The 144,179-nt window shown below is 24.7% G+C and overlaps 2 protein-coding genes across 4 annotated transcripts; one reads left to right on the plus strand and one right to left on the minus strand.

Annotated features, from left to right (window-relative positions):
• Positions 1-1,656: 1,656 nt before the first annotated feature.
• Positions 1,657-79,448, plus strand: LOC122511099 (phospholipid-transporting ATPase ID). Of its 3 annotated transcripts, none has more exons than XM_043626159.1 (14): positions 1,657-1,823; positions 34,659-34,717; positions 37,088-37,300; positions 43,051-43,256; positions 43,356-43,511; positions 49,369-50,011; positions 56,314-56,493; positions 60,384-61,128; positions 64,566-64,758; positions 69,054-69,202; positions 71,925-72,277; positions 72,764-72,989; positions 75,619-75,854; positions 78,751-79,448. In XM_043626159.1, exons 1-14 carry the CDS (start codon positions 1,790-1,792, stop codon positions 79,165-79,167), a joined length of 3,810 nt encoding a protein of 1,269 aa, XP_043482094.1. In that variant the 5' UTR covers positions 1,657-1,789; the 3' UTR covers positions 79,168-79,448. The 3 variants fall into 3 exon arrangements, with proteins under 3 accessions (XP_043482094.1, XP_043482103.1, XP_043482108.1); XM_043626168.1 differs by having other exon boundaries at positions 64,566-64,743; XM_043626173.1 differs by lacking the exon at positions 56,314-56,493.
• Positions 79,449-118,434: 38,986 nt separating this feature from the next.
• On the minus strand, positions 118,435-127,808 carry LOC122511676. The gene is made up of 2 exons (XM_043627084.1): positions 127,671-127,808; positions 118,435-119,530 (listed from the first exon to the last, which is right to left on the minus strand). Exon 2 carries the CDS (start codon positions 119,486-119,488, stop codon positions 118,448-118,450), a length of 1,041 nt encoding a protein of 346 aa, XP_043483019.1. The 5' UTR covers positions 119,489-119,530; positions 127,671-127,808; the 3' UTR covers positions 118,435-118,447.
• Between the last annotated feature and the right edge of the window lie 16,371 nt (positions 127,809-144,179).

Genomic DNA, 144,179 nt, shown 5'->3' on the forward strand with positions numbered 1-144,179 from the left:
AAGTTTAAACTTTATGAAACAAAATCATCTTTAGGACTGATGCGCATAAACTATAAAAAAAAATGTCGACTTTATATATTTTTCTTTGTTTATATACTGTCAGTCTGAAGTACCAATTTTCCCGTTGGCGCGAATATTGAACTATATATACAGGAAATGATGTAAGCGATTAAAAAAAACGCGTGTCCGCTACCCACTAACTACAAATAGAAAAAAGAATATGAAAAATCGAAGAAAAGGTCACAAGTTTATTTTGTTTCTAATTATATTTATACTTCTTGAGACGTTTGTCTAGATGTGCCGAGGAAAAATTACAAGTATGAATGAAACTATAATTTTGTTTACAGAGTTATTTACACATATCGATATAAATGTTTATGAATTAATTTGTAATGAATGGGGAAGATAATTGTTTTTTGTTTATTTGACAGAAAGTCTATTTATTCCATTTCTTAGTTAAATTATATTTAATTAGAAAGTTTCTAAAAAAGGTGATATTACTGCAGGGGAATTTTGTTGTATTCACGTTTAGCACACGTCAACTTTATGAAAAGTTTGATACGTGTAAATCAAGGATTTTTAAATGTTAAATGAGAGTTAAAGTAGCTTTGTACTTTCGATTGACCATCGAACCTAAACGATTCTTTACTTACATACGTCATGTGTCTATTATACATATAGTATCTTAGTCCTTGATTCATAACTCTACCAAATAGAATCTAAATGTGAAAGAAAAATTAAGATTTGTCCATAAATTTGAAAATAGAATATTAAATTTTAATCTAAAATACTGCGAAAAGAAATGTCTTCTTAAATAATGATTTAACGGTCTTATTTTGATGCCAAACATAATCAGAGTTTTTACTTTTGAGAATAGAATTTGGTCATCTGAAGCATATTAGTTACGTCTTAGTTTGAGCATAACATAAATAATGTTTAATAAAATATTTAAATTTAATTTAATGAATAATTTTCATCCAATAGGGGTTACTTTCTTTTGGTTCAATTGTATAAATTTTGTAATTGAATTTAAATGGATTGAGATTGTTTTCGAACTGCAAAAACAGTTCAATACTAAATCAGAATCAAAGGTTTAACAATATGGAATAAAAATAAATAAAGTAAATTTATTGTTTGTTACAGCGAGAGCTCACACGATCACGATTGGATGATCTGTGAAGTTGAACGATTTGGCAGAAGAAGCAGGAACAGTGGCATTGCCAAGAGAAAATCGTGGAGACGAGCAGGAGGAACGGAAGGGAGGTGACCATTCACCCCACATGGACGCCACCCTTAAAATTCTCCCCAAACCCCCCACACCGGATATCCTCAATTTATTATCTATCCGCGGAATATCCCACCTGACAGGAGTGAAAACTCTTGTTAATCCTCGCGGTCGACAATCAAGGACAAGATCGACCGCGAATAATTCACATCATAAACTTTTTCTCGTTCCACTAGAATATCGTTATTATTTTCAAAATCAAAATTCAAAAACATCCAATTGTCGCTGTCTTAGAAATAAATTGATCTTCATTGCTGGCAGTGAAGTGTTGTCCAATAATAACGGGAAAAATAATTTCATTGATTTTAAATATTTGCAATTTTCCACATCACTTTATAATCATTTGAAAATTATTGATGCATTTTATAAATGCTCTTCATTATTTCGTGACGGAATTAATATTATAGAAGAGCATTGTCATTTTTCTAATTCACAACATATCGTCGTCAGAAGAATCCGTCCAAAATCGACCAAGAGAAATACGTTTTTTAGGCGATTTGAACAATGTCGCGGACTGCTGCCACACGCCCGATGCAAGGTGAGTTTTTCTTATTTTTCAACATTTATTAGAATCATAAAAAATAAGTAGAAAAGTTTCTGTATTTTTATTTACATACACATCTCAAAGCGATGACTTTTGGATAATACGAAATAATGACTTAAAATAATTATAAATGGTTATGATAATTTGTTGCGATCTGTTATTTTTCTGATTGATATCATCAAGTTAATGTTTGTCATCAGTACTTAAATTCGTTCTTAGCAACATCTGGTGTTTTACAAGGATCAAATCAAGGTCCATTTTTATTTATTATTTACATGAATGATGTTAAATGTGTTGTTAGATTGATAAATTTAGTAAACGATAACAGAAAGTATAAATTGACTTTAAATCGACCTTAAAATTTATCTGCGCTATTCCTCGCCATATAAAAGGAATGTATTTGTTATCTTCGGTTTCGAGTCTGAGACAAATGGAATATTTAACAAAATTTCATAAATTCAAAAGGTTTCAAAATTGAACGCAAAATCCAGAAGAGTTGAGCGCCAGACTTACCGATAGGATAAAAAAGCAGCAAAAGGAACAAAATCAAATCGAACATAATTAAACTCATCAATATTTAAGATTTGAAAATAATTTCTTGGATTTGATGCTCCTCATTGTCGACAAAGTTCTAATAATAAAATGTACTGTTACACCTTATTGTCAACAGAACACCTGCAAAAACCGGATAGTTGACAAATTAGTCACTCCTCATTGTGGACGAACCATCAGCAAAAGACATAAAAATTATTTATCATTAACCATATAGGTTTATACAAAGAGATTGTGTTATTTAAAGTAAAAGATGACATTTATATTTAATCACTATCTCAGATCTGGAGATTTGATAGTAGAACATACAAATTTTTTTTTTTTTTTTTATTGTTTATACTCCTGCCCTATTGGCCTTACGCACTTCGACAAGAGTTCCCGAGAAATACTTTTTTGGATTAAGCATAACCATTCTACTTTAGAAATTTTCTATATATTAACCTAATTTTTGCATCTACAGCCGACTTTATTAGGAGTACTCGCATTACGCCTGGACCACCCGTCAATGGGTTTTCTCGCCAGAGAAGAGGGAAACTGTAGAAAACCTCTCCTGAGTACAACCGGTTTATCGACAGTCGAGTTCTAATGGTGTGTACCGGACAATAATCGACGGTGCACATCATTATACCTCGACGTCAAACCTCCCGCTCAGATTGTCTCACGTGCCGGAAAAATACCAAGCCAAGTGGGCGCGAACCAAGGGTACTTATACCCTTGGTCCTTAAACGACCACCAACGCCAGGCATCTATCCGACTGAGCCAATCTGTCGGTAGAACATACAAATTTAAACATTTTATTTTATTTATTTACAACATAAGATCCCGCGATCCAAAATGGATCATAAATGGGTAACAAGACGTCGTACAATCTACTCGTGGAATGTGTGTAAAACAATATTCGATTTTGCGTAATTCTATGATAAATTTAAGATGGAATACAAAGATATATTTGGCCGTCGTATAACAATTAATAATTAGAGAGAGACCTATAATGGGGGCACATGATTATTCCCCAAAATTCAATTTCATAATATTCAAAACATCGAAATTTTTATTATCGAAACGTCAATTCACATAATTTTCAATTTCATTTTCAATTTGCATTTTGTCGAATAATCATTGATTCTAATTTTTAAATAATCGAATTGTTTTTTAACATAATTTCTATTCTGACTAATGTCTATTGGTTAGAAGTATTAAATGTTTGAATTATCAATTCGTCGAATGCTCAAAATATAGAATTGTTAATTCGTCGAATGCTCAAATCATCGAATTTTCAATTCGTCGAATGTTCAAAACGTCGAATGCTAAAAACATCGAATTGTCAAATCGTCGAATGCTCAGAACATCGAATTGTCAATTCGTCGAATGCTCAAATAGTCGAAACGCCATCTGTTCGAATTGTCAAGTAGTAGAATGGTAAAGTAGTCGAATGTTCAAAACGTCGAATCGTCAATTCGTCGAATGCTTAAAACATCGAATTGTCAGTTCGTCGAATGAATGTCGAAATGTCAATTCGTCGAATCGCCAAAACGTCGAATTGCCAAAATTTCGAAAAATTTGTTTGATTTAATTAAACATTTGTTTGTTTTAAGTTAATGTTTAATTAAATCAAACAAATTTTTCGAAATTTTGGCAATTCGACGTTTTGACGATTCGACGAATTGACATTTCGACATTTTGAGCATTCGACAAACTAACAATTCGATGTTTTGAGCATTCGACGAATTGACGATTCGACGTTTTGAACATTCGACTATTTTACCATTCTACTATTTGACAATTCGAACAGATGGCGTTTCGACTATTTGTCCATTCGACTACTTTACCATTCTACTACTTGGCAATTCGAACAGATGGCGTTTCGACTATTTGTCCATTCGACTACTTTACCATTCTACTACTTGGCAATTCGAACAGATGGCGCTTCGACTATTTGAACATTCGACTACTTTACCATTCTACTACTTGACAATTCGAACAGATGGCGTTTCGACTATTTGAGCATTCGACGAATTAACAATTCTATGTTTTGAGCATTCGATGAATTGATAATTCGAACATTTAATACTTCTAACCAATAGACATTAGTCAGAATAAAAATTATGTTAAAAAACAATTCGATTATTTAAAAATTAGAATCAATGATTATTCGACAAAATAAAAATTATGTTGAATGGTATTTCGAAATATGAAAATTATGCTAATTGACGTTTCTCAAACATACAAATTATATTAAATGGCGATTAGTGTGAATGAATTTTAGGTTATGTAGTCATTCGGAGAATTAATAGTTATGACAAATAGTCATTAACAATAATAAAATATATGTCAAAAAATTTTTCGACAAAATAAGAATTATGTTAAAAAAAAAATTCGATTATTTAAAAATTAGAATCAATGATTATTCGACAAAATGAAAATTATGATGAATGGTATTTCGAAATATGAAAATTATGTGAATTGACGTTTCGATAATAAGAATTTCGATGTTTTGAATATTATGAAATTGAATTTTGGGGAATAATCATGCGCCCCCCTATAATGTATAATAATCCGTAGCACTGGTGAATTATTTAATAGATAAAAAGATCAGGTCTAAGTCGGGTGTCATAGACAAAAATAGTTGATTTATATGGTTAGGGGCCGTCCATAAACTACGTCACGCCTTAGAGGGGGGGGGAATCATTTTTTGTGACGTTCTGTAGAAAAAATGGCGCTAAAGCATGTAAAATTTGTGACGTGGGTAGGGGGGGGGGGTGGAAAAATTATGCAAAATAGTGTGACGTAGTTTATGAACGGCCCCTTACAACTAAAAAAATTATTTATTATTTTATCGTTTTGTGGATAGTTCCTGTAGTCTACTCGCAATTGAACGTTCTTTTATTAATTTTGAAGCTAGTACACAAAGACGAATATGATTATCTTCGAATTCCGCACGTTCTGTCTCGCGATTCGGATTTGGTGCTAGTACACTGAAAAAAATACATGAGACATTTTCAACTACATCCCCTTAGTAGAGTAAAAAGTAATAAAACGAACTACTTTTTTAGTTAGTCTGGCTACTTTTGATACTTATTTTAACTGTTTTATGTTGTTAAAAATTATTAATTAAATTAATGTAATTTTATAGTTAACTTTGTAACTGCAGGTATGTTACAGAAATGACTACAGAAAGTAGTAGATTCTACTACTTAAAGTAGTTCGATAGACTAATTTTGTAGTAGTTTTTACTTCTTCTAGGAGTTGAATTATTTTCCATGTAATTTATGTTATAGGTTTTTATAGAAGATTATCAACTGTGAAAAGTTGTAAATGCAACTACTTTAAGTAGTAAAATTAACTACAGTTATCAGTTGAACTGTGTCAGGAATGCCTTTAAGTATTAAGCAACTCATCGTAGCGGGCGAGCGTGGTTAGGTGGTTAGGTTATCGGTTTACGAATGTTAGGGTCGAGCGTTCAACTCCCGACGTTTAGAGATTTTTCTCCGTTAGGTATATAGACATTAAATAAATAAGGTATAGGTAAACAAAAGTGGGTAGGGGGAAATATAAAAAAATACAACTCGATAATATTTATAATAAATTATAAATAATTTTATTTTACCATTTTCAGTAGTTGTCTTTATTACTGAGTTATCTTAGTAACTTTAACTACATATCAGCAGTTAATTCTACTGCAAAACTGTCATTGGTTCCTATTTAACTAAGAAAAGTAGTTAATGCAACTGTATTATCACTTCATTCAACTACATATCTGATAATTAATGTAAGTTCAAAATTATCTTTGGGGACTTATTGAACTAAGGAAAGTAGTTAAAAAGTAGTCAAATCTACTAAGAATTTTTTTCAGTGTATATTTCTAATCTACTTTGTCTTCTATCATAAATATTCCGTGTCTCTTCTATTTTTGCTAATCGAAGTTTAAGTTCCTCTATATCTACAATATCGTTCAAATTTTCATTTATGAATTTACAATTTTTCAATAAATTAGATACAATGTTGTATTTTATATATTTCTTACTCAGATGTTGTTGTTTTTCTGACCTTCAACCGCTTCTTTGTACACCGAAAAAAATTTGGTCGAAATCTTCAACTACTATAATTACCTAGTTGAGTGGAAAGTTGTTAAATTAATTACTTTTTTAGTTTTGCTAACAATTTTTGTGTAGTTGATTTTACTACTTTTGATGTAGTTAAAGAATAATAGTTCAGGTGACTAAAAAAAGTAGTTAAATTACAAGAACAACAGACTGTGTAGGAAAGCTAATATAATATTCGGTAAAATTGATTTCTTCGATACAAATCTAACAAGATTTACTAGTCTCTTTCGTCGATTGTTGTTAGGCACTATAAAATTTAATTTTCAAAATTAAGTGGGTGCCAATTTCGGCTGAACAACATATGGTAGCCAACATGAAGCCGAAATTGGCACCCACTTAATTTTGAAAATTAAATTTTATAGTTGAATATTTTTAATGAAGCTGAAACTTGCATCCCAGTTATCAGCATGCACTTAATTTTCCAAAACTTCTATGTTGGTTTTAAGGAAGAAAAATATTCAAGTTTCAATTTGTCTGCTCAAGGGTCATTCAACTAAACAGGTAGTTCATTTGAACTACCCTTAGCACGAAATAGCTAGACAATCGTCAACTGTGTGATTAATTGAACCATGTTGTTAATAGCTTTGAATTAGTTTTAATATATACTGTAATTACTATTGATGGTTGTTTTATTCTCTATAAATGGTTATTAGTATATAATTTTTTAACATACAATAGATGATAGTTATTCATTTGCGTAATTACGATACATTAGTACATTTTCAGAAGACAATAGTTACAGTTGACAGACACACCCTGGGGAAAATTTTATTCAAACCAAATATAATTTATTCGACTATAAAATTGTATTTGACTCATAGTCTTTTAAATTATTTGTTTTAAATACAAATTTTAACATTTTTATTTCAACCTAACAACATTTATTTGAAAGAAATAAAAAGTTTACAGTAGCAGGGTTGCCACGGACCTGGAAAACCTGGGAAACTTGGAATTGTCATGGAATTTTTTTCCAGTCATGGAAAACCTGGAATTGTCAGGGAATTTTTTAAAGCCTGATACTAAAAACACAATTTTTTTGTATTTGAGTCGTAAAAATTTCAAGTTTTCAAGTTGAAATTATACAACTTTTTGATTTGAAATTTAGTGCTTACAATTGAAATGAATATGGCATTTCTAAATTTTAGTTTCTTTTAGTCAATATCTTCCTTTAAAAAATTTTAAAATTAATACATTTTAGAAACCCAAAAATTTTATGAAACTGAAGTTACCAACTTTTATGCAATGAAAATTTTTTCTTTTGCTAATTGTTTTTTAATGTAAGAAGCCCTTTAAAAAATTGCAAGTGCATCCATATTAAGAAATAAACAATTAGCAATAGAAAAAAATTGCTTCTGAAGCGAGGAAATAATAATTTAGTTGAAATTTCGGGATATTTGGAAAATCCACGACAAAAATAATTAAAAATCACTGATTTCCGTGCCTTAAATAGATCCTCTTACAATTTTTTTAAATGACTTCTCACATTAAAATAAATAATTAGTAAAAGAAAAAATTGCTTATGAGCTGAGGAAATAATAATTTTGTTGAAATATATGGTTTTTGAAAATCCGTGTAAAAAATCAAAATTAGTGATTTCCCCGACTTCGATCTTTTGAAATTTTTTAAAGGGGTTCTAACATTAAAATAAATAAATATCAAAAGAAAAAATTGTCATTAAATAAACCGTAGGTATCTTCAGTTTCATAAAATGTTATTAAAATGTTTAAAATACTTGTTTAATTGAGGCCTTGGATCGAATAACTCGCCCGACGCTCGAAGACACGCGCTAATACCAGTCGGGTAGCAGTGAGTGGCCCAGAGGCGCTCACTGCTCACTGACTGGCAGTTGCGCGTTCCTCCGAGCGTCGGGCGAGTTATTGGATCCAAGGCCTCAATTGTAAAAAATTCTGAACTAAAATAAATTTTTAAATTTAAAGAGATTTGCTCCTCACCTTTCTTCGGAGCGTATCTCAAATAATCTCACAAATTTTAACTTAAATTTTTGTTATTAATAAAATTAAAAATTAATAACTTATTTTATTAACAATTTACTTGAAGGATTTTATATTTTTTGTCGTAATTAGCTAAAAACATACCAAAACAATTTTATTTTTGGGTCTGGAAATCCTGGAAAAGTCATGGAATTTTAAAATCGATGTTTTGTGGCAACCCTGAGTAGGTTCTGAGTCAAGTATATATATATATATCTCTTTTCTTGGTTTACTCAAATTTAGCACCTTTAGATACTTAACATTTTTTAAGTGTCTGAAAATAAAAGTCAATTCTTTTTTATGCTCTTTAAATATTAAGTTTATTTCATAGAAACTAGCAGACTATATACGGTTAGTTAATCTATCAGCCTCTGTGTATTAAACAATAAATTTATTATAAATTTTTTGAATTATTATCAAATATCAGAAGCAGTTCCTTCAGAACGATTTTAAATTCTAAATCTTGTTAAAAAATATTTTGTATACAATTATTTTGAATAAAAATTTAAAGAATTCTTTGCAGGAAATCAATTATTTTCATAAATACACTCGATTCTCGTTATAACGACGATCTCGGGACTTCAAAATCTCGATATTACGACGAAAGGAGAGGATCCTACTTCACGTTCTATTCAAACGTCAAATACGTGCTAAATTTTTCGTAAAGTATGTTTATTTATATTAAAAGTTTTTGAATTATGAAAGCAGTTTAAAGAAAAAGTAAGTATTTTTAATAATAATCGGATCACTAGATTCTTTAGGTTAAATAAATTTAAGAGTCGATTAAATTTGTCGTTTTTTTTGAGTTAACCAAAATTTTGGTTAAATTAAATTCTTAAATTCGTTCGTGTTTTTTTTGTCGTTGTATCGAGAGTTTTAATGTTCGTTATAACGAGAGAACGTTGTAACGAGATTCGTTATAACAAGAATCGAGTGTAATAAAATTCTTCAGAGTAATTTTCAATTATTTTCAAAAACTTTGATAAAATTCTTCATCAGAATTCAATTATTTTCAAAAAAATTTTACTTAAATAAACTCCTTAAAAGAATTAAATTGTATCTAAAAGTTTATAATAAAATTCTTCCCAAGAATTCAATCATTTTCATAAATAATTAAATTTTTTATATGAATTCAATTATTTTGAATAACATTTTGATAAAATTCTTTAGTGGAATTTTCAATTATTTTTTTAAAAATTTTGATAAAATTCTTTAGAGGAATTTTCAATTATTTTTTTAAAAATTTTGATAAAATTCTTTACAGGAATTTTTAATTATTTACACAACAATTTTATTTCAATAAACTCCATACAAGAATTTAATGGGTTTCAAAAAAATTTAATTGATTCTTTCCAAGTGTTTAATTAATTTCTGAAATATTAAAATTCTTCGCAGAAATTCAATTTTTTTAAATACAAATTAAAACCATCGAAAGAATTTAATTATATATTTAAAAATTTCAAGAAAATTATTCAAAACAATTTTTCCAAAAATTTAATAAAATTCTTTATAAAAATTAAATTATTTTCACAAATAATTTAATTCTTTAGATGAATTCAATTATTTTAAATAACATTTTAATAAAATTCTTCGCAGGAATTCAATTATTTTCAAAAATTTTTATAAAGTTCTTTATAAAAATTCAATTATTGTCAATACAATATTGAATACTGAATTTCGAAAAGAGCTCAACTCCTGTGAGGAATTTTATTATTTTTGAAAATAATTGAATTCTTGCAACGAATTTTTGTTACATTTTTTTTTTAAATAATTGAAATCTTGTCAAGAATTTTATTATTTATGGAAATAATTGAATTCTTGCAACGCATTTAATTACATTTTTTTTAAATAATTGAATTCATTTAAGGAATTTAATTAAAATAGTAGATTTTAAAAATATTTGAATTTCAGCGAAGAATTTCATTATTTGTGAAGTGTAATTAAATTCTTGAAAAAAAATTTTGAAAATAATTACATTTTTCCAGGAATTTATTTAAAATTGTATTAAAAATAATTGAAATCCTATGAAAAATTTTATTATTTATGAAAATAATGGAATTCTTACAACGAATTTAATTAAATTTTTTTAAATAATTGAAATTTTGTAAAGAATTGTATTATTTATGAAAATAATTGAATTCTTGCAACGAATTTTATTGAATTTTTTTAAAATAATTAAGACTCTGTAAAGAATTGTATTATTTATAAAAATAATTGAATTCTTGCAAAATTTTTTTTAAAATTTCATTTTTCGAGGAATTCTTTTAAAATTGTATTAAAAATAATTGAAATCCTATGGAAAATTGTATTACTTGTAAAAATAATTGAATTCCTATGAAAGATTTTGTTAAAATTTTTGAAAATAATTTAAATCTTTTTTGAAAAATGTTATGGAAATTTAAATTATTATAAGTTGTTGAATTTCATAAATGTTTGAATTTGAAATTTTTTCAAAATCTTAATTCCTATGGAATAATAATATGATTAAATATTTATTTAAAATTGAAATTATTGGTGTTTTTGAATAATTTTACGCAATTAAGGAAATTCGTAACTAAATGTAATACAGAATATTTTTTGAGTATCTAATTATTTTTAGAGTGAATCCGAAATTTTTTAGGGTCAGGAAAAAATTCAACATTTTGTCTGGAAATCAGGGTAAAAACAAAATAAATTTTTTCTGGCTACCCTGTTGATGGACATGAAAATAAAAATATAAATATGATTTGATTTTTATTTTATATTAAATTCATTTACATATATCAATTCAGATTCAAAGAAGGACAACAAAATAAATGTTAGTTCTGTATGAACAATCCGATTGATGTCAAAATAAAAATCTTTTCTCTCCGTATAATAAAACAAAATAAATCTAAAAATTTCGAAAAATTGCGGGCATTGGACTTTGTTATTTTTGTAGATATACATTTAGCGCCAAGTGACGACGCTCCGAACTGACGACGTGAAAGTTCGTCAGCGACTAGACGACGTCAGCCTTGATAACTTGATGACACAGAGTCGCGACACTTTGTTTCTTGCGAATCTCATCTTTCGCCATTGTGTGTCTCTCTCTCTCTTTCTCTCTCTCTCTCTCTCTCTCTCTTTCTTTCCGTTAAATAAAAAAAGAACCATATTTTATCACAACGAAGGATCACTTTGATAGATGATTAAATACAGGGAAATCTGACATACCGACGACGTCGCCGACGAACAACAACGACGTCGACGACGCCGACGCTAAAGCCGTGACTCAAGGGAGATGAGAAACGGGCAATCAGAAAAAGATAGCTTCACGTCCATACAGTGTGTATAAAAAATATAGGGCTAATCACTCCCTTCTTTTTTGTCGAAGGCAAAAATTCTATCCAAAGAAAAAAAAATAAATAAATGAAACGTGAATTGAAAATATGTCGTTCTTTAGAGACAATAAATTCACATCGAATATTCAAAGAACATGAAAGAATTTGTCGATTTAGCACGAGTGCAGGTGGCGAGAGAAGTTCACTTGTGGTGAGTGCGGCAAGTGCGGTGTGTGTGCGTCTCTATATAATAATTGTCGTTAACGGAGGCAAAATGACAATGATCTGTTAATTGCAAAAAAGAAAAATAGTTACTTTCGAAAGCATTCCCTCGCTATAGCTACTTTCATTTTTTTCTTCTACTTTCTACAATTCTTTGTTTATAAACTCCTATTCTTGATTTCGATGAATATTTTTCACTAGTTTCGAGAAAATTTAAGTAAACTTTTGTGAAAGATACTTCCGAAAGTAACTAACATCGGAAAGTAAATCAGAAATAAGAATCTAAAAGGAGAAAATTAACATTAATTTCTCTTTCATTAATAATTGTGCAATAATCACTGTCGCCGCTCTGTCTACAATCGTTTGGTAAACGAAGAAGCGTTTTATCGATTGCCAGGTCCTACACCTTAAACTCTTCCTGACACTCTCGCTTTTATTTTAATTTTCCTTATAAATAGTTTAGTAATTTGGAATTATTTTTATTTTACCATTTCCTGTTTTTTCTTTTTTTTAAATTTATATGAAATTTTTTTTTGTGGTTTTGTTTTATTTGGTACTTTTTCTATAGTTTTTTTTTAGTGCAAGTTTACGGTATGCATATGGGTATAGTTATATGTGATAGGGTAACATTTATATATTACGTGATCGTTGTATGAGACGACCTTAAAAGTATGTTTCACCTGAGCATTTGTATTGCACACCTTTAATGCAGATAACTGCATATTCACGAAGTTGAAGTCCACAACGTTGATCAACGAAAAAAATTTATTTAATGCATTCAAGTATTATTTTTAATTTATTATTTAATTGTAAAAAATAATTATTATCAAAATATAAACATTAGTCTTTCTTTTCTAAATATTTTTGTGTTAATATTGCTGGGTCATTTTTAATTAATTTATTAAGTGAACAATTTTTTTTTCGTTGATCAACGTTGTGGACTTCAACTTGGTCATATTCTATACTTTTGCGCGGTGTTTGACATCGCAAACTTGCAATGAATCATGCTTCTTTTATGTATTTTTTTACACCTAGCTTATGGAGTTTATCAATTATAGTAAAGATGAGAAACTATGCAGTTTACGTATTTTGAATATTACGGATTTAACCTTTTTTTTCTAAATATTTAAAAGTTTTATGTTCTACCATGTTAATTTGAATCAGTTAAAAATCATGGGTTTGACTGAAAATTAGTGACTGACTTTTTGCTACTGAATTAGTTCAAAATAACTGATTTTCAGTAAAAACTAACTGAAAAATTAGTTCAACTTGACTCATTGAATCTGTAAAAAAAATGTACTGAAACATCAGTTATTTATTAACTGACAATCAGTTATTTTTAACTACTTATCAATAGAAATATTACTATTTGAATTAGTAACTAACTTTTTGCTTCTAAATCAGTTATTTTTAACTGATTCAAATTTAGAGAGTAATTTAATGAAACTGAAACATGGCACCTGTTTTGGAAATTAAATATTTTTTATGAAGCTCAGGGTTGACGCAGGTCAGGGAATTCCAAGAAAAGTCAGGAAAAATAGAATTGATCAGGAAAATCGGGGAAAAGTAAGGGATTTTTATTAAAGTACTGGAAAAAATTAAATTTCCAGGATTAATAATTAGTTTTATTTAAGAAGAAAGAAAAACGAAGGCATTTAGACAAAGATTCATTTAATGTTACTCCAACGTTTCGAAATCCACAGATTTCCACAGATTTTTCTCTACTATTTATTATATATGTCTTATTATTTATTATATTTTGCTTCCTCATAGAGGAAGGATTGTATTAGCAAAATTTTCGATTGTGATTTTTTGACATATTTATAAACTTTTTTTCATTATACCTAATCTTTTAGTATTTTATGCACGAATGGGCATTGCCCGTATAAATGTTATAAATAAATAAAAAAAATTTTTGATGTAATTTTATCTCAGAAGTCCAAAAAGCGGATTTTAAATTAATGTCCCGATGTGTGTGTGTACTAACATTACATTTGCCTTAATATCTCAGAATGAGAAAGAGCTAAAGGCCTCAATTTTTTTTTAAATTGTAGGTCTCCCCGGGGGACATAAAATGAGAGTATTTTCAGCCCGATTCATGAAGTTCAACTATTTTTTTTTGCATTTTTCATTTTGTAAAAAATCTTTTTTTGACCATAACTTAAAAAAAAATGTTAGGACAGCTATAAATGTTTTTCTTTAGTTTTCTAGAGTTTTTTCAAACGCATCTTTTGAGCCTTCATTGAACATTTTTCGTCTATATTAGCCAGAGATATTAAAGTTTTAAAAATCTAAATTTTTCGAAAATAACACTTTTTTGAAAATTTTGTTGAAAAATATAAAAGTAACTTTAAAAGTATCATTACCAACTTGTAGAGCATTAAAAAATGCTTCGATTGTCCTATTTTTTTTAACCTGATTCGGTCAGAAATTATCAAATTATTGATATTTGAAAAATCAAAAATTGTGGAAAATATCATTTTTTCAACATTCTTGTTTATTAACTTATGTGTAATTATTCAACTATTATAACCATCTTATAGAATATATAAAAACATATTTTTTGGACCAAGATTTAATGATTTTTAACTCTTTTATAAAAATTAATTCTTATATTTCAATTATTATTATTTCTATGAGGAAGCAAAGTGTTCATGAAATAAACACCAAAATTATAAAAATGTACAACTTGTTTACTAAATGGATTATTAACTAATTTTTAATTCTGTATGGCTCCAATGTATGAGTGTAATATTTTTATTTTCTGACGAATTTTAATTATTTATTTATAACAAATTTAATTTCTGACTGTTGATAAATTGACTCCCTGAAGAAAAAATCTGTGGATTTCGAAACGTTAAAGAACTCGGACGTTAAAGACTTTAATATAGTTTTATTCAATTTTTTAAATATATTTAATTAATTTTTAAAAATCATGAATTTATAGAAGAATTTCAGTTGAAACCACTAAAAAAAATTGAATTTTGGAAAGGTTACTATAATTATTGCATAAATTCAATTATGAAGGAAAAATTCTAAGAATTCTAGTCAAAATTTCAATTATCTTTAAAAATAATAAATTAAATAAAATAACAAATTCAATTATTTTTATGAATAATAAAAATTTCACACGCATTCAACTATTTACAAATTTTTCATAAATTTTTTCGCAATAATTCAATTATTTTCATAAAAAATAAAATTTTTTACAGAGATTCAATTATTTTCATAAATAATAAAATTTTTCATAAGATTTCAATTATTTTTAATACAATTTTAACCGAATTCCTCGAAAAATGTAATTATTCTTGCAATTTTTATTAAAATTTGTCAACAAATTTCAATTATTTAAAAATTTGTTGATAAAATTCTTTATGAGTTTTGAATTTTAAGAAACATTCAGTTATTCAATAATTTTTCATTTTTGTATTTAAATAATTGAATTCTTGAAGAATTTTCTGATAAAAATTGATTTTAAAATGAATTTCAGTTAAAATTTTAGATAATAATTGAATTTTAAAAGCATTGTTGCGTGAATTTTTAGAAATAATTGTGTTTTGAAAAAGTTTAATTGAATTTTTTTAAAAATTATTTCAAGATTTTATTTTATAAATATTTAATTGAAGAAATACCGAATAATCAAAATTTTGCAAAATTGAATTGTAAACAAATGGACTTGAAAAATCTGTAGAAAATTTTGCAAAAATTATTAAAAATAATTGATAAATTTTTTCATTTATTTCTTTCGAAAAATTTTTTTAAAATTTTTGAAATTAATTACATTTTTCTAAGAATTTACTTGAAATGGTATTAAAAATAATTGAAATCTTGCAAAGAATTTTATTACATTACTATTAAATAATTGATTTCTTCTGAAGAATTTTATTTTTTATGATATAATAATTGAATTTCTTTTGACGAAGTTTATTACATTTTCTTAAATAATTAAATTCTTTTGAGAAATTTTATTAAAATAGTAGATTTTGAAAATATTTGAATTTCAGCAAAGAATTTCATTATTTGTGAAATGTAATTGAATTCTTGCAAAAACATTTAATTATTCAATAAAATATTTATTTTTGTATTTAAGTAATTATTGAATTTTCATAGAATCTTGTAATAAAATTTGTTTTAAAGAAATCAATTTTACAAAATTTCAATTATTTTCATAAATAATAATAAAACTCATCGCAGAATTTTAATTATTCATATACAATTTTAATTTTTAATTGAATTCCTTGAAAAATGTAATTATTCTTAAAAATTTTATTCAAATTTGGCGAAAGAATTCAATTTTATTGAATTCAATCAATAAATTTTCAATTCAATTTTGAAATGGTTTCAAATTAAAATCTATGAAAATTTGAATTTTTTTATACTTTTGACTGACAATTCTATAGAATTAGTTTTCTTGAAAAAGTTTAATATATATTTTTTTTAATTATTTAAAGAATTTATTTTCTAATATATATTTAATTATTTAATTGATGAATTGACGAATAATTGAAATTTTGTAAAATTGAATTGTAAACAAATGAATTTGAATATTCTCAAAGAACTTTTTCAAAAATTATTAAAAATAATTGATTTAAAGAAGAATTTTAGTTCAAAATTGTAGAAGTTAACAAATAAAATTTGTGTTTTAAGAAGAAATATCTTTGCAAGAAAATTGTCAATCACTTACAATCAGTATACATATAATGATGCGTTGGTGCTATTTTCTTCAATACATACAATGGTCTAAATGATCGCAGTAAATGTTTTCGAGATTTTCCAGAAATTCACACAAGATGCAGAAACAATGCGCTTTAACGGATATTATATAATACTTGTACAGTGATTCAATAGACATTCTCGACTTGAAACAATATTGAAAATGTAATAATTATATAAATTTCAAAAATAATGCAAATTAAAAAACAATAGTACACGAAAAATAATCTAAAACTGCTTTAAAAATTTCCATGATTATCACAATTAAAGGTAAATCCTATAATTTTTAAATAATAGATTTTCTTTTTTTTCCATTAATAATTTATCCGTTCACATAAAACGCATCTTTATTTCAAAATTCAATTATAATATATTGACTCGTATTTTACCGTTGTGCATTTAATTTTAATTTCAAGGTTCTTTGCAAATAATATATAAGTGGAAATTTCATTTAATTTTACAATATTCTTTACACGCTCATTAAATATTAATGAAAGTGAGAATACGTTTTTTCTTAAATAACTATTTTCTGTTTCCTTTTAAAAAAATAGAATATAAAATAGTTTAAATGCCTTTTTTTCAAATCGGGAACAATTTTTTTTTCTTATTTTATTCCGTACGTTTGTCGTAAATACAGGCCTCGCACTCATCTATATATATATATACTAAAAACTACTATTTACTACTTTTCTACGATTTGCTACTATTTGGATACTTTTTTTTTATTTTTCACACTACAAGTTACTTTTTTCCATATTTGAGAATTTACACTGTACTTTAAATTTGTTTACAGTCGAAATAAAAAAATTATTTTAAGAATTTTTAATAAAGTTATTGGAAAAAATTTAAAAAAGTTTAATAAAATTCTTTAAAATGATTCAAATATTTTCACAAATTTTTCGCAATTCAATGATTTTTAATATCCACTATGATAATGAAAAATTTCAAAAACAATTGAATAATTTAAAAAATATGTTTATAAAATTCTTCGCCAACATTTTCATAAATAAAGAAATGTTCACAGGAATTCAATTACTTAAAACAGAATTTTCCTAATATTTTTCGAAAAAATCAATTATTTAAAAAATAAAAAATAAAATAAAAATAAAAATTTTTTAAATCTATTGATTTTTATAAAATTCTTTGCAAGAATTCAATAATTTTTTAAAATTTTAATTATAAAATCGTTGCAAGAATTCAATTATTAATTATTATTATTATATATTATTATTATTATTATTATTATTATTATTATTATTATTATTATTATTATTATTATTATTATTATTTATTTATTATTATTATTTTTTGTTTTTTTATTATTATTATTATTATTATTATTTATTATTATTAATTATTATTATTAATACAATTCTTTATAAAATTTAAATTATTTTAAAAAAATTCAATAAAATTCGTTGCAAGAATTCAATTATTTTTATAAATAATACAATTCTTTACAGAATTTCAATTATTTAAAAAAAAAATTTAATACAATTCGTTGCAGGAATTCAATTATTTTCAAAAATAATACAATTCTTCTACAGAAATTCAATTATTCAATTCAATATTGTATTGACAATAATTGCGAATTCTTATAAAGAACTATAAAAATTTTTGAAAATAATTGAATTCCTGCGAAGAATTTTATTAAAATTTTATTCAAATATTTAAAACACAATTTTCATAAAATTTTTTGAAAAAATTATTCCTTTCAAAAAATTTTTTTTCAATTCTTCTCAAATATACAATTATTTTAAAAACTTTATTAAAGTTCGGTGACCAAAAATCAATTATTTTCATAAATAATAAAACTCATCGCAGAATATCAATTATTTTTAATATAATTTTTAATTAATTCCGCTAAAAACGCAATTATTCTTAAAAAGTTAAATAAAATTCTTCGAAAAAATTCAATTATTTAACAAAATTTGATATAATTTGTTTCTTAGACTGTAATAATTATTTTCAAATTATTTTTAATTCCATTTCTTGAATGAATTTAATTATTATTAAAAATTTTAATGTAATTTTTATAAAATTCTTCGCAATAATAATTTAATTATTTTTATAAATAATAACATTCTTCTCAGGAATTCAATTATTTTTAAAAACTTTAATAATAATCGTTGCAAGAATTCAATTAATTTTATAAATAATTTCTCGGGAATTAAATTATTTTTTAAAATTTTAATAATAACCGTTGCAAGAATTCAATTATTTTTATAAATATTAAAACTCATCGCAGGATTTTAATTATTTTTAATACAATTTTGAATGAATTCCGCAAAAATGCAACTATTTTTAAAAATTTTAATAAAATTCTTTGAAAGATTTCAATTATTTTAAAAAGTGTAAATGAAATTCTTTATAATAATTGAATTGTTTTCAATATAATTTTAATAAAATTTTTTGAAAGAATTCAATTTTTTTCATAAATAATAGGTTTCAGAGAAATTCAATTATTTTCGTAAATAATAAAACTCATCGCTAAATTTCAATTAGTTTAAAAATATTTTTAAATTAATTCCGCTAAAAACGCAATTATTCTTAAAAATTTGAATATAATTATTCTTCGAAAGAATTCAATTATTTAAAAAAATTTGATCTAATTTGTTTCTTGGAGTGTAATAATTATTTTCAATTTATATTTAATTACCTTTTTTGAATGAATTTAATTATTATCAAAAATTTTAATGGAATTCTTCTGAAAAATTCAATTATTTCCAAAAATGTTGATAAAGTTTTTTATTAGAATTCAAATTTAAGAAATTGTCAATTATTGAATAAATTATTTATTTTTGTATTTAAATAATTGAATTCTCGTAGAACTTTGTAATAAGAATTGATTTAGAATTTAATAAAATAAAGTGATTAAAGTTGTGAATAGATAATTTTATTTATAAATTTCAAGAAAAAAATGATTGAATTTTGACAGAATTACTTTTGTAATTTTTATAAATATAGAGTTAAATTTCAAAAATACGTTACATTGAAATCATTTGAAATATTTTAATTCCTGTGTAGACAAAATAAATAGGTATTTAAATATTTATTTTTAAAAATTATTCTATTTTTGAATGTAATTAAGAAATTATGAAAAAAATTGAGTCGTCAAGTTAATTTTTTCGATAGTTACATTTTTACTACTTTTTTCTGTCTTTAAGCTACTGTTTGCTACTTTTTAAAAATTTATTATCGCGAGTACGAAGCCTGTAAATATGAAAAATATACAAATCGAACAATGAAAGTGATTCATTTGATGGAGTGAAAAAAAAATATAGTGGAATTTTTTTAAGATTTCTAGATCATATGGAGTTTAATGTTAGTTAACCTTGACATTCGACTTGAGAGGTCAAGAGACGAACTTACTTTCCGTGTGTCTGTTTTTCTTCTTTATACGAATGATCGCATCATCGAGTTATGATGCTGTCTATAAAGGAATAAAAAAATGTACCAATCAATTTTCTATTGATGGGTATAAATAAATCGAAATCATTTTTTTTTAATCAACGAAGAATTAAATTAAATTTTATATTATCTTCTTTGGAAAAGAAAAAGATAAATGAATTCTTTTTTTTTTATTTTATCATATTATTATCGCGATTTCATTCGTTTCTTCTATTTGTAAATGTAGGCAAGTATTTTATATGAAAAACATGTTTTCTATGTGTTTCAAGTATGGATCAATTTATTACACTTAAGCGAAAAAAAAATGAAATGAAACGTTACGCAGTTTTTTACGAGTCGACTTTTATCTACAACTAATTACCAATTACTGATAAAAAAAAATTTTTCAAGACTTATACAAAGGTGTAAAAGTTGATTTTTAAATGCTGAGAAATTTTAATTTTTCTTCTATTCTGTTCTTTTAATCGGCTCGTCCTAATGTATTGTAAAAACTTTTTTTTTTAATGCAACTTAATTTTTCAAAATTTTATTAGAATTTGTAGAGTAAATTTTTTTATATTTACAAAGTAAAACCTAAAATGTTTATAATTTTTTAAGACTATTTTTATACTATATTTCGGGAGTAAATTTTGCTACATTTAGAAAAAAAATTATGTTTGAATCAAACTCTTCTTTTTGTATAAAGTTTATTTTTAGGTTCTTCTACATAAAGGCAAATCTTTCAAACATTATTTTTGAATCATTTTTCTAATTAAATTTTCGAAATATGCAATTAAAAACATTTTTGAATAATTGGAATTTTGTAACATTTAATAGAAAATAATTGATGTTTTTCAAGTATTTTATAAAAATTTTTTAAAATCAAAATTTGAACAATTTTAATTGCAAATTTTGAAAATAATTGAATTCTCCAACATTTTGATAAACAGTCGTCTTCAAGTGTAAATTTAAAAATGAAAATTAATGAAAATTATCTTCTAAAAATTATGTTTACAAATTTTTGAAAAAAGTAATTCTTAGAATTTTTTCATTCTAATTTTTAAGAATTCAATTATTTTCAATATTTTCAATGACATATTTCCAAAAATTTAAATATAAAGTTTAATACAAAAAATAATAACATTACATTTTTTAGAATTGTTTTTAACATTTTGGAAAAAACAATCATCATCAAAATTTTTTATTTAAAATTTTATTTCCAAAAGATTTTACCAAATTTCAATTATTTTTAAAAGATTTTATCAAACTTTAATTATTTTGGAAATTTTTCAATTGTATACAATTGAATGACTCTTTCAAAAATTATTTTTAAAAATTAACTTTAAAAATTTCTTTATTATAATTTTTTTGAAAATATTATATTTAAATAACTTTTAGTTACAGTTGTAATTATAAAAAATTATGGATTTTTGTATTTAAATAATGGAATTCTCGAAAAACTTTCGGAAAATTTTAAGAAATAATAATTCTTTTAGTGATGAAGTTTAGAGCTAAAAATTGTAGAAAATAATTAAATAATAATATAATAATAATTTCACAAAAATGTTAAGGAAAAATCTTCAAGTGTAAATTTAACAATGAAAAATACCAATTCTTAGAATTGTTTTATATCATAATTTTTTAAGATTAAATTTTTAAAAATAATAATTGATTTAGAGATGAAATTTCGCTTAAAATTGTACAAAATAATTGAATTCCCAGAACTTTTAATGAAAAATCTACAAGTGTAAATTTAACAATAAAAATTAATAAAAATGACCAATTCTTAGAATTGTTTTATCATAATTTTTTAAGATTCAATTATCTGCGAATAACGTAAATAAATATTCTTGAAAATTTACTTTTTTTAAACTTTTTAAAATTTCGGAGAAATTTATGTTCATATTTATAATTAAAATTCTTCAAAAATTTAATTATTTTTACAAGATTTTATCGAATTTCAGATATTTAGAAATTTTTCAATTGAATATAATTGAAAAATTATTATCTTTCAACAATTATTGAAAAATATTTTCAAAAAATTAATTTCAAGAATTTCTTTATTATTATAATTTTTTTTATTATAGAATATTTTATCTTAATAATTTTTACAGTTACAGTTGCAATTCTCAAAAAAAATTGAATTTTTGTATTTAAATAATTGAATTCTCGAAAAACAATCGGAAATTTGTTAAAAATAATTGAATTGGAGATGAAATTTAGTTAAAAATTGTAGAAAATAATTGAATTTTGGATATAATTGTAATTTTTAGAAACTATTAAATTTCAGAATGTTTTGAATTGAAATTTTATTTTCCGCGTGGAGAAACAAATAAGAAGTATTTAAATATTTATTTAACAAAACTATTGAAGTTTTAAATAATTGAATTTAGAAATCAGTGAAAGGAGAAAATCAGGGAAATACAAAATAAAATTTTTGTGACAACACTGAATTAAATAAACGGCTTTTTAGACTTTTTTTTCTATTTTTAGTCGACTAAAGCGTCTTCTTTTGTGACTTAAACTCAATCCGAGACCTGGGAAAGGATTTGAATTTTTTTTTTAAATTTAAAAAAATTATTTTTATCTTTTTTACGATCAAAAAACGATTTTCATATTCCTCAAAAACAACTCTTTTTAACTCAACTAACAAAAATTATTCATTTCAAAATAAAACAAATAAAACGAAAACATTCGGGGACAATGAATAAAGGATCTCGGACCTTAGAGATTATTTAACTAATTATTAATTTCAATATTAATTTTGAAAAAAATTAGATAATTTTTTTATTTAAAAATTATTTCATTTAAATTTCACTGAAAATTTTTTAAATCCTTGTATTAGAAACCAGTGCGGTGTGATTGAAAAACAATATACACATAGTAGACTTTATAAAGGAGAATTTAATTAAATTTGTCAAAGTTAAAGGCTCAGGGAAAAAAACAAATATGTAATAAACTTGTAGTGTATTACACTCGTTCCACATATAAGGCAATAAAAAGTGAAATGCGCTCACCCATGTACGTGTATATATACATATAATTTTCTTTATCACTTTTGTAAGTTGTTGCGAGATACGTGAATTTTATCTTGAAAAAAATGTCTTTACCTCAATTATTCTCGCTACATTTCTAAGATACTAGAATTGTTTTTCTTTCTGTGAAAACCCAGAATTTACACAATCAGTTTCGAATTTAAATTTATAATATTCTTCTTTTGTATTACTCGGAAAAATATTTTTTTTTCAAACAACTAAATAATTGTATTGCTATACGGTTAATTTAAAGGTATGGAGTCAAAAGTTCCCAAACAAAAGTTCCAACTCCGAAGGACACAAATTATTATTTTCCCAAATGACATTTTTTCCATAGCATTATTTTTTCGAAGGCCATTTTTACCAAAGTATTATTTTTCCAATATAGTCGTTTTTTCCAAACATTGTTTTTTTTTTTTTTATTTTTCAAATTTCAAAGTGGGTCAGAATTCGTGAAATTTTCACAGAAAATAAAAAGTATTTTTTATAAATCGAATTTCTATTTGGCCTTAGGAATGTGTCCACCCTACCCTACTTAGAATTTATTTAATGAATGATTTTACTTAAATATTTCAAAATTAATTCAATATTAAAAGAGTTGCGTTTAAAATTTAAATAAATGAATTTCGAAAGATTTCAATTTGAAATTTTATAAAATTTAAATTTTTAATGAATTTAATTAGAAATTTTAAACATGAAAAAAAATATTCACCTGGAACAGCAACAAATTTAATTATTAAAAATAATGAATTTATAGAAGAATTTTAGTTAAAATCACTAAAAAAAAATTGAATTTTGGAGAAGTTTCAAATAATTGCAAAAATTTAATTATTTTCAAAAATAACAAAATTCTACGCAGAAATTTAATTAATTAAAAAATTTAAAGAAATTTTCGTCAAAATTTCACTTTTCTTTATAAATAGTAAAATTCTTCAAAATTAAATTATTTTCAAAAATTTTAATAAAATTCTCGGAAAATTTTCAATTATTTGCAAAAATTTTCCTAAATTCAATTATATTCAATATCTACTATTTTAATAAATTTTTCAAAAAGAATTTAATTATTTAAACAAATTTTTATTAAAATTCTATGCTAATGTTTAATTATTTTCATAAATAATAAAATAATTTCACAAGAATTCTATTATTTAGAAAATTTTAATAAATTTCTTCGCAATAATTCAATTATTTTCATAAATAATAAAATTCTTTCGGAAAATTCAATTATTCACATAAATAAAAAGATTTTCACATGAATTCAATTATTTAAAAAAGAATTTTCCTAATATTTTTCGAAAAAAATCAATTATTTAAATAGATTTTCATAAAATTCTCCACAAGAATTCAATTATTTTTATAATTAATAAAATTCTTCTCAGAAATTTAATTATTTTTTAAAATTTTAATAATAATCGTTTAAGAAAAATTCAATTATTCAATAAATTATTTATTTTTGTATTTAAATAATTTAATTTTCTAATAAAAATTGATTTAAAAATGAATTTTAGTTCAAATTGTAGATAATAATAATTGAATATTAAAAGCATTATAGTGCTAACTTTTAGAAATAATTAAATTTTGAAAATGTTTAAATTTAAAATCTATGAAAATTTGAAATTTTCATATTTTTCAACTAAAAATTCTGTAAAATTAATTTGTTTGAAAAAGTTTTATTCAATTTTTGTTTAAATTATTTAAAGTTTCTATTTTCTAATTAGAAATTAGAATTAGAATATTAGAAAATAAAAACTTTAAATAATTTAAACAAAAATTGAATAAAACTTTTTCAAGCAAATTATATTATAATAATTGAAGAATTTTTAAATAATCAAAATTTCGTAAAATTGATTTGTAAACAAATGGATTTGAAAATTTTCAAAGAACTTTTTGAAAAATAATTAAAAATAATTGGTTTACAAAAGAATTTTAGTTAAAAATTGTAGAAATTAATAATTGAATTGAAATGATGAAAATAATTTTGAAGAAGTTATAGTAACAATATATTCTTACAATATTAAATGATTTTATCTCTCGGTTATCTTTAATTATTATAATATTCTTGAAAGTTGTTGATTTTCAAAAAGGTTTGATTTTAAAAATTTTTGAAAATCATAATTCCTATGAAAAAGTAATAATGATTAAATATTTATTTAAAAAAGAAGTTAGTGATGTTTTTTGAATGATTTTGTAATTGAAGAATTTCGTAAATAAATGTAATGGAGCGTATTTTTGAGTTTCCAATCATTTTTAGAGTGAATCAGAATATTCTTAAGGCTTAGGGAAAAAATCAATATTTTGTCTAGAAATCAGGGAAAAGCAAAATTAATTTTTTTCTGGCAACCCTGATTTTGTTATTAAAAAAATTTTTTGGGGACAAATGGTGGTTTAATTACTTCACTTGAGAACGCCAAGGTCATCACTAGGTGGCGTGGAATCTGGTTTTTTAAAACTGAACTGCCATCTTGCGGTGACTTTTTCGTTCTCAGGTGGAGAGTATCGTTTCCATATTGAATCTTAAAGTTGTTAGTGATTTTATAATTATTTTTAATCAGACATTGAATCAACAGAGTTTGACAATTTATAAATGTATTTAAATTTTGATTTCGCTTTAATTTTCTAGTTTTTTGTCTATTTCTTTAAGGTTTGTCTTTAGCCTTAGAATTAATTTGTTTACTAAATAAATTGAAGTTTAAAACCTTTGGGTTCAAAACGAGTTTAAATAAATAATAATAAATAGGATTCCCGGTAATTTCCCTGAATCAATTTTACCGAATGTCAAATTTCCCAAAAAATTTTTTACCGAAGGAACTTTTCTCGAAAAATTTGTTAGGTACCGAAAATATTTTTACCGAAATAAATATTGTTACTGAATTCAAAATTTTTTAATTGCTAGGTATATGCATGATAATCTATATGACCATACAATACCTATATTGGCAGTTGCCCTCTTTTAAATAGATAAAATGTTTCATTAGACATACGAAAAAAGACAGAGCGGCGACAGTCGAAAATATTTTAATAAACAAACATTCTACAATAAAAGCTTTTGTTAAATGAACAATATTACAGATAATCAGAGAAGTATACCATCAGTGGATAGTATAATAATAATAATAATAATAAATATGAGAAAAAAGTGAATTGTGAAAAAATGGCTATTGTAAAAGGACGACGACGACGAGCACGAGAAGTATGCCAAAGCGTCGCCGACGCAATTTCCGGAAGTCAACAGAAAATGAAGATAAATTTAATGGTCTACTAATGTTTCAATAAAGTGTGACATGCAAAGAAAGGAAAACTATGTAACGAACGAGGACACGGTCTCGTTGGCACATCTAGGGTGCCACGAGGAAGAGGTTGGCCCTAGAAAAGAGGATAGTTTGTTAGGATATAGACAATGAACTTCGAGGAGGTGGACACATTGGAACTCGAAGTCTTCGAGGTGAGTCCTTTTGCGAGACTCTAAAATAGAGAAAAATATTTCTCACTCATTTGGATGCTCTCCTTTTTTTTTAAGTTTTTCTATTTTCCAATTTCAATCTCATATTTATTTTACGCTCCTCGGTGAAAATACCAAAGCAGAATGTCGCGTGTTGTAATTATTACATGAGAGAGAAAAGGATAGCAGCACCTTCTGCCCTTTTCTAGAAAAAGGCGAACGATATTTCTTTCCTTTTCTCTCTCATGTAATTAATTAAGGCTATGTCAGGGCTCGAACTAGCTTCGTAAATACAGTAAAGGTCCGATTGAGAAAAGGACAAAAAGTTTTTAGAGAAATTATAAATGATTGCAGAAATTAAATTATTTTCAAAAGTAATAAAATTCTTCTCCAAAATTCAATTATTTTCATAAATAATAAAAATTTCACACGAATTCAAATATTTACAAATTTTTTTTATAAATTTCTTCGCAATAATTCAATTATTTTCATGAATAATAATTATTATAATAATAATTATAATAACATTTTTACAGGGATTTAATTATTTTTAATACAATTTCAATCGACTTTCTCGAAAAATTATTCTTAAAAATTTGATTGAAATTCGTCTAAAGAAGTTAATTATTTAAAAATTTGTTGATAAAATTCTTTATGAGAATTCAATTTTAAGAAACATTCAATGATTCAATAAATTATTTATTTTTGTATTTAAATAATTGAATTCTCCTATAGAAATTTCTAATAAAAATTGATTTAAAAATGAATTTTGGTTAAAATTTTATATAATAATTGAATTTTAAAAGCATTGTAGCGTAAATTTTTAGAAATAATTGTGTTTTGAAAAAGTTTAATAGAATTTCTTTTTTTTAAATTATTATTTCAAGATTTTATTTTCTAAATATTTAATTAAAGCATTTCCAAATAATCCAAATTTCGTAAAATTTAATTGTAAACAAATGGATTTGAAAAATCTCTAGAAACTTTTGCAAAAATTATTTAAAATAATTGATACAATATTGTTCATTTATTTCTATCGAAGAATATTAATAAATTTTTTGAAATTAATTACATTTTTCAGAGAATTTACTTTAAATTGTATTAAAAGAAATTGAAATCCTGCAACGAATTTTATTACATTTTTATTAAATGTAATTATTTTTAGAAATTTTGTTAAAATTCGTCGAGAGAATTCAGTTAATAAATTATTTTTTTTTTGTATTTAAATAATTAAATTCTAATAGAATTTTCTAATAAAAATTGATTTTAAAATGAATTTTAGTTAAAGTTTTATTTAATTGAATATTAAAAGCATTTTAGGATAAATTTTTAGAAATAATTAAATTTAGAAAAGGTTTAATTTTAAAAATTTGTCAAAATTGTAACTACTTTCAAAAATTTTCTACAATTCAATGATTTTTAATATCTAGGCTTTTATAAAATTTTCTCTAAAAGAATTCAGTTATTTAAAATAAATTTAATTATTTTAATAAATAATAAAAATTTCACAGGAATTCAATTATTTACAAATTTTTTTTATAAATTTCTTCGCAATAATTCAATTATTTTCATGAATAATAACATTTTTACAGGGATTTAATTATTTTTAATACAATTTCAATCGACTTTCTCGAAAAATTATTCTTAAAAATTTGATTGAAATTCGTCTAAAGAAGTTAATTATTTAAAAATTTGTTGATAAAATTCTTTATGAGAATTCAATTTTAAGAAACATTCAATGATTCAATAAATTATTTATTTTTGTATTTAAATAATTGAATTCTCCTATAGAAATTTCTAATAAAAATTGATTTAAAAATGAATTTTAGTTAAAATTTTATATAATAATTGAATATTATAAGTATATTATAGCATGAATTTTTAGAAATAATTGTATTTTGAAAAAGTTTAATTTAATTTTTTTTAAAAATTATTTCAAGTTTTTAGTTTTTAAATATTTAATTGATGAATTCCTGAATAATCAAAATTCGTAAAACTGAATTGTAAATTTATTTGAAAATTCTTTAGAAGAAACATTTGCAAAAATAATTAATAATTGTTCAATTATTTCCTTTGAAGAATTTTAATAAATTTTTTGAAATTAATAATGTTTTTTAAAGATAATTTACTTTAAATTGTATTAAAAATAATTGAAATCCTGTGAAGAATATTATTATTTATGAAAATAATTGAATTCTTGCAACGAATTTTATTACATTTTTTTTAAAATAATTTTTAAAATAAAAATTTTTTATTTTATTTTTATTTTTATTTTATTTTTTATTTTATTTTTTAAATAATTTTTAAAATATTTGAATTTCAGCGAAGAATTTCATTATTTGTGAAATGTAATTGAATTCTCGCAAAAAATGTTTGAAAATAATTACATTTTTCGATGAATTCATTTAAAATTGTATTAAAAACAATTTAAATCCTAGGAAAAAATTTATTATTTATGATAATAATTGAATTCTTACAACGAATTTTATTACATTTTTTAAAATAATTCATCATTCATAATTGAATTGATGTGAAAAATTGTACCAACTTATAAAAATAATTGAATTCTTGCGAAGGATTTTATTAAAATTTTTGTAAATAATTTAATTTTTTTTTGAAAAATTTTATGAAAGTTTAAATTATTATAAAACATGAAGACAGCGATAACTCCGAGTCGCTTGATTTTCTACATTTTTTATAATAAATATTCTTATAAGTTGTTAAATTTCAAAAAGGTTTGAATTTGAAATTTTTGAAAATCTTGATTCCTGTGGAAAAATAATAATGACTAAATATTTATTTAAAAAAGAAGTTAGTAACGTTTTTGAATGATTTTGTAATTGAAGAATTTCGTATGTTTTTAACATAAAAATACAATAGATTTCTATGTGTTCAACATAAGAACATAACATGAGTCTGAAGGTACCTTTATTTTCAAATTAAAATTTACGAATACAGTCTATAATTTTTTTCCACTTGAGGTACCCTTTACCGTGAAGCGTCACAGACGTTAAATTTTTTTTCATTTATTAATTTTTATTTAGTATTTTGCTTTTATTTTACTTTCTTCCTACTATGGCCTCATGAGGAAGCTTTATATTTCTAATTGAAAAAATTCTGAAAAATATTAAAAGCAAAAAAAGGTGAATATTGACAATATTTTTCAACCTCTCGAATTTCACGTGGAATTGAAAAAATCTTTCTATTAGAAACATTTTTTTTTTATGAAATACAGAGTTTCATAGTTCATAAAAAAAAAACTACCTGTGTGTATGTATTTATTTGACCCAATTTATTTCAATCTTTGTTGCAGTCAATATTGATTCATTTCTACTATTTTTAAATGAAAAAAAAAAAAAACAGAATCTCGTTCTTTAGTTTTTATTAATTAATTTGTCAATTTGGTTTATAATTTCTTTTTACGAATAGCTGGATAAGTATATTTTATTAGTTCAGATTTATTTTGTGGATTGCAGATTTTTATTTTTAGAGGAGATAAATATTAGGGCAAACGAAAAGTGCCTTTATGCTACAAGTTGTTTAGAATATTTAACAGAAAGTTTTGCTTAATTCACGACTTTTTCATTGTTTGAAATTTCCATAAAAATAAGTAGAAAAATTCATTTTAAATAAAGCAATTAAAAGGAAGCACAGAATCGTTGACCCTCATAGGTTTTTTTTTATTCCATACGGATTCACACTTCGATTTCTGATTAAGAAACCTCGATTATTCCCATTTTATTGGCTTCTTTAACTTCCAAATCTTTCAGTTAATTTATCTTAATTATATAAATAAATTGGCGTATAATTAAATCAAGGTTAACACAGATTCTTACGATTAAGGAAACAGATTATAAAAAGTTAACATATGGTTAAAAAAATACCATTAAATGTAGTTTCTTTATTATTTTTAATGACAACAATTATTTTTTAATGTACCATTTAAAAATACTCCGGCTCTTAGTAAAATAATTTGTGTAAAATTTATGAATGAGCAAAATGACGTGATTATTTTTGCATTTTACTCATCTCTATAAATATAAAAGTGAGTGATTTTAAGATATAATTGTTTTTTTTTCTTGGGTCAGTGCACGAAAAGTATAAATAAATATAGAACGTTCGAAAAAAACAAAGAAAAAGATTTAAAACACGTCTGTATTATTACTTTCATGTAATATTTTTATAATACTTCAAGTTTGTTTATTTAAGTTTTGAAAAGAGTGAAAAATATTTATCTTTAATGATTATTTTGAAAAACTCAGTAATTTTGTAATGACAGGGCTTGAACTGGGTCCATAAATTTGCTTGAAGTCTGTAAAAGTCAGTTTTTTTTTGTAAAAAAAAAAGGTCCGTATCTACTATTTTAGTCAAATTTTCCAAAAGAATTCAAATATTTAAAAAAAAATTTAATAAAATTCTACGCAAACCTTTAATTATTTTTATAAAATAATATAAATTTAACAGAAATTCAGTTATTTTCAAATTTTTTTATTTTCAAAAATAAAATTTTTACTGGGATTTACTTATTTTCGTAAATAATAAAATTCTTCTTAGGGTTTCAATTATTTTCATAAATAATAGAACTCATTGCGGAATTTCAATTATTTTCAATACAATTTTAATCGAATTTCTCAAAAAATGTAATTATTCAATAAATTGTTTTTTTTTTGTATTTAAATAATTGAATTCTAGTAGAATTTTCTAATAAAAATTGATTTTCATTTTATAAAAATGAATTTCAGTTAAAATTTTAGATTATAATTAAATATTAAAAGCATTAGAGTGTGGATTTTTAGAAATAATTGAATTTTGCAGAGGTTTCAAATTAAAATCTTTGAAAATCTGAATTTTTTTAATTTTTATTTTTTAACTATAATAATTCTGTAGAATTAATTTTTTTGAGAAATTTTTCACAAATAATAAAACTCATCGCAGAATTTCAATTATTTTTTTACACAATTTTAATCGAATTTCTAAGAAAATGTAATTATTCTTAAATATTTTATTTAATTTATTTTATTTCAATTATTTTTTATACAATTTTAATCGAATTCCTAGAAAAATTTAATTATTCTTAAATATTTTATTGAAATTCGTGAAAAGAATTAAATTATTTAAAAATTTGTTGATAAAATTCTTCATGAGAATTTAATTTAAAGAAACTTTCAATTATTCAATAAGTTATTAATTTTTGTATTTAAACAATTTCATTCTCGTTGAATTAATAATTGAATATTAAAAGCATCATAGCGTGAATTTTTAGAAAAAATTTAATTGAATTTATTTTTTAAATTCAGATATTATATTTTTTAATAATAAAGAATAATTAATAAGAGGCTTCGTACTCGATAATTAATTTTAAAAAAGTAGCAAAAAGTTGGACAGAAAAAAGTAGTAAAAAAGTAACTATCGATAAATTAAATTTAACCGTCTATTTATTTTGTCTACAGAAATTAAAATATTTCAAATGATTTCAAGTTAACGCATTTTTGAAATTTAACTATTTCTAAAAATTACAAAAGTAATTCTTTCAAAATTCATTCATTTTTTTGTTGTAATTTATAAATAAACTTATTCAAAACTTTAATCACTTTATTTTATTCAATTCTAAATCAATTCTTATTAGAAATTTCTACGAGAATTCATTTATTTAAATGCAAAAATAAATAATTTATTCAATATAATTGAATATTAATTAAATTTGAATTCTTATAAAGAATTTTATCAATATTTTTAAAAATAATTGAATTTTTACGAAGAATTGCACTAAAATTTTTAATAATATTAAATTCATTCAAGAAATGTAATTAAAAATGAATTTAAAATAATTATTACACTCTAAGAAGCAAATTAATTATATTAAATTTTTTTAAATAATTGAATTTTTTCGAAGAATTTTATTCAAATTTTTAAGAATAATTGTGTTTTTAGCGGAATTAATTTAAAATTATATTAAAAATAATTGAAATCCTGCGATGAGTTTTATTATTTATGAAAATAATTGAATTCTTTCAAAAAATTTTATTAAAATTATATTGAAAAGAATTTAATTATTATAAAGAATTTCATTAACATTTTTTAAATTAATTGAATTCTTTCAAAGAATTTTATTAACATTTTTTAAATTAATTAAATTCTTTCAAAGAATTTTATTAAAATTTTTAAGAATATTTGCGTTTTTAGCGGAATTAATTTAAAATTATATTAAAAATAATTGAAATCCTGCGATGAGTTTTATTATTTATGAAAATAATTGAATTCTTTCAAAAAATTTTATTAAAATTATATTGAAAAGAATTTAATTATTATAAAGAATTTCATTAACATTTTTTAAATTAATTGAATTCTTTCAAAGAATTTTATTAACATTTTTTAAATTAATTAAATTCTTTCAAAGAATTTTATTAAAATTTTTAAGAATATTTGCGTTTTTAGCGGAATTAATTTAAAATTATATTAAAAATAATTGAAATCCTGCGATGAGTTTTAATATTTATAAAAATAATTGAATTCTTTCAAAAAATTTTATTAAAATTATATTGAAAAGAATTTAATTATTATAAAGAATTTCATTAACATTTTTTAAATTAATTGAATTCTTTCAAAGAATTTTATTAACATTTTTTAAATTAATTAAATTCTTTCAAAGAATTTTATTAAAATTTTTAAGAATATTTGCGTTTTTAGCGGAATTAATTTAAAATTATATTAAAAATAATTGAAATCCTGCGATGAGTTTTAATATTTATAAAAATAATTGAATTCTTGCAACGATTTATTATTAAAATTTTAAAAAATAATTGTATTCCTAAGAAGAATTTTATTATTTTTAAAAATAATTTATTCATTTATTTAGAATTAAATTTTTTCGAAAAATATTAGGAAAATTATGTTTCAAATAATTGAATGTTTGCGAAAAATTTTATAAACTTTTTTTTTAAATTATTCAATTCTTTTTGAAAATTTTTTATTAAAATAGTAGATATTGAAAATCATTGAATTACCAAAAATTTGTAGAAATAATTGAATCGTGTTAAAGAATGGTATTAATTAAATAATTTTTTTATTTCAACTGTTAACAAATTTTTAAGTAAGGTAAATTCTCAATCATGGAAAAAAGTAGTTTTTAGTGTAACAAATAAAAAAAAGTATCTAAATAGTATAGCAAATCGTAAAAAAAGTAGTAAATAGTAGGTTTTGTAGATGAGTGCGAGGCCTGCGGGTCAATTAAAATTTACGCTAATTTATAAAATTCCCCGAAGAGCCAAAATAAATATTCGTTTTAAATACAAGTTTAGAATTTTTTTTTCAAATTCCAAAATGAAATTTCATTGAAATATTTATAAGAAAAAAAAAATCCGTGTTCTCGAGATGGTTACAAATTAATATCATCACACTTTATTATATGCAAAAAGGTAAAAGGCGATATCGATGGAGGTGAAAAATCAAATGGCACATCGAAATCAGAAAGCAATCTTGAAATATTGGAGAACGATAGTGGAACACGTAAGAAAAAGCGAAAACGACGGAAATTTAAAAAGAAACATTTATCACAACCGGCGAGTAGTCATATGGTCTTAAATTTACCCTCATCATCAACGGAAATTGAAACTGCTGACGAGTGCTCCAAGAGAGGTTCATTGAGTAGTCTCGGTGGTGCGAGTAGTAGGCACACAACTCTACGTGAATCATTACTCACAGTTTTGGGAAAATTGGTTGTTTGGAAAGGAACGCGATATAGACCGACACCAACGCCTTCATCATCGGCACCACCAAATTCACCTCCGGCCACCGAATGTATCGGTCGAACAACCTTTTTTTCCAGTGGTGAGTCCATTGCAAAGGGGAAAAAAACTTCTTTTGTTTATTTCAGTTATTATAAAAATTAAATATAATAATAATAATAAACAATCTATATTTTTTGTTATAATAGTATATTGTGGATGATTCGATCAGATTGAGTTGATAATAATTTACTAGGATTTTTAATTACCAAAAGTCATCGCTTAACATAATGTGTCAAGAGATTATTTTTAATAAACACAAAAAAGCGTATTTTTTAACATGTTTTTTTTTTATTTACAGAGACAGAAAGGCGAATTCGAGCAAATAATCGCGAGTACAATTCACAATTCAACTATGCGGTATGTACTCAAAATACTTTGAATCCCTAAAGTTGGCGTCGAGACTAAACGTAAAAAAATATTGTTTTTGGTTAAGATAATAAGGCAATGGCCCTGGTGGCATGTGGACTAACTAACAAATTAAAAACAAAAAGTCCAAACCAAAAAATCCAAAGTAAATGAAATCCAAAAATGTAAAAAAAAAAAAAATAGTTTCACTTTGAACTTTGAATGAAATTGTCCTTTTTTTGAGTTGTTCATTTCGATGAATGTGAATCAAAAGTAGGTAAACTTAACATTTTATATTTTTAAAATTAATTAAATTAATCAGGTATTGTATTTAATTGGAATTACATATTTTATATTGAAAAAACAATTGAATTTTTTATAAATAATTTTATAAATTATTATAATTATTATAAATAATTTTATGAAAATTTGTTGAAAATAAATTGTATTTCTTGGAATAATTGTTTTAAAATTTTTTTGTACTTTGGATTTTTTTCTTGGATTTTTCGATCTGGATTTTTTGGATTGGATTTTTTGTCCTGAAATCTCCACCAGGATCCTTGAATTGTAAATAAAATTTAGTCCTTGTGGATATTTTTCGTATTTTCGCTGTCATGTCAGGGTGTCTACTACATAACCAGGAAAAACCGGGAATAAGCCAGGAATTTTATGTAAAACCGAGAATTTTTTCACCAAATTAAAAAAACTTTTATTATTTTAATTTGATATTTCTACTGTTCTCTAAATTTGAATTATTTAAATATAATTAATTTGATAGTAAAAAAATCAGTCACGGATTCAAATATAGTTAGTAAATAAATTTTTAAAAAATGATCGAATTACTAGAAATTTTGTGAAATTCAACTGAAAATAATTAAATTTGTTAAAGAATTTCATTAAAAACTTTTTAACAAATCGAATTTTCAAAGTATTTTTATTTAATAACTGATAAATAATTGAATTTTATAAAGAGTCACATTCTAATATATTCATGTTTCTTAGTGCGAAAAATAATAATTAAAATTTTTATTAGTTAATTTAAAAAAAGATACACACTTAACATTTTTTAATAAAATTGAATTTTCGCAAAGTTTTATTGAAAATTGTAAAAAATAAGATTCTTGAAATTTTCCAATTCTATTGATTCAAGATAATTGAATTTTTATAAACAAATAATTGAAAATTTTTGAAATAATTGAAATTTCTTTACATTCTATTAAAAATAATTAAATTTTGTTAAAGAATTTTATTTAAATTTTTCGAAAATAAACAAGGGAAGTTAGTCATTGTAATAAATAGTAAAACTCATTGCAGAATATCAATTATTCTTTAATACAATTTTAATTAAATTCTTCGAAAATGTAATTATTCTTAAAAATTTTATTAAACTTCGTCGAAATAATTGAATTATTTCTAGAAACTGTAAAAAAATTCTTCTCAAGAATCCAATTATTTCCAAAAATAGCAAAATTCATCACAAAAATTCAATTATTTTCATAAATTTCCATAAAATTCTAAAAAACAATTCAATTATTTTAAAAAGTAAAATTCATTGCAAAATTCAATTATTTTGATAAATAAGAATATTCATCGCAAGAATTCAATTACTTTCAAAATTATTAAAGTTGTTCGTAGAAATTCAATTATTTTCAAAATTTTTTTTTTAAAAATTGTCAATATTTCAATTATTTTTATAAATAAATAGCAAAATTCTTTGACAAAATTCAATTATTGTAAGGAATTTTAATAAAATTCATTGCAAAATTTAGAATTTCAATTATTTTTAATACAATTTTAATTAAATTCTTCGAAAAATGTAATTATTCTTAAAAATTTTATGAAAATTCGTCGAAAGAATTCAATTATTTCTAGAAACTGTTAAAAAAATTCTTTTTAAGAATTCCATTACTTCCAGATTTAAATATAGCAAAATTCTTCAGATTTACTAAATTCTTTTGAATATTATTTTTAAAAAAATTTTTCACATGAATTCAATTATTTTCATAAATTTCCATAAAATTCTAAAAAAATAATTCAATTATTTGCAAAAGTAATAAATTTCTTCGCAGAAATTCAATTATGTTTAAAAACTTTTTTTTAATTCTCAAAATTTCAATTATCTTTATAAATAATTAAATAAAATAAAAATTTTTTGAAGCCATTTGTAGATTTATTTATGTTCGAAATGAAATAAATTTAAATTTGATGAGAAAAAAAAACGGGAAAAATTAGGACAAAGCCGGGAATTTTGTTGAACGAAAATAGTTGACACCCTGCATGTATACGATTGACCTATAAAATTTAATAATACATAATACATTCATGCTTGAGCTAAACTAATAAATTTTCTATTATTTAACTAAATTTGTGTTATATTTTCAGAACAATTACATCAAAACGTCCAAGTATTCGGTTCTGACGTTCCTGCCATTGAATTTGTTTGAGCAATTTCAAAGGCTCGCCAATTTTTACTTCCTATGTCTGCTGGTGCTTCAGATGATCCCCGCTATATCTTCTCTAACCCCAATCACCACAGCCATACCTCTTATTGGGGTACTCACGCTCACTGCCGTCAAAGATGCCTACGATGATTTTGTAAGTATTTTTTTTCGATTAATTTGTTTTCTCTAATTTTTTATAAATTTCTTTCTTCTTCTATATTTCTTCAGGGTTGCCACATGTCAGAGAATTCAGGGAAAAGTCAGAGAAAGTAGAATTGGTCAAGGAAAAGTCAGGGATTTTTATTAAAAGTACTGGAAAAAATTAAATGTTTAGAATTTATAAGAAAATTCTCAATTTTTGTGTCTTTTTTGTTTGCCTCATAAACTATGAAATTTACCAAAAATTCTAAAAAAAACTTTCAATTTTTTCTATTTCTGACAATAATTTCTTATTAAAATTAAAATAAATCTTAATTGTATTGAAGAACTGTCATAAAGTTATTACTTATAAATCATTTAAGGAATAATTTTATTATTTTTGAAACTAATTGAATGTTTGTGATGAATATTGTTATTTATAAATGACAATATTCATCACAAGAATTCAATTATTTTCAAAGTTAATAAAATTCTTCGCAAAAATTAAATTATTTTCAAAAATTTTTTTAAAAATTCTCTTTAATATTTTAATTATCTTTATAAATAGCAAAATTTTTCGCCGAAATTCAATTATATTCAGAAATTGAAATAAAATTCATTACAAAACTCAATTATTTTCAAAATAACAATATTCATCACAAGAAATAAATTATTTTCAAAATTAATCAAATTCTTGGCAGAAATTCAATTACTTTCAAAATTTTTGGAAAATTCTCTTTAATATTTCAATTATCTTTATAAATAACAAAATTCTTCGCCGAAATTTAATTATATTCAGGAATTTAAATAAAATTCATTGAAAAATCCAATTATTTTTATAAATGACAATATTCATCACAAGAAATAAATTATTTTCAAAGTTAATAAAATTCTTGGCAGAAATTCAATTACTTTCAAAAATTTTTTTAAATAATTCTCGTCTATATTTCAATTATTTTTATAAATAGCAAAATTCTTCGCCTAAATTCAATTATATTCAGAAGTTTAAATAAAATTCATTGCAAAATCCAATTATTTTCATAAATAACAATATTCATCACAAGAAATAAATTATTTTCAAAATTAATAAAATTCTTCGCAGAAATTCAATTATTTTCGAAAAATCTAAAAAAAATTGTTATCAACATTTCAATTATCTTTATAAATAGCAAAAGTCTTCGCCTAAATTCAATTATATTCAGAAGCTTAAATAAAATTCATTGCAAAATTCAATTATTTTCATAAATAACAATATTCATCACAAGAAATAAATTATTTTCAAAATTAATCAAATTCTTTGCAGAAATTCAATTATTTTCGAAAATAATAGTATAGTCATGTGAAGTTAGCACCACTTTTTCAAAAAATTAAAAAAATTACATGAGTTCTGGGTTCCTTAGCAATAGTTCTGTAGTTCTATAATAATTTTTTCAATAGTTCTGGCAATTAACACTAAAAAAAAATAATATGAAAAAATTAGATGCTAATTTCACGTAGCACTACAATTTTTGCAAAAAAGAGTTCTGACATGGTATTTTGATAGCAAATCAAGAGTTCTAGAGTTCTCTCATAAAAAAATTAATAGTTCCGTAAAATACTAAAAACTACAGAACTTTGAAAAATTACAAAAAATACTTTTTTGCAAAAAATGAATTATTTTTGAGTTCTGAGCAGAGTTCTGGTATCTGTAATGAGAGTTCTGCACATAATCCCAATAAAATTTTTTTCTAACCTTAAAATACTAAAAACTACAGAACTTTGAAAAAATTGAAAAAAAACAATTCTTTTTGAGTTCTGAGCAGAGTTCTGGTATCTGTAATGAGAGTTCTGCACATAATCCCAATAAAATTTTTTTCTAAAATTAAAATACTAAAAACTACAGAACTTTGAAAAATTACAAAAAAACTTTTCTGCAAAAAATTAATTCTTCTTGAGTTCTGAGCAGAGTTCTGGTATCTGTTATGAGAGTTCTGCACATAATCCCAATAAAATTTTTTTCTAAACTTAAAACACTAAAAACTACAGAACTTTAAAAAATTGAAAAAAAACAATTCTTTTTGAGTTCTGAGCAGAGTTCTGGTATCTGTAATGAGAGTTCTGCACATAATCCCAATAAATTTTTTTTCTAAACTTAAAATACTAAAAACTACAGAACTTTGAAAAATTACAAAAAAAAACTTTTTTGCAAAAAATTGAATCTTTTTGAGTTCTGAGCAGAGTTCTGTTAGCCCCCGATAGTGTTCGACAAAAAACCTTTAGTCATGTAAAGTTCTCACTACTTTTTTGAAAAATCAAAAATTTTACTAGAGTTCTGGTCACTTTAGCAATAGTTCTAGAGTTCTCTAACGATTATTTAAATAGTTCTGATGATTAACAATAAAAAAAGCGACAATGATTTTTGCAAAAAAGAATTTTGACCTAATATTCTGAAAGAGAATAAGGAGTTTTAGAGTTCTCTACCAAAAAAACAACAGTTCTGCAAAATTTCAAAAGTTATTAACAAATTAAAAAAAGTTATTAAAATAATATTTTGCGAGTTCTGAATATAGTTCTGGCATCGTTGCGAAGAGTTCTATAAGTATATCTAATGACATTTTGTTCTAAATACAAAATCAAAAAAGTTCCAGGACTTTGAAACTTTCAAAAAATTTCAAAATTTAGAGTTCTGAGAGTTTTTAATAGAGTTCTAACATCATTGCGAAGAGTTCTAGAAGCAATTCTAATGACTTTTTTCTCTAAGCCTAAAATCCAAAAAATTACAGGACTATAAAAATTTCAAAAATTAAAAATTTAGAGTTCTGAGAGTTCTTATTAGAGTTCTGTCATCGCTGCGAAGAGTTCTATAAGTATATCTAATGACATTTTGTTCTAAATCCAAAATCAAAAAAATTACGGGACTTTAAAATTTTCTAAAATTTAAAAAATTTTCAAATTTAGAGTTCTAAGAGTTCTGGCATCGTCATAAAGAGTTCTATAAGTATTTCTAATGACATTTTGTTTTAAATCTAAAATCAAAAATGTTAAAGAACTTAAATATTCTCAAAAAATTTCAAAATTCTAAAATTCCGAGTTCTGGCATCATTGCGAAGAGTTAAATGGGATTTATACCAAATGAAATTTATGTCAAGTAAATTTTATGGCAAATGATATTTATGTCAAATGGATTTTGTGTCAAATGAGAATTACGTTAAATGACATTTATGCCAAATGAAATAATGTCAAATGAATTTTATAACAAATTAAATTTACGTTAAATGAATTTTATGCCAAAGAAATTTATGTTAAAAGAAATTTATATTACCTACATAACTTTTATGTCAAATGGGAATTAAGTTATCTGAGATTTGTAACATAATATTTCTGTTAAATGAAGAGTATGACAAATGATATTTATGTTACATAGTTTTTGTGTGCAATGAAATTTATGACAAATAATGTTCATATTATGTGAATTTTAGGTTAATTAGTTTTATATCAAATAACTATTTGGTCAAAAAAGATTTCGGGAATAATCATGCGCCTCATATTAAAAGAGGAAATTTTTTAAAGTTCTGTAGTTTTTAGTATTTTAAGTTAAAAAAATTTTTTATTGGGATAAATGCAGAACTCTCATTACAGAAACCAGAACTCTGCTCAGAACTCAAAAAGATTCAATTATTTTTGTAATTTTTCAAAGTTCTGTAGTTTTTAGTATTTTAAGTTTAGAAAAAAAATTTATTGGGATTATGTGCAGAACTCTCATTACAGATACCAGAACTCTGCTTAGAACTCAAGAAGAATTAATTTTTTGCCGAAAAGTTTTTTTGTAATTTTTCAAAGTTCTGTAGTTTTTAGTATTTTAAGGTTAGAAAAAAATTTTATTGGGATTATGTGCAGAACTCTCATTACAGATACCAGAACTCTGCTCAGAACTCAAAAAGAATTCCTTCTTTGCAAAAAAGTATTTTTTGTAATTTTTCAAAGTTCTGTAGTTTTTAGTATTTTACGGAACTATTAATTTTTTTATGAGAGAACTCTAGAACTCTTGATTTGCTATCAAAATACCATTCAGAACTCTTTTTTGTGAAAATTGTAGTGCTACGCGAAATTAGCACCTAATTTTTTTAATTAATATTATTATTATTTTATTTATTTTTTTTTTTTTTTAATTTTTTTAATTTTTATTTTTTTTTTTTTTTTTTTTTTTTTTTTTAGTGTCAATTGACAGAACTATTGAAAAAATTATTATAGAACTACAGAACTATTGCTAAAGAACCCAGAACTCATGTGATTTTTTTAATTTTTTGAAAAAGTGGCGCTAACTTCACATGACTTAATAGTATTCATCACAAAACTTTAATTATTTTCAAAAATTTGTCTAAATTCAATGATTTTTAATATTCTATTGTTTTAATAAAATTTCCCAAAAGAATTCAATTATTTTATAAATGTTGACAAAATTCTACATGAATATTCAATTATTTTCTAAAATAATGATAATTTCACAGGAATTCCATTATTAAAAATAGAATTTGCATAAATTTTTTCAAAAAAAGTCAGTTGTTTGAGATTCTTTTTTTATAAAATTCTTTATGAGAATTTAATTTTAAGAAAAATCCAATTATTCAATAAATTATTTATTTTTTTATTTAAATAATTGAATTCTCGTAGAATTTTCTAATAAAGATTGATTTAAAAATTAATTTCAGTTAAAGTTTTAGATAATAATTGAATTTTGGAGAAGTTACTAATAATTGCAATTTTTAGAAATAATTGTATTTTGTAAAAGTATCATATTAAAATCTTTGAAAATCTTAATTTTTCATACTTTTAACAAATAATTCTGTAGAATTAATTTTTTTGAAAAATTTTAATTAATTTTTTTGTAATATTATTTGAAGTTTTCATTTTCTACATATTTTAATGAAGAATTTTCGAATAATCGAAATTTTTTAAAATTGAATTTATTGTAATCAAAATGGATTAAAAAATTCTCAAAAAACTTTTTCGAAAATTATTGAAAATAATTGATTTGAAGAAGAATTTTAGTTAAAAATTCTAGAAAATAATAATTGAATTGAAATGATGAACAGATGGAAATATTTTTGAATCTCTCGGTTATCTTTAATTATTATGAAACATAAATTATTAAAATTATTATTATAATAATATTCTTATAAGTTATTGAATTTCATAAGGTTTGGATTTTTTCTGGAAATCAGGAAAAAGCAAAATTAAATATTTGTCGCAATGGTCGCAACTCATCTGTTCTTTCTTCTTTCTCTTTGTAGCTTAAAAGCAAAAAATTTGTAATTTTTCGAATGAATCACAGTAAATTCAAATTACCACTAAAATAATTAATAAAAATTGATTTTAGTTTTACACAATTAAACAAAAACTTTCAAGGACAACTTCCACTAACCCTGATTAAAAGTTCATGAATGATTAAAGACAGTTTTTAGCCCACGTTTCGTCGGTTAAGGATTTAATAATTGATTAACTTTTAATCGGCGTGGAACGTGTGGTCACTTGTCTTTAATGTCCGACGTTGTAAAATTACTTTGTCAGCTTTACCATTTTTGACAGTGTGTAAAAATAAGACAAATATAACCTTAAAATGATTTTCCTCTACGGTACCTTTCTTTAGTGTATGTTACATTTAGTAAAAAAAAATTACTTTCTAAATTCAGTTACTGATAATTAGTAGAAATATACTGAATCAAATTAGTAAATAGACAGATATTTTTCTCCTTTATTGGCACTTTTACAATTTGTTTCAATTTTCAGCAACGACATAGCAGCGATTCACAAGTTAACAATCGAAAATCACGAACTTTACGAGGCACAAACTTACGTGAGGAAAAATGGTCTCAAGTCCAAGTTGGAGATGTGATTAGAATGGAGAACGATCAATTTGTTGCAGCCGATGTCCTCCTTCTATCAACCAGCGAGCCTAATGGTCTCTGTTACATTGAGACTGCTGAATTGGATGGGTAATGATAATAATTAAATGAATATTTTATTAACAAATGATAATTTATTGAAATAATTTTTTCTCCAAATAAGAGGCAATAATAGAAATAAATTTTTAGGGAGACAAATCTCAAGTGTCGACAGTGTTTAGCCGAAACGTCAGAAATGATGGATAATCATGAATTAATTGGCCAATTTGATGGTGAAATCATTTGTGAAACGCCCAATAATTTGTTGAACAAATTTGATGGCACGCTTTTATGGAGAGGAAAAAAGTAAGTTTTTCTTTTTGGAAAATAATATCAGGATTGCCAAATTTTAGGGAATTATAATAATTATTATTATAAAATTATTAGAGGTGTGCAAAATTCGAATCGAGAGAAAATTCGACTCGAACTGCCAATTCGAAATTCGAAGATTCGAATTTCGAATTGCTCAACTCGACTCGGTTAACTTTCGATTCGAATTGGCAGTTCGAATCGAATTTTCTCTCGATTCGAATCGGCCAATTGATCGAATTGCTCGACTCGACTCGAGTTTCGAATTAATTCGGCCAATTCGAAAATCGAAGTTAGACTTTCGAATTGCTATGTAGTGTATGCAGTATGTTGTGTTTCGAATGGGCCGAATTATTCGAAAATCGAGTCGAGTCGAGCAATTCGAAATTCGAAACTTCGAATTGGCCGATTCGAATCGAGAGAAAATTCGATTCGAACTGCCAATTCGAATCGAAAGTTAACCGAGTCGAGTTGAGCAATTCGAAATTCGAACCTTCGAATTTCGAATTGACTAGTTCGAATCGAATTATCTCCGATTCGCATTTTCTGTTGTCGAGTCGATTAATGTTCGGTTCGACTCGATTAAATGCACACCTCTAATAATTATAAAATTCCATAATTTTGATAAAAGTTGGAAAATTGTTAAAAAATTAAGATTAAGAAATAGAAACTATTTTGCATCTTTTCTGTTTCTCAATTATAATATTGTTCACAAACTCATTGATTTATTTTGGGAAAAAAACATTACATATTCCCGTTTCTTAATATTTTTGTAAGAAAATTTTCAATTTTCATAAGGGAATAATTTACATAATTTCTATTTCTTAATTACAACTGTTTTAATAACATTCAAAGTTTTTTAAAAATAAAGGAAAAAAATGTTTATAATTTCTATTTGTCAATTACTTAATTAATTATTTACGAATTTCTTTAATTGCAAAATTATTCAAAAACATCAGTTACTTATTTTTTAAATAAATCTTTAAATATTATTATTTTTTCATAGGAATTAAGATTTTCAAAAATTTCAAATTCAAACCTTTTTGAAATTAAACAATTTATAATAAATATAAATTTTATAATAATAAAAAATTTATAAAAATAATTGAATAGTTGCGAAGAAATTTATTTAAAAAAATTGTAAATAATTGAATTCTTAATGAAATTTTTATTGAAAATAATAAAAATGTTTGTGTACAATTTTATTAAATGTTTTTTTAGATATAATTGAATTATTTTCGGAAAATTGTATTAAAATAGTAGATTTTGAAAAAGTAGAAAAATTTTCATAAAATTACTATTTCTTATCACAATTTGTTAACAAAATTCTGTTCATTTTTGAAAAAAAAAATAATTTGCATCATTTTTAATGTCCTGGAGTTGCATAAAAAAATTAAATTTTTAGAATTCAGAGAAAAATTCTTAATTTTTAGCTCCAGCAAACTTCAAAAATAGTAAAAAGATTTCATTCTTCTTGATTTTCTTTCTCTTTGCCTTATTAACTTTGAAATCATCACGAATTTTAACACAAAACCTTAAATTTTTTTTAATTCTGACAATAATTTTATCGTACTTTACAGAATAATTGAACTTTATGCGAAATACGTTTACAGTTTTTATAAATAATTGCTTTTCAAAAAGTTTCAAATTGGCATTTTAAGTAATTTTTTTTTTGAAAAATTTTGTTAAAATTAATATAAAATAGAACTTATTTCGATTTTTATAGTGTGAAAAATAATATAGAAAAAAATATAAAATAATAAAAATAATATAGACAAATCTTTCAAAAATTATTTTTGATTAATTTTTCGAATTAAATTTTCGAAAAATACAATTAAAAAAAAGTTCGAATAATTAAAATTTTGTAAAATTTAATTGGAAATAATTGATTTTTTTCAAGTATTTTATTATAATTTTTGAAAATCAACTTTTGAAGAATTTAAATAATTGCAAATTTGAAAAAAAATTAAATTCTCATATGTAAATTTTAATGATAAATCTTCAAGTGTAAATTTAAAAAATGAAAATTAATGAAAATTACTAATTCAGAGAATTATTTTATCATAATTTTTTAAGATTCAATTACTTTCGAACAAAATAAATTATAATTTTAAAAATTTACTAATTTAGACTTACATATTATAATTTCGGAAAAATCATGTTCATATTTATAATCCAAATTTTTCAAAAATTTGACTATTTTTTTAAATTTTAAAATTAATTATTAAAAGATTTTATCAAATTTCAATTCTTTGGAAATTTTTTTTATTTAAATAATTGAATTCTCGGAGAACTTTCGAAAAATTATTAAAAATTAATATAAATAATTGATTTAGAGATGAAGTTTAGTTAAGAATTGTAGAAAATAATAATTGAATTTTGGAATAATTGTAATTTTTAAAAACTATTAAATTTCAGAATGTTTTGGATTTAAAATTTTCGAATTTTATTTAAACAAATAAGAAGTATTTAAATATTTATTTAACAAAACTATTCAATTTTTGAATTGAATTTAGAAATCAGTGAAAGGGAAAATCAGGGAAATGTAAATAAAATTTGAGTGACAACACTGAATTAAATAAACGAGTTTTTCAACTTTTTTTCAATTTTTAATTGACTAAAGCAACTTTTTTGCTCTTTAAGGGGAGACTTCGACTACATTTTTTACAATATCAAGGAAATGATTTAAATCATCCATAAAATTATTTTTACAGTAATTTTTTCAGAGCAAATCAATGGTTGGAAAATAAAATTGTTCAGAAAATATTCTGACCCTTTTTGGGTTATTATTTTTCTTAAAAATTGATCAATTTTAAAATCCATCCTTAATTTTGTAAAAAATATTTTTTTATATCTACAAAAAATATTACCAAATAAAAAAATCGATTTTTTTTACAATTTTTAAAGCATTTTTTGACAAAAAACAATGTTTTTAGGTTGAAAACGCTAAAAGTACGATTGTTATTCAATTTTTTTTATATGGAAATTAACTTGTTAATTTTATTAACTAATTTCAAATCATAATTTTTTAAAATCTTGTATATAAATAACACAGTGCAACAGCATTTTTATTTTTGGAATCGCATAGGGTGATTTTTATAGGTTTTTTGATGCTGAATGCGAATCCGTAATCAGAATTGTTCCATCACCCTAGATTTTTGAGAAATTTGACCTTGAAAATTAAAAAAAGGCCGTTTTTGGGGTACTTTTTGGTTTTTTATCAGGATATAAAAATTTTTCCTAGGGTTTTCACTATGTGCGTACGAAAGCCCATATCTTCCTTAACAATTTTCAATTTGGACCTTTTAAAAATATCTATTTTTCGATGAGTTATCTTTGTTTGAAGTTCGCGTCGCATCATAAAATCAGCAAAAATGCCGTTTTTGAGGTATTTTTTTGTTTTTTATCAGGGTACCAAAATTTTTCTAGTGTTTTCATGATATACGTACGAAAGCTCATATCCTTCTCAACAATCTCCAATTTTGACATTTTAAAAATATCTATTTTTCGATGAGCTATCCTTGTTTGAAGTTCGCATCGTAACGTCAAATGGGATAACAGTGAGAAAAATATTAACATAATATTAATATTATTAATATTAACCCATTAAATCTCAAGCAGATACCAATGATTCATTAAAGAAATTATTATATTTTTAGGAAAATCAAAAATAAATTGACCATTTTTTTTGTTTATCATTTCAAATTCTTTAACAATAATTTAACAAAAACAAAGATAACTCATCGAAAAATAGATATTTTTAAAATGTTTAAATTGGAGATTGTTGAGGAGGATGTGAGCTTTCGTACGCATATCATGAAAACCCTAGAAAAAATTTTTGTACCCTGATTAGAAACCAAAAAGTATCCTAAAAACGTCCTTTTTCAATTTTCAAGGTCAAATTTCTCGAAAACCTTGGGTGATGGAACAATTCTGATTACGGATTCGCATTCAGCATCAAAAAACCTATAAAAATCACCCTATGCGATCCCAGAAATAATAAAAAAGTGAAATTCTGTTGCACTGTGTAATCGTTGTATTCCAGTAATCTGTTCACAGTTTGAAGTTAGTTGTTGTTTGCTTCTTTGTTTCCTAAGTTTTGGAAAAAATTTTCTTTTGAAATATTTTCAACTTTAAAATTAATGTATCGAAAATTATTGAATTCTTGCAAAATACTTATAAAAAATTTTTAAAATAATTGAATTCATTTCAAGAATTTTATTAACATTTTTTCAAATAATTGAATTCTTTCGAGAAAATATAATTAAAATTATATTGAAAATAATTTAATTCTTGGCAAGATTTTTTTTAAAATTCTTTAAAATAATTGAATTATTTTGAAAAATTTATTGCAATTTTCTTGAAAATAATGGAGTTTTTTTTAATAATAATATTCACTGAAAATTTTGAAAGTAATTGAATTTTATGAAGATTTTCTTTTTAGTTTTTAAAATAATCGTGTTTATTATTAATTGTAATTAATAATTTTTCTATTAAATTATATTAAAATTATTCATACAAAATTGAATTCTTTTAAACAATTTTATTAGAGTTTTTGTAAATAATAACATTTTTTTTAAGAATTTCATTAAGTTTCCTAAAAATAATGTAATTTTTTAAAATAATTTTAATTGAACATTTCTAAAATAATTGAAATTTACTAAGAATTTTATTAAAAGCTTTTGAGAACAATTGAATTGTTTAGAAAACTTTAATAATTGAATTTTTTCTTAGAAATTTTATTAAAATTGTATTGAAAATAATTGAATTTCTCAGAAGAATTTTATTATTTACAAAAATAATTGAATTCTTGACAAGAATTTTACCTACAATTTATAAAAATAATTGAATTGTTTCGCAGTATTTTATCAGAATTGTTGAAAATAATTTAATTTTTATTACAACTCTGGAAAATAACTGAATTTTAATAATATTTTTAAAAATAATTGTTTTCTTTCGAGGAATTTTTCAAAATTGTATTGAAAATAATTGAATTCCTCCGAAACGTTTTATTATTTATGAAAATAACTGAATTGCTTTAAAGAATTTTATTATATTAAAATGTTTTAATCTTGCGAAGAATTTTCTTGTTTATGAAAATAATTGAATTCTTGCGGAGGATTTTACAAATCATAAAAATAATTTAATTGTTTCGAAGAATTTTATCTTAATTTTTGAAAATAATTGAATTGCTCTAAAAAATATTATTATTTATGAGAATAATGAAATTTTTGCGAAAAATTTTATTAAAATTGTTTAATAATAATAAACAGGGAATATTCCATATTATGTACTTAATAAGTGAATTCTTTAAATTTTGAATCTTGAATCATTCAAAAATTGATGTTTATTTTTGAAAATATAAAATTTTTTAATTTTAAAAATAATAATAAATGGAATACTGCGTTCCACGCGCATCATTTCCTGGTAAAAAATAAAATGTATAAAAATTATGATTTGAAATTAGTTTGAAAAATAAACAAGTAAATTTTCTTATAAAAATTAGATAACAATGGTATGTTTTAGCATTTTCAACCATTCAAAAAAATGCTTCGAAAATTGTAAAGATCAATTTTTTGTAGATACAAAAACGTATTTTCTACAAAATTACGGATGGATTTTAAAATATATATAAATTTTTAAGAGAAATAAAAATCCAAGAAGGGTCAAAATATTTTCTCACCATTGATTTCTTCTGAAAAAATGACTATAAAAATAATTTTATAGAAGATTTAAATAATTTTCTCGATATAGTTAAAAATGTAGTCGAAGTCTGGAAATATGAGGGTAAAAGAAAATGAAATTCTCGTAGCAATTGATATATGTACTTAAAAATGCTTTTGAATTGTTGCAGGTACGCTTTAGATAATGACAAAATAATATTGCGGGGATGCGTGCTTCGAAACACCCAATGGTGCTATGGCATGGTGATCTTTGCAGGCAAGGATACCAAATTAATGCAAAACTCAGGGAAGACCAAGTTTAAGAGAACCTCCATAGATAGACTGCTGAATCTGCTCATCATTGGGATAGTGTTCTTTTTACTTTCCTTGTGTTTATTTTGTATGATTGGCTGTGGTATTTGGGAAAGTTTAGTTGGACGTTACTTTCAAGTGTATTTACCATGGGACTCGCTTGTACCAAGTGAACCGTACGCGGGCGCGACAGTTATTGCTTTTCTCGTCTTTTTTTCATACGCCATCGTTTTAAATACAGTTGTCCCAATAAGTTTATACGTAAGTGTCGAAGTTATACGATTTGTACAATCATTTCTTATTAATTGGGATGAGGAGATGTATTTCGAGCCCACCAATACACACGCGAAAGCACGGACTACAACATTAAATGAAGAATTGGGCCAAATTGAATATATATTCTCCGATAAAACGGGAACACTAACGCAAAATATTATGACCTTCAATAAGTGTTCTATAACCGGTAAATCCTATGGAGATATCGTCGATCAAGTTACTGGGGAAATCATTGATCTTACTGAGGTGAGTTGCATTATCTCTCTCTTTCTCTTTCTCTTTAAATACCAGGATTTAATTACTTCTTTCTTATCAGTGATTCTTATCGTAAACCTTCTTTTTAAAAAAAGGCATATAAGCATTCCTTGTGTTTTTCCGCTTGAAGCTTTTGAAAAATTGTATTTATCGCATTAGCAGGGTGGCCACATGTCAGTGAAGTCAGTAAATTCAAGGAAACAAAATTTTTGTCAGTAAAGTCAGGGAAACAAATTTTTTGTCAGTAAAATTAGGGAAAAATTTTCTTTTCAGGGAAATTAAGAAAATTGCGACTTTTTCGACTTTTCTTCCAAACATTGCAACAAAATACCACAATTTTTAGTAAAAAAAAAAGAGTGCAACTTATTTTGATTTTTATAATGGGAAAAATAACTATAAACAAATCTTTCAATAATTTTTTAACATAATTAAATTTTTCAAATATATTTATAATAAAAATTTTTTTGAATAGTTTAAATTTTGTAAAATTTATTTGAAAATAATTAATTTATTTCAAGTATTTTGTTACAATTTTTGAAAATCAATTTTTAAAGAATTTTAATTCTAAATTTTGAAAATAATTGAATTATCAAAAATTTTAATGAAAAATCTTTAAAGGTAAATTTAAAAATGAAAATTAGTTTCTAATTTTTTAAAATTCAATACTTTCAGTATTTTCAATTACATATTTCCAAAAATTCAAGTACATACAAAAATAATAACATTTTAGAATTATTTTTTACATTTTGGAGAAAACAATCATGTTCAAAATTAATTAATATTAATATTAATATTAATACATTATAATAATCGTAAGTTTCCTTTCCGTTAGCAAATTATCTGCATTCATTTGTTTGTTTTGAAAATTAAATTTTGTGGGTTAAGTATTGGCATTTTTTATATTTTTTAATGTCAAACTTTTTAATGTGTTTTGATGTGTTTCAATGGTTATGTTTTATATTATTATGTGTTTAATTCAATTTTTAACTTTTCAACTATCATTCATTCTGAAGGTAAATACTTTTTTATAATTTAATTTAATGTATATAATTTAATGTTAACATTATTTCAATATTAATAAAAAAAAGTTATTTGATATAACATTCAATTGAATTTTATTTTCATAAATTGCTTAATTACAGAATATTTAGTTTTTTAACTTTTTAATAATTTTTTAACTTGCAAAACTCTAAATACTGTAATTATTAAAAATATAATATTTATTTTTCATAATTTTTGACAGATGTAATTATTATTAGAAATAATTACTATATTATTAAAGACTACAACATAAATTTAAATTATCAAAGTATATTTTACAAAATAGTAATTTAATACCTACAATTTTTATTTCTTATAATTTTTATAATATAAAAATATTGTTTAATATAATGTTAATTTTATTAACTTTTAACATTTTTTTATGTTTTAAATTAATACGTGATTCATAGAATATTCAACTAGTCAATGAAAATATATTGTCAATTTTTTTAATTAAAAATATATTACATCAAATATCTTTTCTCTATATTTAAATAATGTTAACATTAAATTATGGACACATACCTGCCGAGTAAATGATAATTATAAAGTTAAAAATTTAATTAAACAACCAATGTATAGAATTAAAATTTTGGGGCTATGGTACGCCTAAAATTCACCTGGCATTTTTTTTCGTTGTTTCTAAAAACGAATTTAGAATTTTTTTAATTTGATGCTTCATTATATTATATTACATCTTGTAAGTAAATAATTAATGAAAGTTATAATTAGTATTTTTACTACAGATTTTTTGTTTTCCAAAGAAATTAGAATTAAAAGTGGTTTAACTTTATCATTTTCAATTAATTTAATATTTTGCAGTTATGTTAGATTCGAAAGATACGGAATTCTTTGTTTAAAACTAGCTAAATGAATGATTATTTTTTTAATTTTTAGAATAATTAAAAGTTTCGTTATCAAAATTATTTTGAAAATAAAAGTATAAAATATGTAACAATTTTTGCGATATTCAATTTTCTTCGTACAACAAGAAAGTTTAACAGCAGTAATAGCATTTTAACAAAATTTATCGGATTCACTTGTAATTCGTTTCTAATGCGTTAAATTTGACATTAAATTTTAGAAATTCAAGATAGAACTTCCTTTTCAGGATTCCTGCAGAAATCTGAATTTAAAATTCCATACCTTTTCGATGTTTTCCAGGTCAAATTTTTACGAAATTCCAGTGGAATTTTAAATCTAATTTCAATATTTTTGGGCTCTTTAAAAACACTTTACTTATTTAATAGTCTCCACCCTTTGGTAAAAATTCTAAAATTATCAAAATTTATCAAAAATTCGAAAAACCGATTTTTTTAAAATTCAACAGTAATTTTATTTTCTTTGCTAGTATTTAGCTTCATTATTTTTGTGCTCTTGAAAAATACTTTACTTATTAAATAGCCTCGACTCTTTGGTAAAAAATCTAAAATTATCGAAAATTATCAAAAATTCAAAAATCCGAATTTCTTAAAATTCAATATTTTTTGAGAATAATTTAATTATTTTTAGAGAATTTTAAATTCTTGTTGAAATTGAATTTTATGGAAATTTTTGAAAATAATATATAATTCTTTCGTGTAATTTGATTTAAATTTGATTAAAAATGATTGAATTCCTGCAAAGAATTTTACTATTTATAAAATTAATTGAATTCTTGCGAAGAATTTTACTATTTATAAAACTACTTGAATTTTTTCGAAAGATTTATTAAAATTTTCAAAAAAATTGAATTTTTTCGAAATGTGTTAAAAATTTTTTAAAAAATTGAATTCTTCCGTGGAATTTAATTAAAATTGTTTTGAAAATCATTTGATTTTTGTAAAGATTTTACTATTTAAAAAAATAATTGAATTATTTAGAAGGATTTATTAAAATTTTAGAAAATAATTGAATTCTTTCGTGAAATTTTATCAAAATTTTTGAACATAGGTATGAACAGTAATAATTAATTTTTTATTAATAAGTGAATTTTAAAAATTTTCATTGTGAAATTATTTAAAAAATTTATATTTGAAAATAAAAAATTTTGTAATTTGCATAACAATAATAAAATGAATACCACGTTTCGCGCGTAACATTTGCTACTATTTAATTAAAATTCATCAAAAAATTAATTAGTTTTTTTAAATTATACAAAAATCCTTTTAAGAAATTCAATTATTTTCAAAAAATTACATTAAAATATTTTTCAAAAAAATTAATTATCTATAAAAATTTTATACCTTAATAACTTAAGAAAAAACTATGGAGAGTTACAATTATATTATAAAAAATTGAGTTTTTGTATTTAAATACATAATTGAATTCTATAGAAGAACTTTCGGAAAATTATTTAAATTAATTGATTCAAAGATGAAGTTTAGTTAAAATTTTGGAATATAATTGAATTCAGGAAGGGTTATAATTGTAATTCTTAGAAACTATTAAAATTCATAAATTTTACTCATTTTCCGTAAAAATTCATATTTTCCTGTAAAAAAGAATTTTGTCAGGAAAATTAATTTTAATGTCAGTAAATTGTCAGGGACATGTTAGGGAGATTGATAAATTGAAACTTGTGACCACCCTGATTAGGCTTTTAATTTTTTGAGCATTTTTTCCCCTTTGTATTAAATGCCCCATTTATTTAAAAATTTTTGTACTATATGTCCGGGTTATTGTGGTACAGGAAAATTTGATTTTAGATATTATTTTTTAACAGCATAACACGTTTGCCTATTTCAAAGGATTGCAAATTTCTCCAAGTACCATAATAACCATTTCACGCTTTTTTCTACGTTAAATAAAATTTTGTATTTGTTTTATTTACGATTTCTCTCGTATATTTGTTTGATATTGAAAGCATTGGCAAACAATTTTTTTTTAAGCAAAGAAACAATTTTTCGGAAACTAAAATTTCCACTTTCCAGCGCATCAAAATTTTATAGCTAATAAAAAAAGATAAAAAATAAGTGTAATTAAAAATGCATGTACTTATTAAATTTTATTAAAATTTTGAGAAATAATTGAATTCTTCTCAGAATTTGATTACGTTTTTTTTTCAAATAATTTAAGTCATTCAAGGAATTAAATTAAAATATTGAAAATAATTGAATTCTTTCGAAGAATAGATACTATGAAAGGTTTAGACACTAATTGAATTCATTCAAAAACAATCGTTAATTTTTATTTTTGGATTATAGTCAATTTTGTTAATAATTGTAATTAATAAATTTCCTAATAAATTATATTAAAATTATTCATAGAAAATTAAATTCTTTTAAACAATTTTATTCTAGTTTTTGTCGATAATTACATTTTTTTAAAGAATTTCATTAAATTTCATAAAAATAATATAATAGTTTTCTAAAATAATTTTAAAATTGAAATTTTTGCAAATAATCGAATTAAACAAAGAATTCTTTTCCAACATTTTAAAATAATCGTGTTTGTTAATAGTTGTAATTAAGAATTAGATTATTGAATTTTATTAAAATTGTATTGAAAGTAATTGAATTCCTAAAAAAATTATATTATTTACAAAAATAATTGCATTCTTGCGAAGAATCTTACTATTCATAAAAAAAATTGAATTGATTCGAAGAATTTTTTAAAATTTTAGAAAATATTTGATTTTTTTCGAAAAATTTAAAGAAATAATTTAATCCTTTCGCGTAGTTTTATTAAAATTTTGTTAAAAATAATTAATTCCTGCAAAAAATTTTACTATTTGTTAAAATAATTGAATTGTTTTGAAGAATTTATGAAAATAAAATAAAATAATAAACAATACGATTATAGGTATTTGGAAATAATTTTTAAAAGTAATAAAATTTAATTTTTTTAAATATAAAATTTATTTTTTTTATAATTCTTCGAAAGAATTCACCTCATAATATCAATAAATACATAGTAAATTTTTCAAAAATTAAATTATTTTTTTTAATTTTGCAAAAATTCAATTATTTATAGAAATAATAAATTTTTTCGCAGAAGTTCAATAATTTAAAATTTTTTTAATATAATTCTATTCAAGAATTCAATTATCTTCAAAAAATAATTAAATTGTCGATGTACTGCTTTTCATGAAAATCATTGAATTCTTGCAAAGTATTCATCAAAAAATGTGAAAATAATTGAATTGTTTTGAAGAATTTTTTTCAATTTTCTTGAAAATAATGAAGTTTTTTTAAAATAATGTTTACTGAAAATTTTGAAAATAATTGAATTTTATGAAGATTTTCTTTTAAAGTTTTTCAAACAATCGTGTTTATAATTAATTGTAATTAATAATTTTCCTATTAAATTAATATTAAAATTATTCATAGAAAATTAAATTCTTTTAAACAATTTTATTAGAGTTTTTGTAAATAATTACATTTTTTTAAAATTTCCATTAAATTTCGTAAAAATAATGTAATTTTTTAAAAATAATTTTAATTGAAAATTTTGAAAATTACCTGAAATTTACAAAGAATTTTATTAAAAACTTTTGAGAACAATATTGAATTGTTTGGAAAAATTTTATTACATTTTTTAAAAATAATTGAACCGGTTAGAGAAATTTTGTTCAAATTATCTTGAATATAATTGATTTTTTTCTAGAAATTTTATTAAAATTATATTAAAAATAATTGAATTTCTCAGAAGAATTTTATTATTTTTTACAAAAATAATTGAATTCTTGCCAAGAATTTTACCTACAATTTATAAAAATAATTGAATTGTTTCGAGGAAATTTTATCAGAATTGTTGAAAATAATTGAATTTTTATTAAAACTCATGAAAATAAATGAATTCCTCCGAAACATTTTATTATTTATGAAAATAATGAAATTCTTGGAGAAAATTTTTGAATAATAATAATAGACAAGAATATTTAATATTATGTACTTGTAAAGTGAATTCTTTAAATTTTGAATCTGTAATCATTCGAAAATTTTGCGAGCGTAACTTTTTCTTGTATATTAATAAATTACATTAAAATTAACATTTGAAATCAATAAACATTGTGAATATTGTGTATATAAAATTTTTGTTGCGTTGAATAATTGTGAGAAATGTTTCGATATTTTTTTTATGGAGAAAAATTGTATCATGACATTTTTAAGATTTTCTGGTTTTGTTTCTTTGAATTGTAAAAAATTGATGAACTCAGTAATAATTGAAGAATATGAATCGAGTATGTTGCGTATATTAACACAAGTATGTCAATGCTTTTATCCCGCTTATGTCATGCACATTATTTAGCATGTGTGTGCTGCATGTAGACGGGCAAAGCAGTGCAGATGCCAATTATCAAGTGGAAGAATGGACATGACTTTGTCCGTCAAGTGTATACTCCTCTTAGTGGCGCAGACACTCATCTTCTGGGACAAGACGATAGAATATCCAGTCCAACACCCGAATCGATCATCAATGGTGTTTCCAAAATTTCTCCTAAACTTTCAGTACGCATGCTTGTATCAAATGCTTTTCTTATTTTATGCCATTTTTTTTTGTCGTCATAGAATTCGTTAAACCTCTTTTTTTTTGGTATTTGTGATTCCTCTGTGTGAGGGAAGATTTATTTTTTTTATAAAACATTGTTAGTGACCTGAACTGGTCTGTCAATTTTATTTTCAATCTATATTTTTTATTTTTACCAAAAGCAGGGCTCGAACTAGGTCCTTAAATCCCGTAAAGTAAATTTGCTTCAAGTCAGTAAAAGTAAGTTTTTTTTTTTAAAAAGGTCCGAGAAAAAACGAAAAGTTCGTAAATTGTACAATACAATTTGGAAAATTTTAGATAAATTTAAAATGATGGGAAAAATTCAATTATTTTCAAAAGTAATAAAATTCTTCGCAAAAATACAATTATGTACAAAAATTATTTAAAATTCTCGTCAAAATTTCCAATTTTCTTTAGAAATAATTAAATTCTTCTCCGAAATTCAATTATTTTCAAAAAATTTTCCTGAATTCAATGGTTATTAATATTTACTATTCTAATAAAATTTTCCAAAAGAATTCAATTGTTTTAAAAAAAAATTTAATAAAATTATACGCAAATCTTTAATTATTTTCATAAAATAATAAAAATTTCACAGGGATTCAATTATTTTCGTAAATAAAATTCTTTTTAGGAATTCAATTATTATTTTCATAAATAATAAAACTCATTGCAGATTTCCAATTATTTTTAATACAATTTTAATCGAATTCCTCAAAAAATGTATACTCTTAAAAATTTTATTAAAATTCATCCAAACAATTCAATTATTTACAAATTTATTGATAAAATTCTTTATAAGAATTCAATTACAATTATTCAATAAATTGTTTTTTTACATTTAAATAATTGAATTCTTGTCAAATTTTCTAATAAAAATTGATTTAAAAATGGATTTCAGATAAAATTTTAAATAATAATTGAATATTAAAAGCATTACAGCGTGAATTTTGAGAAAAAATTGCATTTTGAAAAGGTTTCAAATTAATATTAATGAAATTTTCCAAAAGAATTCAATTAATTTCAAAAATTTTAATAAAATTCTTGTAAAAATTTTAATTATTTTCAAAATTTTTTCTCAATTTAATAATTTACAATATCTACTGTTTCAATAAAATTTTTCAAAAGAATTCAATTATTTTCATAAATAATAAAATTATTACAGGGATTCAATTATTTTTATAAGTAAGAAAATTTTTTTTTAGGATTTCAATTATTTTCATAAATAATAGAACTTATCTCAGAATTTCAATTTTGTTTAATACAATTTTAATACAATTTTCATCGAAGTTTTAGAAAAATGTAATTATTCTTAAAAATTTCGAGAATTAAAATTCGTCGAAAGAATTCAATTATTTAAAAAGTTTTTGATATAATTCTTTATGGGAATTGAATTTTAAGAAACATTCAATTATTCAATAAATTATTTATTATTTTAAATTGAATTCTAGTAAAATTTTCTAAAAAAAATTGATTTTAAAATGAATTTCAGTTACAATTTTAGATAATAATATTGAATATTAAAAGCATAATAGCATGCATTTTTATAAATAATTGTATTTTGAAAAGGTTTTAAATTAAAATCTTTGTAAATCTGAATTTTTCATACTTTTAACTATAAAAATTCGGTGGATTTAATTTTTTTGAGAAAGTTTAATTGCGGATTTTTCTTTGAAGTTTTTATTTTCTAATACGTATTTATAATTGAAAAATTTACGAATAATTGAAATTTTTGTAAAATTAAAGTGTAAACAATTGAATTTAAAAATTCTCGAAGAACTTTTTGAAAAATTATTAAAAATAATGCATTTATAGAAAAATTTTAGTTAAAAACACGAAAAAAATTTTAATTTGAAAAAATTACAAATTATTGCAGAAATTCAATTATTTTCAAGAGTTAATAATATTCTTCGCAAAAATTAAATATTTTCCAAAAATAATAAAATTCTTCTTAGGGATTTTATTATTTTCATAAATAATCAAACTTAGCGCAGAATTTCAATTATTTTTAAAATACAATTTTAATCAAATTTCTCGAAAAATATAATTATTCTTAAAAATTTTTATTAAAATTCTTTATGAGAATTTATTTAAAAATTAGTTAAAATTTTAGATATAATAATTGAATATTAAAAGTATTATAGCATGAATTTTTAGAAACAATTATATTTTGAAAAATTTTAATTGAATTTTATTTTTGAAATTATTTCCAGTTTTTATTTTCTAAATATTAAATTGAAGAATTTCTTGATAATCATAATTCGTAAAACTGAATTGTAAATTTATTTGAAAATTCTTTAGAAGAAACATTTGCAAAAATTATTAAAAATAATTAATAATTGTTCAATTATTTCCTTCGAAGGATTTTAATATAATCAAAGAATTTAATTTAAATTGTGTTAAAAATAATTGAATTCTTTTGAGAAATTTTTTTTAAAATAGTAGATTTTGAAAATATTTGAATTTCAGCGAAGAATTTTATTATTTGTAAAATTGTAATTGAATTCTTGCAAAAAATGTTTGAAAATAATTGCATTTTTCGATGAATTCATTTAAAATTGTATTAAATGTAATTTAAATCCTAGGAAAAATTTGAATGGTTTTGTAATTGAAGAATTTCGTAAATAAATGTAATAGAACATTTTTTTGAGAATCTTATAAATTGTTAGAGTAAATCAGAATATTCTTAAGGCTTAGGGAAAAAGTCAAAATTTCGTCAAAATTCTTCAATTATTTTCGAAAAATTACATTTCAATATTTATAAATTTTTTGAGAAATTATTTCGAATTGAAATTCTTCAAAAATTTTATTATTTTTAAAATATTTTTTAAAAACTCAATTATTTTTAAAAGATTTTATTAAATTTCAATTATTTTCAAAGGTTTTACTAAATTTCAATTTTTTAAAAGATTTTACCAAATTTCAATAATTTTTTGGAAATTTTTTAATTGTAGGTATATTATGTAATTGTAAAACTATTGTCTTTCAAAAATTATTTAGAAATTTGTTTAAATAGTTAATTTTACGAATTTCTTTATTAAAATTTTTAATAATATTCTATCTTAATATCTTTAAAAAGAGAAATGGACGGATTCAATTATTATAAAAAATTGAATCTTTGTATTTAAATAATTGAATTCTCGAAGAACTTTCGGAAAATTATTAAAAATTAATTTTAGATAATTGGTTTAGAGATGAAGTTTAGTTAAAAATTGTAGAAAATAAATGAATTTTTTGAAGAGTTATAGTTTTAATTTTTAGAAATTATGAAATTTCAAAAGTTGAAATTTTTTTAATTTTCTTTCCTGTGAAAAAAGAAATAAGAAGTATTTAAATATTTATATTTAGCAAAATTATACAAGTTTTGATTAATTGAATTTAGAAATTAGTGAAGAATCAGGGAAATACAAAATAAAATTTTGGTGTCAACACTAAATTAAATAAACGACTTTTTCGACTTTTTTTCTATTTTTTATCGACTAAAGCGACTTTTTTTGTTCGTTAAAGTCGATCCGAGGCCTATACCTAGTTATGAAAAATTTAATTTCTAGTTTGAAATTTGAAATCTAGTTTGAAATTAGTTCTCTTATTTGACTCGGACTGTTTATATTTTTGTTAGTAATTAATCCGTAAATGGTCCGTAATTTTTTATTTTTGGTCCGCAAAGTCCGTAATTTTAAATACTTTCAATGGTTCGAGCTCTGCAAAAGTCGAATTTTGGCAAAAATTTTCTCTTTCACATTGGAGCGTCATATTTATTTGTATCGTTTGAGAATGTCTTTTTTTTTGCAGATTTAAGTAAAGAAGATAGAGATTGTAAATAATTGGAAAACACTTTTTTTATTTGCAGGCGGTACTACCCTCGATAGACTTTTCATTTAATAAAGACTACGAGCCGGAATTTAAATTCTACGATAAACAACTACTGGAGGCAGTGAAACGAGAGGATCCGGATGTGCACAGTTTTTTTCGACTGCTTGCACTCTGTCATACTGTGATGGCAGAGGAGAAGAATGGTCATCTTGAATATCAAGCTCAATCACCGGATGAGGCGGCACTTGTCTCGGCAGCGAGGAATTTCGGTTTTGTTTTCCGTGAAAGATCACCGAATAGTATCACGATCGACGTTATGGGCAAACGTGAAATATATGAACTTCTTTGTATTTTAGATTTTAATAATGTGAGAAAACGAATGTCTGTTGTATTGAGGAAAGATGGCTTTATTAGATTATATTGTAAGGGCGCCGATAACGTTATTTATGAGCGTCTAAAACCAGGCAGCGATGAAGTCATGACTAAAACACAGGAGCATCTTAATAAATTTGCTGGTGAAGGTTTAAGAACATTGTGCCTTTCCGTAAGGGATATCAACGAATGTTTTTTTAATGATTGGAAACAACGGCATCACGATGCAGCGCTTAGTAATGAAAATCGTGACGACAAATTGGACGCAATTTATGAAGAAATCGAAAGGGACATGACACTCTTGGGAACAACGGCCATTGAGGATAAACTTCAGGACGGTGTGCCCCAAACAATTGCCAATTTGTCATTAGCGGGAATCAAAATTTGGGTATTGACTGGTGATAAGCAAGGTATGTCAACGAATTCAAATACAAAACCTTCAATTTTTTTTATTTCTGAAAATAATCATTTTTTTTAAATAATTTAATTTTTGAACAACTAAATATAAAATTAATACTTATAAATTATTTAATGAAAAGTTTACTTAAAAATTTCAAAATTAATTCAATTTTAAAAGAGTTGCGTTTGCAATTTCCATAAATAGATGAACTTTAAATTGTTTCAAATTTAAAACTTTATAAAATTTAAATTTTGAATGAATTTAATTAGAAATTTTAAAGAATTTAGATTTTTCACAAATTTTAATAATTCAAATTCTCCTGAAATTAGTTAAATTTTTTAATATGGATTTAATTAATTATTAAAAATAATAGAAGAATTTTAGTTAAAAACACTAAAATAATCTGAATTTTGGTAAAGTTACAAATGATTGGAGAAATTCAATTATTTTCAAAAGTAATAAAATTCTGCGCAGAAATTCAATTATGTTCAAAAGTTTAAAAAAATGTTTGTCAAAGTTTCAATTATCTTTATAAATATAACAAAATTCTTTTCCGAAACTCAATTATTTTCAAAAATTTGCCTCAATTCAATGGTCTTCAATCTACTATTTTAATAAAATTTTCCAAATTAATTCAATTATTTCAAAAAACTTTCAATAAAATTCTACGCTAATATTTAATTATTTTCATAAATAATAACAATTTCACAGAAATTCAATTACTTAAAACGGAATGTGCATAAAATTTTCTAAAAAAAAATCGATTATATAAAAAATGTTAATAAAATTCTTCGTAGGAATTCAATTTTTTTCACAAATAATAAAATTTTTCAGAGGGATTGAATTTTTCTATTTTATAATATTCTTCGGAAGAATTCAATTATTCTCATAAATGATAAAACTCATCGAAGAATTTCAATTTTTTTAAACACAATTTTCAAACAAATTTCTGGAAAATATGCAATTATTATTAAACATTTTATTAAACGTCGTTGATAGAATTCAATTATTTGAAAATTTATTAGTAAAATTCTTTATGAAAGTTCAATTTTAAGAAATAATCAATTATTCAATAAATTACTTATTTTTGTATTCAAATAATTGAATTCTCGTAAAATTTTCTAATAAAAATTGATTTAAAAATGAATTTCAGATAAAATTTTAGATAAAATTAAATATTAAAAGCGTGAATTTTGAGAAATAATTGAATTTTGAAAAAGTTTCAAATTAAAATCTTTGAAAATCAGAATTTTTTATACTTTTAACTATAAAAATTCTGTAACTATAATTAAAATTTAAATTGAATTCATGCTTTGCAATCAAAAAATAATAAAAAAAAAGTAGGTCTAAGGCTGAAAATAAGTAGTAAAAAAGTAGCTGTCGAAAAAATAAGTTTGACGACTAAAAAACACTCGTTTTAGTCGATTCAATGTACAAGAAGAGAAAAATACTTTATTCAGGGTTATCACAAAAAATTTATTATCTATTTTCCTGATTCTCAGAAAAAATATTAACTTCATTCCTTATTTTGTAAATAACTTCATTTCTAAATTTTTTAATATTCAATTATTTTCCAATTTTTGAGATAGAATTCTTTAAAAAATACGGTTGTTCTTGAAAATAATTTATAAAAGCAAAAAAAAAATAAATGTCTTTAAAATACCTATAAAATTCTTTTAAATTAAATTTGACAAAATTGTTGAAAATAATTGAATCGTTTTAAAAAACTTTATTCAAAAACTTTGAAAGTAATTAAATTGCTTCAAGAAAATTAATTAAAATTGTACTGAAAATAATTGAATTCTTCTAAAAAATTTTATCAACATGTTTGAAAACAAATGAATTCATTCAAGGAATTTATTAAATTTTTTTTAAATAATTGAATTCATTCAAGAAATTTTATTAAAATACCTATTGAAAATAAAATTTGAATTCTATAAAAAAAATTTCGTTGATTTTTTTAATATAATCGATTTTGTTACTATGACTGTAATTAATAATAATTAAACTAACAAATTTTATTACAAAATTAAAATTATTGATATAAAATTAAATTCTTTTAAACAATTTTATTAGAGTTTTTGTAAATAGTTAAATTCTTTGGGAGAATTTCTGTAAGTATTTTGAAAATAAGGAAGTTATTTTTAATAATTTTAATTGAATCGAATAAAGCATTTGTTTTCAACATTTTAAAATAATTGTGTTTGCTAATAATAATAATGAAAATTTTTAATTTGATTAAATTTCTACTGCAAATAAGTGTATCCTTGAGAAGAATTTCATTATATTTATTAAAATATTTAATTCTGCCAAGCATTTTAAACTATTTATAAAAATAATTGAATTCTTTGAAGGAATTTTATTAAAATTTTTTTAATATTGAATTCTGTAAAAAGAAATTTTATTAAAATTGTATGGAAAATAATTAAATTCTTATAATTTTATTATAAAAAATGTGAACGTAATTGAAAATTCCTCAGAAGAATTTTATTATTTATGAAAAAAATCGGCTAATTTAATTAAAATTGTATTAAAAATAAGTCAATTCTTCAGGCAAATTTTATTGAAATTATACTGAAAGTAATTGAATTTTCTTCTAAATACTTTTATCGACATTTTTGAAAATAATTGAATTGTTTTAAAGAATTTTATTTAAAACTTTTGAAAATAATTAATTCTTCTTAAAACTTTTATCAAAATTTTTGAAAATAATTTGAATTCTTTTTGAACAGTTTTATTAAAAACTTTTGAAAGTAATTAAATTCTTTCAAGAATTTTATTAAAATTTTTGAAAATTAATTTATTGGTTTGTAGAAACTTAAAATTCTTCCCAGGAATTTAAAAATTCTTTCAAAAAATTTTATAAACATTTGTAATTTGTAATTTGTAATTCAATTTTGTCACGAAATTCAATTTAAATTTAAGAAAAAAAATAATTTAATCGTTTCGAAAATAATTGAAATTCTTTTGAGGACTTTAGTTATTGAAAATAATTGAATTCCTGGAAAAAATTATATTATTTATGAAAAGAATTGAATTCTTGCGAAAAATTTTATTATATTTACGAAAATAATTGAATTGCTGCGAAAAATTTTATTTCAATTTTCGAAAATAATGGAATCTGAAATAATTCAAAAATTCTAGTTGATAATTGAAAATAACAAGATTTGATATTTGCATAATAATAATAAAAAATTAAATACTGCATTTTAGCGAGTAACTTTTGCTAGTTTTTAATAAATTATAAAAGTTTAAAAATTAGTTTTTAAAAAATACTGTAATGCAAATTTTTGTAAATAATTGAATTCATATTCAATTTAAAGTTAGTTATTATATTAAAATGTTAAGTCATTAAATAGTAATTTTAATGTTAAATGTAAAAAGGTAACAACTAAAAGTGTTTATACGTGAAAATTGGTTGAAATTTAAGAAATTTGTTTTTTACAGAAACGGCAATCAACATTGGTTACTCGTGTCAGTTATTAACGGACGATCTCACTGATGTCTTCATTGTGGATGCAATTACTTACGATGGAGTGGAAACTCAGTTGACACGGTATCTTGAAACAATAAAAGCAGCTTTCAACCATGAAAATAAGCCGGCTCTCTCCATCGTTACATTCAGGTGGGACAAGGAAAGGTCAGGCAAACGAAAGAGACGGAGTCAAATCTATTATCTTCCATTCTTCATACATTTATATAAATATTTATATTTATTTATTTTTTTATTTATTTATTATACTTTTAACCGGTAACGCATTTATTGAAAGATTACCTTCTTCACCTTGAATGTGGCACCATGTTCTATGTGGTTATGCTTTTATTGTTTTACATTCAGGAAATTCTCTATTTTTTTTTCTTAGAATTAAATTTCTTTTGTTTTTCACAATTTAATTTAATTTTTTTCTTTTAATTTTCCATTTTATGTATTATCTTTTACATTTTAATTTTATTTTACATTTTAACTTCCTTTTATACATTTTGATTTTCTTTTACATTTCCATTTTCTTTCATATTTTAATTTTCTTTTACATTTCAATTTTCTTTCATATTTCAATTTTCTTTTACATTTTAATTTTATTTTATATTTTTATTTCCTTTTATTAATTCATTGAACTTATTTTCATCTCGTTTACATTTTAATTTCCTTTTATTGAGTAGAATTTTTTCCTTTTATTTCATTGAATTATTTTATTCTCGAAATTGATATTTATATTTTTTTTATTTTTTATTAATTTTTTATTTCTGAAATTAGAGGTTTTTATTCGAAAAAGTTAAAATCATATAGGAATGAATTTTAAAAGATCATTATACGAGAGTTGTTTTTCAATTGAATGCATAATCCGCTAGTAACATCCCTTAAAAAGAGAAAATTCTCTATTCATTTGCGTTTGATGATCCTTATAAAAGAATATTATCTTTGTACATTGCATGCAGAAAAGTATAATATTCAAGGTTGCCACAGGTCAGGGAATGCAGGAAATTTAGAAAAAAGTCAGGGAGTTTTATCAAAAGTATTGGAAAAATATTAAATTTCTAGAATTCTATTCCTACCAATAATTGAACTTTTCAGAATTCATATTGAATTTATTTTAAACAATTTAATTATTATTATAGAACTATCATTATCAACTTCAATTTTTGGTATAATTTAAGATTCAAAATTTAAAAAATTCCTTTATTTAGTAATTAATTATTATAGATTACTTTCAAAAATTTTTTAAAAATTCTTCAAAACAATCAATTATTTTCATAAATAGTAAAATAAAACAAAATTTTTTAATTAAGTTCGTCAACAAAATTAACAAGAAGTCAATTATTTTTATAAATAATAAAAATCTTCGCAAGAAATCAATTATATAATAAAATTTCTTGAAAGAATCCAAATTTTTTTTTAATTTTAATAAATTCTTCACAACATTTCAATTACTTTCATAAAGAATTAAATTCTTTAGATGAATTCAATTATTTTGTATAAAAATTTAAAGAATTCTTTGCAGGAATTCAATTATTTTCATAAATAATAAAATTTTTCAGAGGAATTTTCTTTAAAAAGAATTCAATTATTTCAAAAAAAATTTTACTTAAATATAATAAACTCCTTACAAGAATTTAATTGTTTTCAAAAAATTTTAATAAAATTCTTCGAAACAATTAAATTATTTTCAAAAATTTTGATTAAATTCTTTAGAAGAATTCAATTATTTACAAAACAATTTGATTTAAAAAACATTCTTAAAAGAATTTAATGGTTTTCAAAAAATTTTAATTAATTCTTTCCAAGTGTTCAATTATTTTCTTAAATAATAAAATTCTTCTCAGGAATTCAATTATTTTAAATACAAATTACAAACCCTCGAAAGAATTGAATTAAATTAAAAAATTTGTAATAGTACAGTTATTCAAAACAATTCAATTGTTTTCATAAACAATTTAATTCTTTAGATGAATTCAATTATTTCTAATATAATTTTAACAAAAGTCTTCGCAGGAATTGAATTATAATAAAATTTTTCTAAAGAACTCATTTTTATTTTATTTTAATAAATTCTTTAGATGAATTCAATTAGCTGTTTTGAATATAATTTTATTAAAATCCTTTGCAGGAATTCAATTATTTTGAATATAATTTTAATAAAATTCTTCACAAGAATTCAATTATTTTCTAAAATAAATAAATTCTTTATATATGAATTTATTTATTTTGAATATATTTTAAATAAAATTCTTCACAGGATATTCAAAATTTTTTATAAAATTCTTTATAATTTAAAACAATTCAATAATTATTGTCGGTACAATTATAATGGGAATTCTTGGAGAATTATTCGAAAAAACTTGCAAGAAGTCATTTATTTTTTATAAAAATCTTTACACGAATTCGATTATTTTTTATAAATAGAAAAATTCTTTGCAGAAATTTAATTATTTAAAATAAAATTTTTGTCAAATTTCTCGAAAGAATTCAATTATTTTTAATAAATTTCAATAAAAATCTATACATAAAAATTGAATTACTTTCAATACAGTTTTAATGAAATTTAATGAAGAAATTCAATTATTTTAAATACAATTTTAAAAAAATTTCTCTACAGAATTAAATTGTTTTGAATACAATTTTAATAAATTTTCTCCATAGAATTCAATTATTTTTAATAAATTTTAATTAATTCTTTAGATAAATTAAATTATTTTCAAAACTTTCCATAAGATTCTTTAAAACAATTTAATTTGTTTTCAAAAATTGTAATAAAATTCTTTACAAATATAAATGTTTTCAGCTACAAAATTATAAAAATGTTACAAAAATTACAAAAAGTAATAAAAAAATTCAATCGGTTTCAAATTGAATTTCTGAAAAAATTGAATTTTAATAAATGTTAATTGAAAATTGAACTTCTAAAGAAGTTTGTTTTTTGAAAAATTTTTATTTAAATTAATTTGAAATTGAATTTTGAATAAATCTATAATAGAAAAATTTTTAAATTCTTGAAATTTCATGAAATTCAATAGTAAATATAAGTGTCTTTCAGAAATAATTGAAGTAAATTTTTTATTCTTGGAATAAATAATTGAATTCTCAAGAAACTTTCTCGGAAATTATAAATTCTAGATAATAATTGAATTAAAATGTTGAAAATGATTTTTAGAGAAGCTAGTGTAAAAAAACTATTGTTGTTTTGAATAATTTACAATATTATAGATATTCGAATATTACAATAAAATATTCTTTAGAGTTTGAGAAAAGGTTCAAAATTCCCTCTGGAAATAAGGGAAATGTCAGGGGAAAATTAAATTTTTGTGGCAACCCTGAATATTATTGAAAATCTCTATTATTCTCTAGTTTTCTAACTTCTATTTTCATTGTGGATCTAAACTAAAATTGAAAGAAAATACTTGAAAAAGAATTCCTAGTTTCTTAAGTAAAGGAAATTTTTGAAATATGTACCTCCTTACCGCGCCGTAGATATTAGAGTCTAGCTTTCTTCCTACTGTGCTACATTAGGTAACTTACATTTTATGCGAAGATGATAATAATTAAATGCTTGGAACTCACTCCTTCTCTTTCTGTCTGCTTAAATGTATTCTTAATAATTATAATCATAATATGAGATATTAATTTTTTACGTCACTTCCATTACTTCATGCGATATTTCACAGAAAACGAAACTGTCTTATTTATGCTAAATTACTCCTTTAATTTCAAATATTAACAAGAATATTTAAATACATCTAAGGTAATTTTATTCTATACATTTACGCATCGCAACGAAATTTCTAAAAATTTGGTTTATGTTTTTCGAAAATTAAAAGCATAATGATAATCTAAAATTATTTGGAACTATTTGTAAGAAATCTTTCGTGGCAGATCGTCACATATTTGATAAATTTCAATTTGTAAATTATTTTGCTCTCACTAGCCAGTTTTGTGTAATTTTCTTCTGTGAATTTGCATTATATTTTTCTAAAAGTTAATTAATATAGTCACATAAATATGCCAGCAATGAGACGAAGTTGAAGTTCACAACATTGATCAACGAAAAAAAATTTATTTTAATGCTTTCAAGTATTATTTCTAATTTAATATTTAATTGTAAAATAAATTATTATTTAAACATAAACATCAACCTTTTTTTTTCTAAATATTTTTTTATCAATATTACTGCGTCATTTTTAATTAATTTGCTTAGTGAACAATTTTTTTTTTCATCGATTAACGTTGTGGACTTCAACTTGTTGCAATGAGCGACTCACGAGAACTGTTATAAAGAATTTGAATTTTTAAAAATAAATTTCGAGGTTCTGGAAGTTACGTATCCACGTAAATAAGCTTGGTGTCTGATTTGGATATTCGGTTTTGCAAAATCCTTGAAAGTTCCAAAGAAAAGAGAAAATTGTAAACTTAATTAATATTTTACTTGTTGCGAATAACAGTGAAGCAGATTATAATGCTGCTAGAGACGAAGCTGACGATCACGAAATGGAACAGGCTGCGTGTTTTGCGATAGTAATTAATGGTCACTCCTTGGTTCATGCGCTGCATCCTCAACTAGAAAAACTCTTTTTAGATGTCTCCAGTCAATGTGAGTAAAATCGACAAAATTTCATTTAGTTCACTCAATATTTTCTCAAAAATCTTCTTCTTCTGTATTCAAAATCGTTATATTGTTCTTTTTAAATGTTTTGAATTTCAAAATTAATGCAATTCTAATTTTGTAAATTAAAATTAATTAAAATTAACGAAATTGTTTTGAATTAAAAAGCATAGTTCAATTTGTAAATTTAACTTAACATTTTAAAATATAAAAATTACTCATAAATTATTGTGGAAAAGTAATTTTTACTACAGGACAATACGATTAATGATATTTATTTTGTAAAGAGAAACAAATTTATCTAGATTATTTATAATTTAAATTTAATTATTCAGAGAATAAGTTTTGTACAAATATTTTTGCAAGAAACTCAATTCAATAGTTTCGAAAAATTTTATTAAAAACTTTTGATTTAATGCATTCAAAAAGTTTGATTAAAAATTGTTAAAAATACCTTCATAATTGGATTCCATCAAGAAATTTTATTAAAATTTAATTGAAAATAATTATATTTCTTCTAACAATTTTATGACTTATGAAAATAGTTCAATATTATTGAGAAAAATTTTATTTAAATTTAAAAAAAAATTAAATTGTTTCGAAGGATATAATGAAAAATAGTTAAAAAAAAAAACGCGAGTGTGATTTCTTTTTGTGTGGTACACACACAAATACTTAAAAACATTTTTCATTTTAAATTAAAATTAATTGAATTTTTAAAGAGTTGCGTTTACAATTTTCATAAATAGATGAAAATTGAAATTTTATAAAATTTCAATTCTCAATGAATTTCATTAGAAATTTAAAAAAATAATTTTTTTTTTTAAATTTAATAATTCAAATTCTACTGAAAATTTGTTAAATTTTTTAAATATATTTAATTAATTATTAATAATAATGGATTTATAGACGAATTTTACTCAAAAACATTTAAAAAAATTCAATTTTGGAAAAATTATAAATGATTGCATGAATTCAATTATTTTCAAAAATAATAAAATTCTTCTCCAAAATTCAATTATTTTCAAATTGTTTTATAAAATTCTTGGCAAAATTCAATTTTTTAAAAATTTGTTATAAAATTTTTGTCAAAATTTCAATTATTTTCAAAAATTTTCCTCAATTTCATATGAATTCTATTATTTACATATTTTTTTATAAATTTCTTCGCAATAATAAATTTAATTATTTTCAATAAATAATCAATTTTTTTACAGGGATTATTTTCATAAATAATAAAATTCTTTTTAAGGATTCAATTATTTTCATAAATAAAACTCATCGCAGAATTTCAATTATTTTTAATACAATTTTCATCGAATTCCTCGAAAAATGAAATTGTTCGTAACAATTTTATTAAAAAGCGTTAAAAGAAATCAATTATTTAAAAATGTTTTGATAAAATTCTCTATGAGAATTCAATTTTAAGAAATATTTAATTATTCAATAAATTATTTATTTTTGCATTTAAATAATTGAATTCTCGTAGAATTTTTTAATAAAAATTGATTTAAAAATGAATTTCAGTTAAAATTTTAGATTTGAATATTCATTATTCAAATATTCAAATAATATTTTAATATTAACAAATAATTGAATTTTGAAAAGGTTTTAAATTATATTCTTTAAGAATCTGAATTTTTTATACTTTTAACCAACAATTCTGTAGAAATAATTATTTTGAAAAAGTTTAATATTGAATTTTTTTCTGAAATTATTTGAAGCGTTTATTTTTTAATACGCATTCAATTGAACAATTTCTGAATAATTGAAATTTCGTAAAACTGAACAAATGGATTTGAAAATTCTCAAACAACTTTTTCAAAAATTGTTAAAGATAATTGATTTAAAGAAGAATTTTATTTAAAAAATTCTAGAAAATAATAATTGAATTAAAATGATGGAAATAATTTTGAAAAAATTACAGTAAAAATATTCCTATTATATAAAATAATGATCTTATCACTCGGTTATCTGTAATTTATTATAAGTTATTAAATTTCAAAAAGATTTGAATTCATTGAAATTTTTGAAAATCTTGATCCCTGTGGAAAAATAATAAAGATTAAATATTTATTTAGAAAAGAAGTTATTGATGTTTTCGAATAATTTTACAATCGTTTTTATCAAATAAAAATGTTGTAAATATATTTTCCAAAATAAATTTTAAATTTCTTAAATAAAATTTGATTTATAACATTTTTTTTCTACTTAAAACTTGTACTTTGTTTATAAATAATTGTAATTGAGAAACAGAAAGATGTGCAAAATATTTTCTAATTCCTAATTTTCCGAAAGTTTTTAAATTTTTTTTTAGAAAAAAGGAAAAATTAGCTTTATAAATTCGATTTGTCTAACAATTAAATTTTTCTTATTAAAAAAAGTAAAATATTTTGCAGGATTTACATTTGTTAATTACCAAAAAATGTTTATTACAAAATGCTAATTTTTTTTTATTAACAAAGGAAATAATGAATAATAACATTAATAATTTTTTTAGATTAATATTAATATTTTTAAATTATTTGAAAAATAAAAATATTATTAAATTAAAAAAATAGTAAAAAATAAAGAAGTATAATATTATCCATTAAAGCATATCAAAAAACAAAAACAGACATTGGATTTTTTATTCAATTTTCCACCTTCCCATGATCATATATTTAATACTATCAAAAAGATGATTTATTGAATTAATTATTTGTTTCAGGCAAATCGGTAATATGTTGTCGAGTGACGCCTCTTCAGAAAGCGATGGTAGTAGAATTAATTAAGAAAAGTAAAGAAGCAGTGACGTTGGCTGTTGGCGATGGAGCAAACGATGTGTCAATGATAAAAACGGCACACATCGGTGTTGGCATCAGCGGTCAAGAGGGACTGCAAGCAGTATTGGCCTCAGATTATTCAATAGGACAATTTAGGTTTTTGGAGAGACTATTACTTGTTCATGGCCGATGGTCTTATTACAGAATGAGCAAGTTTCTTAGGTACTTTTTTTACAAGAATTTCGCGTTCACCCTATGCCACATTTGGTTTGCTTTCTTCTGTGGATTTAGCGCACAGGTAAATTATTTACAAAATTTTTTATTTTTCAATTAGATACAAAAGAAAGAACACTGACACTTTAGTGAAGTTTATAGCGTTTATAATCAACAATTAAGAGCAAAAATTTGTTATTTTTACCTGTAAAATTTGTAACAAATTTTTTTGGCAACTACATAGTTTAGACCAAAAAATATTATTTTCTGAGTGGAAAATATTTTTGTCTTCAATTGTTAATAGTAAACGTCGTGAACTTGAAGGACAGTATAATTGTAGAAATAAAATTTGAAAATATTGATAATAATTAGTAAAATAATAGAAATTATAAATGATGAATCTAAGGCGAATACTATCTTAAAATTTCCTTTGTTCGAGGCATTGTCTCCATGGTTGAAATTTTCGAGAATTGAGTACTTTACTTATCTGATTGAAACAAAAACAAAAAGAAGTGAAAAATTTGTACTTTTTGCCATGGATTGTCATTGACAGATATTTTATTTTTTGCAGACTGTTTTCGATCCAATGTATATTTCCGTGTACAATTTGTTTTATACATCATTACCCGTTTTGGCTGTTGGTATATTCGACCAAGACGTTAACGACAAAAATAGTTTAATGTATCCGAAGTTGTATACCCCGGGACACCAAAATTTACTTTTTAACAAAAAGGAATTCTGTTGGAGTGCTGTTCACGGATTTTACGCAAGCTGTGTACTCTTTTTGGTGCCTTATGGTGAGTCACAGAAAGAAACTTTTTTAAACTCTCTTTTTAATATTTTTAAAAAAATTTCCTTTTTTTTAACTGGAAAGTCGAAAACGCAGTGATCACAGTTTTTTAAGGAAGAATTTGACGGACAGTTAGAACAAAAGTTAGCCCAATGTCATAATTTCGTAATTTAAAAGGAAAGACAAATTAAATTTTAAATTCATTTCGGAGGAAAGGCGAAGAATTTAATTTTAAACATTTAAAACGATTGAAAGTTACATTTGAATAGAAATTACAATTTTCTGTCAATAAGAAACATGCAGGCCTCGGAAATTATAAATTTTTCGACTATTTTCGAATAATGTGACTTTTATCGACTTATATTAAAAAATTGCGACTTTCTCAACTTTTCTTCCAAATTTTGCAACAAAACACCACAATTTTAGTATAAAATGCAACTTATTCTATTGTTATAGTGTGGAAAGTATAACTGTAGACAAATCTTTGAAAATTTATTTTTGAATAATTTTTCTAATTAAATTTTTGAAATATAGAATTAAAAATATTTTAAATATTTGAAATTTTTTAAAATTTAATTTTAAATAAATCATTTTCTTGAAGTATTTTATTACAATTTTTGAAAATTAACTTTTAAAAAAATTTAATTGAAAATTTTTGAAATAATTGAATTCTCAAAAATTTTAATGAAAAATCTTAAAGTGTAAATTTAATCAAAATTAATGAAAATTAGGTTATAAAAATAATATTAAAATATTTTTGAAAAAAACTTATTTTCAGAATTTTTTTATTCTAATTTTTTGAAAATTCAATTATTTTTAATATTCAAATACATACAAAAAAGATAACATTACAATTTTTAAAATAATTTTTTCATTTTGGAGAAAATAATCATATTCAAAATTTTTAATTAAAATTCTTCCAAAAATTAATTAATTTTTTTGAAAGTATACAAAAATTCTTTTTAGAAATTCAATTATGTTCGAATAAGTATATTACAATACCTATTTATTTATAAAAAAACTAATTCTTCGAATTGTTTTAAAAGAGTTTTTCTTTTTTTGACAATGATTAGACTTTATAGAATATAAAATTAAATTTATTTTAAATAATTATATTCTTAAATAAATTTCCCAAAAATGACTTATAAATTATTTCAAATAATAATTTTAATAAATTAAATAATAATTTTACTTAAAAATTCCAAAAATTATTGAATTTTATAAAAGTTGTGTTTACAAGTTTTATAAATAACTGAATTTAAAGAGGTTTCAATTTTAAATTTTCGAAAATTTAAATTTTAAATAATTTTAATTGAAAATTTTGAAGAAGTTAGTTGAAAGAAAAAGTCGAAATTCTATCACACGAAAAAATACTGTGATTCCTGAAAATATTGATTTTCTGGACGTCAATGCGTTTTTTTAATGCTTTGTTGCAGAATTAACTATTTGTTTATTAGGATTGAAACCTATTTTTTAATTACTTCTCTCTGCAATTCCTTGCTTCTGTAGACTTTAAAAGACTGTACCCTCTCGTACCGGATGATTATTTTCAATTTTATTTCGTTTTTTGTTTTCTAACATTTTAAATAATTTTTTTCTTTAAATTTTCTCAATTTTTTTAAAATTAATGTATTGAAAATCATTGAATTCTTGTAAAAAATTTGAAAATAATTGAATAATAATAATAATAATAATAATAATTGAACTATAATAATTAAATAGTAAATTAGTTTATAAGTGATTTTTTAAAATTTTGAATCTGAAATTATTCAAAAATTTCTTTTATATTTGAAAATATCCAAAATTTTGTGGACTTCGACGTTCGTTTTTGTTTGACGTGACACACGACATTAACGTTATTAATCCACCTTGAGAGAGTATGTGATCAATTTTTTTGCACCAATAATTTTTCCTTAGTGTGAAAATGGTACTTTTTAAAAGTATCAGTGTGAAAATGATAATCATGAATGAGTGTGCGTAAGTATATGGATTTTTTTGTCTAACGTACATTTATACGTTAGTATTACTTTTTGATGGTTATATTTTTATATATTTTTAATATTATTTTTTGACTATTTTTGGACGGGGTTTGAAAAAAGTTTAAAAAATTCTTTTCTTCTTTATATTCTTTTTTATATATTTCTTATTTAATTCTTATCTTTTTTTATATTTTTTTTACATGAAACCAATACTAGCCGTGACTAATTTATTTGATTTAAAATTTTAAATAAATAAATGCCAATTTATTTTTTAAATAAACATCAAATATTGTAATTTATCTGATTCGCAAATTTTGAATTCGTGATTTTTAGTATCAAGTTAAAGGTATTTAGTAAGAAGTTAAAAAAGTGTTGCTAGTTTTGGTTCCAATTTGATCGGATCAAAATTTTAATTACATTGAATTTAAAATTGCAATTTAATTTAAAATTTTCAATCAATGATAATAATTAGTTCTGGTCATTAACCAGAAGTGTAGAAACGAAATTTTTTATGGAATGAAACAAAACTTTTGCCCCTCATCGACTTTAAAGATTGGTGGTGCAATTCTTCCCTCTGTTCCTTGTTTCCTACTGTACTGGTTTCTTTTTCTATTTTTTCCTCGTTTTAATAATTAAAGAGTAATTTTTGTTATCCAGGGACATACAAAGACGGAGTATCGCCGAAAGGCTATGTACTTTCGGATCACATGCTGCTGGGCAGCGTTGTGGCCACAATATTAGTCATTGTTGTGACTATTCAAATAGCCCTCGATACATCATATTGGACAATTGTAAATCATTTTATGGTGTGGGGTTCTCTTTTTTCCTACTTTGTAATGGATTATTTCTATAATTATGTTATTGGAGGCAGTTACGCTGGCAGTTTAACAATGGTGAGTTGCGTCGCTCTTATGCAGACGAAAATATCTTATGTTCCCTGAAATTTAAGTTTTGTTTATTGTAGTTTTCAATTTATTTATTAAGAGGAGAGTTCACCGATAATTTTAATTATATCAAGAAAATAATTTAAATTTTCCAGAAAATTCTTTTCATATGGTAACTAGCAAAACTACACGCGCGCGTAAAAATTTCCTTACCATTGTCACTTTAAAAGATTTGCTTTTTGAAATGTAATAAAAATTCTTCATTTTCAAAAAATATAATTTTTCTAATCACTTTTTCTTTAAATTTCATTATTTGAAGTTTGAACAAATCGTATATAAATCACCAAGTTATTTCTAACAACAACTTGAATGTAATGTAAGACATTTTTGATTAAATAATTGAACCAGGTAATAAGTTTTTTCTAAATATTTTTTTTAAATTCAATTATTTTCTAAATTCGCAATTAGAATTCTTTAAAAATACGATTATAGGTTCAAAATAATTTTTTAAAGTAAACAAATAAAATTCATTAAAATATTAAATTTATTTCCATGAAATTTGACAAAATTTTCAATTGTTTCAATTTTTTTAAATTATTTTCGGAAATACAATTATTTTTAAAAAATTTTAATTACATTTTTTCAAGAAATAATTTTTCGGAATTTCTATTAAATTGAATTTTTCAAAACTTCAATACTTTTTGTTAAACAAAAAATTAAAAACTTATTCTTATTTATTTTTCAACAGGAATTAAAATTTCAAATAATTTTAATAAAAAACCTCATTAAATTTAATTATTACTAAAAATTGCAACTGTAATTCTTCAAAAATTTAATTATTTTTTTTTAGAATTTTTGAATAAAATTATTTAAAAACTTTAAGAATTTTTAAAGAAACAATTTTCAAGGAATTTAATTTAAAAACCTTTTAAAATATAATTCATTCCTAAAATTCCTAATTGTTTTTTCAAAAATACAATTTATAGATTATTTTTAAAGATGAAAAAAATAAAATTCTTTAAAATACGAAATTTCACAAAATTTCCAATTGTTTCAATTTTTTAAAATTATTTTCAGGAATTCAAGTATATCTTCAAAAAATTTTAATTAATATTTTTCAAAAACCTAATTTTTTCAGAATTTTCAAATTAAATCTTTATTTATTTGCTGAACATTTTGGAATACTTTTAGTGTAAAACCATTGGAGAAATTTTTCATTAAAATTTGGACTGCAAGTCTTCGAAAATTCAATTATTTTTTTTTAGAAATTTTGAATAAAATTATTCAAAACTTTTAATTTTTAAGGAAGCTAACAATTATTTAAGACTTAAATAATTTTATTACAAATTCCGAAAAAGATGAGTTTTCTGAGATATTCTAATTCAAAAAAATAATACAAATAAATATAATAAAAAATTGTTAATAATTGAATTTTACAAAGAGAAAATTTTTTAAACTATTTGAATTTTTTAAAATTATTTAATTTTTATAAACAAACAATTAAATTTTTTTAAATAATTAAAATTTCCATAAAATATTTTTATTTTATAAGGAATTACAGCTAAAATTTGTGTTTATTAATTAATTTAAAAAGGATTTATAATTATAATTTTTTTTATAAACAAGTAATTAAAAATTTCAAAAAAATAAAAATTTCTAAGAATGAGATTGAAAATAATATTGAATTCTTTAAGAATTTTACTGAAATTTTTGAAAGTAATTGGGAACTTCGCAACAATATAATTATTATTTATAAAGATAATTGAATTGTTTCGAAGAATTCATTAAAATTTTAGAAAATAATTGAATTCTTTCGTGAAATTTTTCAAAAATTGTATAAAAAATGATTTATAAACTTTTCTTAATAATTTTATTCGAAAATTTTGTAAACAATCGAACTGAACAAAAGAAATTTTTTCAACTTTTTAAAATAATCGTGTTTGTTAATAATAAATTGAAATTAAGCATTTAATTATTGAATTATATTAAAATCATTATTTATTATTTATAAAAATAGTTGAATTTTTTCTGAAGAATTCATTAAAATTTTTTTAAATAATTGAATTCTTTCGTGAAATTTTATAAAAATTGTATTGTATTTACTGCTTTTAAAAAGAAGTAAATTCTTTTAAAGAAGTTTATTAAAGTTTTTGAAAATCTAAATTAAATTCTTTTGAAATTTTTATTGAATTTTTTGAAAATAATTGAATTAAACAAAAAAATTTTTTCAACTTTTTAAAATATTCTTGTCTGTTATTAATTCAAAAAAACATTTAATTATTGATTAAATTCATAATTTATTATTTATAAAAATAATTGAATTTTTTTTAAGAATTCATTAAAATTTTAGAAAATAATAATTGAATACTTTCGAAGAATTTATTATTATAATTTTAGAAAATAATTGAATTATTTTGTAAAATTTCACAAAAATTGTTTTGAAAATAATTGAATTCCTGCAAAGAATTGTACTATTTCAAAAAATTATTGAATTATTGCAAAGAATATTATTATTTACAAAAATCCAAGAATTCGATGAGAAATAATTGAATTCTTCAATAATTTTACCGAAATTTTTGAAAATAACTAAAATTGTAAAGTTTTGCCCTATCAAATTTTATTTTTAAAATTGTTAGACACTCGTAAAGTTTCAAATTTAATTTTTGCTTCTAAAAATTTCTTTGTTATTATTATTATTTTTTTTTAAATTGAACTCCTCTTAAATTTTTTTTTCTAGAAATCAGGGAAACAGTTAAAATTCTATTTAGAAATTAGGTAAAAGTTATTGAATAACTAAATCAATTGTTTGTGGTCACCTTGATATGTGTAATTATTTTTCAAGTTTAGTTAACCCAGGATAAAAATTTGTTTTCTTATTTTTTTAATTAAATTTTTTGCATTGCAGGCAATGTCGGAAGCAACATTTTGGTTCACGACACTTATATCGTGCATTATTCTTGTCATACCAGTGCTTTCGTGGCGATTCTTCTTCATCGATGTGAGACCAACATTGTCCGACAGGGTGAGACTGAAGCAGAGATTAGCACAATTGCGCTCGCGACAAAGTCAAGATGTATTGCGCACACCATCAACAAGAAGAACGCGTCGCTCAATACGATCGGGCTACGCATTTGCACATCAAGAAGGTTTCGGCCGACTCATTACATCGGGTAAAATTATGCGCAAATTGCCTAATGGTTCGGACTTTAAATTTTCTATGCCATTTACGAATAATGTTACGAAACAAGTTAATATTTCCTCCACATCACCAAAAGAGAGTGCATCTAAAAATTCACAATCCCTGGACACTGTCAATCTATAAAAATTGGTCCCTTATTTATTTTTTTAGAAACAAAACAAAAAAAAAAAAATTCGAAAAAAATATGCACAAGATTTTTTTTTTCTTTTGAAAACTATAGTTTATTTCTTGAATGAAAATTTAGAAACAAATCTATTTTCTCTAAAGCACAATTTTTTCTAAAGAGAAAATAAAAAACAAAAACTTAAAGTAAACTATTTGAAAAAAAAACACCAGTATTATTTTTTTGTCAAATATAATTTTGAAACGTCTAGTAACTAGATAAAAAGGAGATATTATTTAAATAAAGATTTTTATTTTTATAATGGTACTAATTTTTTTTTTTCGTTAAACTATATATGTACGTTCCATTATTTAAAATAAAGAAAAGGAACTCAAAAATTAATATTTTATAATTGAACTGTAAATTAAAGAAAGTTATCGTTAATTTTTGTTGTAGATAAAAGGAAAAATATGTACATAATCATAAATGACACGCTTATAAAGAGTGACAGTTGTTCAGGGATATTTTTTTTTCTGATTTCCTAATGTTTACCACGTACCGATTATGAGAATATTATTCTAAAGTATGTTTACATAAAATATTATTATACAATTAAAAAAAAGAAAAAAAAGATAAAAATAACAAAAAGTTAAATTAATAATTGCCTTTATAAAATATTAATACAAGAAACAAAAAAAAATATTGTATTATATAGCATTGATTGTAAATATTTTAAAAGAAAAAAAGAGAGAGAAATATATATATATATACATATATAAATAATGAAAAAAAATATATATTAAATGTTAAGTATACATTTTTTTAAAAGAAAGTAATATATAGGTAGAACAATCTATAAAGTATGAAAATAGTAGCAATATTATATTATACTGCGGATAATGTTTGCCTTGGACTGACTACTGAATATTATGTATTAAAGTAAAAAAAAGAAGCAGTAGCAACAATAAATTATGTATTTCTACTTTTAATATTGTAAAGAAGCGTAGAAAGAGATAGTCTACATGGGAAAATGGTGTGTTCCACAATCAAAGTTATCATTTAACGAGTTACTGAAATTAGTTGTATTTAAATATTGTGCCTGATCATCATCTATAAAAAAAATAGTTATACCGTTAATGGTAAACTACAAACTCTTTAATATCACATTCAATGCAATATCTGCGATTCTTTTTCGAAATCCACTTTTATATATACTATAAATATATATATTATATATTCATGTTATATTTATCAATTCTTTTTTTAGAAAAAAAGGAATTTTATTTTCGTATTTAAATACTTTTTCTTGATTATAGAAAGATTTTTTATAATATAAATAGATTGTTTTTATCAATAAATTCTTTTCTCACTTGTAGGAAATAATAAAACCGAGTACATTTGGTAGTTTTTAATAAAAATATGCTCCAACGTTTCGAAATCTATTTATTCTAAATATTTTTATAAAAAATCAACTTGTCCGAATGTATTCGTTTTAAATGGGTCGCCACAAGTCGGGGAAATCAGAGAACTTAGGGGAAATTAAATTGAAATGACAGAAAATTTTGTCAAAAATACGGGACAAATATTAAATTTCGAGAATTAGGACAAAAATTTAATATTTTTTTATACACTAAAAAATTTTTTCTTTTTTTTTTAAATGTTTGTTCATCTTTTGAGAGAAGTATTCATCGGTATTTTAAATTATATCAAGAAAATAATTTAAATATTCCCTAAAATTGTTATTATAGTAATTTTTTTGAAAGAAATTCAATAATTGATTTATTTCGATGAAATAAAATTAAAATAAAAATGGTCAGCAAATATTTTGACCCATTTTGAATTTTTAATCCACTAATTGGATTTCGAAATCCATGAGTGAATTTTTTCTAACTTATTTCAGATCATAATTGTTTTATGAAAAATAAAAAAATTAAGATTTGAAATTAATTAGAAAAATAAATAAATGAATTTTCAATTTAAAAAATTTTTTAAATAAAAAATAATGGTATCTTTCTAGAATTTTCAGCCTAGAAACAAAGTTTAAAAAAAAATCAATAGTGCTACAAAAGATAGTACATAAAAATCAATTTCTTCATTCGCCAATTATCTTGTGGATAGAAAAATATATTTTCTACAAAATTACACAGGGATTTCAAAAACTACGAATTTTTCGAAAAAATAAAAATTCAAAAGGTGTTAAAATAGTTTCTTATAAATTTTATTTTATGACCATTGAATTCCTCTCAGAAAATTACTATTATGAAAAGAATTTTCTGGTAAATTAAAATTATTTTCTTGATATAATTAAAAATATCGGTGAACTCCTACTCTTCTCAAAACTTTTTGTTATCATAATAAATTTTAATTTTAAAACAATACCAGAATTTAATCTTTTTTCTGTAGAAAAAATAAAATTTATTTTAAATGATTTAATTACAGAATAACTTTTTAAAGATATTTTGAACAATAATTAATCTACAAAATATTTTAGATAAAAACAGTTGCAATTTTCAGAAGTAAGTGAATTTCAGAAGATTTTAAACTAAAATTTTTGAAAATTTAAATTTCATTAGAGAAATTAAATTTCATAATTGAATTTAATAATAATTAAATATTTATTAAGAAAAGTATTTGAGTTAAATTTTAAATAAATGTATTTAAAATTTTTTAAATATATCACTTATAATTTAACGAAACTTGGATTTTTATTAAACAATTACAATTTAATAATTATTCAAGTAGGAAATTAATTAAAATTTTGTAAAATTGAATTGAAAATAATTAAATTTTTGAAGGAATTGAAGAATTGGTAAATAATTGAATTTTCTAAAGTGTCAGAATTGAATTTATTCCTATTCTGGTCAGTGTAAAGATCAACATTAAAAAAATGTTTTTAAATATTGAAATTTTGCAAAATATTGTTTTAAATTCCGAAAAATTGCTTTTTAAAAATATTTTAGCTCAATTTTCTTAAAGTTATTGAATTTTTAATAATACGTGTTTGAACATTTTTTGAAAATAATTGAATTTCAGAAGGTTTTAAACAAAAATTTTCCAAAACTTTTAAATTCTGTGAAAAATGTAATAAATTGTTTAATTAAATTTTTTTAAATTAAATATTAATTTTTAAGAAAATTATTCGAGTTATTAAATAAATTAATTTAAAGTGCTGAAACAATTATTGTCTCATTTACTATTTTAAAGATACTTGAATTTTTTAAAGAACTTTGTTAAAGAATTATCAAATTAATAGAAATTTTGTGAAATTGAATTGAAAATAATTTAGAGAATTGAAGAATTGGTAAATAATTATTGAATTTTATAAAGAGTAAGAATTGAAATACGTTTGTTAGTGTAAAAAGCATAATTAAAGGGTCCAAATTGTATCTTAAATAATTTAATTACGAAAGAGTTGCAATTAAATTTTCTATTAATTAGATAATTTAAAAATAAATTATAAATTATAAAAATATTGAAGTATCGAAAAATTTTATTTAAAAACTGAAAAAATGATTAATTTAAAAATTATTATCTATTTTTTAAAGGTAATTGAATAAAAATTTAATTACATGTTTCATGTATAATTGGAAATTTTTTAAAGTAATTGAAATTTCATGAAATTCTTTTGAAAATAATTTATTTTTTAAAGAATTTTATTGAAATTTTTGTAAATAATTGAGGAATATTATTCAACTAATTTTATTTTTTAAATAGGCAGATAGGTTTCAAGTTTTAAATCATTGTTTCTAAAATTTTTTTTTATAATTTAACTCCTCTTGAAATTTTCATTTTCATTGTGATCAGGGAGAAAGTAAAAAATTCTGTGTAGAAATCGGAAAAGACTCAAATTTTTGTGGCTACCCTGTATTTTCTGCAATTTTTTTTCTCACTTCTAATAAAAACGACACATCGATAGATATTTTTTTTCTATTATTAGTGTATTAATTAATTTTTACAAATTTACTAAAATAGTGTTTGTAAATTTTTTCGGTTCTTTCTAAATAAGGTGAATAGTAAGTTTTAATGTTATAGATTTCAATCGAAAAGAATCGCAAATATGAATTTGATATGAGTGTCTAAAAATGCCAAGATTAATATCTAATACTACGCATCTTACATAAGAAATAAAAACAAGTTTTTTGATTTTGTATGTTTACAAAAAAAAATAATAATAATAATGAAAATCAATGAATGAAATTTCGTTGCTTAATTGATAAATTGTAATTAAGAGCATAAAATTTATTGGTACGACGAATTTTTTATGAAACCGAGGTGAACTATAGACATGATGTAATAAATTATTTTTTTGGTGGTATATTTGAAAAAAAGTATATAGTGATATTTAAAATATTTTACATTCGACAGCATTTAGTTTTATTGTATCTTTATTTTTTAAACTCTTTAAATGCAAAATTCAATTGTTATGCACCTCTTTTTTTATTTTGTTTTTTTTTTGTAAAGAAAAAAAAAGAAAACGAATACCTTTTTGTTCACAACGAACTAATTATTGTATATAGACAAAAAATAGGAACGTGCACAGTGCAAAGTTTTATTGATAATTTTAACTTGCGTTTATTTTGTTACTCGTAACGATTAGTATTACCGTATGTGATTTAGTTAACTGTCTCTTGTTATTTGAGAAAAAATATATATATTTGTGTCAATTGTTTTAATTACACGGTTACCATCGTCGAAACTTTTTTCAGCCAAATATGTTAAACGATGGTTAACGTACGATTTTTTCTTGTTAGTAATTATATTATATAGTCAATGATTTAAGAGACACGGGTTTATATATTTTTTTAATTTACAAATTTTGTTGAGTGCTACAAAATGTTAATTGAAATTATTTTGAGATTATGATACACAAGCTTTGAACGTTCGAGTGAAAGAAATATTTTTTATTAAATAGTCAATCCATTATTATGTCGACTAAAGTCGTCGTCAACTAAATTTCGCAAAAAAATTATAATATTTTCGCAAAAATAATTTTAAAGGTATCAAGATTACGAAATGAAAAGAATTTTATAAAAAAATTTCTATTTAGCAATTCCACGTTATGTAATACAATCAAAAAAATTTTATGGTAATGGATATTGTTATATTCAATTTTAAAATAATTTCAGATCCAAAATTTTTAAAAATTCAATTAGTAACTAATTAATTATTATTACTTACTATTTTCTAAAATTTGAATAAAATTCTTCACAAGAATTTAATTATTTTCATAAATAATAAAATTCTTTGCAGGAATTCAATTATTTTCAAAAATGTTGAATAACCAATAATTGATAAATTTCTTTTATAATTTTAAATCTCAAATAATTGAATTTTTATAAAGAAATTTGTCCAAATTATTCAAAATAATTAAATTTCTTGCAAACAATATAATGAAAATCTTTAAAAATAAGTTACACTGAGAGAAGTCCAGGGCGTAATAGTTACCGCTAGACGTCGCTATAAGCTACTGTTCTTGTTGCGTTTGAGATGTTTCGAATCTAGGGCTCAGAGCTCAGACGCCCCGAGTCTGTCAAACATTGTTCCCGCATGTGAGAGAACAACTCGTGACCGAAACTAAAAGTTGTAAGTAATCCCGCTTCGGGACGTTCCACGTTTTTTATCGGGGCTTGAGACGTCCCGATCGAGGGTTCACATAAGAACATTCAAAATTATCACTCAAGCCTCGCACGGGACGTATTAGTTCCCGGACTTCTCTCAGTGTAGTTTTTACGAGAAATTTTTATTATAATAATATTAAAAATTATTAAATTCTTATAAAGAGTTTTATCAAAATTCTTGAAAATAATTAAATTTCCACGAATATTATTAACATTTTTTAAAATAATTAAATTCTTCTAGAAATTTTCTAAAAAATTTTTTTTAATAATTGAATTCTTTCGATCAATGTTTTTAATTCTGAAAATATTTGAGATCTTGGTAAAATTTTTATTAAAATTCTATTGAAAATAAGTGATTTTTAATTATTGTAAAGAATTTTACTAAAATTTTTCAAAATAATACAATTTTTGAGAAGAATTTTAATAAAATTCTTTAAAATAATTAAATTCCTGCGAAAAATTTTATAAATTATGCAAATATTTGAGAAATTGATAAGAATTTTATTAAAATTTTTTTAAATATAATTGAATTTTTTTCTTAAATTTCATTGAAATTGTATTGAAAATAGTTGAATTCCTGCAAATAATTTTATTGAAGTTTTTGAAAACAATAAATAATTATAATTAATTATTAAATTAGTTAATAACATTTTTTTAAAATTTTGACACTAATAAAATTTAATAATTAAATTTTTACACAATTGCAATTATTAACAAACACGATTTTTTTTCAAAATTTGAAAAAATTTTTTCCTAAAATTCAATTACTTTCAAAATTTTTAATTAAAATTATTCAAAAACAATATTATTTAAAAAACATTTAAAGAAATTCTTCAAAAGAATTTAATTATTTTCGAAAATAACAAAATTTTTCTCAGGAATTCGATTATTTTTAATACAATTTTGATAAAATTTATCAGAAAGATTCAATTATTTTTATGGATAGTAAAATTCCAGGCAGAAATTCAATTATTTTTATAAATACATAGTAAAATTCTTTGCAAGAATTCAATTATTTTCGTAAATAATAAAATTCTTCCAAACGATTCTATTATTTTTATAAATAGTAAAATTCTTCGCAAGAACTCAATTATTTTTATAAAAATAACAAAATTCTTTGCAGGACTTCATTTAAAATTAATAGAAATAATTAAAATTATTATTTTAATGAAATTTGATTCTGAAATTATTAATTACAATTATTAACGAAGTCGATAATATTAAACAAAATTATTAATTATTATAATTAATAGAAATGCTCCGAAAAAATTATTTTTAATAGAAATTTTTAATAGACCAATTTAGTTGAAATATAATGGATTGTCTCTAAAATTATTTTTATAAATTACTGATTGCAATAGAAGTTGAAAACTTTAATTTTGCATTTAGAAACTTAATGATTAATTTTTTTGATTGTGACATGCAAAATTATTGTAATAAAAATTCAATTTGAAGAAGAAGGAAATAAATTTCGTTCAACTGAACATTCAGAACTTTAGGAAAAATCATAATTCGCAATTTGACAGTTTATTTTTAGTCACCGTCTTATTTAAATATATGGATAATGGAAAAAAAATGAATAGTCAAATTTGTAGACATTTTTAAATATTAATCTTTTTTGAATCTTTTTTCTTTACTTTTTTAAAGTAAATTTTTTTTTTAATTATCGATTTAAATTTGATTTAATTTTAATTTAATTCCTTTTTTGTAAATGAAATGAAAGATAAAATTACTAGACAATAATTTAGTATTTTAATTTTTTACTGGGATAAATATTAACGATTTGTAAAGAATTTTTTAGTGCAATTACAATATAAAAGTTAACAATTTTAAACAATTTTGAGTACAAATTTTTATTTGTTGCATGTTTTTGAAATAATTTAATATTTTTAATATTTTTGTGAAACGAATTGCTAATTTGACTAATTTTTTTTTCCATTTACCTTTCATGGAGTTAGTTAAAGAAATAAACTTATTATATTTTAATAAGACGCCGATGAAGTTCACAATTTTTTTAATCAACGACTGAAAAAAAAAAAAATATTGTTCTCTTGACGAAAACAATAATAATTTGTTTACAATTTTTTTTTCAATTATGCAAAACATTTGTTTTGCAAAAATATATTAAACATTAAAATAGAAAAATATTTTTTCTTCTTAATTGTTGATTATAAAACGTTGTAAATTTTACCTACGTTCAATAAAATTTATAGTTTGAAAAAAAATTCGACGAAAAAGAAATCTGAAACTTGATGATTTAATTTTTCTAAATGTTACTTTTTTTATTTATCATTTTGCTTTGTTGTATTTTTTTCATTCTCATCACAAGAAGGTAAATTTGAAAATATATTTAAACTTTAGTGTCTATAAACTTAAAGAATTGATGTAAATTGTTTTTTCTTGTACAATTATTCAGAACGATTTGTTTATAAATATTAAAAATAACAAAAAAAAAAAAAATAAAAAAAAACACGTATGCACCTAACGTGTATAAATATGTAAAATCAATAGTCTTTCGTTGATTGGGTGTAACGTTATATAGTCTTCATTAGCAAATCTTTTTTAATTAGTATTTACACACTTCCTGTTGCACAGGCCTTAGTCGTTATTAAGAAATATCATTTTAAGAAAATTTAAATTTCAAATTGGAAATGAAAAATTAAAAAGCTTTTCAAGTCGAAAATGAAATGTTCCTCAAAATATGCACACGTGAATGAATAAATAAAATATGATTTATATTTAAATACCGTATACCACATGTTTAAAAAAAGAAAAAAAAATATGCATTGAATGTCTTCTAAAGAACAAATTTATTTATACAGCGATATGCACACAAAAATAACAAAAAAATGAAAAATGAAAAGAAAAGAAAATTATCTTGTTAAAAGCGGGCATCAAATTTCTAAAAAGATAAAGAAAAAAAAATTAGAAGTTTATACAGCGTAGTACCAAAAGTTTAGTTATCAATCATTTAAATATATGTAATTCTTCATTAAACTTCACTTATAGTTGTTAATAACTTATTATTATTACTATTATTATTATTATTATTATTATTATTATTATTACTATTATTTGGTAATGTTTCATTTTCAAATACAAGTGGTATTAATACATTGATTGTTTTAAAGCATATCTTCTAATTTTTCTTACATTGTTATGTATATCTATGTGTTATAAAATAATCAATATTTTCAGTTAATTAAATTAAGTATGATGTCCTTAAAATTTTGAAATTATTTATTTATTGCGCTTTCTAGGAATTATATACCCAAACAATTGTCTTATTATTTTTACTATGTAGGTATTTAAAATTGAATTTATTCTAATTAATTCGAAAATAATTTATTATAATTAATTTAATTAATGTATTATAGCTCATTAATTTAATTTGATTAATTTAATTTATTATAATTATATTAATTAATTTATTATACTTTCTTTTTAATAATAATCGAGATTTTCTGTGAAATTTTGAGTTACAATTTAAAAAGAATAGAATAATATTTAAAAATATTTTTAAAAATTATTTAAATTTTATTTTTTTAAAGTGAAAAAATAAAATTCTTTGAAATACAAAATTTGAGAAAATGTCTTATTTTTTCAATTTTTTAAAAATATTCTCATCAGGAATTCATAACTATTTTTAAAAAATTTTAATTACAACTTTTTTAAAACTCATTTTTTCAAAATTTCTAAATAAAATTTTAGTCTTTACGTGAAATTAGAGCTTTTTGATTCCAAATTGTTTTACAGCTCAAATTGTCATGTCAAAAATTTGACAATTAATTTCTAAATATAGTGATTAGTGTTTTAGTAAAATTAATTTTCGTAGAATTTTTACAATAACAGCATTCTTACAAGGAAAGTAAAGTAAGAAAATTTTATCAAAAAAAATATCAAATTATTCAAAATCTTAAATGAATTTTCTTTCTCAAATTCAAAAAAATCCATAAAGTAGTTGCAATTTTTAGAAATAATCGATTATTTATTTTTCTATTTTAATAATTCAATTCTCATACAAATTTTCGATAAGAATTAATTTGAAAAATTATTTTATTTTTAGAAAAAAAATTTCAGAAAATATTTCAAAAATTTTAGTTTTAATTTAATAATTAAATTTTAAAAGGTTTTACATTGAAAGTATTTTGAAATTTTAATTCCTGGTGGACAAATAAATATTTAAATATTGATTTAATAGAAATTAATTAAATTTGACAATTTTTATTTAGAAATTTTGAAATTATTACTAAAAATTTGGTAAATAATTAAATTTTACAAACATTTTTGTATTTAAATATTTCAATTATCGATGAATTCTAATAAGAATTGATTTAAAAAAGAATTTCTGTTAAAAAGTTTGAAAAATAATTGAATATTAAAAGCGTTACAACAGGAATTTTAAGAAATAATTCAATTTTACAAGGTTTTTAAATTAATTTTTTTTTTACATTTTAATCGACGTAAAGGTATAATAATATTTAAATGTTTATAGAAAAAAAATTAGTAATCTATTTTTTTCATAATTAATTATTAAATTATTAAAATTAATTATTAAAGTTTTGATTATTTCATTCAAAAATTCTGAAAAATAATTGACTAGGGGAGAGTAGGCTACATTGAACCAGCGTCAACAGTGAACCACTTTAATTTTCTAAGAAATGACTGAGTGTAATTTTTTCTTATTTAATATATAAATTAGTATTACCGAAAGCGACTACGTCCAAAAATTTCGAGCACGTAGGTTTATTATTTACAAAGAAAAACGAAAAAAACTGTTTTTCACGTACAAAATAAAAAATTTTGTGGAAATATAATGAATTTTTTTTATTGAAATAGGAAGTTTTAAAAATTAGTAAACTTGTGATTTATTTCGCTTAGGGTGTCAACTTCAATATTCCGATGTGATAAAGAATTTTAAGTCTTACATAAATTTATTATAAACAATTTTTGTTGTGAATGTCATGTGAATACAGTGAGTGCGGCATCATTGAACCACCCGAATTTACAGCGTATTTTCAGTTTCAAGAGTGGTAGCCCTGACTACAAAAGTTGTCTGCTCTATTGACCAATAAGAAAAATGCTAGTAGTCATGCGCAATTAAGGTTTCAGAAATTATACATTGTAGTAGAACTTTAAAATTTTGCGCCATAATATTTATTTTGAGGTTAGGAAATTTGATCAGCATGGCTCTCAACGTGATAAAATTAAACTGTCACTTCTGCTACAAAACCTGACATCGAAATATATTAATATCCTATATTAACAAATAATAACTATTTAACAACAGTTTTCTATTTTTTTCAGTGGAAAATAAGATTTATTACAATGTGTAAGTGGAAATATTATTTTCGAAGTAAGTTGTAGTGTTTTATTAGAGGTGGTTCAATGTAGACACACTTCCTTCAAAATAAGAAAAGTGTAACTGGCTAGAAAAAAATTAAATTTTATTATTTAATCATAATAATTTGTGTTTGTAACGTGTGTATTAACTAAAGGAGTACTTCAGTTTTATTTTCATACAAAAACCTCATCAAAATTTGTCAAATTTAATTAGTTCTTGGACTTTAGAAAATACCCGGTTCAATGTAGCCTACCCTCCCCTATTGGAAAAATTGCAGTTGTAATTTTTAAAAATATTTAAATTTCAGAGGGTTTTACATAGAAATTATTTGAAAAAATATTCAAAGCCAAAAAAAAAAATTAACAAAACTTTTCTTCTATAAAAAAAGTATAATTGTTTTACTATAAATTTTCTTTTAGAATAAAAATATTTAATTATGAAAGAATATTGAATTTCTTTCAAATTTGAATTTTAAAAAATTGAAATTTCTTTAAATTTGAATTTCAAGAAACTGAAATTTCTTCAAATTTGAAAGAAAAATATTTGAATTTCGCGCTGCAAAAGTGGTGCCATCTGCAGAAAGTAGTACCTCCAACACTCGAGTGAGGGCGACTGTTGTGTAAGCCCCTTGCTTGTTTTTGGCGCCTGAAAAAGTACGTTATGTTCATTTACTGATAAGTGATAACCGTGATAACTTATATTTTAGATAATTACGTGTATTTTCTTACTGTTTTCTATTAATTTTCATGAAATAATAGGTTGTAAACTTGCGAGTGAGTTTTTTAGTAAGAGAATGACAAATGTGCATCAATTTCCAGTCTGAATGTGAAAAGGAATTTTAGGTTATGTTCATTCAGTATAAATATTCGGCATTCTGTTTCATGAAAATCGAATTTTAAAACAAGAAATTTGAAGTACTTTTTGAATTATCTGAAGAAGATTTGTCACAATTATGGTAGAGAACAAAAAGATTATGTGTCGAGACAACTTTCATCGACTTTCTGGCATGGGTAAGATTATAATTATACTTTTTTCACCAGCAAGCACTTTGTATTGGTATTCAATAGTTTATCATGTTTTGGTTTCAACTTTTTTCTGAACAGGAAAAAGCATTTTTAATCGATTCCTTATTAATGATGTCAACAAGATTGTTAGAAAAAAGTTATCTTGTAAAATTCCGCTGCCTTTGAAATTGCAGAATTCTAAATTGCATAATGTGGGGCCCCTTTGAAGGAAGAATCTAACGTACTCGTACAGTCAAAACAAAAGTTAGTCCTTTGTCATAATTTTGTATTTTACATGAAAAAGGTGAATTAATTTTTAAACTTTTTTTATTGGAAGGGTAAAGGAGTTAATTGTCGCAACATTTCAAACAAATTAAAAGTTACATTTGAATAAAAATTACAATTTTTTGTCAATAGGAAATATTTGTTATATTATAGGTTATGTTTACCTGAATCGACAATCGTTTCTTATTATGGACCGATAACTTTTTTCCAAAAAAAAAAAAATTTTAATTGTTTAAAATGAAACGAGGTATTCCATTTATTATTATTTTGTAAACTAAAAAAATTTATATTTTCAAGAATAAACATCAATTTTTGAATGATTACAGATTCAAAATTTAAAGTATTCACTGCCCTGGGGGAACGGGTTGATGCTTTCTTGACGCGAAAACGTCAAGAATCCGTCAAAAGTTGACGTTAACAAAAAAAGTGTTTTAAATGCAAAAATATGATAAAGTAAGTATTGGGTTTTGTATAAAAAGTGTTTATTAATCGTTTATGACCATATTTGTTACAAATTAATGTAAATTAAGTGAAATAAAAGATAAAATATGTGGAAATGTCAAGTGAATGTGTATTAATAAATTAGTGTGTATTTATTGAGAAAGTGTTATTGTCATGATTTTTTAATGTCAGATAAATAGTAAAAAAGTGTAATTTTATTATTATAATGTGTTATAATTAATAAAAGTTAATGTTTTAATAGTATGAATAATGTATATATAGCAGCTATGAAAATAGTGAAGGACGGTTACCTACAATAACTGTTGATATGTCGCCGCGCGTTTTGCACGACAGATGGCGGGAGTGGCATTTGTCCATGTGTTTTATCACATGAAAATTAAACAAAAATACTATTTTTACATTGCAAGATACTTATAACCTTTCTTTGAATTATTTAAATTCAAAGAAAATAATTATAAATAATGTATAACTACTTAAGGACGCTGCACGGTGGGAAATATTTAAAAGTACGCATAGGCGTAGCGAGCGATTTCTCCTCAACTTCCACTCTTTTCCCCTCTTTTCGTCCATCTTGGTAAAATTTTTTGACTTTGATAATTAATTAAAAAAAATCCAGATTGAAAATGAAAAAAAGGGCGATTTAGGGAAAAATAATATTTAATAGAGAATATTCAACAAGTTTTCTTATGACGATTAGATGTTTCTATGGGCGTGAATATCAATCCGCGTTTTCCAAAACATAGCAAACTGACAGCTTAATATGGGAGGTTAGCCATGGCCGACTATATCAGGTTGCACCGTTTGCGTAGTACAGTAGAAATGAACGTGAGGAACAAAAATATTAAATGTCAATTATACTCTCATTGTTTACTATTACATTTATTATTTGTTTATTTATTTATTATTGTTATTATATCTATTATTATTTATTATTTTACTTACTTTTTTAAAATATTATTATGGAAAAGTATTAAAACAATAAAGGAAAATTTTTTATGAAAAAATTATTAAACAAATAAAATTTCTAAACAAAAAAAAAGTAAATAATAAAAAATTATGAAATGTATAATTTTAAAAATTTTTTATTGTTATTTTTATTATTGATATTTTTAAGTATATGAAAAATCTAATTTAAATATTCCACAAAATTAGTTTTAAAGTAATTTTTTATAAGGAATTCAACGGTCATAAAATAAAAGCGGACAGAAAATATTTTGACCCTTTTTCAATTATCATTTTTCTTAAAAATTGGTGGATTTCGAAACACACGCGTAATTTGGTAGAAAATATGTTTTTAAATCCATGAAAAGAATTCCAAATGAAATCGATGATTTTCATAATTACCTATAGAAGTATTGTTTTGAAAAAAATCTTTGTTTTTAAACTGAAAATTCTAAAAATAACATTGTTATTCAATTTTTCTATATGGAAAATTATTTGTTTACTTATTTAATTTCTGATCAAAATTTAATCTTAATTTTTCTGTATTTCTATTTTTCATCAATAAAAATTACGATATGAAATTATTTAGAAAAATAAATGTCAAAAAATGCCCTTTTTTAATAAAAAAAAAGCTGCAATGTATTGAAAAAAGACGAAAATTTAATAATCTACTTCAAAAATTGTTAGAAAAAAATTGCAAACATCAACGTCGTTTTCTCAAGACAAAAATGGTTTTCATAATTGGAAATAAATTCTGAGTACCTCCGTGTTTCAGAAAAAGGACTTTTTTTCATAAAAAAGATCCAATTTTATGACAAAAATTATGTTTAATAATATTTTCATAAAAAATTTACATTACTTTGTTTTATACTTTTCCATTATAATATTTCTAAAAAGTAAGAATAATCTTCTTTATAAATAAGATCAGACTTTTGTCTGTACATTGCATAGAATTTTAAATTTCATGTTTAGTTTTTCTATTCGAGTAGTAAGAATTCAAAAAATGACAATAAAAAAAATTATGTATGTATGTATGTATGTATGTCTGTGTGTATGTATGTATGTATGTATGTCTGTACGCAATATTTTGTCCGGGATAAACACAAAGACTACTTGACCGATTAAAACGAAACTTTACAGTCTCTTTGGTCTTAGTCTAACTTAAATTTATAGCCATATCCGATTGAAAAATATTAAGCTGAACGAAAGTTATAGCTTTTTTCACAAAATTCAAAAAATCAAAAAAATGCAAATTTTTTAATTTTTTGGCAAATTTATGTGACACTTTCTGTAGCTACTTTTTAATATTAATACAACTAATTTTCACTATAAAAATGAAATATAAATAATATATCCGAATTTTTAAGCCAAAATCATATTTTTGATTTTCGACAAAATTTTTAATTAATTTTTTTTGTTGAATATTGTTTAATTTTTTATTAAGTTGGTAGTGATATCGATTGATGTTTTTAAATTTTTAATTACATTCATTACATTTATTTTATTAAAAAGTTTAGAGTCATGAATTTGATGCCGATTACAAATTTTCTAAAATCAATTAACGTGAGAGTTTGCAAACAATTTCTATATTGATATTTTCAGGTTTTAAGTTTGAAATTTTCATAGTATGTATTGTCATATTTAACGTAGAAAATAAAATATTTATGTTCAATAAAAAAGGGTATACAGTAAAAGTATCAATAATACTGAAATTTGACTTCAGCGGGTACTGGGACACAGAAAGTCCTTAAGATGCCATTAGGGCAAATTGGGATTTATGAATCAAAATTTTCTTTTTTTGAATTCAAGAAATGTTTTAGAAATGACTTTGAAAATAAATAACAAATTCCTATTTATGAATTAAAATTGTTCTTCTTGAATTTTAGAAATGTTTGGGGTATGTTGTTGCTTTCCAAAATTCTATCCGGGCATTACGCAAAAACGGGTAAAATGTAAAATCCCATGTGGAAATTTTTAATAGGGATATGGAAAAATTATACCATACGGTTTTACATAGGAATCAATATTGTTTCCTTTGTAAAAGTGGATCCCATGTAGATTTCCCATGTGGGAATCAAAAACGTGTTATAATTTCTACTAATACATTTAACAGAGTGTCTATTAATCGCAAAGGTATCCCGAGAAATAGCCGGGAATTTAATTTGACTAGAAAAATCGGGAATTTTTTTATCTAATTAAAAAAAGTTTTATTATATTAATTCATTTTTAAAAAATTGCTTTTTGCTTTAATTTCTATTGATGTAATATTTTTATTTGTCAAAATTTAAGACTTACTTTCAGATTACAATATAGGTCTTATTTTCGATTTTAGCAGTCGTAACGTGGGGCCTACTTGCAATACAATTAGTTCGAATTAGACTCTACATAACTCCAAAAGCTGGTGGAAAATTAGTATTAATTATTAATGCATTAATTGAAATACTACGAATGCATAAAGTACTACAAATTGATAAATACTGTTCTGTAAATCTGAATTAGTTGAAAATAGTATTTGATAGAAAAAGTCATTTACTGATTCAAATGGTAATATTTTGCTAATGTAATAGTTAATGGTAACTAATTAAAATTAGTTTTTCCCAGTCAAATTAAATTCCCAATTGGTAGACACCTGTTCAAATATATTAGTAGAAACTAAAACCCGTCGAAGACGGGTACGACAGCTAGTAATAAATAATAATAGATAAATAAACAAATAAATATAATTATTTATATAATATTAAATAATAAAAGTAATGACTTATTATTTTTGTTGATCATCTACGTCCCTACATTACCATAGCGTAAATACTTTCAACACGAAAATGGTGCAACCTGTTATGGTCGGCAAAGGCCTACATCGAGCTGTTGCTTTGTTTTGTAAAACGCGGATTCATATTTACGCTCCTAGAAACATCTAATCGTCATAAGTAAGTTTGAATTATATTCTCTATTAAATATTATTTTTCCTTAAATCGCCCTTTTTTTCATTTTCTGTCTGAATTTTTCAAAATTAATTATCAAAGTCGAAAACTTCCCCTCTTTTGGTGTAATTTTTTACTTTGATAATTAATTTTTAAAAATTCAGACAGAAAATGAAAAAAAGGGCGATTTAGGGAAAAATAATATTTAATAGAGAATATAAAACAAGTTTTCTTATGACGATTAGATGTTTCTATGGGCGTAAATATCAATCCGCGTTTTACGAAACATATCAAACTGATAGCTCTATATGAGAAGTTGGACATGGCCGACCATAACAGGTTGCTCCGTTTGCGTGGTACAGTAGGAATGAACGTGAGGAACAAAAATATTAAATGTCAATTACTCTTCTTGTTTACTATTATATTTATTATTTGTTTATTTATTTATTATTGTTATTATATCTATTATTATTTATTATTATACTTACTTTTTAAAAATATTATTATGGAAAATTATTAAAACAATAAAGGGAAATTTTTTATGAAAAAATTATTAAACAAATAAAATTTACTAAACAAAAAAAAGTAAATAATAAAAAATTATGAAATGTATAATTTTTTAAATTATATTAGTTATACAAATTTTTTTAAACAAAATTATTTCAAATACCAAGAATAACTTTTTTTATAGACAATTTAAAAATTAATACACTGGGAATAATATTGACACATTCAGAAAAAATAAATTTTAATGGATAATTTTTTTTTATTATTTATCAACTATAGTTTATTTCTAAAAAAATTATACATTTCATAATTTTTTATTATTTACTCTTTTTTGTTTAATAATTTTTTCATAAAAAATTTTCCTTTTATTGTTTTAATAATTTTCCATAATAATATTTTTAAAAAGTAAGTATAATAATAAATAATAATAGATATAATAACAATAATAAATAAATAAAAAATAATAAATATAATAGTAAACAATAACAGGGTTCCTACAGAATCTGGAAATCATGGAAATGGTATGGAATTTTTAAAAGGCTTCTGGAAATCAGGGAAATAATGGAAAAGGCCTGGAACTTTTAAAAGTTTCTAAATTTTTTCTGTTTTCTATTTTTTCTCTTGAATAGAAATTCAAATAATAACAAAGCTAAATGGCATAAAAGAGAAGAAAAAATATTGAATTTTAAGAAATTCGATTTTTCGGATTTTTGATAATTTTATATAATTTTAGATTTTTTACCAAAGAGTCGAGACTATTAAATAAGTAAAGTATTTTCCAAGAGCCCAAAAATAATGAAGCTAAATCCCATAAAAGAGAGGAAAAAATGTTGAATTTTAAGAAATTTGGTTTTTTGATAATTTTAGATTTTTTACCAAAGATTCGAGACTATTTAATAAGTAAAGTGGTTTCCAAGAGCCCAAAAATAATGAAGCTAAATGCCATAAAAGAGGAGAAAAAATGTTAAAATTTAAGAAATTCGGATTTTTGATAATTTTCTATAATTTTAGATTTTTTACCAAAGAGTCGAGACTATTAAAAAAGTAAAGTATTTTCCAAAAGCAAAAAAATAATGAAGCTAAATCCCATAAAAGAGAAGAAAAAATGTTGAATTTTAAGAAATTTGGTCTTTTGATAATTTTAGATTTTTTACCAAAGAGTCGAGACTATTAAATAAGTAAAGTTTTTTCCAAGAGCCCAAAAATAATGAAGCTAGGCTTCGAAGTGACACACTTTTCCACTTTTTTTGGTCAAGCCTACTTTTTGCTACTTATTTTGTCAAAAAGCTACTAAATGCTACTTTTTTCCAAAAAAGGTAAAAAAAAATTTACAGAATTCAAGAATTTTAGTTTTTTGCTGAATTTCGTAGATTTCAAAAAACCCGCCAAGTGAATTAAATTTATTATTGGACGCGTGAGGCTGGAGTCCCATGATAGCGTTTTGCGTTGCGTTTTGTAACTAGGCCATGAGTGTGAGAGAGATACAGATATATGTTGTCTATATTTGCACTCATGGCCTAGTTGCAAAACGCAACGCAAAACGGTTCAATGGGACTTCACCCTGATTATAATATATTATAATAATTACTAATAGTGGATGTTTATTAAATTACAACTTTTTAACGTTTCGAATTTTTCGTATCTAATTTTATTATTCTTTAAGCTTCTTAAAAAAATTAAAAACTAAATTTTTCACTATATAATTTAATAGTAATACCTTTTTTGACTTTATAAAAGTTCCATCAAGTATAGAAAAAATCTATTAAGAATGAAAACTTAATTCTTTTGGTTATATAAATTGTTTGATTAAAAATCCAAAATAATATTTGTTTAACGTGATTATTTATTATATTATGTTTACAAACTTTATGTCAAATTTAAAAATATTAATTGTATTTTCAATAATACAGTGTTTTAAGTCGGTTGTTCAATAATAAAAAAATCATTTATAAAGATTTAAGATCTATCTAGAAAAAAAATTATAATTTTTTTTATTGGAATTAAATTGCTCTTAATTTATTATTGTACAAAATTATGGCTATGTGGATTCTAAAATTAAAAAAATTTATATGACTAAAAACAATCCATTTTTTCCATTTTGATAGTTATTAGTAAATTACTAAAAAATGTTTACGTTTCATTTTTAAAAATTAGATGGCTGATAAAAAGTTATTGATAGTTTTTTAAAAAATAATAAGGAGAAAGAAGGTGTCAATTTAACTTCTCAAAATTATGAGCCTGTTATTAAAAAACAAATTCTTATGAAAGATCTCATTTAAGTATTATTAACAATTACATTTCATTATGTAAATAAAACTTTCGAATGTAAAATATCGACAAAAAAGCTATTATATTTTCATGTTTTATGTTTATTTTTGAATTTTTGATAATTTTCGATAATTTTAGATTTTTTACCAAAGAGTCGAGACTATTAAATAAGTAAAGTATTTTCCAAGAGCCCAAAAATAATGAACCTAATGCCATAAAAGAGGAGAAAAAATGTTGAATTTTTTAGAAATTCGGATTTTTGAAATTTGATAATTTTTGATAATTTTAGGGGAGAGTCTCCAGTTGTGAGACACCTCCAGTTGTTAGACAGTCAATTTTTTTTTAACATGCAATATTAAAAAGCCGATTGGTTTATATAAAAACATTTCTTTTTATAAGAGCCAACTTTTTCGTGTACACCGAAGCGGATATATAAACTGTTTTTGTTAAATACTAACACTGAGGGTGATAATCGACTAAAAAGCGTTTTTTCAATAAATGCAAAGTTCTTTTTTTCCAAGTTAATTAATTGGAAAAGGTAAATGTAATGCATTTTCTTTTAGGGTTTTCCTTATATTTTGTGATGCAATATTGCATTGTTCCAATCTGCGGTTGAAAATAATTTAATTTTCCTTTTTCAAAATAGCGCCAATTTCTGAGTGTAAGACACAGCATATCACCAGTTGTGAGACGGTGTCACCCATCTGGGCAGCATAAAAAATACGACTTTGCAGGCATACTATTTAAATGTTGTTTTGATTTTTTTTCTAGTATTTTTGGGCATGTCAAGTGGAAAAAAGTCAATTGATTCAGAAGAAATCAATTTTAATGCTCTTGTTGAAGCTATTAAATTGAGTTTATTTGATAGTCATATTTTGGCAAATAAATATTATTATTTAGTATATAATAATATATATTATTAATATATTTAATTATTTCTACTAAACATAACGTTTTATGTCAAACTTATTAAATTTTAGCAATTTTTAATGAGTGTCTCACAACTGGAGACATTTTTTTTTTTGAAAAAAGCGATGTGCTCGGAAAATGTATCGTAAATTTTTTTGAGTTCAACTAAACACTATACTTTCTTTTAATAAAAGTTGCGTATTTCTGTTACCTTTCGAACGGTGTATTTTATTTACAATTTTGTTTACCCGTTTAAAATTTACGGGTCAAAAATAAAACCCGTCTCACAACTGGAGACTCTCCCCTACATTTTTTACCAAAGAGTCGAGACTATTAAATAAGTAAAGTGTTTTCCAAGAGCTAAAAAATAATGAAGCTAAATATTATCAAAGAGAAGAAATACTGTTGAATTTTAAAAAAATCGGTTTTTCGAATTTATGATAAATTTTGATAATTTTAGAATTTTTACCAAAGGGTGGAGACTATACGGCCATGACTATAGTCATGGCCGACTATATCAGGTTGCACCGTTTGCGTAGTACAGTAGGAATGAACGTGAGGAACAAAAATATTAAATGTCAATTACTCTTATTCAGGATTCCTACAGAAATCCGAATTTAAAATTCCATACCTTTTCCATGATTTCCAGGTCAATTTTTTACGAAATTCCAATAGAATTTTAAATCTAATTTCAATATTTTTGGGCTCTTTAAAAACACTTTACTTATTTAATGGTCTCCACCCTTTGGTAAAAATTCTAAAATTATCAAAATTTATCAAAAATTCGAAAAACCAATTTTTTTAAAATTCAACAGTTTTTTTTCTCTTTGATAGTATTTAGCTTCATTATTTTTGGGCTCTTTGAAAACACTTTACTTATTAAATAGTCTTGAATCTTTGGTAAAAAATCTAAAATTATCAAAAATTCAAAAAACCGAATTTTTTAAAATTCAACATTTTTTCCTCTCTTTTATGGGATTCAGCTTCATTATTTTTGGGCTCTTGGAAAATACTTTAGGGAAAAGTGCAGATAGATGCCCCCTTTCTCAGTTCTCCAATATGAAAGAAACTATATTTATGGATTATTAGTTTTTTTATACCTATTGGCCATAACAATTTTACTGTAAAGTACCAGCTCGCTGGCACCCCGGGGTTATTAGTTATAATAATGTAAAAATTTCAGATTGCTGAAAATGTCCAAAAATTTTCAAACTGCTGGACAAAATTCCTCATTACAAAAATCGAGGATATTTAACATGTAAGAAAATATTTTCAATTATTTAATTGTTTCAATTTAATCAGAGAAACATATTAGATCGACGTTTTCCATTTTTTATAATAATAGTTGTAATAAATGATAATAACTTACCGCGGGGGGCGTCTTACCCACCCAGGTGGGATATATGTCCAAATACAGACCTTTTGAATTTTCGTTCTGATTAATTTATTATTTATTGTAGGTATTTGGTCCTTACATATGTTAATGATAAATAGTAATAGTGTGTAAAAATCGAATAGTCAATTAAAAATATTAATATTTGTAGAATTTAGATGTAATTTTCGAATAGGGGGGGCATCTATCCGCACTTTACCCTACTTATTAAATAGTCTCGACCCTTTGGTAAAAAATCGAAAATTATCAAAAATTTAGCTTTATTATTTTTGTGCTCTTGGAAAATACTTTACTTATTTAATAGTCTCGACTCTTTGGTAAAAAATCTAAAATTATCAAAAATCCAAAAATCCGAATTTCTTAAAATTCAACATTTTTTCCTCTCTTTTATGGCATTTAGCTTCATTATTTTTAGGCTCTTGGAAAATACTTTACTTATTTAATAGTCTCGACTCTTTGGTAAAAAATCTAAAATTATCGAAAATTATCAAAAATCCAAAAATCCGAATTTCTTAAAATTCAACATTTTTTCCTCTCTTTTATGGCATTTAGCTTCATTATTTTTAGGCTCTTGGAAAATACTTTACTTATTTAATAGTCTCGACTCTTTGGTAAAAAATCTAAAATTATCAAAAAACCAAATTTCTTAAAATTCAACATTTTTTCCTCTCTTTTATGGGATTTAGCTTCATTATTTTTGGGCTCTTGAAAAATACTTTACTTATTTAATAGTCTCGACTCTTTGGTAAAAAATCTAAAATTATATAAAATTATCAAAAATCCGAAAAATCGAATTTCTTAAAATTCAATATTTTTTCTTCTCTTTTATGCCATTTAGCTTTGTTATTATTTGAATTTCTATTCAAGAGAAAAAATAGAAAACAGAAAAAATTTAGAAACTTTTAAAAGTTCCAGGCCTTTTCCATTATTTCCCTGATTTCCAGAAGCCTTTTAAAAATTCCATACCATTTCCATGATTTCCAGATTCTGTAGGAACCCTGTTATTGTTTACTATTATATTTATTATTTTTTATTTATTTATTATTGTTATTATATCTATTATTATTTATTATTATACTTACTTTTTAAAAATATTATTATGGAAAATTATTAAAACAATAAAAGGAAAATTTTTTATGAAAAAATTATTAAACAAATAAAATTTCTAAACAAAAAAGAGTAAATAATAAAAAATTATGAAATGTATAATTTTTTTAGAAATAAACTATAGTTGATAAATAATAAAAAAAAATTATCCATTAAAATTTATTTTTTCTGAATGTGTCAATATTATTCCCAGTGTATTAATTTTTAAATTGTCTATAAAAAAAGTTATTCTTGGTATTTGAAATAATTTTGTTTAAAAAAATTTGTATAACTAATATAATTTAAAAAATTATACATTTCATAATTTTTTATTATTTACTTTTTTTTGTTTAGTAAATTTTATTTGTTTAATAATTTTTTCATAAAAAATTTCCCTTTATTGTTTTAATAATTTTCCATAATAATATTTTTAAAAAGTAAGTATAATAATAAATAATAATAGATATAATAACAATAATAAATAAATAAACAAATAATAAATATAATAGTAAACAAGAAGAGTAATTGACATTTAATATTTTTGTTCCTCACGTTCATTCCTACTGTACCACGCAAACGGAGCAACCTGTTATGGTCGGCCATGTCCAACTTCTCATATAGAGCTATCAGTTTGATATGTTTCGTAAAACGCGGATTGATATTTACGCCCATAGAAACATCTAATCGTCATAAGAAAACTTGTTTTATATTCTCTATTAAATATTATTTTTCCCTAAATCGCCCTTTTTTTCATTTTCTGTCTGAATTTTTAAAAATTAATTATCAAAGTAAAAAATTACACCAAAAGAGGGGAAGTTTTCGACTTTGATAATTAATTTTGAAAAATTCAGACAGAAAATGAAAAAAAGGGCGATTTAAGGAAAAATAATATTTAATAGAGAATATAATTCAAACTTACTTATGACGATTAGATGTTTCTAGGAGCGTAAATATGAATCCGCGTTTTACAAAACAAAGCAACAGCTCGATGTAGGCCTTTGCCGACCATAACAGGTTGCACCATTTTCGTGTTGAAAGTATTTACGCTATGGTAATGTAGGGACGTAGATGATCAACAAAAATAATAAGTCATTACTTTTATTATTTAATATTATATAAATAATTATATTTATTTGTTTATTTATCTATTATTATTTATTACTAGCTGTCGTACCCGTCTTCGACGGGTTTTAGTTTCTACTAATATATTTGAACAGGTGTCTACCAATTGGGAATTTAATTTGACTGGGAAAAACTAATTTTAATTAGTTACCATTAACTATTACATTAGCAAAATATTACCATTTGAATCAGTAAATGACTTTTTCTATCAAATACTATTTTCAACTAATTCAGATTTACAGAACAGTATTTATCAATTTGTAGTACTTTATGCATTCGTAGTATTTCAATTAATGCATTAATAATTAATACTAATTTTCCACCAGCTTTTGGAGTTATGTAGAGTCTAATTCGAACTAATTGTATTGCAAGTAGGCCCCACGTTACGACTGCTAAAATCGAAAATAAGACCTATATTGTAATCTGAAAGTAAGTCTTAAATTTTGACAAATAAAAATATTACATCAATAGAAATTAAAGCAAAAAGCAATTTTTTAAAAATGAATTAATATAATAAAACTTTTTTTAATTAGATAAAAAAATTCCCGATTTTTCTAGTCAAATTAAATTCCCGGCTATTTCTCGGGATACCTTTGCGATTAATAGACACTCTGTTAAATGTATTAGTAGAAATTATAACACGTTTTTGATTCCCACATGGGAAATCTACATGGGATCCACTTTTACAAAGGAAACAATATTGATTCCTATGTAAAACCGTATGGTATAATTTTTCCATATCCCTATTAAAAATTTCCACATGGGATTTTACATTTTACCCGTTTTTGCGTAATGCCCGGATAGAATTTTGGAAAGCAACAACATACCCCAAACATTTCTAAAATTCAAGAAGAACAATTTTAATTCATAAATAGGAATTTGTTATTTATTTTCAAAGTCATTTCTAAAACATTTCTTGAATTCAAAAAAAGAAAATTTTGATTCATAAATCCCAATTTGCCCTAATGGCATCTTAAGGACTTTCTGTGTCCCAGTACCCGCTGAAGTCAAATTTCAGTATTATTGATACTTTTACTGTATACCCTTTTTTATTGAACATAAATATTTTATTTTCTACGTTAAATATGACAATACATACTATGAAAATTTCAAACTTAAAACCTGAAAATATCAATATAGAAATTGTTTGCAAACTCTCACGTTAATTGATTTTAGAAAATTTGTAATCGGCATCAAATTCATGACTCTAAACTTTTTAATAAAATAAATGTAATGAATGTAATTAAAAATTTAAAAACATCAATCGATATCACTACCAACTTAATAAAAAATTAAACAATATTCAACAAAAAAAATTAATTAAAAATTTTGTCGAAAATCAAAAATATGATTTTGGCTTAAAAATTCGGATATATTATTTATATTTCATTTTTATAGTGAAAATTAGTTGTATTAATATTAAAAAGTAGCTACAGAAAGTGTCACATAAATTTGCCAAAAAATTAAAAAATTTGCATTTTTTTGATTTTTTGAATTTTGTGAAAAAAGCTATAACTTTCGTTCAGCTTAATATTTTTCAATCGGATATGGCTATAAATTTAAGTTAGACTAAGACCAAAGAGACTGTAAAGTTTCGTTTTAATCGGTCAAGTAGTCTTTGTGTTTATCCCGGACAAAATATTGCGTACAGACATACATACATACATACATACACACAGACATACATACATACATACATACATAATTTTTTTTATTGTCATTTTTTGAATTCTTACTACTCGAATAGAAAAACTAAACATGAAATTTAAAATTCTATGCAATGTACAGACAAAAGTCTGATCTTATTTATAAAGAAGATTATTCTTACTTTTTAGAAATATTATAATGGAAAAGTATAAAACAAAGTAATGTAAATTTTTTATGAAAATATTATTAAACATAATTTTTGTCATAAAATTGGATCTTTTTTATGAAAAAAAGTCCTTTTTCTGAAACACGGAGGTACTCAGAATTTATTTCCAATTATGAAAACCATTTTTGTCTTGAGAAAACGACGTTGATGTTTGCAATTTTTTTCTAACAATTTTTGAAGTAGATTATTAAATTTTCGTCTTTTTTCAATACATTGCAGCTTTTTTACATTCTCATCATATGAGAAAGTATTAGTTTTGGTCGAAAATTGACTTTCGCTAATTTCATGAAATCTCGACGTTTTGGGGTCCCCTGAGTCCGAAAAACATGGTCTAAAAAAAGTGTCTGTCCGTATGTCTGTCTTCGTGTCTGTCTGTAGACACAATGGTGTTCCTACGATAACTCTTGAAAAACTTATTGCATCAACTTGCAACTTTGTATGCACAAAGTTAGTGTTAAAATACAGATCGAGTTCGTTAGCCAGCAATTTTCGTCGAAAACTACGCAAACTACAGTAGTTTCAAAATTTTGAAAATTCAATTTTTTCAAATTTCATTATTTTTAACTTTATATTACTTTAGATTAGACAAATACAAACAACTTTTCTTTACAACATTTTTTCATAGAAAGTCAAATTTCGAAGTTATAGGCTCTTAAATAGTAAAAAAATACTCAAAAATTCTAAAATAAAGCTAAAAATCAAAATTTCTCAAAGAGAAAAAAATTATTACATTAATTTCCACATATTCTCACCCCATTGTACTCAAAAAATGATCACATTAACCAAAAACTAGTAATTTCCGGAAAAACCACCGTATATATATATTTTTTATCATTTTTTTAACAAAAAATCCATATTCCGACTCAATTATCTCCAAAACTATTGCCTATGGGAGCTTGCTGCCAGAGACTTTTTTTCTCGTCTTACCATCAGCTACAACTTTGCTGTTGACAACTTTTCACTAAACTTAAAACTTTTCGACTTATTTGCAAAAAACTAATTTTTTATTACATTCTCATCATATGAGAAAGTATTAGTTTTGGTCGAAAATTGACTTTCGCTAATTTCATGAAATCTCGACGTTTTGGGGTCCCCTGAGTCCGAAAAACATGGTCTAAAAAAAGTGTCTGTCCGTATGTCTGTCTTCGTGTCTGTCTGTAGACACAATGGTGTCCCTACGATAACTCTTGAAAAACTTATTGCATCAACTTGCAACTTTGTATGCACAAAGTTAGTGTTAAAATACAGATCGAGTTCGTTAGCCAGCAATTTTCGTCGAAAACTACGCAAACTACAGTAGTTTCAAAATTTTGAAAATTCAATTTTTTCAAATTTCATTATTTTTAACTTTATATTACTTTAGATTAGACAAATACAAACAACTTTTCTCTACAACATTTTTTCATAGAAATTTTTTTTTTTTTTTTTTTTAAGTTTTTGGGCCAGGCCATATTAACTGGGTTAAAAAAATTTTATTGATTTTCTAAAATGTTCTAAATATTGTAAAAACATGTAGTTTACAATTAAACAAACATTTTAAAAAAACATTTTTTATAATTTATTGTTATTAAAAATATTGAACTTTTAAATTTACAATCATGTTTTTATTTAAAAAAGTGAACAATTTTGTGTAATTATTGTAAATGATATTACTTTTTTGCATGCTGCTTTTGAACTGTTAATTTTTTTAATAAATTTTGTAATATTTTTTTAATGCAAAAATGTAACAAAAATTAAAAATTTTTAAGAATAATTTTATTTTTCGAGAAATTAGATTACAAATTTATTAAAAATAATTGAATTTGATTAAGAATTTGATTGAATTGAGAAAAGTTCTTGAAAATAATTGAAATTTTGGCAAGAATTTTATTAAAATTTTTTTATAAACAATTGAAATATTGCTATAACTTTTTTTAAATTTTTTACCATAACTGAATTTCTGCTAAAAATTTTATTATTTTTGAATATAATTGAATTTTTGAGACGAATTTTTTAATAATATTTCTTTTTAAATACCTAATTCTTTTTACAAAAATAAATAATTTATTGAATAATTGAATGTTTCTCAATATTGAATTCTCATAAAGAATTTTATTAACAAATTTTTAAACAATTGAATTCTTTTGACGAATTTTAATAAAATTTTAAGAATAATTACATTTTTCGAGGAATTCGATTAAAATTCTTTCAAAAATAATTGAAATTCTTTCATGAGTTTTATTATCTATGAAAACAATAATTGAATCCCTGTAAAAAATTGTATTACATATTAATAAAAATAATTGAATCTCTGTAAACATAAATTGAATATTTTTGAAAATAATAGAATTATTGCGAAAAAATTTATAAAAAAATTTTAAAATAATTCATTTCTTTTGGAAAATTTTATTAAAATAGTAGGGGAATGTAGTCAAGGTTGGCCTACTGTCTAGGTAGGCCACTCGCGTTTTTTTGTCAAGTTCACTAGCGCCACCTACGCGCATTTTTGTCGAAGCTTGTCTTAGTGAAACCTAACTTTTTGTTCAATTACATTTTCGGAAAATCGAAAATTGTGTTTTCTGTGACGTCGGTACAAAAAAAGCTCAAAAAAAGTTTTGTGCATAATGTGAAAAACCATTAATAAAAGATAAAAAACAAATTGAATCGTCAAGGCAAGTATGCAGAAAATTTGTGGGACTCATGGTTGAAAGGAAAACAAAGTAAAAAATCGAATCCCGAAACGTATTTCTTTTTGTTTACAACAATTCGGTAATGTTACTTACTGTCAAGGTCGGCCACTATGTGTTTAAAATGCGCAAAGTTGAGGACGAGCTACTTCATTTGCAAAAACTGCAATTCTGTATAACTCATAATATAATTGATCATCTTATTAATATTTTTATTTAATTTTATTAATATTTTAGTGCAAAACTTTTTTTTATTTATATTTATTTTTTTATATTGTTTATTGTTATTATTTTGTTATTTCATTAAGTTACAAACTGTAAACAATAAAGAATCAATTTTCCGTAACTCCAAACATGTTATTTTATTTTTTAACGATTAATGCCCTTTGAATTTTAAACATGGCCGACCTTGACTGTAATGGCCAACCTGGACTACAAATTTTTTTTTTTTTAAATCTTTATAACTTTTTCATTTTTAAACCTGTCAATTTACTTTGTACAGAAAAAATGTTCCTATTAAACAGGACTTTCCAACCATATACTTCAATTGTCCAAATTCATTTTTAAAAAAAAGTTATAAACAAAAGTCAAAAAGGTGGCCGACCTAGACTATGTTCCCCTAGATATTAAAAATCATTGCCTGGGGGAGAATTTTTGAAAAAGAATTGAATTTGTTAAAAAAGAATTTTTCATTAAAATTTTTGAAAATAATTGAATTTTGGAGAAAAATTTTAATATTTATAAAGATAATTGAAATTTTGACGATAAATTTTTTAAACTTTCGACTATAATTGAATTTCTGCAAAGAATTTAATTACTTTTGAAAATAATTGAATTTCTTTGATGAATTTTAATAAATTGTTTAAGAATAATTATACCTACATTTCGCGAGCAATTCCTGTAAAAGTGTATAAAAAATAATTGAAATTTTGCGATGAATTTTATTATTTATGAAAATAATTGTAAATATATAAATTTTTTTATTATTTGTGAAAATAATTGAATTATTGCGAAGAAAAATTATAAAGGCAACTCTTTTAAAATTGAATTAAGAAATTTTAATTAAAAAAATTGAGTTAAAGAAAAATTAGATTTCAAGAATAAGCACAATAACTTTCGAAAACAATAATTTTCCAGAATTCCAATCAAAGTTCCCTGACTTTTCCAGGTTTTTTCAAGGTTTATAAAATTCCCTGACATTTCCAGGTTTCCAGGTTGCGTGGCAACCCTGAATTTATTAAATACTGCTTGACCCTTGCTTACAGAATTTTTCCTTCTCCCACAACCCTGGAAAAACTACTCATAGCATATTTGAGATAATTTTTAACTAATTTTTATGAGAAGATCAGTTATTTAAAAAAATGTCAAAACATTTCAGTTAAAAATAATATTTATAAATATAAATACATTATAATATTCGTAAGTTTCCTTTCCGTTAGCAAATTTTCTGCATTCATTTGTTTGTTTTGAAATTTAATTTTTGTGGGTTATTGGCATTTTTTATTTTTTTCCTGTTCTCAATATTTAATTCTATATACAATTTATTATATTGAATTAAATTTTTATTTAAATAAATAATTTTATAATTTAGTCTAAAGGTTGGTGTCCATAATTTAATATTATATATTATTTTAATATAATATTGTTAAAAGATATTTGATCAAATTTATTTTAATTCATTTTTATTGTTACTTCTAGATTCCCCAAGTATAAAATTATTATTATATTATTATCAGTTATTAATTTTAAATAATTATTTTTATAATTTGTATTTTTTATCCTGACTTTTCCTAATTTTCATCAAAAATATTTACTTTTTTCTTATCCTGTCAATAAATTGAATTCCACCAATTAATTTTAATATTTATAAAAGTAATGTCATTCTTGAGAAGAATTTTATAAAAATTTTTAAATAATTGATTTCTTTTGACTAGTTTTACGCAAATTCTAATTTAAGTAATTGAATTCCTGAAAAATTTTTATTATTCATGAAAATTTTTTTTAAAATAACTGAATTCTGTATGAAAATTTTAAGAAAATAGTAGATATTGAAAATCATTGAATTGTGAAAAGTTTGTTAAAAATTTTATTAAATTTTTACATTCTCATCATATGAGAAAGTATTAGTTTTGGTCGAAAATTGACTTTCGCTAATTTCATGAAATCTCGACGTTTTAAGGTCCCCTGAGTCCGAAAAACATGGTCTAAAAAAAGTGTCTGTCCGTATGTCTGTCTTCGTGTCTGTCTGTAGACACAATGGTGTCCCTACGATAACTCTTGAAAAACTTATTGCATCAACTTGCAACTTTGTATGCACAAAGTTAGTGTTAAAATACAGATCGAGTTCGTTAGCCAGCCATTTTCGTCGAAAACTACGCAAACTACAGTAGTTTCAAAATTTTGAAAATTCAATTTTTTCAAATTTCATTATTTTTAACTTTATATTACTTTAGATTAGACAAATACAAACAACTTTCCTCTACAACATTTTTTCATAGAAAATTAATTTTTTTTTTTTTAAGTTTTTGGGTCAGGCTAGCTTAACTGGGTTAAAAAAGTTTTATTGATTTTCTAAAATGTTATAACTAAAATATATTCATAAAAGTTTTAACATTTTAGAAAATCAATGACATTTTTTTAATGCAGTTTGGCTGGTCTGACCCTTTTTTACATTTTAATTTTTGGTCCTATCTTGTTGGAAATGGTTTTTTACATTCTAATCACATGAGGAGGTATTAGATTTGATGAAAAATTGACTTTTTATACCTCAGGTTGAATGAAAATGGCGACCTTTTTTTCCCATGGACAAAAAAAACAGCTAGTCCCATGTGTTATTTTTGCTCATGGAAAAAAAATGCCGCCATTTTCATAGAAGTCGAACAAGTGAATGAGTTTTACTCCCTGTCGTCTGCTATCTTAAATCGCCACTTTTGTGCCTTTGGAATAAAAAATATCGTAAGTTACACGGGACTTAAAGGCTGCCTTTACGGTACCTTGTTGCTTAATATACTATTTGTTAATTTTATGAAATCTTTGCGTTTTGAGGTGCCCTGAATCCAAGAAACATGGTCTGTCGATTACGTCTGTCTGTCTGTCTGTCTGTCCGACGATAACTTTTGAAAAACTTAATTTTTTCAAAAACTTTTTTCGAATTTTTGACTTTTTGTCTCAGCTTAGTGGAGGTGTTTTACTTTTGCTTGTTAAAACGATGGGTAAATATCACATTCACTGTATCCAAATTTACATGTTTTTAATCATACACTTGATATATATTTACAAATCACGTATATAGGGAAAACGGGACATAATGGCTAAGGGGCGTAATGAATAATTGTAATTTATTTAAAAATCGTAAATCGAAATGATTTCACTCCTAAGACAACTTGATGTACTGCAAGTTTCTACAAAGGTTGATTATTTATTATTCAATAACTATTGTAAGAAATATAGTAGAAAATCTGTATTTCACATATGAAAGTAACTTTTCAAAATTTTCATTTTTTCATTCTAATTTTTTTAAAATAACTTTAAAAAAGAAACTAAAATCGCGTTTTAAGCTTGAAACATTTTTTGAGGGTCAATTTTAGATTTTTGATTCACACTTACTGTATTGATAAAAATTACAAAATATTTCCTAAGTACCCCTAGGGCGTGTTGGCTAATGCAACACGCTATGTATAACCCGTGTAGAAATTTACCGTGGAAGTGTATGAGAAACTGTCCAGTTGCGCTAGATTCAATCTAGCAACTAGATGGGGAAAAAATTGGACAAGTGCGAGTTGTACTCGCACTGCAATGGCGGGTTCCGCACACAAATATTAAAACAATACTTGTAACATTGATCGGTAATTGGTAGAATTAAAATAAACAATTATAAAAATATATTAAAATCATTTGATAAAAAAAAATAACTAAAAAAAGTTAAAGTATTGTATATCTAATATTGTAAACAATAATAAGCAGAGGAACTATAATAAATTTTGAAAATTTTGTTCCTCTGCTTATTATTGTGTACAATATTAGATATATACAATACTTTAATTTTTTTTAGTTATTTTTTTTTATCAAATGATTTTAATATATTTTTATAATTGTTTATTTTAATTCTACCAATTACCGATCAATGTTACAAGTATTGTTTTAATATTTGTGTGCGGAACCCGCCATTGCAGTGCGAGTACAACACGCACTTGTCCAATTTTTTTTTATTTTTAGTTAAGAAATTAAAGTCAGAAAACAACCTCTCATTTATTCTCTTAAAATTTAACTCTCTTCCTTAAAATATTTAATGCCACGTGTTTAAACTAAAAAAAATTTAAAAAAATTTTTTTTTTTGAAAAAAAAAATTAAAAAAATTTTTTTTTTTATTTTTCTTCAAAAAGTTTCTTAAATAAATTTTTTGTCGTCAGACTGTAATAATACACTAAGATACCAATTTTCAGCTCATTAGGTCAAATAATGTAAAAGTTAGGGAAAAAAAAATTTTTTTTTAAAATTTTTTAGTTTTTCCTTGACAACGCTATGGCCATCATTACATATCAAGTTCTCTATATTTTTCCTGTAATATTCGAGTAAAAATACACCAGCATGCAAAATTTCAGCTCTCCATGTCGAATAGTTTAGAAGTTAAGGGGGGGGGAATGGTCACTTTTTATGCATTTTTGGCCAAAAATCTTGTTATTTCCTTGACAACGCTATGACCATCATCTCCAAACACATTCTCTATATTTTTCCTGTAATCTACGTGTGAAAATACATATCTGTACCAAATTTGAGCTCTTTAGGTCAAATAGTTTAGCCGCTAGGGGGGGGACACGATTTGGCTACGGACAACAGAGTCTCACCAATAGGGTTCCGCCGATACACCGTAGGTGTACGGAACCCTAAAAATGGACAGGCTTGAACGAGGGATGTAACACTAGCAACGTCAAGATTTTGTACAGTTATTTTGTCTAGTCCTTGTCTAGTAAAATAAATCATTCCTAGCCAGTTCCTGGATATTAAAATAAGCAGTTTCTACATACTGGGAATAATTGTTAGGTTTATAAATAATAGAACAATATTTTTCAACTTTACTCTTTTGTTTGTTTAACTTTTAAACAAACAAAACAGTAATACAAAAGTATTTGTTATTATCACAATTCCTCTTACAATTATTTTTGAAATTAATTGTAACATATTTTGCTACATTGGATTTTTTCTTTAAAACACAAACACATTCACTATAAAGATTCGTACTTGTATACCGATAATAAAATTAATTGTATATTATATTGTTGCAATCACAAAAAATTTACTTAAAATTACCAAAGTTTTATTACTTATTATGAACATTATAATATGAAAAACAATCTAGACTATTAATGATGACATCACATGTCCTTTTTCTAATAAATCTTTTTTTCGCTGTAATATATTTAAACTTCTACACTGTCCCTGTTCAAAAATGGAAAACTGAAAACTTTTCACTAGATTTATAAATTTGATTTTATCTTCACAACAAGATAAGTTACAATTGTAGACTCTTGGTTTCTTTTCATCAAGCACTACGTCAAGAACTGATTTCGTCTGCTAGCTTATTAGACTCTCAGAGCCACCTTCTCCACGAACTTGTACTAAATTCTTAAGTCAGCGTCCTAGGCAGTGCCCAGCTAATTCTTGGACAACCTGCTATACAAACTTGTACTGAATTTTCAATTCAGTATCCTAGACAAATTTTAGCCAGATTCTAGACTGTCTTCATAGCGAAGAAAATAAAGGGGAAAACTGTACATTAACATTTCGGGGCCAGGACAGTTTATTCAGAATAATTTTCCACGACAAATGCTATCTAGCTGTAGTCTATTTCTAGGAAGGCCACGACAAATTTCTACACGGGAAAGAGCAATACCTACGATACCGACGAAGTGTACGTTCATTGTAGAAAAAAAGTAAGCGTAATATAGGGACGTTCGACTTTTTAAAAGAAAGCTGAGGTACTAGAGTAACTTTTCTAGGAGATAAACACTTAATTAAAACAAAAATGTCCGTGTAAATCAACAAAGAGTGAAAAGTTAGCCATTACGCTCCGGTCTACACTACACAAAAACCTTGATACTAATACTTTAAGAATATTTTATCTGCTTCTGCAAATAATATTTCTACTAAGAGTTAGTATAATTAAAAATAACTTCACAATTTAAATCATCAAGACCAAAAATATACATTTAAATCCACTTTATCTCGCAATCATCAGCAAACAAAAACATGTGATGAGAATGTAATCCTTAAAGTCGTAGTAACTTTAAGAAAAAAAATGTTTTACGAAACATATAATAGGAAACAAGAACAAGAACACAAATAATGCACAACAATTGCAGACCGCCGCAAGCGAAGCGAGCCATTTGCGCGCGAAGCGCGTAACAACACACGGAGCGCGAAGCGCGACGTGTGGAATAATCGCCGGAGCGCGAAGCGCGACGATCAATATTCGCGCGCCCCGAGGCGCGCTGAAACTTGCGAGCGAAGTGAGCCCCCGCGCGAAGCGCGGATGAGAATGTGTCCGCGCTTGCGCGGACAGATTTTTTTTATTAAAAAAGGGCATTTTTTGACATTTATTTTTCTAAATAATTTCATATCGTAATTTTTATTGATGAAAAATAGAAATACAGAAAAATTAAGATTAAATTTTGATCAGAAATTAAATAAGTAAACAAATAATTTTCCATATAGAAAAATTGAATAACAATGTTCCCAGTAAACGAAAACTAATTGAAATGAATTAAAAAGAATTCACAAAGAGCTTTCGTGAATCCCGCTTTGTGACAAATACGAATTGGAGCCATGATGCAATTTTCCTGAATTCGTGAAACTGTATTGAACTTCCGAACCTTCTATCCGTACCAATTCACTGGACAAGTTTTGAGCCTTTAATTTTTTTCAATTCGTTAGCACGAATTCAATGCATGCTTTGGTCATTTCTTACAAATGCGAATTCGTTTGGACAAATTGGTACATATTGAATTAAATTCAATTGAATATACAAAGAGCTTGAGTGAATCCCGCTTTGTGACAAATACGAATTGGAGCCTATCAAAAATGTTAATTCGTTTCAATTCATTTGAATTAGTTTTTTTTTACTGGGTTATTTTTAGAATTTTCAGTTTAAAAACAAAGATTTTTTTCAAAACAATACTTCTATAGGTAATTATGAAAATCATCGATTTCATTTGGAATTCTTTTCATGGATTTAAAAACATATTTTCTACCAAATTACGCGTGTGTTTCGAAATCCACCAATTTTTAAGAAAAATGATAATTGAAAAAGGGTCAAAATATTTTCTGTCCGCTTTTATTTTATGACCGTTGAATTCCTTATAAAAAATTACTTTAAAACTAATTTTGTGGAATATTTAAATTAGATTTTTCATATACTTAAAAATATCAATAATAAAAATAACAATAAAAAATTTTTAAAATTATACATTTCATAATTTTTTATTATTTACTTTTTTTTGTTTAGAAATTTTATTTGTTTAATAATTTTTTCATAAAAAATTTTCCTTTATTGTTTTAATACTTTTCCATAATAATATTTTAAAAAAGTAAGTAAAATAATAAATAATAATAGATATAATAACAATAATAAATAAATAAACAAATAATAAATGTAATAGTAAACAATGAGAGTATAATTGACATTTAATATTTTTGTTCCTCACGTTCATTTCTACTGTACTACGCAAACGGTGCAACCTGATATAGTCGGCCATGGCTAACCTCCCATATTAAGCTGTCAGTTTGCTATGTTTTGGAAAACGCGGATTGATATTCACGCCCATAGAAACATCTAATCGTCATAAGAAAACTTGTTGAATATTCTCTATTAAATATTATTTTTCCCTAAATCGCCCTTTTTTTCATTTTCAATCTGGATTTTTTTTAATTAATTATCAAAGTCAAAAAATTTTACCAAGATGGACGAAAAGAGGGGAAAAGAGTGGAAGTTGAGGAGAAATCGCTCGCTACGCCTATGCGTACTTTTAAATATTTCCCACCGTGCAGCGTCCTTAAGTAGTTATACATTATTTATCATTATTTTCTTTGAATTTAAATAATTCAAAGAAAGGTTATAAGTATCTTGCAATGTAAAAATAGTATTTTTGTTTAATTTTCATGTGATAAAACACATGGACAAATGCCACTCCCGCCATCTGTCGTGCAAAACGCGCGGCGACATATCAACAGTTATTGTAGGTAACCGTCCTTCACTATTTTCATAGCTGCTATATATACATTATTCATACTATTAAAACATTAACTTTTATTAATTATAACACATTATAATAATAAAATTACACTTTTTTACTATTTATCTGACATTAAAAAATCATGACAATAACACTTTCTCAATAAATACACACTAATTTATCAATACACATTCACTTGACATTTCCACATATTTTATCTTTTATTTCACTTAATTTACATTAATTTGTAACAAATATGGTCATAAACGATTAATAAACACTTTTTATACAAAACCCAATACTTACTTTATCATATTTTTGCATTTAAAACACTTTTTTTGTTAACGTCAACTTTTGACGGATTCTTGACGTTTTCGCGTCAAGAAAGCATCAACCCGTTCCCCCAGGGTGATTTTAAGTTACATAATATTAAATAGTCTTGTTTATTATTATTCAAAAATTTTAATAAAATTCTTTGCAAGAATTTCATTATTTTCATAAATAAGAAAATTCTTCGTAAGAATTAAAATATTTTCATAAATAATAAAATGTTTCGGATGAATTCAATTATTTTCAATACAATTTTAATCAAATTTCTCGAAAGAATACAATTATTATTCGAATATTTTCAAGAATTATAATATAAATTCAAATATTTTCAACAATTTTGGTGAAATTAAAAAAAATCATACTTTTCAAAACTTTAAATAAAAATCCTTCAAAAAATTCAATTATTTTCAATACTTCAAATAAAATTCTTCGAAATAATTCAATTATTTTTATGAATTGTAAAATCCTTCGCAAGAATTTTATTATTTTCATAAATAAGAAAATTCTTGGCAAAAAAAAAAATATATTTTCATAAATAACAAAATTCTTGGCAAAAATTAAAATATTTTCATAAATAACAAAATTCTACAAAGAAATTCAATTATTTTCATAAATAATAAAATGTTTCGGAGGAATTCAATTATTTTCAATACAATTTTAATAAAATTTCTCAAAAGAATACAATTATTTTTAAAAATATAATATAATATTTTTGAATATTATTTAAATTCAATTATTTTCAAGAGTTTTAATAAAAATTTAATTATTTTCAACAATGAGAATTTCGTAATTCTTTACGAAAACTCTAATAAAATTGTATAAAAGAATTTAATTTTCTGTAAATAATTTTAATATAATTTAATAAAAAAATTATTAATTACAATTAATAATAAACATGATTATTTTAAAAATTTAAAAGAAAATCTCCATAAGATTCAATTACTTTCAAAAATTTTAGTAAAAATTATTAAAAAAAACTTTATTATTTTCAAGAAAATTGAAATAAATTCTTCAAAACAATTCAATTATTTTAAAGAATTTTAAATAAAAATCTTGCCAAGAATTAAATTATTTTCAATTCAATTTTCTCGAAAGAATTCAATTATTTAAAAAAATGTTGATAAAATTCTTGAAATGAATTCAATTATTTTCGGTACATTAATTTTAAAATTGAAAACATTTGAAAAGGAAAATTATTTCAAAAGTTAGGAAAAAAGCAAACAACAAGATTAAATATTTTAATTTCTCTTGAAAAAATTAGTTTCCTGTATTATTTATAATATTATTATATATTATTTTTGTTATTAATAACTGTTATCAAACGTATAAATATTTAAGAATAGTATTGAAAATTTAATTTTTTTACAATTATTTGAATTTAAATTTAATAAATAATTGGTATATAAATAAGTATAAATAAATAAAAGTATTTAGAGTTGGAATAGAGATAAGAATGAAATTTTTATATGTCTCGTCAAGTAAAGTAGAGGAAATTTCTTTGCAAATAGAACTTCCTATTTCGGATTAAAACAACATTGAATATATGTGACAGATATTATTTAAAGAACCTCTAAATTGCATCAACTGCACAATAAATTATTTAATAAAACAAAGGGGAGATTCCGCTTCGGACCCAAACCGATTGATGCGAAAACGGCGAGACAGAACGACAGGTTTCAAGAATTATTTATGGACTTACCAAAGTCGAAACAACGGCAACAAAAATGAGAAAACACAAACACAACAATTTACCAATAATAAATATTAAACACGGATTCAAATCAACACTCGTATTTATTTATTACTATTTACACTTTAACTTGTTATTCAGAATTACGGCAAAGATAATTAATTGACTATACTTTACAAACTTATAACGAACTGACTCGAAAGCAATTAATTATGGTAATGATGCCGGCCGGCTTCCTCTCGCGACGCTTCCTCGAAGATCCAACAGACGAACTCCTAAACCGCTTCACCCATTGGACGCTGGAACCACCGCACACGACGAAACCCAAAACCTCCGGCCCAATCACAAAAGACCCGCGAATATTCAAAATGAATATTAAACGTAAATAACCAAAAAGGAAAATCATAACGAAATGCTTCGTTACAATCCCCTCTCCTAGGCCAACAATAATCCAAAAATTGTTGCCGATTAAACCCAAAATTAACAAAAGAAAAACTACCAATTCAAAGAATGAAACTAAATATATTTATTCAAAAACTAGTTAACACTTAACCAGAAAAATCAAATTAAATTAAAGAATAATGAAAAACCAAAAATAATAAAAAAAAAAACAAAATAAACTCTTTTTTTTCAAAATACTGGGGCCCCCATTCTATGGGAAACCTCTTCGTTGGCGATCCTGCCAAAAAGCAGTGCGAGCCGCAATCGCCAATTCCTGCGGGAGGCCAACCAAAGATGCCTCCAGCAACCTCAAATCGTCCATCAACCCAGTGGCCGAAGGCACTGGATCTGGAACCACCTCATCAGCCGACGGTTCAACCGCTGAGCCAACCAATGGCAACCTTTCAGCCATCTGAACTGGAGCAAGTTGCCCCGGTTCATCAACCTCAGCCCGAACGACCACTGATGCCACTTTTTTGTGATAGACGGCTCCCTTATTGCCGCCCTTAGTCCCTTGACCTCTTCTACTTGACTCCGACTGGTCAGATCTCTCCAATGACACTGATGAACCCGAACGCTTCATCCACAAACGGTAAGCTCGTGCACAGCGTGGGCAATCCTCCATCATGACCCCAAATCGGCCACAATTCCGGCAGAAAATGTCAATTGGCTCCGGACAGTAAGCCAATTTGTGGGACATACTCCAGCAATTGAAGCATGCCCCCATAGGAGGATCCAAATCCGGGTCCGTCGGAATGCGGTCCAACCGACAGAAAATCCGTCCCACAGTCAACATAGGCCGTGCGAGCCTAGCCTCCTCCCTGAATCGGTCCGCTGGACGAGGAACCACCATTACATTTGGCTCCCGTGGTCGGACCTGAACCTCTGGTTCCTCACGACCACAAGCCTTATGTTTTTTAGTTCCCTCGTTGACCAAAACCGGATCATCCTCTTGGTCCATCACGATTGAGTCCAATTCCTCAACAGCGTACTGGCTCTCCAAAAACTCACGACTTTCCGCTGAGCAAGCTCCACGATCCACACCTGTGCCGGGGCGAGCTGCACAAGCTTGCTCCTCATCCTGCCAGGCGAAAGAAATTCCGCGACCCACAGAACGAACACCAGCTGGAGGCAAGGACACGTCGGACTCCGAGGAACTAGAAACCTCATGGCTTCTCACCACCCGTCTAATGGCACCTCCTGATGCCTGACCAGAGCCTGAAGGGAGTTTGCTGCGCCACATATCGCCCATGATGACGATGATCCTTTAAGAATTAACTTGGCTCGAACAAATCTAAAACATAAAATAAATAAGTAACACATTCAAAATTATTGCCGAGAACGTGGAGGTATAAAACGTTTGAGATCGGACACATGAACCTTAGCCACACGACGGTTATTACCCGAACCCAATTCGTAAACCGAAGGAGACAATTGCCTAACAATTTCGTAGGGACCCTCAAATTTAGGAGCCAACTTTGCCGAAAACCTATTTGCCGCATTCGACAATTTATGAGTCCTCCATAAAACCTGATCACCCACATGAAATGTAGCCTCTCGTTTATTACGGTTATAATAACGACTTTGTTTTTCCCGTTTCTCGTCAATAAACCTTGCAACCAAATCTCTCAGCGCGTCCAACCTACGCAACCTATCGCACCAAACCTCTGGATCAATCCTCTGAACCGTAACCTTACCTTCAACTTCTCTCCTCAAACTCTTAACCAGTTGAGGTTGACGGCCATAATTCAAAAAGGCCGGTGAAACCTTTGTTGAAGACTGCACAGCCGTATTGACCGCATGTCGGAACTCATGGACATGTTTGTCCCAATTCCGATGATCCTCGCCCACAAAAGTCGCAATCATCGTTTTCAAAGTACGGTTACTTCGTTCGACCGGGTTAGCCTGGGGGTGGTATGGCGGCGTTGTTAAATGCCTGACACCATAGTCCTCCAAAACGGATTTGAGGTGTTGGTTGTCGAACTCCTTTCCGTTATCCGTTAACAGAAAGTGAGGAGTGTCCCACCTGAACACTACCAGTTCCTCAAATGCCTTCGCAATGGATTTGCCATCAGCCGACCTGATTGGTTTAACCTCAATCCAGCGTGTAAACAAATCCTGGAAAACAACCAAATGCTTACACTGATTCTTGCTGGATGGAAACTCCATACAATCTGCTGCAACCACCGTCCACGGTTGTTCCACAATCCTTTGACCCATTAACCCTTGAGGTCCTTCTTGCGAAACCTTAAACCTTTGACAATCAGGACACTCGCGAACAAACCTCTGGACATCATGCCAAATGCCTGGCCAGTAATACTCTGCAGCCACCCTAGCATATGTCTTCTCTGTTCCCAAATGACCTGCTGCAATTTCAGAATGAGCATCCCTGAGTATCCTACTCCGATGCTCCTCTGGGACAACCAACTTCCAACCCTGTTCTTCGCCCGTGATTGGTAACAATAATGGATCGTTCCTATGACGATACAACAAATTGTTTTCCACCAACCAACCTGGAAAACGTTGAGGAAACTCCTCAACCAATTGTTTCCTCTTGATGTACCACGGGTCATCAATGGTGCTGAAAGCCGACATCTCGTCCGTGTTATCCTCGTACATACGCGACAATGCGTCCGGTACGTGATGATTAACACCGCGACGATGAACAATGTCGAAATCCCATTGTTGCATCTCGAGTGCCCAACGAGCCAAACGACCAGACGGATCCTTAAGATTCCTGAGCCACCTCAGAGCACTATGATCCGTAATAGCCTTAAACCGATATCCCTCTAGATATGGCCTGAATTTTTTAATGGCCCATAATAATGCCAAACACTCACGCTCAGTGACACTATAATTCCTTTCTGCCCCTGTCAAAGCCTTACTTGCGTACACAATTGGGTGTTCGCCATCCTCAGACTCCTGAGTCAACACCGCGCCAATCGCTGAGTCGCTAGCGTCACATTGGACAGTGAACGGTTTGCTAAAATCCGGCCGAGCCAAAACTGGGGCCGATACCAACTTTTTCTTTAAAGTTTGGAAAGCCTCCTCATGCTCAGCTGTCCATTCCCAAGCTCTTCCTTTTTGAAGAAGCCTTAAAAGTGGTACCTTGATCTCGCTATCATTCTCTATGAAACGAGAATACCACCCAACCATTCCCAAGAAACGCCGAAGCTGTTTAATATCCTGGGGTGCCGGGTATTCTAAAAACCGGTGCCACCTTCTCGGAATCAGGCCTCAAACCATCCCTATCCAAAACATAACCCAAATAGGTTACCCGAGAGCAACCAAATTCACATTTGTCTGGGTTTACCACCAAACCAGCAGACGCCAATCTCTTCAACACTATCCTCAACCATCTGATATGCTCGTCATAATCATCGGTGACAATTATGATATCATCGAGATATCCAAAAACGACAGGTTCAAATTCTGGACCAAACAACGAGTCCACAAACCTTTGAAACGTGCCGGGGGCGTTTGTTAACCCAAAAGGCATTCTCTTAAACTGGAAGAGACCCAAACCTGGAACCGAAAAAGCCGTGTACTTTTTACTTTCCGCCGACATCGGTACCTGATGGTATGCCATTTTGAGATCGATTTTGGAGATATAACGAGCCTTCCTCAGTTTATCCAAAATAAAATCGATACTCGGTATCGGGTAAACGTCCCTAATTGTCACCTTATTGAGGTCCCTATAGTCAAAACATAACCTGAGTGTCCCATCACTCTTTTTGACTATTACCGGCGCAGTGCTCCAATCACTGGACGCTGGTTCGATAATTCCTTGATCCCATAATTTTTGAACCTCCTTGATCAACCACTGCATGATCATCGGAGACATTCTCCTCGGCCGATGCTTAATCGGCGAGTGATCAGTCAACCTAATGTGGTGCTCCGTCAACGACGTCACCCCATGTTCCTGACCTTGAGGAAGGACCAATTCATTAACCAAACTTTGAACCTCATTTCTCTGATCAACCGTAAGCTCCGAAATACCTGCACATTCCGCGAAAATACCCTCAGAGTTTATTTCTCCATTATCGGACGCAAACTTATGCCATTCTTGGCCATTAATCCTCCAGAGACCTTTCCCAAGCTGGACATCCATATCCATTTCCCTACAGAAATCCATTCCCAAAATTAAATCCTGGGTTAAGGTGCTAAGGGCTTTCAGCTCGAAAGACTGCGCATATCCATCGACTGTCAACCATAACCTTAATTTCCCTAAAGTTTGAGTGGATCCCCCAATGGCACTTTGGATTGCCGTATCCGCTTGTTCCAACCTTTCTCTGAATTTTTCAGCCAATTTGGGACCAATAACCGAAACCATTGCCCCTGGATCGAACAACGCATAGTATGGACGATCCGCAATGATTACCTTTAAAAAGTACCTATTTTCAGGCCTAGTCCCATCGACAATCTCGTTTGAATCCGGAGAACCTACTGCATCCGATGCAGTTTTTCCCCTCTCCTGGACTTTACGTGTTGAACCTTCTTCAACACTATTAGTCCTACTAACACCAGGGGCCTCACTAAGCTTTTCCGCAGAAACCACAGCTCTATCTAAGCCCACAGAGAATGAGTACTCCTCATTCATTTGACCAAAGTCACTACTCTCGTTTTCGGTAACCACTATTGGCGAGCCATTTGTTCCACCAGAAACGTCCCAAGTCCCGCGACGACCTGAGCATGGTTCAAGCCTAGTCCTACCGAATGTGCCCAAATTCACGCTGACACAATTTCCAACATTTGAGAGTGAGTTCTCCTCACTCGCAACACACAAATTCCCAAAATTTGAGAGTGAGTTCTCCTCACTCGACACACACAAATTCCCAATATTTGAGAGTGAGTTCTCCTCACTCGACACACACAAATTCTCAACATTTGAGAGTGAGTTCTCCTCACTCGACAAACACAAATTCCCAATATTTGAGAGTGAGTTCTCCTCACTCGACAAACACAAATTTTCAACAATTGCAGGTGAGTCCTCCTCACCAACAATACACACTTGAGATGGATTACAGAGTGAGTTCTCCTCACTCGGCAACGAATAATCCATCTCTTGAACACGCAAAAACACTGCATTACTACACACAGGGACCTCTAACCCTGTCCCTACTGTTTGGATTGGGGGGGGAAGAAGTTGGTTTGTCCCCCCCCTTTCGCGTTTTCCAAATATCTTCGAAACTCCACACACCTTGGACATTGAGCAAAAACTGCTCCCTTAGCCCCACAAACCTGACACGAAACCTCAACCTGAGCTTGCTGTCTGCTAGGGCATTCTGTAGCAAAATGACCCTGCTGTTGGCAGCTAAAACAAACCCGATAAGGACACTGGGACAGACGATGTCCCACAACCTGACAACCATTGCAAATACCCATAAAAGGAACCTGACCACTACCCTGGTTTGATACACCCGGTTTAGGCCTACCTTGTTGGGGTAATGCACCAGCCACTTGGCCGCTCGGTGCATTAGGTGGGGCCCTTGCGCCCCCACTTTGCGAATAAATTATAGGTTGTACCGGCCCCGGAGCTACCTGCATTGGCTTGGGCCACCCTTTATTTGGTTGACCCCCTGCAGCTCCTCTAGGCCGACCCTGACTCATCCCAAATGCATCCACTGCATTTTCCTTATTTTCCGTTGTTTCCTGTTTCGCTTGAGATTTATTCTTGGACTTCTTTTGTCCCCTAGCCTTTTTACTACTCTTACTACTCTCAGATGAAGAGCCCTCGACCAATGCATCCAATTTTGTCCCTTTCGGAACCCCTTTTGGTGCAGCCGACGGAACCCTCATCTTTTCCTTAGCCGGGGGTGGAACATACCTCTTGTCAATGTCCCTGATTCGCTCGTATTTCCTCAGAATATGCTCTAATTCCCCTATATTTTCAACCTCGAAATTCGACACATACCTACGATAATCAGGTGTTAACCCTCGAAAAACCACACGCAAAAATTTCCTAGCAGAAATAGGATGCCTAAAATGATCGGCTATTGTGCGCAGACTCATAATATAGGTTGAAATTCTTTCTCCTTTAGCCTGAGTTCGAGCTTTAAGCTCGTCCCAAAGGTCCTCATCATCGAGAACACTGGAGAATTCTCTCAAGAACGCCTTTTTAAATTGTTTCCACGAAACAATTTCGTTCCTAGTCAACCTATACCAACGGCTGGCTGCCCCACGCAACGCCGAAGGAACCGCTTTAAGAATTTCTTGACCAGAAAGATCATAGCATGAAATGCAATCCCCTAGCCGCTCTAAAAATTCTTCTGGGTCCTCCCTTTCGCCCGCCGAAAATTTAATTTCCCAGTCCTTAAGCGCCTTTGTTAAATTCAAACTAGACCCATGGTGGTGGTGATGGCCCTTTTTTGACCTATTAACCATTTTCCTAGAGTCCAGACTCGCCTCTGACTCAGAGTCACTGGACAACTGCCACGTTGAGAGCCTAGTTTTACGTGAAGAACTATTTTTACGCCCTTGGGACCGTTTCCTACTTTTTTGCTTCCTAATCTCATCCCAACTATCGCTTTCCGAATCCATCCCTACTGGAGTTGGAAGACCTTCTGCTCGTCTCCCCCACTCTTCTGCTTCAGGAGGGGTAAGCACCCTCTTAATATCCTTATTAAAAGAAGACATTCTCTTATGGTGCTTATCCGGAAAACTATTAACAACCTCGTCGCTCAAGTCAAAATTCGATTCAGCCTGGTAAGCCCTACTCCTTTGGGAGTAATAACCTGCCGATTCTACTCTAGGGGCCTGTGGCTCCCACTGTGTCCCACTATCGAACCGATTTATCTGTGGTCGTTTGGGTATAGTCCCATTTCCCCCAATTTGTTGTTGGGAAATAACCTCAGGACCTGCAATTTGTTGATCCGAGATCACCCCGGAACCTCCACTAGGTCCCGAATTTCCCGAATTTTGGGGAGACACTACCCTATCAGAGACCGATTCAAGTGTCTGGGCCACTGCATTAACTGGGGGGTGTAACCAATTAACCTCTACGTTCCTATTTTGGGCAAAAATAGCGCCCAAATCTGGATGGAAATGCATCCTAGCATTAACCTGACTTACTCTCCAACTACTCGGTGTAATCATTGGAGAGGTGACGCCACCTACTGCCGAACTCCAAACCACATTCGTTGCGGCCCTCCCGCTCGAATTAGATGTTGTGGTCACCACTGAGTTGGCCACTGACGTCACACAAGTCGTAACAGTGCTACTGCTGGCCGAAGCTACTTCGGCACTTTCTACTTGTTGTTCTCTTTCAAAACCCAAAAAGTAATCGTCATTACTCGACAAAACCTGAGAATCTAGTTCCCCTAACAGGTTGCCCTCATATGAACTTAAATCAATGGCCGCTTCCTGCTCTGTTTCATAACCCGAGTAATCGACCCTTCTTGCCCTACGAGGTGCTAATGCCTCGCTCAAGAAAACCCTTTGAGAATCTGCCGCATCATACATTTCCAACCATGGAACCGAAATTATTCCCGCTAAAATTTCCTTGGTCCTGAATCGTAATAAACGTTCCCGTAGTACCTGGATTGAACCCTTTGTACTACAATTAGCCTTAACCAATTCTTGAACCACATCATTAACGGGGGTTCTTTGAATTTCCCTCCAAATGACCCTAGCTTGCCGACTTTCCAAAATTTTGAGCATATGCTTTTGATACGAATCCATAATCGTGTCGATTTATCCAAAAATGCGAAAATTTACTAAATAAATCCACAACAAACCAAACAATTAATTAACAAAATTATTTGTCAATCAATTTAAAAAAAATTTTAAAACACACACTAAAAACAAATTAATATTCAAATAAAATTTCCAAACCCAAAAACCAATTTGTAAATTGTCACTTAAAACAAATCTAAATCCTCATGGATTTACCCAATTTGTTTTGACCTTTACGACCCCTCGTCGTGCCAAACCCAAATTATTAGTCCGCTAAATCCACAAAAAAAAATTATTGTTTATCAATTAACCATCAATTTGCCATATAAAAATTAAATATCAATTTTCCCGACAAATAATAAAATGATAAACAACAAACTTGCTCAGTGACCATTAACCAACAAATTTGGAAATTTTTACACTAAAACAAAAACCAAAATTTTATGCCATCACACAAATCCAAAAATAAAAATTTTTACACTTGTGAAAAATTTTCAAAGTCCTGAAAACTTTACTTTTGAGAAAAATAATCAATAAAAAAAAAATTATTTTCCCCACAAAATAGCATAAAATAAAAATCCAAACACAAACAATAGTTACAAAAAATTTCACTCGAAATTCGGATTAAAACAATAAAAATTTTCATTAATTAAAATTTTGTTCAAAATTAAAACCACAATATGGCCGCCAGTAACGCTCAAAATTTTCCTACGGCCCAAAATCGCCGTCCTGTAAAATTTTTCCCTAAACGCGACAAAACCTAAAAAATATTCACGAGAATTATTTATTAAAAATCAATTAATCATTAATTAATTAAAAATGGCCGAGAAACAATTTAGAAAATTAACTTTTCTTTTCGACGCAATAGTATTGACCACCAATACTCAACCGGCGTCGTTTGCCATGTGCCCAGTGCACTTGCACTCAACCATTGCTTCCTCGAAAATTTGTCAAATTTCCCAAGTTCCCCGAATTTTATTTCCGCCAAAAATATTTTTCCCAATAAAAATAAAAGTCAATTATTCCAATTGCCGTAAAATAAAAAATAATTGCTCGCGAAAATTTCGAGAAAAATCCACCAAAAGTTCAACTTTTTGAACCAACAGCCAAAGTATTGACCACACAATACCAAACCAACACGACAAACACTATGTCAATACTTTTACGGACAAAAAATAATCCGTTCGATTTTTCTCAAAAAAAATTATCACTTAAATTCGCGTCACTTGCCTAAATTATTTACCGTCAATACTTCACTGCCAAAAATTTTCATTTATTACACTGGAATTCCCGAAAAATTAGCCTCACAGAAAAATAATTGTCCAAACTTCGACATTTTTCAACTTTGCTTTCGCGCCTATTCAAAATGTCTGCCCATATTTCACGAGCACATGTTTTCCGACAAATTTTTCAAAACCAATTTTATCACTTAAAATAATCCCGAATATGGCCAAATTGACCATCACTCAAACCCAAAAAATTCTGTGTCCAAACACAAACCTCTTAGCCTCCAAAAATATTATTTATTAAACCATAAAACACAAATATTAACCATGTCGTCTTGTCTCTCAGTCCAACGCTTTGCCCCACGTTGGGCGCCAAATTTGTGACAGATATTATTTAAAGAACCTCTAAATTGCATCAACTGCACAATAAATTATTTAATAAAACAAAGGGGAGATTCCGCTTCGGACCCAAACCGATTGATGCGAAAACGGCGAGACAGAACGACAGGTTTCAAGAATTATTTATGGACTTACCAAAGTCGAAACAACGGCAACAAAAATGAGAAAACACAAACACAACAATTTACCAATAATAAATATTAAACACGGATTCAAATCAACACTCGTATTTATTTATTACTATTTACACTTTAACTTGTTATTCAGAATTACGGCAAAGATAATTAATTGACTATACTTTACAAACTTATAACGAACTGACTCGAAAGCAATTAATTATGGTAATGATGCCGGCCGGCTTCCTCTCGCGACGCTTCCTCGAAGATCCAACAGACGAACTCCTAAACCGCTTCACCCATTGGACGCTGGAACCACCGCACACGACGAAACCCAAAACCTCCGGCCCAATCACAAAAGACCCGCGAATATTCAAAATGAATATTAAACGTAAATAACCAAAAAGGAAAATCATAACGAAATGCTTCGTTACATATAGTTTAAAAAAAAAGATCGGAAAACCAGAATGCTTATTTCTTTAATGGAGAAAAACTCTTAAGTACGTTTTTTTTTTGTTATTTACTTTATTAATTGCATCTGAAACTAGAAAAATAAAAGTTGTCACGAGAAAGCGATATAATATTTGCAGAGAAGCGAATAAATTTAATTTTCTTTTCGCTTTTATTAATCCACACTATTAGTTATCATTTTCGAAAAATAAATACTTATACCTTAAATTCTTTTCCTTTTCGTAAATATTCGAAGAAATATAGGTACAAAAATTTATAAATATACTATAAACTTTTATTGATTTGGAAAAAAAATATCAATGAATTATTATTTTTATCGAATTTTATTTGTTCGATTGGCGGCACCACATCCGTTTGACCTGAACATCATCTCTCACCAGGTTTGAAAAATTGCCCATTCAAAACGGTTTTATAGGCAATTTCATTTTTCAAAAGGGGTCTTATTTTTTCCGTCTCGGAATGTATTTCCAAAAATCATTGTGTGGTCAATATATATAAATTTCAGTGGCTATACTTTTCTTTTTTTAATTTATGATTTTTCTTTTTCGTTTATAAAAAAAGGATCATAAAAGGAAGATGGATTTTTTCCTCTCTATTTGATTGACCGTGTTATTAATTTCATCTACTGCTTCAATGTTTTTGAAAAAATAAGTGAATAACCAAAATTTGCATCTATACAGTTTTTTTTCTAAGGATATCAAATTGAGACAAAAAACGAATCAAAACGTTGCTTCGCAACATTTTTCATTCGTTTTTTGTCTCAATTTGATATCCTTAGAAAAACTGTGTCACGAAAACAAAATCGTTTATTTTATTTTAATTTTCAGGTTTAAAAATAGTAATACCAAAAATTCTGCTGAAGAAAGTGAAACGGAAAAAGGATTCATAACAATATAAACTTCAGTGGATCTTGATGATGATCTTGACGAAAAAGTATTCCAATGAAAACTGTTAAGCTGCCTTATATATCGTCTTGATGAATAATCTGCAATCGGTAAGTCATTTTTTTAGCTTTCACCACATAGTAACAGCACAAATCATCTAAGATGAAATTTTATTTTTATTTCAAAAACGTGTTGCCATTAAATTTAGTACCTAACTAGATTTATGCTAAATATGTTCCTATAAAAGACTTGAGCCTTCAAATAAACGGTTTTTTTTCGTTACTACTTTCAATTTAAATAGTTTTACTATACAAATCATATTTATTAAAAATAAAATTTAGTACTTCCATTAACTAAAACTAGCAAATGTTACGAGCGAGAAATTTTATTCAATTTCTTATTATGATACGCAATTTAAGATAACATTTTTTAATTTCAAATATAAAGTTCAATTTTTGAATAATTTTAGATTCAAAATTTAAAAAATCTACTTATTAAGGTGTAGTTTTCCGGCTGCTATTCTTAAAAAAATTCAACATTTAAAGGGCAACCGAAAAAAAATTTTCTCAAAATTTGAAGAAAATTTATCGAAAATCAATTTTTTCAAGAGTACAAAGTCAATTAATATTGTTAATTATTTTAAAAAATTGTTATAAAATTTTTGCAAGAATCCAATTATTTTCATTAACAATAATATTCTCAGGAGAATTCAATTATTTTTACAAATACACTGCAAAAAAAATTTATTTGATTCAAATAACCAACTACTTGTTTGTTATTAAATAAATATTTGCTTAAATCTAATAATTTTTTTATTGAAATCAATTAAATGGTACTTGAATCAATAATTTCAGTATTTGAAGCAAATACAATTCAATTGACTTAAATAAAAATTTTATAAAAATTCTTTGACTCAAGTAAATATTTAATTGCTAATAGTCAAGTAAAAAGGTTATTTGAATCAAATACATTTTTTTCAGTGTCATAAAATTCTTTGCAAAAATTCAATTATTTTCAATACAATTTTTATAAAATTTCACCAAAGAATTGAATTATTTTTTTTAATCCTTATTAATAAAATCAGATGTCTGTCTGTACATTGCTTAAAACTTCAAAATGTTAACATGATTAGTTATTATGGACATCAGAGATTCCAAAAATATTTTAAAAAAATTTAATGTATGTACGTATGTATGTACGTATGTATGTATGTCTGTCACAAAAACTTTGTACCCCAATCACACAAAAACATGTAAATCGATTTAAGTCCAACTTGGTAGGTTATTAGGTATTGACCTAAGGAAGGTTTATAAATTTACAGATTTAAAAAATATTAATTAGAACGGGAGATATTCAATTTCTTCAAAAAATTCAAAAAATCGAAAATTTCAAAATTTTTAATTTTTTCATGGATTGCTTTTAAAGTTTCTATACTTGAGTATCACATGTTATTTAGTCACATTTTAGCATAATTTTGCAAAAAATAAAGTCCTATAACTAATATGTAAGTATACAAATGTTTTCAAAAAATCAAAAATTTCAAAATTTTACATTTTTCATGGATTGCTTTTAATCTTTCTATATTTGAGTATTACATGTTATTCAGTCACATTTTAGAATAATTTTGCAAAAAATACTATCCTATAACTAAGATGTAAATATAAAAATATTTTCAAAAACTTCAAAAAATGGAAAATTTCCAAATTTCACATTTTTAATGGATAGCTTTTAAACTTTCTAAAATTCAATATTATATGTTATTTAGTCAGATTTTAGCATAATTTTGCAAAAAATACTATCCTATAAGTAAATATAAAAATATTTTCAATATCAAAAAATCGATACTAATTACTATGAAATTTAATTCAGTAGTATTTTTGGAGTCTCTGATTATTATTTTGACGTAAAAATAGTGTAATTGAGAATTATTTATCAAATTAATCTAATATTTTCAAGAATTTCAGAAATATTGAAAATGCAAATTTTTTATGATTAAAATGATATTGCAGGATGTCAAGAAATTGTAAGTCACCTCTGATACAATACAAGCATATTATATGCCACTAGGCAAAAACTTATATGTTAAAACGTTTTTTTTATTTTAACTCTAGATTTAACTTTTAGAGATGTTTTGAGCAATGTAAAGACAAAAGTTAACACGGTGTCTATTTTATTTAACAAAATTTCCTGCTTTGTCCTTTTTCACGGTTTATCTTTTTTTTGTTAAATTTAAATTTACTTGATTTTATCCATAAATAAATCCAGAGAGAAACTGAGAGTACGCACGTAATGCAAATCGCTCTTTCCTTTGAAAGTCTGCCCCCTCGCGGCCAAAAGTCCCAAGCTTAGGTGGTTGGCTATATATATTGCCTAAATCGGTGAGCTTGCACACATATGTAAATCGCAATGGCTAAGCCGAAGTATAATCGGAAGCACTCGTGATCGTTCGTAAAATGCAAGGAACGCGAGGAATAGAACTGAACTATAATCTGATAATAGGCCGAGAAATGATTTTGAGTCCCTAAAGTAAATCGCAATGCAGGATAGCGAAATGTCTGCTTCCTTATTCTCTTATTTATTCTTACTACTGTAATTTAAAAATTATTACACGTTAATTACTATAAGTGATAAATTTAATAAATGAAATAACAATAAAAATTAATTTTTAAGAAATTTAATTTATAAATTGAAATTAATTCAACTAAAAATAAAAGGTACCTAAATTAAATTTAATAAAATTAATTACATTTTTTTAAAATTAATAATTAGTATAAACGTACCTAATAATTTTAAATAAAATTTAATTTTATTAAATTTGTATAGTTCATGTTGAATTAATTTCTATACGTAAAATTATTCAGGGAAGAAAATATCATTTTGGATGCCAATTTAATTATTAACTCTACGCCGTTAAACACTAAATAATTCTACACAAATAAATATCTATAGTTTTCAGAAAATCTATGACATTAAATTCTTTACACTATTACATTTTTTCAATTTGAATTTCTCTTCAAATTAATTTTAGAAAATTAATCTCTACACACGAAAGTTTTACAAAAAAAATTCTACACAATATAATTAAATATAATTTAATTTAATTCTTAATTTTTTATATACATTTACTTTAGGGAGATGGAATTAATTTCTTAATATTTTAATTTATTTTTTTAAAAATTTATTATTATTTATTTAAAAATGTATTGATTTGTGTAGATTTGAATAATGTTTAATTTAAGGATAATAATTAATTAAATTAAAGCATCCAAAATTATTTTTTTTTGTAGATTAGAATTTTTCGGTGTGGAATTAATTGCGAAGAATTAAGCAAATTTAATTAAATTAAATTTTTTCTAATCATAATGTGTGTATAGATATTTATTAGTATAAGTACTCTCTACTTTTGAATTAGTAAAAATGTTTACTAATTTCAATCAGTGTCTGACTTTTCGCTTTTAAATTTGCAAATTTTATTTTTTTAAATCAGGGTGGTCACAAGTTTCAGTTTATCAATTTCCCTGACAATTTACTGACATTAAAATTATTTTCCCTGACAAAATTCTTTTTACAGGAAAATATGAATGTTTACGGAAAATGAGTAAAATTTATGAATTCTAATAATTTATAAAAATTACAATTATAACCCATCCTGAATTCAAATATTTTATACAATTTTAAACTAAACTTATTTTCTGAATCAATTAATTTAAATAATTTTTCAAAAGTTCTTCTAAAATTCAATTATTAAAATAAAAACTCACTTTTTTAATAATAATTGTAACTCTCTACAGTTTTTTCTTAAGTTATTAAAAAATTACATAGAAATTCTTACAATTAATTATTTAAAAATATTTTTAAATAATTTTTATATACATTGTTCGAATTTACATTGTTGAATTCAATCTTAAAATATTATTAAAAATAATTGTAATAATTAGTTTTTAAAAACATTTTTATGTAATTTTTCGAAAATAATTGAATTTATCAAAAGGATTTGTGTATAATTTAAAATATTAATTAATTAATTTTTTTATGAATTTCAATTAAAAATTTTGAACATGATTTTTTTTCTTAAGAATGTTAAAAATAATTCTGAAATGTTATTATTTTTTGTATGCAATTGAATTTTCGAAAATTTAATAGAAAATGCTGAAAATATTGAATTTTAAAAAACTAGAAGCTAATTTTCATTAATTTACTAATTTACTAATAAATAGTAATTTTTAAATTTTACTAATTTATTATTAAAATGTAGTAATTCAAAAGCAAAAAGTTAGTCACTGATTTAAATTAGTAAATATTTTTACTAATTCGTATACTTATAGTTTATTCTTGTTCGATTTTGATTTTTCCTGTATTCCAGATAGAATTTTGACTTTTTGACATTATTTGACTATTGAATATTTCCAATTGTAAACTTTTATTTGAAACATTAACATAACGTAAATTTCCGTTATTGTCAGAAATGGAAAAAGTCAAAAGTTTTGTATAAAAATTAGGAATGATTCCAAAATTTAGAAAGCGAATTAATAAAAATTCCTAAATGCTTTCAATATTGTCAAAGATTGCTGGACATGGCAAAAATGAGAATTTTTTTCTCAATTTTGGAAATTTAATATTTTCTCCAGTGCTTTTGATAAAATTCCCGAATTTACCCTTATTTATGTAATAGAAAGATTTAAATCGCTTAGTATAAAAATTAAAAATACTGATAAATGTTGATAATTAGAATTATTGACGACACAATATTTATTTGCCAATTTTAATTCCTCTTTTTTTAAAGAAGAATTTTTTCCTACAAATATTTAATCAAATATATGTATGTCAAAATAAAGAGCCTTAATTAAAATGTTATACGCTCAAATTCCTGATGAAATAATTTTTATATATTTCACTTAAAAAAGTGTATAAATATGTACTGTAAAAGTCTTTCGGGAATTAATGCTTCTGAAATTTTGTGTATATGTATATCATAATGTATAGTTCTGAAACTAGAAATTTTAAATAGGCAAAAGTGCCGGATTTAAACTGGAAATTAATTTATTGTTATCTATCACATTAAACTATTGCAAATTTTGGTGTAAATGCAAAATTTTATCAGCATAAAAATCACAAAAAACTTTGCATAAATGATGTGTACAAATGTCAAAACATTGTCATAACCTCTTTTTAGTTCTATTCCTCGCGTTCGCGTTCCTTGCATTTTACGAGCGAACACGAGTGCTTCCGATTGTACTTCGGCTTAGCCATTGCATTTTACATATGTGTAAGCTCACCGATTTAGGCAATATATATAGCCAACCACCTAAGCTTGGGACTTTTGGCCGCGAGGGGGCAGACTTTCAAAGGAAAGAGCGATTTGCATTACGTGCGTACTCTCAGTTTCTCTCTGATAAATCTACAAATGGCTATAAAAATTTACTTATTTTTATGAAAATACTCTTTCTTAAGTTCATATAAAATATAGATTATATTACTAGCTGTCGTACCCGTCTACGACAGTTTTTTGTTTCTACTAATACATTTAACAGGGTAACTACCAAACGGGGAAAACTGGAAAAAGCTGGGAATTTTCCAATCAAATTAAGAAAAAGTTTCATTATATTAATTCGCTTTTAAAAAATTGCTTTTTACTTTAATTTTTATTGATGTATAATATTTATGAAAACAGACCCGGGTCAAAATTTAAGCCCTACTTTCAGTCTAAAATATAGGTCTTATGTTAGGTTTTAGCAGTCGTAACCTTTGCGATACAATTAGTTCCAATTAGACTCTACTATAACTCCAAAAACTGGGTGGGAAATTTGATAAATTTTTAATGCATTAATTAAAGTACTACAAATTGACAAATATTGTTCTCTGCATTTGAATTGGTTAAAATAACTAATTTGATAATAAAAAGTCAATCACTGATTCAAATAGTAATATTTTCCTACTGAAATAGCTATAATGGTACCTAACTACCCAACGGGAAGTTGCCAATGTTAACGATTGGTTCAATAATGGGCCATGCTTGGCGAACTCCGTTCCATTATTGGAACATTAATGGCAACCATCATTGGACCACCAATGGTTTAAACTTGGGATGATCACGCTACTGCCAATGATCGGTAGCCAAGCATCGGGCCAATATTAGTTGCCAAGGAATTGCCAAGGAAACAAAATCGATTTTCAAAAGCTTGATTTTTTATTGGCAGCCAACAAAAAACCAAGGTTTTAAAAATTGGTTTTTTTTAATTATTAATTAAAATTTATTTTTAAAAAATATATTTTTCAAAAATTTATTTTTTAAAAATATATATTTTTTTAAATTAATAGAACATATTAATTTAATTTGTCACCTCTGGTAAAACAAAGATGAAAGACTGATAAATTCCCTCACTTTATATCTTACAGTGGAGGGATAACTGTGAATGTCTTTGCGAGAGAGGAGCAGGTACTTATATAGAGCCAGTGAAACAGGTCACAAGCGAGAAAAAATCACTAGCATGCACTCTGGCGGCGCTTGTCGGAACTGTTTTCTGGCGCGCATGCATATCCTGACGTTATCGACACAGCGCTTGGCAACCAACGTTGCGCCACTTCCGACAAGCGCCGCCAGAGTGCATGCTAGTGATTTCTTCTCGCTTGTGACCTGTTTCACTGGCTCTATATAAGTACCTGCTCCTCTCTCGCAAAGACATTCACAGTTATCCCTCCACTGTAAGATATAAAGTGAGGGAATTTATCAGTCTTTCATCTTTGTTTTACCAGAGGTGACAAATTAAATTAATATGTTCTATTAATTTAAAAAAATATATATTTTTGAAAAATATATTTTTTTAAAATTAATTTTTGAAAAATATATTTTTTGAAAATAAATTTTAATTAATAATTAAAAAAAATCAATTTTCAAAACCTTGGTTTTTTGTTGGCTGCCAATAAAAAAATCAAGCTTTTAAAAATCTATTTTGTTTTCTTGGCAATTCCTTGGCAACTAATATTGGCCCGATGCATGGCTACCGATCATTGGCAGTAGCGTGATCATCCCAAGTTTAAACCATTGGTGGTCCAATGATGGTTGCCATTAATGTTCCAATAATGGAACGGAGTTCGCCAAGCATGGCCCATTATTGAACCAATCGTTTACTTCCCATTGGGTAATTATTATTTTTTTCCGGTCAAATTAAATTCCTGAGCTATTTCCTTATTTTCCAAATTGGTAGACACACTGTTAAATGTATTGGTAGAAACTAAAACCCGTCGAAGACGGGTACGACAGCTAGTTTTTAATAAAATTCTTCGAAACAATTCAATTGTTTTCTGAAATTTTAATAAATTCTTCGAAACAATTCAATTATTTTTATAAATAATAAATAATGAATTTAACAAAATTCAATAATCAAACGTAATTTTAATTGTTAACTAGCAAGATTATTTTAAAAACTTGGAAGAAATTCTTCATAAAATTCAATTACTTTCAAAATTTTCAATTAAATTTATTAAATAAGCTGTATTTTTTAAAAAAAATTCCAATTTCTTAGATACTTATTTTTTTCAGAATATTTCAATAAAATTATGCAAAACTTAAATAATTTTTAAAATAAATATTCAATTAATATTAATTTCTTCGCAGAAATATAAATATTTTTAAAAAATGAAATTAGAATTTCTCAAAAACCTAATTTTTCCAGAATTTGTAATAAAATCAATTTTAGTTTCAAATAATTTTTAAAATAAATATTTAATTATTAGGTATTAATTTCTACAAAAGAATTGAAATTATCAGATATTTTAGTATAAAACCTTCAAAAATTCAATTATTTCTGAAAATTCAAATAGTTTCTAGAAATTTGGTTAAAACTGTATTGAAAATATTTGAATTCCTGCGAAGAATTTTATTATTTGTGAAAATAATTGAATTATTGTAAATTCGAAAATAATAAATGATATTTTAATTAATTAGTTAATTAGTTATAAAAGGCACACTTTAAAAAATTTTCAATCTCATGGAATTATTTGAAAATTAAAGTTTATATTTGAAAATACAAAATTTTATAATTTACATATATAGGAAGGAATTGAATAAAATTTTCCTTGCGCAACATTTGCTTTTTTTTAAAAAAATTGAATCAAAATTTTCTCAGAAACCAAATTTTTCCCAATTTTAAACAAAATTATTAAAAAATTATATAATGTTTTAAATAAATACTTAATTATATTGTCAATTTTCCCAGAAGAATTGAATTTATCAACAATTTTAGTTTAACTATTCTAAAATTCAATTACTTCTAAAAATTCGAAAAGTTTTTAACAAAAATCTTTATTCTAATTTCTAATTATAATTCCTCTCTAAAACAGTTTTTTTTTGGATTTAATTATTTATAGTAATAAGAAAAATTAAGGTACCTTTGAATTTATTGTGATTTAAAATGTTTTAAAATGAAAAAAAATTCCAGAATAATTCAAGTTTTTTTAGTTTCTCAAAAATATTTTTGAACACCAAAACCATAATTTTTTTGTACACATAGTAATTTCACTGGAAATGCTCCTAAAGTTCTAAAAATTCAAATGAACGAAGTTAAACTTATTTCTTCTTTAAATTCAAATTTTTATTGCAATAATATTGCGTCAACTTTAAAAAAAAAAACAAATTATAACAATTTGAAATGTTTAATTTCGTTTTTACTTTTTATAAAGGCTGTAATTTTTGATAATATTTATATGGAAAAAAAATTCATTCAGAAATTGTGAATCATCACACGCGGAAAAGAAATTTCACCTTGAACAGCGATTTTTTTTAAAGTAGCGAAACTGATGATTGAAATAACTGAAAATTTCACTTATACTAAAATTTATAGTTGTCCCATCAGATAAAGCTTTTCTTTCGTGCCTAGAAGTTTTTATATTTTTCCAGTATACTTTTTAAATAAAATCATTGAGCACCAATTTTACTTTTTCTGATTTCCTTGACCGTTGACAATCCTAAAATAAATATTTGTTTAATTAAGACGGTTATTTTAATCAAATGAATTGTTTTTCAATGCACTTTTACTATACACTGAAGTGTGTAGTAAAAAATATTAAAGCTGAAAGAAAGTTTTAAAAACAATATGAAAATATTGATTCCGTGAAAGAATTTAGTATTGAAATAAGAAAATGTATATAAAGAATTCCACCTGTTAAAAAGTCGATTTGATATAGGGATTAATTTTTTTTATTTTGCGTTAGATTGGAAAAAGAGAAGTATACAAGAAGGCAATATGAGATATGTTTCGTTATATTTAGAGGAAGTAATAAAGAAATACTAACAGATATAGTTGAGTTTGTGCAGGGTCTTGAAAAGCTAGATACGGTTCTGATTGAAGGAGAGATCGTACAAGATAGCAAGTGCGGTGGATACCGGTAAAGTGAAGTGAGTGGTGGGCAAGAAGGGGGGCAAGGTAGGGTAACTTGCTCGGTAATCAGGCAAGGTAAGGTAAGGTAAGGTAAAGTAATGTAAAATATATAAAGAGGGGACTGACTGCATGGAGTCAACGTTCCGAACGGGTCAGCGACCACATCTTTTACACGCTCGCTCACTCACTGTCCTCTTTCTCCTTCTTCAAAGCTCTTCTTCCTCATTTTACCTTCTTTCAGCCTCTCTCTCTCTCTTTCTCTTTCTCCCTTCCCCCTTCTTAAAAATCTCTTTTTGCTTTTTTACACATTTTCTTTCACTTCCATAACTATTGCTGGAGAAATATTTCTTCAATCAAACTTCCTTGGCGGATTTAAACATATCTATTGTTATACAAACACAGATTTCTCTCTCTCTCACTCTCTCTTTTTATCTCTCTCTCTCTCTCTCTCTCTCTTTCTTTCTTTCTCTTTCTTTCGTTGTGTATTCCTCTCTGTGACTTGAAAAACATTATTACTGTGTGCACGCGTGCAATCTACCTGGCTGCATGCCTTCCTGCATCTTCTTTTACTTGACCGATAAGTACCTCGAGGTCGGGGCAGATTCCTTGACCGAAAGCTGGCCGCGTTACAATTCAAATCGAAAACCAATCGCGTTTTACAGCATTTTATTGAACGAGACAATTTTTTCGCATTTTTTCCTGATTAGGGGGGGGATTTTTAGGAATTGGATTTGTTTCTTCATATAGGATAACCATTTACTGCGAAATTCCAGAAGAATTGACCTTTGAACTGTGTGGAGTTTCTTTCTAAAATACCGGATAAAACTTCATTTTTTTTTCTTTCAATGAAGCAGAAGTTGGCATCCATTTAGTTTTTGAAAGTTTTATGTTGGTATTGAAACAAAAATAATAAATGTAATCACAAGGGTGGGCAATATTACATATAGGTGCATGAAAACTAGTAGATGAAGAAGGTAGTTCATTAAAAAACAGTTGATAATATCTACTATTTAATCTTGGAATTTTAAAATTTAAGAAGAATAACAATTCTGGACAGACCTAGGAGTTATTTATAAGATTGATGATCAATTTAAACATTGTGAACATTAGAACATTGTGGTTTTTCAGAATGAAAAATATATATATATAGCTAAAGATATAGTAGAAAATATTCTGATGATGATGGAAAGTACTTAGTAGAAGATGGTACAGAATAATTAGCGGAAGGTGATACAAAATAATAAGAAGATGCTGTAGTATTTTTAGCAGAAGATGATACAAATTAATTAGCAGAAGATGATGCAGAATAATTGACTGAAGATTCTATAGAGTTCTAAGCAGAAGATGGTACAGAATAATTAGCAGCAGATGATACAGAAAGGTTAGTAGAAGGTGATACAAATTAATTAGCAGAAGATAGTATAAAATAATTAGAAAATGCTGAACAAAAATTAGCAGAAGATGCTGTAGAGTTTCAAGCAAAAGATGATACAGAATAATTAGCAGAATAATTAATAGAAGATGATACAGAATAAATTTCAGAAGATGGTACCAAATAATTAGTAGATGATTCAAAACAGTTAGTAGAAGATGATTCAAAATAATTAGCAGAAAATGATACAGAATACTTAGTAGAAGATGATACAGAATACTTAGTAGAAAATGGTACAAAAGAGTTAATAAAATATGCTGCAGAGTATTCAGCAGAAGGTGACTCAGTGCCTTGAGGAGGATAATGTCTAGTTTTTAACTAGGTACAATATTTTAGAAAGCGTTTTTGAATTATTCTCTCTAAGAAGGTATTCATTCATATTCAATTCCATTCATATTTGAATAGACTTATAAAGTTTTTGGTGCTTCCGATTAATTCTTTTACAGATATTTAAACTATTATTCTACTATATAAAAGCACCTACACAGCACCAGGAATTTCCTAAAAGTTGAAATTAACTTGACTGTAAACTTTGAAATCTTTAGTTACAAAGCTCAGGAAACTTGAAGTACCGTCATAACTGCATTTTGTGCACGCGAGGTTTTTAATGAATAAAATCTTGAAAATGAATTGAGCTCCCGCGTCCAATAACTCGATCTGCGCTTGAACTGAAAAATTCAAGCCAGTCAAGCCGTCAGAAAATGGAAAAAAAAAAAGTAGGAATTTTTAATTTTAAAACATACTACCGTATAGAGCATAAAAATGCCTAACTTTTTTGTCTTTGAAATTTTTTTGTAGGACTTTTATTTTTAATAATAATGGACAAAAACTGAATTTTTTTTATTCCTCAATTTCATTGAATTTCAAAACATAAATCGACTTTTCTCAAACAAATCTTAATGAAATTAATTAAAAATTGATATACTTACTTATCAGGGTCTACCGAAGACAATGAAATGATTGAAACATTAAAAAATGTTTATTGCAAAATTATTTGTTAATATAAATACAGACCTATCGGTAAATACGTTTTCTCAACTTTGACGAAAACAAGTGTGCGGTGAACTTTCGAGTTGACACAACTTCCAGTGAGACATTTGTTTATTAACATGTGAAGAAGTTTTTTGAAAATTTTTATTTAAATCGGATGAAAAATAAAGAAGATACATAATGTTTAAAAAAATATGCGTTGTGCGGCGTTTTGACATTTTGACGCAAGAGGAGAAAACTATTAGAAACTATTGCTATTTTCTGTTGATTTATTTAAAAATAAGTTTATTCATGTATTATATTTAAAATAAAAACAATTCTATACTTTAGAATTGTTATTAATTTATACTATAACTAACTATACTATACAATTGTACAATTTCTATACTTTATATTTTAATATTATTACATTTTTTATTATTACTTTACTATGAATTTTCAATTTTAAAACACGTGGTTTATTGAAAAACTTAACAGCAGTAATAAAGTAAACTGTATTTTCTTCAAAAAAGATACAAGGACCTGCTTTGTTTACATTAACGGTGTTGCGCAATTTCAAACAGTGGTCGCCTTTTAAAAATGGCTGCTTGAACGTAAACGAAATTTCAAAAGGATTTTTCTCCCAATTTGGACAATTATTGCAAAATAGGGAAAAATACTAGTTATACTGAAATTTTGTTCTTTCATTTGTGCACAAGGAATTGAAAATCCAATATAATACACGACGTCAGGAAGTAAAATGAGAAAATTAGATGTGCCCATTAGGTGCTGCCCTCTGGTGGTAATTTTATGTATCGTGTATTTGTTTAACTTTTTCCTATTTTTCTTCCTGTCGTTGTAAATCTAAATAAATCTTTTACTGCCTATCATATTATAAATGTATAGAATTGTTTTTATTTTAAATATAATACATGAATAAACTTATTTTTAAATAAATCAACAGAAAATAGCAATAGTTTCCAATACTATTGGAAACTCCTCTTGCGTCAAAATGTCAAAACGCCGCACGACGCATATTTTTTTAAACATTATGTATCTTCTTTATTTTTCATCCGATTTAAATAAAAATTCCCAAAAAACTTCTTCACATGTTAATAAACAAATGTCTCACTGGAAGTTGTGTCAACTCGAAAGTTCACCGCACACTTTTTCTCGTCAAAGTTGAGAAAACGTATTTACCGACAGGTCTGTATTTATATTAACAAATAATTTTGCAATAAACATTTTTTAATGTTTCAATCATTTCATTGTCTTCGGTAGACCCTGATAAGTAGGTATATCAATTTTTAATTAATTTCATTAAGATTTGTTTGAGAAAAGTCGATTTATGTTTTGAAATTCAATGAAATTGAAGAATAAAAAAAATTCAGTTTTTGTCCATTATTATTAAAAATAAAAGTCCTACAAAAAAATTTCAAAGACAAAAAAGTTGGGCATTTTTATGCTCTATACGGTAGTATATTTTAAAATTAAAAATTCCGACTTTTATTTTTTTCCATTTTCTGACGGCTTGACTGGCTTGAATTTTTCAGTTCAAGCGCAGATCGAGTTATTGGACGCGGGAGCTCAATTATTTTAATCAGGATTGCCACATACCTAGCTGAAATACCTGTGAAACCTCGAATTGTCATGGAATTTTTTTCAGTCAAGGAAAACCTGAATTAAAAAAGTGTTTTTTTTTACCAATTCTGTACCAGAAAGTCCCTTGAAATAAGACACTTTTTTAGAGTATTGCGTAGAAGTAATTATAAACAATATTTATATATACAATAGTATATAAAGTAAGATATAGTCTACAGATTGAATCGAGGATTGAATATTGTCTTAAGAATATAGAAATAGAAGAGAATAATAGTTGTACAGATTGCATTGAATAGTGTGCGGTGCTTACATTCCGTGACTGTGTCTTATAGACTCGGCTTATGCTCTTCAAAAAATCCTAATCCATTATCTCTAGGTTACTACCTGTCAAACCGTGTCTGAGAAATGCATTTTTCAACACAAAAATCTTCATCGTATTTCTAAAATCGTACTTTCTTGATACTATCTCACTTCTTTATACTATCGAGTTAGAACTCATCCTTAAATTTCATATACTATTTCAAAAATAATAAAAACTGTTTACTGTTTTATTCCCGTGTAGAAATCACCATGCTATGCCTAAAATGATTATTGGCCCTAGCTTGGACCTAACTTGGCAACCCCTTTTTATATATCCTGGGCTGGTCCTAACTTGGTACTAGCTAGAAGATCCAGTTATGACTTAGAAAAATTTTTAGGAAAATAAAGTGTCAAAATTGATACATGAAAAACATGTAAAAATTGATAAATATTCTCAATTAATATTTATAAAATTAATTGATAATCATATTTGTTTAAACAATTTATTGTTTGACATAAATCAGAAAATTATACAAATACTATAAAATAAAGTTAATTTATTAATTTATTAATTTAACAATTGGTTAAACAAATAATTGTTATTTACTAACTTTTTACACAATCAACCTAGAAACTAGTAGTTTTTTCTAATTTTGCAATAAGTAAATACTCAGATTAGTTAATTGCAAAATTTTAAAAGACTACAAGTGTCTAGACGCTTTATTGTCTTAAGAATTAATAAATAACAACAATTTTTTGTTTAAACAAATGCTGAATTGTTAAAATTATAAATTATCTTCATATTTCACTACTCAAGTGTAATAATCGCGAAGTTAGATAAAAAACTGCAAATTTTTTAGTAATTTGTTACAAAAGTTAATAAAACAGCAAAATTTATTTATTTATTTAAAAACAGATACAGACTGCAATATAATTATCATTAGTAAAATATATTTTTAATTTCGTTCGCTGATTTGAAGTTTCGTTTAAGTTGGTGCTAAACACTAAGAGATATTGCAATTCGAATGAGGGCTGACCCACCCAGGTCCAACCCAGGACCTACCTGGGCTTCCTAGTTTCATTAGCAAAAATTTCTAAGTCCAAGTCTAAAAAATTTTTTGCAACAAAAAATTAATGCTTAAAATGATTTAGAATAATGAAAAACGTGTTTTTAACATAAATTTTTTTGAAATTTTTTTAAAAAGTGGATCACCCGCTTAATTAATTAGGAAAAATTTCCAAGTCCAAAAGACGAATATTTTTTTTAGACCAAGAAATTAATGTTAAAAATGATTGAGAACAATGAAAAACCTGTTTTTAACGAAAATGTATAGATATTTTTTTTCTTGATATAATATAAAAATATTAATTTTTGAATTTTTATATTTGGATATTATTTTATTATTATTGTTGTTGTTAAACTATTTTTTTTTATTTATTATCGTGTATTAGTGTCAATAATTACTATATTGAATCATCAAAAGCAAGTCCAC

This window comes from Leptopilina heterotoma, unplaced genomic scaffold, assembly GCF_015476425.1.
Source record: "Leptopilina heterotoma isolate Lh14 unplaced genomic scaffold, ASM1547642v1 Lhet_121, whole genome shotgun sequence".
Taxonomy (NCBI): domain Eukaryota; kingdom Metazoa; phylum Arthropoda; class Insecta; order Hymenoptera; family Figitidae; genus Leptopilina; species Leptopilina heterotoma.

Excerpts from the sequence above, each read along its gene's own strand:
- LOC122511099 (XM_043626159.1), top strand. The coding sequence starts at position 1,790 with ATGTCGCGGACTGCTGCCACACGCCCGATGCAAG. Across the intron at positions 50,012-56,313 it reads AAATCATTGATCTTACTGAG|ACGGGCAAAGCAGTGCAGAT; the intron begins GTGAGTTGCATT and ends TGCTGCATGTAG. Across the intron at positions 56,494-60,383 it reads AAATTTCTCCTAAACTTTCA|GCGGTACTACCCTCGATAGA; the intron begins GTACGCATGCTT and ends TTTTATTTGCAG.
- LOC122511676 (XM_043627084.1), bottom strand. The coding sequence starts at position 119,488 with ATGGGCGATATGTGGCGCAGCAAACTCCCTTCAGGCTCTGGTCAGGCA.